The sequence below is a fragment of the Oncorhynchus keta genome, chromosome 22 (genome assembly GCF_023373465.1).
Source record: "Oncorhynchus keta strain PuntledgeMale-10-30-2019 chromosome 22, Oket_V2, whole genome shotgun sequence".
NCBI lineage: Eukaryota > Metazoa > Chordata > Actinopteri > Salmoniformes > Salmonidae > Oncorhynchus > Oncorhynchus keta.
The window spans coordinates 43,843,554-43,987,732 of record NC_068442.1 but is presented as its reverse complement, the minus strand read 5'-3'; the positions used below and the strand labels follow the sequence as shown (position 1 = coordinate 43,987,732).

The 144,179-nt window shown below is 44.0% G+C and overlaps 5 protein-coding genes and 3 long non-coding RNA genes across 17 annotated transcripts in view; 4 read left to right on the top strand and 4 right to left on the bottom strand.

The window, feature by feature from the left end:
• The window catches only part of LOC118401541 (zinc finger protein GLIS1-like), a 202,686-nt gene extending 199,182 nt beyond the window's left edge, over positions 1-3,504 (bottom strand). Inside the window, exons 1-2 of the mRNA XM_052475299.1 lie at positions 3,248-3,504; positions 2,720-3,057 (exon numbers count right to left, since the gene is read on the bottom strand). Of these exons, the coding sequence (XP_052331259.1) occupies positions 2,720-3,038 (319 nt within the window). The 5' untranslated portion in view covers positions 3,039-3,057; positions 3,248-3,504. The remainder of the gene's footprint in view (positions 1-2,719; positions 3,058-3,247) is intronic.
• Positions 3,505-22,720: 19,216 nt separating this feature from the next.
• LOC118379623 (single-stranded DNA-binding protein 3-like) lies at positions 22,721-57,097 on the bottom strand. Of its 4 annotated transcripts, none has more exons than XM_052475294.1 (18): positions 56,955-57,097; positions 55,603-55,781; positions 54,600-54,672; positions 54,378-54,439; positions 54,035-54,119; positions 39,365-39,454; positions 36,143-36,217; positions 34,483-34,545; positions 34,212-34,349; positions 33,429-33,496; positions 33,291-33,339; positions 31,275-31,310; positions 31,055-31,109; positions 30,803-30,867; positions 30,011-30,089; positions 29,520-29,548; positions 25,120-25,221; positions 22,721-24,087 (listed from the first exon to the last, which is right to left on the bottom strand). In XM_052475294.1, exons 2-18 carry the CDS (start codon positions 55,656-55,658, stop codon positions 24,055-24,057), a joined length of 1,158 nt encoding a protein of 385 aa, XP_052331254.1. In that variant the 5' UTR covers positions 55,659-55,781; positions 56,955-57,097; the 3' UTR covers positions 22,721-24,054. The 4 variants fall into 4 exon arrangements, with proteins under 4 accessions (XP_052331254.1, XP_052331255.1, XP_052331256.1 ...); XM_052475295.1 differs by having other exon boundaries at positions 22,721-24,084; XM_052475296.1 differs by lacking the exon at positions 36,143-36,217.
• LOC127910660 (uncharacterized) lies at positions 25,242-28,519 on the top strand. Its single transcript, XR_008075654.1, has 5 exons — positions 25,242-25,428; positions 25,589-25,620; positions 25,877-26,388; positions 26,646-26,869; positions 28,191-28,519. It is a non-coding gene; the product is annotated as an uncharacterized LOC127910660 (long non-coding RNA).
• LOC127910662 (uncharacterized) lies at positions 49,880-51,173 on the bottom strand. The gene is made up of 3 exons (XR_008075657.1): positions 50,490-51,173; positions 50,153-50,425; positions 49,880-50,113 (listed from the first exon to the last, which is right to left on the bottom strand). It is a non-coding gene; the product is annotated as an uncharacterized LOC127910662 (long non-coding RNA).
• acot11b (acyl-CoA thioesterase 11b) lies at positions 55,088-75,342 on the top strand. Of its 5 annotated transcripts, none has more exons than XM_035757552.2 (16): positions 55,088-55,556; positions 62,418-62,616; positions 62,859-62,928; positions 63,087-63,147; positions 63,481-63,582; positions 63,712-63,847; positions 68,015-68,168; positions 69,433-69,552; positions 69,830-69,968; positions 70,193-70,248; positions 70,523-70,589; positions 70,761-70,844; positions 71,209-71,342; positions 71,524-71,655; positions 71,998-72,124; positions 73,878-75,342. In XM_035757552.2, exons 2-16 carry the CDS (start codon positions 62,427-62,429, stop codon positions 74,034-74,036), a joined length of 1,731 nt encoding a protein of 576 aa, XP_035613445.1. In that variant the 5' UTR covers positions 55,088-55,556; positions 62,418-62,426; the 3' UTR covers positions 74,037-75,342. The 5 variants fall into 5 exon arrangements, with proteins under 5 accessions (XP_035613445.1, XP_035613444.1, XP_035613443.1 ...); XM_035757551.2 differs by having other exon boundaries at positions 55,088-55,577; XM_035757550.2 differs by having other exon boundaries at positions 55,089-55,516.
• Positions 75,343-75,459: 117 nt separating this feature from the next.
• Positions 75,460-84,773, bottom strand: lrriq3 (leucine rich repeats and IQ motif containing 3). The gene is made up of 8 exons (XM_035757548.2): positions 84,299-84,773; positions 83,588-83,911; positions 83,346-83,476; positions 82,688-82,826; positions 80,180-80,257; positions 79,919-80,054; positions 78,990-79,719; positions 75,460-75,679 (listed from the first exon to the last, which is right to left on the bottom strand). The coding sequence occupies exons 1-8, from the start codon at positions 84,575-84,577 to the stop codon at positions 75,508-75,510; spliced, it is 1,989 nt and encodes a 662-aa protein (XP_035613441.1). The 5' UTR covers positions 84,578-84,773; the 3' UTR covers positions 75,460-75,507.
• A 1,952-nt stretch (positions 84,774-86,725) lies between these two features.
• Positions 86,726-143,629, top strand: tnni3k (TNNI3 interacting kinase). Of its 2 annotated transcripts, XM_035757545.2 has the most exons (26): positions 86,726-86,867; positions 87,453-87,561; positions 87,964-88,049; positions 90,921-90,941; positions 91,414-91,511; positions 92,087-92,197; positions 92,372-92,470; positions 96,224-96,362; positions 96,698-96,842; positions 97,691-97,795; positions 97,880-97,974; positions 102,479-102,628; positions 107,375-107,461; positions 108,026-108,082; positions 116,089-116,181; positions 116,282-116,339; positions 116,522-116,716; positions 131,289-131,393; positions 131,612-131,664; positions 135,792-135,844; positions 136,278-136,410; positions 136,529-136,638; positions 141,372-141,431; positions 141,588-141,754; positions 142,673-142,752; positions 142,916-143,629. In XM_035757545.2, the coding sequence occupies exons 1-26, from the start codon at positions 86,828-86,830 to the stop codon at positions 142,990-142,992; spliced, it is 2,526 nt and encodes an 841-aa protein (XP_035613438.1). In that variant the 5' UTR covers positions 86,726-86,827; the 3' UTR covers positions 142,993-143,629. The 2 variants fall into 2 exon arrangements, with proteins under 2 accessions (XP_035613438.1, XP_035613440.1); XM_035757547.2 differs by lacking the exon at positions 90,921-90,941.
• LOC127910661 (uncharacterized) lies at positions 122,395-125,222 on the top strand. 2 transcript variants are annotated; one of them, XR_008075655.1, is made up of 3 exons: positions 122,395-124,741; positions 124,814-124,859; positions 125,013-125,222. It is a non-coding gene; the product is annotated as an uncharacterized LOC127910661 (long non-coding RNA). The 2 variants fall into 2 exon arrangements; XR_008075656.1 differs by having other exon boundaries at positions 124,921-125,222.
• Positions 143,630-144,179: the final 550 nt, after the last annotated feature.

Genomic DNA, 144,179 nt, shown 5'->3' with positions numbered 1-144,179 from the left:
TGTGGATGTATTTCAATACCTACCTTCAAACTCAGTGCCTCTTTGCTTGACATCATGGGAAAATCCAAATAGATCAGCCAAGACCTCAGAAAAAAAGTGTGGTTCATCCTTGGGAGAAAATTTCCAAACACCTGAAGGTACCACGTTCATCTGTACAAACAATAGTACAGCTGTCATACCACTCAGGAAGAAGAAGTGTTCTGTCTCCTAGAGATGAAAGTACTTTGGCACGAAAAGTGCAAATCAATCCCAGAACAACAGCAAATGACCTTGTGAAGATGCTGGAGGAAACAGGTACAAAAGTATCTATATCCACAGTAAAACGAGTCCTAAATCGACATAACCTGAAAGGCCGCTCAGCAAGGAAGAAGCCACTGCTCCAAAACCGCCATAAAAAGTTAGATTACGGCTTGCAACTGCACATGGGGACAAAGATCATACTTTTTGGAGAAATGTCCTCTGGTCTGATGAAACAAAAATAGAACTGTTTGGCCATAATGACCATTGTTATGTTTGGAGGAAAAAGGGGGAGGCTTGCAAGCCGAAGAACACCATCCCATCCTTGAAGCACGGGGGTGGCAGCATCATGTTGTGGGTGTGCTTTGCTGCAGGAGGGACTGGTAAACTTCACAAAATAGATGGCATCATTAGGAAGAAAAATGATGTGGATATATTGAAGCAACATCTCAAGACATCAGTCAGGAAGTTAAAGCTTGGTCGCAAATGGGTCTTTCAAATGGACAATGACCCCAAGAATACTTCCAAAGTTGGGGAAAAATGGCTTAAGGATCTCAAAGTCAAGGTATTGGAGTGGCCATCACAAAGCCCTGACCTCAATCCCCAGAGAACATTTGTGGGCAGAACTGAAAAAACGTGTGCGAGCAAGGAGGCCTACAAACCTGACTCAGTTACACCAACTCTGTCAGGAGGAATGGGCCAACATTCACCCAATTTATTGTGGAAAGCTTGTGGAAGGCTACCCGGAACGTTTGACCCAAGTTAATTAATTTAAAGGCAATGCTACCAAATACTAATTGAGTGTATGTAAACTTCTGACCCACTGGAAATGTGATGAAAGAAATCAAATCTGAAAGAAATAATTATCTCTAATATTATTCTGACATTTCTCATTCTTAAAATAAAGTGGTGATCCTAACTGACCTAAGACAGGGAATTTTTACTGGGATTAAATGTCAGGAATTGTAAAAAACTGAATTTAAATGTATTTGGCTAAGGTATATGTAAACTTCCGACTTCAACTGTGTATGACCGTTGATTCCAGACAAGCAGACAATCAGTGGGTTTGAAAGGGGCTGCAGACTAGTCAAGGCCAGGGCAGGATTCGCAGTGAAGGAAAACAAATATTTATGATTAAATAAATGGGAATATCAAACAAAATAATATAATTTGAAAATGTCTATAATTTTCAACAATAGAAAGGCCTTCTTCAACATATGACATACAGTACAAATAATACTATATGTTGGCTGTAGCTCTGAGACAAACAGTATGCATGTGTAATGAACTGAAGAGTATCAGACTGTCTGCACAACTCACCATCGTCATGTTAGCCGACAGCTACAACTTAGGCTTTAGATATAGAAGCTATGACAAGTATTGGGGTCCCAGACAAGGTTACTTGTTGCTATAGTACATACCACTTCTACTTTATGAAGTACAACTGCTTTCATACCAGTAGCCAACACAAAAAAATGTAGAAGAACATTTATGCTCCTCTATAAACCTGAGTGAGGAGGTTACAAATGAATTTATAGAAAAGCCTCGAGGAATGTTTACTTTCAGTAAGGCTGAGGTTGAAATGAAACTACCTCATGTGGTTGAGGTAATTCACCAAAGGACATTTACTCTTAAAATCAATTTATTTAAAATATTTACTCATTAATTTACAATCTTGTTCTAATAGGATACATAAATAATTTACAAATATAAAGTTTCTAATAAAGTTGGTCTGTACCTAACCAAAAGTGTGATCTATAAGAGCTTAATAAATGTTATCCACTCATAAACTCCAGAGACGTCCTCACCTGTCCTCCTCAATGAGAACTTGGCACTTCCTCTAAAATCACTGCAGTCCCATCGGTTGATAATCCATAGAGTGGAAGTCAAAGTGCTCCATTCTCTGCCAGTTACTCCACATATACCACTTAAATCACATCACGTGGCTGCACTTTGTGTCACTGAGATGACTTTCATTGTGATGCTCTTTTATTAAGACCAGGTCTATACATCAGTGACCTTGGTACTTAATTAACGAGGGGGTTATCAACAGTAGAATCCACAACTGCAAACACAGGATCTGTCAATGCAGTACATCTGGATCAAATATGAAGACGAAAGTGCACTTAAGCATGCCATATGTAGCCAAATAGATAGAAACTGGCACCATTTCACAGTAAACGGATGGATATGTGGCATAATTTAAAATATTATCAGAGGACTGGAAGGAATGACAATAAGAGGATCTAATTGATACAAATCTAAAAAATAGTTTTCCTGTTCTCATAAATATTAGCAAATTATGTTAGTAATTGTGTTAGTCCTTTCCCCAATATTGGTGTGATACATTTAGATTTAGAACGCATATGAAAGTACATTTAAATAACCGAATGGTTTCTATAAACATCTAGATATTATTAAAATACATTCTGTGATACAGAGTAGCGTCAATGAGCGCGTTAAATCATAGGTTTAGCTTTACCTTGTTCCGGGGAGAGAGAGAAACACGCGCGGGTAGCTTTGGCTGTCAGATGGCCTTTCTCTTGAGAGCCAAGGCGCTCCTCTGGCGTGGTGAGCCGCTTCGGACTCGAACAGTGACTGGGGTTGAGATGTGGGCTCCGGCAGGTCTGGGTTCCAAAACCATCGTTCCCGATGCGTCTGGCGCAGAAGTCTGACTTACTGCTGTACATGGAGAGAGTCAGCCCAGTGAAGTCTGAATACACTGGGGTTTGGCGGTGACTCACCATTCCGAAAAGTGCTGAGGATTTCTGCATTGGAATTTCAGTGTTCCCGGTGTGCATTCTCTGTGTTCACAATTACCTGTGTTGGGGAGAGAAATACACATATCCCTTTTAAAATTTTGAAGACACATCAAACCATCTCCTAAACTTTAACATGTGTTTTTTTACGCACGTTCTTCCCGAATTGCCAAATAACATGGAATATTTAGTGACGATAAATACAAAATATGCAAGAAGTGAGAGATCTTAATTCTCTTGATGACATCTACCTTATAAGCCGTCAAAAGGAAGAAGATGTAGACTCCACATCAGCATCTTCCGCCAAATGCGGAGAAAAGCGTGTCTTAACCAACCGCATCCTCTCCGCTTCCAAAATACATTTTAAAGCATTTTCTATGTGTCATTTCTCAACATCTTCCCTTTGACTGACATCTGATTCATCCACTGAGTCGGCAGTATCCGAGTCAATGCGTCTCTGTCCGCACCAATGCAAGCATGACTGTCCGGGGACCAAAGGTAGGTGGGATATGAAGATATCGATCGTGGAGAGAGTCGTTTTACCGGTGAGCAAACTGATGTGCTTTGAAGTTAACGTAACAGCAGAAGATAGGCAGGTCCCAAGGAAAAGGCCCATGTGTATTGTTCCTATAGGCATAGGCCAACATTAAATGTCATTGAAATGTAGGCTACCTCGTGTCTACATTCTGATGTATGTATCATGACATTCTTTTTAAGCAAAGCAAAAAAAGGAAATATAACAAGAGTTGATTATTTCATAAAGATTAATAAAAAAGACAGCCTGTGTGAGCAAAGCATTACAAAGCATTGCAAAGCATTACAAAGCATTACAAAGCATTACAAAGCATTACAAAGCATTACAAAGCATTACAAAGCATTACAAAGCATTACAAAGCATTACAAAGCATTACAACGCATTACAAAGCATTACAAAGCATTACAAAGCATTACAACGCATTACAAAGCATTACAAAGCATTACAAAGCATTACAAAAGCCCTATTCACCTCCATTCAAATTGTCAATAATTACCTCAATAAAAGCATGCATGTGATTAGTAAAATGAATGTATAATAATCTTGATGTGAATAGACCTTATTGGAGCATATAACAAAATAAAACAAATAAAAAATATATACATGTATATATACATTTTATAGAAATGGCGGTAGACCTAAATGACTAACATATATGGTTATTAGTTGACGACAATAAGATATACTGTATGAATAGCAGTACAGTACGGCTAAGTAGTGACATCTAGTGGAGGATTCAGTATCTGATCAACACACAGAGAGAGAGAGAGAGAGAGAGAGAGAGAGAGAGAGAGAGAGAGAGAGAGAGAGAGAGAGAGAGAGAGAGAGAGAGAGAGATGACATTTGAAATGTGTTTATTCTTTTGGAACTTCTGTATGCAATGTTAGCACATGTTTCCCATGCCAATAAAGCCCCTGACATTGAATTGAATTGAGTTGCCCTGGAGCTGTTGTCAGAGGACAGACTAGGGTGCCCAAGCCTCATCATAATTCACTGGGGCACAAACGACTTGAGGGCTTAGCAGGAAAGGGTGGCCACAGCACTCAAGAGAGTGATTGAAATAGCTTCTTCCACTATCCCCAATGCACAAGTGGTTATCTTTACCCTGCTACCACGGAAATACATTCACCTTGCCACCATACAGCGGGTGAATGCAAGCATTTCCCGGGACTGGTCAACCAATCCTCCCTGGACTTGAACAGCCTTTATGACCAGGTTCACCTCTACAAGTCAGCAATCCCAACTTTTGCCAGGACCAACAGAACAACAGAGCAACAGAGCAACACAGCAACACAGCAACAGAACAACACAGCAACACAGCAACAGAACAACACAGCAACACAGCAACAGAACAACACAGCAACACAGCAACACAGCAACACAGCAACAGAACAACACAGCAACACAGCAACAGAACAACACAGCAACACAGCAACAGAACAACACAGCAACACAGCAACAGAACAACAGAACAACAGAACAACACAACAACACAGCAACAGAACAACAGAACAACAGAACAACACAGCAACACAGCAACAGAACAACACAGCAACACAGCAACAGAACAACAGAACAACAGAACAACAACACAGCAACAGAACAACAGAACAACAGAACAACACAGCAACACAGCAACAGAACAACAGAACAACACAGCAACACAGCAACAGAACAACACAGCAACACAGCAACAGAACAACAGAACAACAGAACAACACAGCAACAGAACAACAGAACAACAGAGCAACAGAGCAACACAGCAACAGAACAACAGAGCAACAGAGCAACACAGCAACAGAACAACACAGCAACAGAACAACACAGCAAAACAGCAACAGAACAACACAGCAACAGAACAACACAGCAACACAGCAACAGAGCAACAGAACAACACAGCAACAGAACAACAGAACAACACAGCAACAGAACAACAGAACAACAGAACAACACAGCAACAGAACAACACAGCAACACAACAACAGAACAACAGAACAACACAACAACACAGCAACAGAACAACACAGCAACAGAACAACAGAGCAACACAGCAACAGAACAACAGAACAACAGAACAACAGAACAACACAACAACAGAACAACAGAACAACAGAACAACAGAACAACAGAACAACAGAACAACACAGCAACAGAACAACAGAACAACACAGCAACAGAACAACAGAACAACACAGCAACAGAACAACAGAGCAACACAGCAACAGAACAACAGAACAACAGAACAACAGAGCAACAGAACAACAGAACAACAGAACAGAACAACAGAACAACAGAACAACACAGCAACAGAACAACAGAACAACACAGCAACAGAACAACAGAACAACACAGCAACAGAACAACAGAACAACACAGAAACACAGCAACAGAGCAACAGAGCAACACAGCAACAGAACAACAGAACAACACAGCAACAGAACAACAGAACAACACAACAACACAGCAACAGAACAACAGAACAACACAGAACAACAGAACAACAGAACAACAGAACAACACAGCAACAGAACAACAGAACAACACAGCAACACAGCAACACAGCAACAGAACAACAGAACAACAGAACAACAGAACAACAGAACAACACAGCAACAGAACAACAGAACAACAGAACAACACAGCAACAGAACAACAGAACAACACAGCAACAGAACAACAGAACAACACAGCAACAGAACAACAGAACAACACAGCAACACAGCAACAGAACAACAGAGCAACACAGCAACAGAACAACAGAACAACACAACAACAACACAGCAACAGAACAACAGAACAACACAGCAACACAGCAACAGAACAGAACAACACAGCAACACAGCAACAGAACAACAGAACAACACAGCAACAGAACAACAGAACAACAGAACAACAGAACAACACAGCAACACAGCAACAGAACAACACAGCAACAGAACAACAGAGCAACACAGCAACAGAACAACAGAACAACAACAACACAGAACAGAACAGAACAACAGAACAACAGAACAACAGAACAACAGAACAACACAGCAACAGAACAACAGAACAACAGAACAACAGAACAGCAACAGAACAACAGAACAACAGAACAACAGAACAACAGAGCAACAGAACAACAGAGCAACACAGCAACAGAACAACAGAACAACAGAACAACAGAACAACAGAACAACAGAACAACAGAACAACACAGCAACAGAACAACAGAACAACAGAACAACAGAGCAACACAGCAACAGAACAACAGAACAACACAGCAACAGAACAACAGAACAACACAGCAACAGAACAACAGAGCAACACAGCAACAGAACAACAGAACAACACAGCAACAGAACAACAGAACAACACAGCAACAGAACAACAGAACAACACAGCAACAGAACAACAGAGCAACAGAACAACAGAACAAGCAACAGCAACAGAACAACACAGCAACAGAACAGCAACAGAACAACAGAACACAGAACAACAGCAACACAGCAACAGAACAACAGAACAACACAGAACAACAGAACAACAGAACAACAGAACAACACAGCAACAGAACAACAGAACAACAGAACAACAGAACAACACAGCAACAGAACAACAGAACAACACAGCAACAGAACAACAGAACAACACAGCAACAGAACAACAGAGCAACAGAACAGAACAACAGAACAACAGAACAACAGAACAACAGAACAACAACAGAACAACAGAACAACAGAACAACAGAACAACAGAACAACACAGCAACAGAACAACAGAACAACACAGCAACAGAACAACAGAACAACACAGCAACAGAACAACAGAACAACACAGCAACAGAGCAACAGAACAACACAGCAACAGAACAACAGAACAACACAGCAACACAGCAACAGAACAACAGAACAACACAGCAACACAGCAACAGAACAACAGAACAACACAGCAACAGAACAACAGAACAACAGAACAACAGAACAAACACAGCAACACAGCAACAGAAACAACACAGCAACAGAACAACAGAACAACAGCAGCAACAGAACAACAGAACAACAGAACAACACAGCAACAGAACAACAGAACAACACAGAACAACAGAACAACAGAACAACACAGCAACAGAAAAACAGAACAACACAGCAACAGAACAACAGAACAACAGAACAACAGAACAACAGAACAACAGAACAACAGAGCAACAGAACAACAGAACAACACAGCAACAGAACAACAGAACAACAGAACAACAGAACAACAGAACAACAGAACAACACAGCAACAGAACAACAGAACAACAGAACAACAACAGAGCAACACAGACAGCAACAGAACAACAGAACAACACAGCAACAGAACAACAGAACAACACAGCAACAGAACAGACAGAACAACAGAACAACAACACACAGCAACAGAACAACAGAACAACACAGCAACAGAACAACAGAACAACAGAACAACAGAACAAACAGAACAACAGAACAACAGAACAACACAGCAACAGAACAACACAGCAACACAGCAACAGAACAACAGAACAACACAGCAACACAACAGAACAACAGAACAACAGAACAACAGAACAACACAACAACAGAACAACACAGCAACAGAACAGAACAACAGAACAACACAGAACAACAGAACAACAGAACAACACAGCTACAGAACAACAGAACAACACAGCAACAGAACAACAGAGCAACACAGCAACAGAACAACAGAACAACAGAACAACACAGCAACAGAACAACAGAACAACAGAACAACAGAACAACACAGCAACAGAACAACAGAACAACAGAACAACAGAACAACAGAACAACACAGCAACAGAACAACAGAACAACACAGCAACAGAACAACAGAACAACACAGCAACAGAACAACAGAACAACACAGCAACACAACAGAACAACAGAACAACAGAGCAACACAACAACAGAACAACACAGCAACAGAACAACAGAACAACACAGCAACACAGCAACAGAACAACAGAACAACACAGCAACAGAACAACAGAACAACAGAACAACACAGCAACAGAACAACAGAACAACACAGCAACAGAACAACAGAACAACACAGCAACAGAACAACAGAACAACAGAACAACACAGCAACAGAACAACAGAACAACAGAACAACACAGCAACAGAACAACAGAACAACAACAACAGAACAACAGAACAACAGAACAACACAGCAACAGAACAACAGAACAACACAGCAACACAACAACAGAACAACAGAACAACACAGCAACAGAACAACAGAACAACACAGCAACAGAACAACAGAACAACACAGCAACACAGCAACAGAACAACAGAACAACACAGCAACACAGCAACAGAACAACAGAACAACAACAGAACAACAGAACAACAGAACAACAGAACAACAGAACAACAGAGCAACAGAACAGCAACAGAACAACACAGCAACAGAACAACAGAGCAACACAGCAACAGAACAACAGAACAACAGAACAACACAGAACAACAGAACAGAACAACAACAACAGAAACAACAACAACAACAGAACAACAGAACAACACAGCAACAGAACAACAGAACAACACAGCAACAGAACAACAGAACAACAGAACAACAGAACAACAGAACAACAGAGCAACAGAACAACAGAACAACACAGCAACAGAACAACAGAACAACAGAACAACAGAACAACAGAACAACAGAACAACACAGCAACAGAACAACAGAACACAGCAACAGAACAACAGAGCAACACAGCAACAGAACAACAGAACAACACAGCAACAGAACAACAGAACAACACAGCAACAGAACAACAGAGAACAACAGAACAACACAGCAACAGAACAACAGAACAACACAGCAACAGAACAACAGAACAACAGAACAACACAACAACAGAACAACAGAACAACAGAACAACAGAACAACACAGCAACACAACAACAGAACAACAGAACAACAACAGCAACACAGCAACAGAACAACAGAACAACAGAACAACAGAACAACAGAACAACACAACAACAGAACAACAGAACAACACAGCAACAGAACAACAGAACAACACAGCAACAGAACAACAGAACAACAGAACAACACAGCAACAGAACAACAGAACAACACAGCAACAGAACAACAGAACAACAGAACAAACAACAGAACAACACAGCAACAGAACAACAGAACAACACAGCAACAGAACAACAGAGCAAGCAACAGAACAACAGAACAACAGAACAAACAACAGCAACAGAACAACAGAACAACAGAACAACAGAACAACAGAACAACACAGCAACAGAACAACAGAACAACACAGCAACACAGCAACAGAACAACAGAACAACACAGCAACAGAACAACAGAACAACAGAACAACAGAACAAACACAGCAACAGAACAACAGAACAACACAGCAACAGAACACAGCAACAGAACAACAGAGCAACAACAACAGAACAACAGAACAACAGCAACAGAACAACAGAACAACAGAACAACAGAACAACAGAACAACACAGCAACAGAACAACAGAACAACAGAACAACACAGCAACAGAACAACACAGCAACAGAACAACAGAACAACAGAGCAACAGAGAACAACAGAACAACACAGCAACACAGCAACAGAACAACAGAACAACAGAGCAACAGAACAACAGAACAACAGCAACAGAAACAACAACAGAACAACACAGCAACAGAACAGAACAGAGCAACAGCAGCAACAGAACAACAGAAACAACACAGCAACACAGCAACAGAACAGAACAACAGAACAACAGAACAACACAGCAACAGAACAACAGAACAACACAGCAACAGAACAACAGAACAACACAGAACAACAGAACAACAGAACAACAGAACAACAGAACAACAGAACAAACAGAACAACAGAACAACAGAGCAACAGAACAACAGAGAACAACAGAGCAACAGAACAACAGCAACAGAACAACACAGAACAACAGAACAACAGAACAACAGAACAACAGAACAACAGAACAACACAGCAACAGAACAACAGAACAGAACAACAGAGCAACAGCAACAACAGAACAACAGAACAACAGAACAACACAGCAACAGAACAACAGAACAACAGAACAACACAGCAACAGAACAACAGAACAACAACAACAGAACAACAGAACAACAGAACAACAGAAAACAGAACAACAGAACAACAGAACAACAGAACAACAGCAACACAGAACAACAGAGCAACAGAACAACAGAACAACAGCAGCAACAGAACAACAGAACAACACAACACAGCAACAGAACAACAGAACAACACAGCAACAGAACAACAGAACAACAGAACAACAACAGAACAACACAGCAACAGAACAACAGAACAACACAGCAACAGAACAACAGAACAACAGAACAACAGAACAACACAGCAACACAGCAACAGAACAACACAGCAACAGAACAACAGAACAACAGCAACACAGCAACAGAACAACAGAACAACAGAACAGACACAGCAACAGAACAACAGAACAACAGAACAACAGAACAACACAGCAACAGAACAACAGAACAACACAGCAACAGAACAACAGAACAACAGAACAACAGAGCAACAGAACAACAGAGCAACACAGCAACAGAACAACAGAACAACAGAACAACAGAACAACAGAACAACACAGCAACAGAACAAACAGAACAACAGAACAACAGAGCAACAGAACAACACAACAACAACAGAACAACAGAACAACACAGCAACAGAACAACAGAACAACACAGCAACAGAACAACAGAACAACACAGCAACAGAACAACAGAACAACAGAACAACACAGCAACAGAACAACACAGCAACACAGCAACAGAACAACAGAACAACACAGCAACAGAACAACAGAACAACAGAACAACAGAACAACAGAACAACAGAACAACACAGCAACAGAACAACAGAACAACAGAACAACACAGCAACAGAACAACAGAACAACACAGCAACAGAACAACAGAACAACACAGCAACAGAACAACAGAACAACAGAACAACACAGCAACAGAACAACAGAACAACAGAACAACAGAACAACACAGCAACAGAACAACAGAACAACACAGCAACAGAACAACAGAACAACACAGCAACAGAACAACAGAACAACACAGCAACAGAGCAACAGAACAACAGAACAGCAACAACAGAACAACACAGCAACAGAACAACAGAGCAACACAGCAACAGAACAACAGAACAAACAACAGAACAACAGCAACAGAACAACAGAACAACAGAACAACAGAACAACACAACAACAGAACAACAGAACAACACAGCAACAGAACAACAGAACAACAGAACAACACAGCAACAGAACAACAGAACAACACAGCAACAGAACAACAGAACAACAGAACAACACAGCAACAGAACAACAGAACAACAGAACAACACAGCAACAGAACAACACAGCAACAGAACAACAGAACAACAGAGCAACAGAGCAACAGAACAACACAGCAACACAGCAACAGAACAACAGAGCAACAGAACAACAGAACAACAGAACAACACAGCAACAGAACAACAGAACAACAGAGCAACAGAGCAACAGAGCAACAGAACAACACAGCAACACAGCAACAGAACAACAGAACAACAGAACAACACAGCAACAGAACAACAGAACAACAGAACAACACAGCAACAGAACAACAGAACAACACAGCAACAGAACAACAGAACAACAGAACAACAGAACAACAGAGCAACAGAACAACAGAGCAACAGAACAACACAGCAACAGAACAACACAGCAACAGAACAACAGAACAACACAGCAACACAGCAACAGAGCAACAGAGCAACAGAACAACACAGCAACAGAACAACAGAACAACAGAACAACAGAACAACACAGCAACAGAACAACAGAACAACAGAACAACACAGCAACAGAACAACAGAACAACAGAACAACAGAGCAACACAGCAACAGAACAACAGAGCAACAGAACAACACAGCAACAGAACAACAGAGCAACAGAGCAACAGAACAACAGAGCAACAGAGCAACAGAACAACAGAAAAACACAGCAACAGAACAACAGAACAACAGAACAACACAGCAACACAGCAACAGAACAACACAGCAACACAGCAACAGAGCAACACAGCAACAGAACAACACAGCAACAAAGCAACAGAGCAACAGAGCAACAGAACAACAGAACAACAGAACAACACAGCAACAGAACAACAGAACAACACAGCAACACAGCAACAGAACAACAGAGCAACACAGCAACAGAACAACAGAACAACAGAACAACACAGCAACACAGCAACAGAACAACAGAACAACACAGCAACAGAACAACAGAACAACAGAACAACACAGCAACAGAACAACAGAACAACAGAACAACAGAGCAACAGAACAACACAGCAACAGAACAACAGAACAACAGAGCAACAGAACAACAGAACAACAGAGCAACAGAACAACAGAACAACAGAACAACAGAACAACAGAACAACAGAACAACAGAACAACAGAACAACAGAGCAACAGAACAACAGAGCAACACAGCAACAGAACAACAGAACAACACAGCAACAGAACAACAGAACAACAGAACAACACAACAACAGAACAACAGAACAACAGAGCAACAGAACAACAGAGCAACACAGCAACAGAACAACAGAACAACACAGCAACAGAACAACAGAACAACAGAACAACACAGCAACAGAACAACAGAACAACAGAACAACACAGCAACAGAACAACAGAACAACAGAACAACACAGCAACAGAACAACAGAACAACACAGCAACAGAACAACAGAACAACAGAACAACAGAACAACACAGCAACAGAACAACAGAACAACAGAACAACACAGCAACAGAACAACAGAACAACAGAACAACAGAGCAACAGAACAACAGAACAACACAGCAACAGAACAACAGAACAACAGAACAACACAGCAACAGAACAACAGAACAACACAGCAACAGAACAACAGAACAACAGAACAACAGAGCAACAGAACAACAGAACAACAGAACAACAGAACAACAGAGCAACACAGCAACAGAACAACATAGCAACACAGCAACAGAACAACACAGCAACACAGCAACAGAACAACATAGCAACAGAACAACAGAACAACACAGCAACAGAACAACAGAACAACAGAGCAACAGATCAACAGAACAACACAGCAACAGAACAATAGAACAACACAGCAACAGAACAACAGAACAACACAGCAACAGAACAACAGAACAACACAGCAACAGAACAACAGAACAACACAGCAACAGAACAACAGAGCAACACAGCAACAGAACAACACAGCAACAGAACAACAGAGCAACAGAACAACAGAACAACAGAGCAACAGAACAACAGAACAACAGAACAACAGAACAACAGATCAACAGAGCAACACAGCAGCACAGCAACAGAGCAACACAGCAGCACAGCAGCACAGCACAGGGGGGACCAAGTGAATGACCTGCAGAGAGCTGGGACCAAAGTAACAAAGCCTACCATCAGTAACACACTACGCCGCCAGGGACTCAAATCCTGCAGTGCCAGACGTGTCCCCCTGCTTAAGCCAGTACATGTCCAGGCCCGTCTGAAGTTTGCTAGAGAGCATTTGGATGATCCAGAAGAAGATTGGGAGAATGTCATATGGTCAGATGAAACCAAAATATAACTTTTTGGTAAAAACTCAACTCATCGTGTTTGGAGGACAAAGAATGCTGAGTTGCATCCAAAGAACACCATACCTACTGTGAAGCATGGGGGTGGAAACACCATGCTTTGGGGCTGTTTTTCTGCAAAGGGACCAGGACGTCTGATCCGTGTAAAGGAACGAATGAATGGGGCCATGTATCATGAGATTTTGAGTGAAAACCTCCTTCCATCAGCAAGGGCATTGAAGATGAAACGTGGCTGGGTCTTTCAGCATGACAATGATCCCAAATACACCACCCGGGCAACGAAGGAGTGGCTTCGTAAGAAGCATTTCAAGGTCCTGGAGTGGCCTAGCCTGTCTCCAGATCTCAACCCCATAGAAAATCTTTGGAGGGAGTTGAAAGTCCGTGTTGCCCAGCAACAGCCCCAAACATCACTGCTCTAGAGGAGATCTGCATGGAGGAATGGGCCAAAATACTAGCAACAGTATGTGAAAACCTTGTGAAGACTTACAGAAAATGTTTGACCTCTGTCATTGCCAACAAAGGGTATATAACAAAGTATTGAGATAAACTTTGGTTATTGACCAAATACTTATTTTCCACCATAATTTGCAAATAAATTAATTAAATGTTTGGATAACGTTATTTACTATTATGTACAGAATCGTTTTTATGGGGGGGTTCACTCTTTATGCAGAGAGCACCGGGAGAAGAATTCTCATTTAATGACCACAGTGAATTATTGTAATGTGTCAATTTGGATTGCCAACTGGCGATTTGACACGAAAATATAATTTCATTCATTAATCTTCACTCATTCTTCCATTTAAGAATGATGGAGGCTACTGTGTTCTTGGGGACCTTCAATGCTGCAGAAATGTTTTGGTAGCCTTCCCCAGATCTGTGCCTCGACACAATCCTGTCTCGGAGCTCTACAGACAATTCCTTCAACCTCATGGCTTGGTTTTTGCTCTGACGTGCACTGTCAACTGTGGGACCTAATATAGACAGGTGTGTGCCTTTCCAAATAATATCCAATCAATTGAATTTACCACAGGTGGACCCCAATCAAGTTGTATGACATCTCAAGGATGATCAATGGAAACAGGAGGCTCCTGAACTCAATTTTGAGTCTCATAGCAAAGCGTCTGAATACTTATGTAAATAAGGTATTACAGTTTGTTTTATACATTTGAAAACAATTCTAAAAACCTGTTTTCACTTTATCATTATTGGGTATTGTGTGTAGTTTGATGAGGAAAACAATTAATTTAATACATTTTAGAATAAGGCTGTAACGTAACAAAATGTGTAAAAAGTCAAGGGGTCTGAATACTTTCTTAATGCACTGTATATACACCAATCGGACCACTACAGTTAGCAATTTTGCCTCTCTGTTTTAGATGGTTTGGTTTTTGCCAACATTAATAAACACTAAAACCTGGAGGAGTGCCTGGCTGCAGCACAGTTCTTAGTCAAAGAGGACCCCCTGTGCCCTGTCGTAGTGGATGAAGTGACCGACACCGCAGCTACTATATATGGTGCTATTCCAGAGAGGTTTTATGTTCTGAAGACAGGAAGGGTCATTTATAAGGTAAGGAGAGGCATAAGAAATAAGGAGATAGTAAAGAACTAGACGATGCAAATGTAATGTTTGCTACACACGCAAAACTGGTTGCGTGCAGAGAGAAGATAAAGAGAAATCTAGTTGCACCTCTCTTTGGAATCCTGCCAAAGCATTCTTTGCTTTTACCCTCACACACATACACACACACACACACACACACACACACACACACACACACACACACACACACACACACACACACACACACACACACACACACACACACACACACACACACACACACACACACACACATCTTGACTCAGTAGTTATGCAGAATTAGGGGAAAGGATATTTGGAACACAGCCAAGAGTGTTGACATGTTACACAGGTATAACCATAGAGAGACAGTCTTATGAGACTTGTGGTCTCTTTTGCCTTATTAGAGAGAGGAAAGTCTGTTGCTGTTGAGAGATACAGTTCAGAGTTCACCAGTAAATACACCTGTTACACCTGTCCAATCACCAGTCTTCTTCCTCTGTTGCCAGGGAAAGATGGGCCCTTGGGGCGACAGTCCTGAGGAGATGGGCTCCTTCCTTGAGAAGATGAAGTAGGAGTAGTTGAGATAAAACTCAGTGGCTGAACCTACTTTGTTTTCTCTACACGTCTACAAAACATTGTTCTGTTTCTTTTATTTTTGTTTCTAAACTTTTTTTGATCTAAATGTTTTTTTATTGCCCGCATTGTTTGTGTGATTCAGCTTTCTGGGATCCTAATTGTCCACCTTTTGAGTTTGGAAACTTTCTCTGCATCTATTAGTGACAGATACAGATCCAATCTATGGCCTATGTAACCAGATGAAGATAAACATGGAGAGACCCTCCAATCAGGATGGGTGTGTTGGTCAAACCAGGAAGTGTTCATAGGAAGTATAGGAGGATGTTAATTCATGTACCATTTTAACTAGGTTCAGGTCAGATTGTAATATCACAATATCATACCTTTTGAATGTCTGAATGTGAACCAAGCCCTGTGGTATATTATCTATATAGATTTGAAATGGACTTGTATAACATAAAGCATTTCTCAAGTGTAGACCTATTGAATGTGTGATTGCACTGGCAAATCTATAACCATTCCCATTCAAAAGGTACGATCCATTGTCTTTAGGCAATGTGAAAGGAAGGCCTGGAAAATTGTTAATGACTCCAGCCACCCAAGCAATAAACTGTTCTCTCTGCTTCCGCATGGCAAGCGGTACCGGTGCAAGTCTGACACGCACAGGTTCCTGAACACTTTCTATCCCCAAGCATTAAGACTCCTAAATAGCGAACAAAATGGCTAAATGGACTATCTTGATTTGGCCCTTGTATTTATTTGTTGTACTGTCTTTATGCACACTCACACTACACACTTCCAGCATTCCAACACACATAACATGCACACACATTTATACTGACTCTACACACACGAAAGCACACACACACAAAATCTTAATTTACACTGTTGCTACTCTGTTAATCATATATCCTGATGCCTAGTCACCTTAATGCTATACATATCTGCCTCTATCCCTCCAGTATCCCTGAACATTGTTAATATGGTACTGAACCTGACCCTGTATATAGTCATCTTACCCCTCTACACATCTACCTCTATCACTCCAGTATCCCTGTACATTATTAATATGGTAGTGGAACTGACCCTGTATATAGTCATCTTACCCCTATACACATCTACCTCTATCACTCCAGTATCCCTGTCACCTTACCCCTACACATATCTACCTCTATCACTCCAGTATCCCTGCACATTTTTAATATGGTACTGGAACTGACCCTGTATATAGTCACCTTACCCCTCTACACATCTACCTCTATCACTCCAGTATCCCTGAACATTGTTAATATGGACCTGACCCTGTATTTAGTCACCTTACCCCTCTACACATCTACCTCTATCACTCCAGTATCCCTGTACATTGTTAATATGGTACTGGAACTGACCCTGTATATAGTCACCTTACCCCTCTACATATCTACCTCTATCACTCCAGTATCCCTGTCACCTTACCCCTACACATATCTACCTCTATCACTCCAGTATCCCTGTCACCTTACCCCTACACATATCTACCTCTATCACTCCAGTATCCCTGTCACCTTACCCCTACACATATCTACCTCTATCACTCCAGTATCCCTGTCACCTTACCCCTACACATATCTACCTCTATCACTCCAGTATCCCTGTCACCTTACCCCTACACATATCTACCTCTATCACTCCAGTATCCCTGTCACCTTACCCCTACACATATCTACCTCTATCACTCCAGTATCCCTGCACATTGTTAATATGGTAGTGGAACTGACCCTGTATATAGTCACCTTACCCCTATAGCAGCAGCTGAGATGTGAAATAGGGAAGTTGTTTTTCTTCTCAATCTATCTGCACATCATCACATGTCTTGTATTATTGTGTTTCACCTTGAACCTGTCCCATAAGGCACCCTATTCTCTATGTAGTGCACTACATGGGATGCACACGTGCCTCACCTTGTTGTTATTGAACAGGTCACCACCCCAGTAGTGAAAAAGAAGAGAATGGGAGCGTTCCTGGCCGACTACATTGCAGACGCCTGCAAGATCTATTTAAACCTGGATAGGTATTTAACCTATTAGTAACTGGCATTCGGGACGCACATTAACATGATGTGTGACAACAACAACTGGATTCACTGGAACAGTTCAGGCCTAGTTCCTATTGTCAGGTAGGAGCCAACATGCTAGATGACTGTTAGACCTCTATCCTATAAAACTGGCGGGGGGCTCCTATCGTGGAAAAAGCATTTCCTTCCGTCCACACTGTTTCCCCCTTAGCTAATCTGAAAGAATGTAATAGGAGAGAGCTATATAGAACTCTACATAGACCACCAGATGGCAATGTGAAGCTATTGACACATTATCCCCTAATCCCTACAGCTAATGACACATTATCCCCTAAACCCTACAGCTATTGACACATTATCCCCTGAACCCTACAGCTATTGACACATTATCCCCTAATCCCTACAGCTAATGTCACATTATCCCCTAATCCCTACAGCTATTGGCACATTATCCCTTATCCCTACAGCTATTGACCCATTATCCCCCAATCCCTATAGCTAATGACATATTATCCCCTGAACCCTGCAGTTAATGACACATTTATCCCTAATCCCTACAGCTATTGACACATTATCCCTAATCCCTACAGCGAATGACACATTATCCCCAATCCCTACAGCTAATGACACATTATCCCCTCATCCCTACAGCTAATGACACATGATCCCCTAATCTCTACAGCTAATGACACATTATCCCCAATCCCTACAGCTAATGACACATTATCCCCTAATCCCTACAGCTAATTATACATTATCCCCTAAACCCTACAGTTAATGACACATTGTCCCCTAAACCCTACAGCGAATGACACATTATCCCCTAATCCCTACAGCTATTGACACATTATCCCCTAATCCCTACAGCTATTGACACATTATCCCCTAATCCCTACAGCTATTGACACATTATCCCCTAATCCTTACAGCTATTGACACATTATCCCCTAATCCCTACAGCTATTGACACATTATCCCCTAAACCCTACAGCTATTGACACATTATCCCCTAATCCCTACAGCTATTGACACATTATCCCCTAATCCCTACAGCTATTGACACATTATCCCCTAATCCTTACAGCTATCCAGTCATTTCACAATCGGAGAGAGGGAGAGAAGTGGATAATAGCTGGGGCAAGTGGATGACATTTTGAATTGAAATCCAGCCCTGAGCGTAGTAGAGCGATAAGTTTGCCCAGTGTGCAGAATGCATACAGATGCTTAGGTTGGTTTACCTGTAAATCCTGTGCAGGGACAGGGGCTTGGCAGTGCTACAAGGTAAGGTGGGCTGAGTAGCAAAGGCAATGCAAAGACAGCACATGAGAAGGAGGGAATGAATATGAGTGGAATGATTTCTCCTGTCCATACATCACCATCACAGCAGAGCCAACTTTAGTCAGCTAATACAAAACCTCTCACCAGAATCATCAATTCAACTGTAGTGAGTGGCTGAGCTCTCCATTGGGTAAGAATATTTTGGAAGGAGCACTAGCTGGATGAGAGATATTTTGCATTGTAAATCAAGACATTTTGCATAGTGCTCCTACTGTTTAGCAATGGACAAATGAAGAGACGAAAAGCACACCAGAGGCAGCAAGGTTACAGCCACTGCCTCAGTGAGAGAGAGCCAAGAGAAGAGCAGCAAAGCAGTGGAGGTGGTACAGGGCCCCAAACAAACATATACATATTGTAAAAGAGAACAGAAGTGTTAGACACCTTCTATGATATTGATACATTAGAATTGTTCTCTTTAGGTTTGAAAGAGAAAGTACATAATGAATGTCTAGTGTTTCTACTGGTATTCAAATAGTATTATTCAATATTCAAATTAGGTATTCAAATAGTTACCACCAAATGGTGTGTCCGCTGATCTTTTGTGTGGTCTATGTGTTGATCACAGTCGGCACTGGGGGCCCCTGTGTTACTCCACAGACTGTCCTCCTGGCCAGGTCAGAGCCAATAGTCTGAAGGGGAATTCGGAATGTATTCAGACCCCTTCACTTTTCCCACATGTTTTTACGTTACAGCCTTGTTTGATTTAATTAAATGTTTTCCTCATCAATCTACAGTACACACAATACCCCATAATGACAAAGCGAAAACAGATGTATTTTTATTAAAAATAAAAAACTTACCTAATATACATAAATATTCAGACCCTTTGCTATGAGACTTAAAATTGAGCTCAGGTCCACCCTGTTTCCATTGATCATCCCTGAGATGTTTCTGCAACTTTATCTTTAACTTTAACCCGAGGTGTCTTACTGCTATTATAAACTAGTTACCAACGTAATTAGAACAGTAAAAATATTTTGGGGGTCATACCTGTGGTATAACGTCTGATATACCACGGCTTTCAGCCAATCAGCATTTAGAGTTCAAACCACCCGGTTTATAAACAAAAGTAACTGTCATGGTTTAACAGCCCATATCTTTAACATTAGTCTAGCTGCTTAGGCTACGCCATTACCCCGCTCCCTGGGCACGTTAAATGTGTCTTTGTCTCATCTCATTCACCGATATGAACTGATGTAGAAGAAACTGGACAGGCAAAAGCAAATTCCTTGTGGACAACTGTCTTGTTGCATTTACCTACCCAGTGTTTTCATATCCCTGTGTATACGAACCAGACAAAACAGATTAACCTATTTCTCACTATTGAGACACCACCATGTCCTCCTCTGTAGGTCTCTGCGGGTTTGGCCCAGCCCGGCAGAGTGGTTCCCCTGCGGCCTGTTCCATCAGATGATGCAGGACTTCCTGTTGTCTCGGCTGGAAGCGATAGGCTATAGTGCCCTCTGCCATGGTGGTCTGGTCAAGGCGCCGAGCGAAGAGGTGAGGATGGTGGGTCCTGCCTGCTACAGGCTGGTGTGTACTGTGACCCTGGGGCAGCAGGGAGATGGAGGAGTGCTGGTACTGGCTAGTCTTGGGTCTCGAGACATACACCTGTGTTTCCCCACACTTACAGGAGCAGAGATGTTCTGTACCACCAATCTGCTTGTTGTGTGCTATAAGGTAGATGAAAGGCCCTAATCCAATGGATGAAAGTGGTCAGACAAAAAGCTAAGGTATACAAGATCTGCTTTCCAGTTGGCACCCTATTCCTTACATCAGGGGTGCTCAAACTACATAGGGCCCCATGGGTCCTTGTCGAAAGTAGTGCACTAAATAAGGATATGGGTCCCATTTGGGATGCAGGCCCTGGACCAGAGGTCATCAGCACCAGTCACTTCCTGTCTGTCCAGTTTGTATGGAAGACTCCTCTTCCCTTCCTTGTCATATTTGATGTGTACTTGAATTCAAAAATATATATTTTATATGCATAAAAATGGTTTATACATTTGTTGTGTTACTGGTTCTTTTTTTGAACACTTCTCCACTTTGTGACAGTCAGGGGGGGTAGTAGATGAGAGTATTTGCGAGTTCAGCGAGTGTGAGAGATTGTCTAGGTGGCTGATGATCCTCAAAACTAGAGAATGACCCTGCTTTAGGTAGTATCCAAATGACCCTGCTTTAAGTAGTATCCAAATGACCCTGCTTTAGGTAGTATCCAAATGACCCTGCTTTAAGTAGCATCCAAATGACCCTGCTTTAAGTAGTATCCAAATGACCCTGCTTTAAGTAGCATCCAAATGACCCTGCTTTAAGTAGTATCCAAATGACCCTGCTTTAAGTAGCATCCAAATGACCCTGCTTTAAGTAGTATCCAAATGACCCTGCTTTAAGTAGTATCCAAATGACCCTGCTTTAAGTAGCATCCAAATGACCCTGCTTTAAGTAGCATCCAAATGACCCTGCTTTAAGTAGCATCCAAATGACCCTGCTTTAGGTAGCATCCAAATGACCCTGCTTTAAGTAGCATCCAAATGACCCTGCTTTAGGTAGTATCCAAATGACCCTGCTTTAAGTAGTATCCAAATGACCCTGCTTTAAGTAGTATCCAAATGACCCTGCTTTAGGTAGCATCCAAATGACCCTGCTTTAAGTAGTATCCAAATGACCCTGCTTTAAGTAGCATCCAAATGACCCTGCTTTAAGTAGTATCCAAATGACCCTGCTTTAAGTAGTATCCAAATGACCCTGCTTTAAGTAGTATCCAAATGACCCTGCTTTAGGTAGTATCCAAATGACCCTGCTTTAAGTAGTATCCAAATGACCCTGCTTTAAGTAGTATCCAAATGACCCTGCTTGCTTTGTAGAGTGGGAAAACGTGAAGAAATAAAAAGAAAAACAGACAAGAAGTTGAGTCATTGTAAAATTATATTAACAAGCATTCTTTCCTCAGTTTGAAATAAAGAAAACACCAGTAAATAAAGGCAACCTGGGACAGAGGTGTATAACGCTTAATATTCACAGAAAATGAAATAAACCTTTCATCACATTTACAAGACTGGCGCTAAGTTTATGGTTTAGAAAGCGTTGGACTAATTTCAAAATAACTGGGTCAATATACACAGTCAAATTGGTATCAAAATATAAAAAAAAACAGCAACAAGGAGACAAAAAAATACCCGGAGAAAAAGAAAAACTATCAACTACCAATATGCATCTCAGGTTACAATGGGTTTAACTCTTTCACCGTCACATCATCCAGATGGAACAGTAGGAAACCACGGCTACAACGATGTTGAGAAAAAGGACAGAGTGTTAAGCACAGGCAGGGAAGAGGTTAAACACACATCACATGTGGACTGGAGCGGCGATAGGTAGTATGTTGTTCACAGATCTCAGCGTTCATGCACCTCTGTTGTTTCCAAACCCACAGTTTAGCCCAAGTTTGCTTTCCCCCTTGACAGAGAACAAGAACAGCAGTGAGACTGTTTAAATAAAAAGCTGAATAAACCAGTGCAGAATTAGATTGCTCCATAACCCACAGAACATTCCTTATCGATGACATTTTGTTGACACATTGAATGGGATCCAATTTCACTTTTTAAAAACCCACTGAGCACTTAAACTGTTAAAAAGGCCCAGTTCGATCACATCACTTCCCCTTAAAATATGGATAAATAGTACATAGGGACAAAGTCATTTAAAGGAGTTGTCACAGAGTTAAAGGCAGATTCAGACGCCTGTTTTCAGACTCATTTTGTGACGCATACTGCGTGGCTGAATGCAGGACCTGAAATATGAAAAAAATAAAAAAATAAAATGAGAGTTTTTCCTAGTTTACAATGCTTAATGCACATCCGTGTTTTAGGTGGCTATAAGTTGAAACCTGGACAGAACATCTTGCACCACAAAGCAATAATAAAATCATAAGAGGTCAACTTCGACCATTTTCTTTGCTGGGCAGGGGGGGAATAATCATTTCTGCAAATAATTTTTAAAAATGGTCATGTATGCAGTAGTTTCAGTAGCTGGTTTCGTCACACTTGGGGTGGTGATGAATGAAGAACTGTCCTTCATTTGGAACGAAGAGGAGCAAGAAGTCGCCATTTTGAAAATTCGCATATCAGCATTCTGGAATTGCGTGGAACCAAAATGGCGCCTGTCCCTGGTTCTGTGCTGATACGTTTTGGCCATGTCCTGTTATGAGCTCAGATCCTCTGAGTGATGGCAGATTGAGGGGGAGTTCACACACTCATCGTCATGGTAGGGGAGTACTGCTGAGGGGCACAGACAAAGAGTTAAAATCAGGAGAGCTTACGCTAATGGCATGACACACACACACAACAAACAATAGAACACATACTGCAACTGTAGAAAGGAAATGCACTTCCTCACTCTAGCCCCCAAAAACCTTATTTGGCAACTGCCCAGTGCCCCCACACTACACTGCCACTGTAGAGTCAATGATGCTGTCACAATGATGCTGTCACTGTAGCTTCCCTTGGGTGTCAAAGTGCCATGACCGTAGCTTTACTGTGGAGTCAATACTGCCATATAGGCACTACTTACTGGCAACACAGTGGCCTCAGCTGGGTTGTGTTCACTAGGCACTACTTACTGGCAACACAGTGGCCTCAGCTGGGTTGTGTTCACTAGGCACTACTTACTGGCAACACAGTGGCCTCAGCTGGGTTGTGTTCACTAGGCACTACTTACTGGCAACACAGTGGCCTCAGCTGGGTTGTGTTCACTAGGCACTACTTACTGGCAACACAGTGGCCTCAGCTGGGTTGTGTTCACTAGGCACTACTTACTGGCAACACAGTGGCCTCAGCTGGGTTGTGTTCACTAGGCACTACTTACTGGCAACACAGTGGCCTCAGCTGGGTTGTGTTCACTAGGCACTACTTACTGGCAACACAGTGGCCTCAGCTGGGTTGTGTTCACTAGGCACTACTTACTGGCAACACAGTGGCCTCAGCTGGGTTGTGTTCACTAGGCACTACTTACTGGCAACACAGTGGCCTCAGCTGGGTTGTGTTCACTAGGCACTACTTACTGGCAACACAGTGGCCTCAGCTGGGTTGTGTTCACTAGGCACTACTTACTGGCAACACAGTGGCCTCAGCTGGGTTGTGTTCACTAGGCACTAATTGGAAGAAAACTGACTGAAACATGGAGTGACTACCTGATCTTGTTCAACAGGAAACAATTTTTTTTTTTAAATTCTTCAACACTTATAATTGTATCCTCTCCTACACTAAAACACATTAAAACATTTTATATTGCATGGTGAGAAGGGGACTTACATTCTCACTCTGAAAGGAGTGCAGGAAGTTCCCACCCAACTCGTCACCGTCCCTCGGGGTTCCAGGAGGGTTACTAATGCCACTTAGATGGTTTGGAGAGTTCTGCGAGGAGGCAGGAAAGAGACTAAGTAAATAGGCAACAACAAGTAGTCTAAGTGTCGTCATTGTCCCTCTTGACATTGACAGCGCTGGAGTTGGCAAGAGCAGAAAAAGGTCTGGTCCCGGGCTATAGGAGGAGACAACAGGTCTGGTCCCGGGCTATAGGAGGAGACAACAGGTCTGGGCCCAGGCTATAGGAGGAGACAACAGGTCTGGGCCCAGGCTATAGGAGGAGACAACAGGTCTGGTCCCAGGCTATAGGAGGAGACAACAGGTCTGGTCCCGGGCTATAGGAGGAGACAACAGGTCTGGTCCCAGGCTATAGGAGGAGACAACAGGTCTGGTCCCAGGCTATAGGAGGAGACAACAGGTCTAGGCCCAGGCTATAGGAGGAGACAACAGGTCTGGTCCCAGGCTATAGGAGGAGACAACAGGTCTGGTCCCGGGCTATAGGAGGAGACAACAGGTCTGGTCCCGGGCTATAGGAGGAGACAACAGGTCTGGTCCCAGGCTATAGGAGGAGACAACAGGTCTGGTCCCAGGCTATAGGAGGAGACAACAGGTCTGGTCCCGGGCTATAGGAGGAGACAACAGGTCTGGTCCCGGGCTATAGGAGGAGACAACAGGTCTGGTCCCGGGCTATAGGAGGAGACAACAGGTCTGGTCCCGGGCTATAGGAGGAGACAACAGGTCTGGTCCCGGGCTATAGGAGGAGACAACAGATCTAGGCCCAGGCTATAGGAGGAGACAACAGATCTAGGCCCAGGCTATAGGAGGAGACAACAGGTCTGGTCCCAGGCTATAGGAGGAGACAACAGGTCTGGTCCCAGGCTATAGGAGGAGACAACAGGTCTAGGCCCAGGCTATAGGAGGAGACAACAGGTCTGGTCCCAGGCTATAGGAGGAGACAACAGGTCTGGTCCCGGGCTATAGGAGGAGACAACAGGTCTGGTCCCGGGCTATAGGAGGAGACAACAGGTCTGGTCCCAGGCTATAGGAGGAGACAACAGGTCTGGTCCCGGGCTATAGGAGGAGACAACAGGTCTGGTCCCGGGCTATAGGAGGAGACAACAGGTCTGGTCCCAGGCTATAGGAGGAGACAACAGGTCTGGTCCCAGGCTATAGGAGGAGACAACAGGTCTGGTCCCGGGCTATAGGAGGAGACAACAGGTCAGGTCCCAGGCTATAGGAGGAGACAACAGGTCTGGTCCCGGGCTATAGGAGGAGACAACAGGTCTGGTCCCGGGCTATAGGAGGAGACAACAGGTCTGGTCCCAGGGCTATAGGAGGAGACAACAGGTCTGGTCCCGGGCTATAGGAGGAGACAACAGGTCTGGTCCCGGGCTATAGGAGGAGACAACAGGTCTGGTCCCAGGCTATAGGAGGAGACAACAGGTCTGGTCCCGGGCTATAGGAGGAGACAACAGGTCTGGTCCCAGGCTATAGGAGGAGACAACAGGTCTGGTCCCGGGCTATAGGAGGAGACAACAGGTCTGGTCCCAGGCTATAGGAGGAGACAACAGGTCTGGTCCCGGGCTATAGGAGGAGACAACAGGTCTGGTCCCGGGCTATAGGAGGAGACAACAGGTCTGGTCCCGGGCTATAGGAGGAGACAACAGATCTAGGCCCAGGCTATAGGAGGAGACAACAGGTCTGGTCCCAGGCTATAGGAGGAGACAACAGATCTAGGCCCAGGCTATAGGAGGAGACAACAGGTCTGGTCCCAGGCTATAGGAGGAGACAACAGGTCTGGTCCCGGGCTATAGGAGGAGACAACAGGTCTGGTCCCGGGCTATAGGTCTGGTCCCGGGCTACAACAGGTCTGGTCCCGGGCTATAGGAGGAGACAACAGGTCTGGTCCCAGGCTATAGGAGGAGACAACAGGTCTGGTCCCAGGCTATAGGAGGAGACAACAGGTCTGGTCCCGGGCTATAGGAGGAGACAACAGGTCTGGTCCCAGGCTATAGGAGGAGACAACAGGTCTGGTCCCAGGCTATAGGAGGAGACAACAGGTCTGGTCCCAGGCTATAGGAGGAGACAACAGGTCTGGTCCCAGGCTATAGGAGGAGACAACAGGTCTGGTCCCAGGCTATAGGAGGAGACAACAGGTCTGGTCCCAGGCTATAGGAGGAGACAACAGGTCTGGTCCCAGGCTATAGGAGGAGACAACAGGTCTGGTCCCAGGCTATAGGAGGAGACAACAGGTCTGGTCCCAGGCTATAGGAGGAGACAACAGGTCTGGTCCCAGGCTATAGGAGGAGACAACAGGTCTGGTCCCAGGCTATAGGAGGAGACAACAGGTCTGGTCCCAGGCTATAGGAGGAGACAACAGGTCTGGTCCCGGGCTATAGGAGGAGACAACAGGTCTGGTCCCGGGCTATAGGAGGAGACAACAGGTCTGGTCCCAGGCTATAGGAGGAGACAACAGGTCTGGTCCCGGGCTATAGGAGGAGACAACAGGTCTGGTCCCGGGCTATAGGAGGAGACAACAGGTCTGGTCCCGGGCTATAGGAGGAGACAACAGGTCTGGTCCCGGGCTATAGGAGGAGACAACAGGTCTGGTCCCAGGCTATAGGAGGCGACAACAGGTCTGGTCCCAGGCTATAGGAGGAGACAACAGGTCTGGTCCCAGGCTATAGGAGGAGACAACAGGTCTGGTCCCAGGCTATAGGAGGAGACAACAGGTCTGGTCCCAGGCTATAGGAGGAGACAACAGGTCTGGTCCCAGGCTATAGGAGGAGACAACAGGTCTGGTCCCAGGCTATAGGAGGAGACAACAGGTCTGGTCCCAGGCTATAGGAGGAGACAACAGATCTAGGCCCAGGCTATAGGAGGAGACAACAGGTCTGGGCCCAGGCTATAGGAGGAGACAACAGGTCTGGTCCCGGGCTATAGGAGGAGACAACAGGTCTGGTCCCAGGCTATAGGAGGAGACAACAGGTCTGGTCCCAGGCTATAGGAGGAGACAACAGATCTAGGCCCAGGCTATAGGAGGAGACAACAGATCTAGGCCCAGGCTATAGGAGGAGACAACAGGTCTGGTCCCAGGCTATAGGAGGAGACAACAGGTCTGGTCCCGGGCTATAGGAGGAGACAACAGATCTAGGCCCAGGCTATAGGAGGAGACAACAGATCTAGGCCCAGGCTATAGGAGGAGACAACAGGTCTGGTCCCAGGCTATAGGAGGAGACAACAGGTCTGGTCCCAGGCTATAGGAGGAGACAACAGATCTAGGCCCAGGCTATAGGAGGAGACAACAGGTCTGGTCCCAGGCTATAGGAGGAGACAACAGGTCTGGGCCCAGGCTATAGGAGGAGACAACAGGTCTGGTCCCGGGCTATAGGAGGAGACAACAGGTCTGGTCCCGGGCTATAGGAGGAGACAACAGGTCTGGTCCCAGGCTATAGGAGGAGACAACAGGTCTGGTCCCAGGCTATAGGAGGAGACAACAGGTCTAGGCCCAGGCTATAGGAGGAGACAACAGGTCTGGTCCCAGGCTATAGGAGGAGACAACAGGTCTGGTCCCGGGCTATAGGAGGAGACAACAGGTCTGGTCCCAGGCTATAGGAGGAGACAACAGGTCTGGTCCCAGGCTATAGGAGGAGACAACAGGTCTGGTCCCAGGCTATAGGAGGAGACAACAGGTCTGGTCCCAGGCTATAGGAGGAGACAACAGATCTAGGCCCAGGCTATAGGAGGAGACAACAGATCTAGGCCCAGACTATAGGAGGAGACAACAGGTCTGGTCCCAGGCTATAGGAGGAGACAACAGGTCTGGTCCCAGGCTATAGGAGGAGACAACAGGTCTAGGCCCAGGCTATAGGAGGAGACAACAGGTCTGGTCCCAGGCTATAGGAGGAGACAACAGGTCTGGTCCCGGGCTATAGGAGGAGACAACAGGTCTGGTCCCAGGCTATAGGAGGAGACAACAGGTCTGGTCCCGGGCTATAGGAGGAGACAACAGGTCTGGTCCCAGGCTATAGGAGGAGACAACAGGTCTGGTCCCAGGCTATAGGAGGAGACAACAGGTCTGGTCCCAGGCTATAGGAGGAGACAACAGATCTGGTCCCAGACTATAGGAGGAGACAACAGGTCTAGGCCCAGACTATAGGAGGAGACAACAGGTCTGGTCCCAGGCTATAGGAGGAGACAACAGGTCTGGTCCCAGGCTATAGGAGGAGACAACAGATCTGGTCCCGGGCTAAACAAGAAGTTCAATAGAAAATATTGCACAAATTAGTCCAAATGATTTGTTATGTTTTGCTAGTAATCTATATGTATAGCCATGTTATAGTATTCACCTTGTTGAGGCCGTCCATATCACCAGAGCCTAAAAAAAAATAAACGTTTATAGTTCATGAACACTGAAATTAAAACGTTACGATTCTTTACTGAACTAATAATGCAACAGGTCATATGTATGCTAAAGATATATGTATGCTAAAGCCTGGCACTGTTGCTGAGAATATGTCTCCTTGCGTCACATTACTGGTTGATCTACTACACTGTACCCTGAGTCCCAAATGGCACCCCATTCCCGATATAGTGCACTACTTTTCACCAGAACCCTATGGGCCCTGGTCAAAAGTAGTGCACTATATAGGGATTAGGGTGTCATTTGAGACACCACCATTGAGGGAGCCTACGTTCAGATTGTCTGAATGAACAACTACTCCCAACTAGTCATGCACTGGTTAGTGAATACTGTTCTAAACTGAACACAACCCCAATTGGCACTTGAGAACTATATGTTGTATGGTAACCACTGGCAGAGTAGAGCGCAGTGCTTTACCTAGCGATCCATTCATGTGGTGTGGTTCCATGCCTGCCATGGCCCCCAGGGGTCCGTCAGAGCCAGGGCCCATAGGGAACTGTAGCGGGAGACAAGCACTGCCTTACTACACATGTCAACAGAACAGGCACCACTATCACAACAGACTAGGCCAGGAAGAAACAGGGTATGTCCCAACAGGGTAGGCTAGGAAGAAACAGGGTATGTCCCAACAGGGTAGGCCAGGAAGAAACAGGGCATGTCCCAACAGGGTAGGCCAGGAAGAAACAGGGTATGTCCCAACAGGGTAGGCCAGGAAGAAACAGGGTATGTCCCAACAGGGTAGGCCAGGAAGAAACAGGGTATGTCCCAACAGGGTAGGCCAGGAAGAAACAGGGTATGTCCCAATAGAGTAAGCCAGGTAGAAACAGGGTATGTCCCAATAGAGTAAGCCAGGTAGAAACAGGGTATGTCCCAACAGGGTAGGCCAGGAAGAAACAGGGTATGTCCCAACAGGGTAGGCCAGGAAGAAACAGGGTATGTCCCAATAGAGTAAGCCAGGTAGGAACAGGGTATGTCCCAACAGAGTTATATAGGGTCCCAAAAGGCACCCTTTATAACAGTTATTTTGTCCAGGGCCCATAGTGCACTATATAGGGAATAGGGTGCCATTTGGGATGAACAGTTTCATTATGTAGGACTAGTTAATGTTTCTTATAATCGTATCTTAAAAGTTATCTGCCGATGAAGAAACATGAAACAACGTGACTACTACAACAGATTTGAGAGGGCTGGTATGAGAAGCAAACTCACATTTGATCGGTTGCCAGGTCCAGTGTTGATCATAGTGTAGAGGTTGTCCCCAGAGTTGTTAGAGTCTGAAAAGTGGTTGATAAGCAATCAATCTCAATTATTATTATTATTATTATGATAATCAATAGACAAGTGTACTTCGGGCAATGAGAACAGCCAAGATGGCAAACACACTCATTGAAGATGACGGTTATTTGTCAAAACATTTTTACATTAATTCCTATTCCCCAAGGTGGACTATGGAGTACCTACCCGCAGGGCTGGGCATAACGGGTGTTCCAGTGGGTCCCCCTCCACCAGAACCCCCCTTTAGAGTGTCAGAAGAACACAACCCATTTATAATTAAACAGTGAATCACAAAACCAGCAATGTATCTGTACCAGGGTCAAATCTACAAACACGAAAACAATAATATACTGGTATCTGACTGAAGTGTGTGTGTGTGAGAGAGAGGTCGTCAGAGAGTACTTACCCCATACGCTCCAGGAGAAGGTGATGAGTAAGGCATCTGAAACAACCACAACATTACAGGAACAGGGAATCTAAATCGGTGTTCACCTCTCGAAACGGTATCATTCATCGTTTTAGCATCGCAGCCTTATCATTATCCATCTTACATGGAAGCTGGGGGTGTCCCGCACCCTATTCCCTATATAGTGCACTTCTTTAAACAGGGGCCTCATGGGTTGTGTAAGGCGCTATAAAGGGAATAGGGTGCCATTTAGGATGTAGCCTGGGATATATAATACTACAATTACATCCAGGACTGGGGAACTTGGTAATGCATTAGATCTCCAGAGCTCTTACTGAGAGAGGTCAGACAGACTGCTGCAATCTGAACAGACAACATCATGGTGTGTATAATATATATATATATATATATATATATATGCCATGATCTCTTATTGCTGTCACTTGTTATATCCACTTCAAATCAGTGTACAGTTGTGGCCAAAAGTTGAGAACAACAAACATTAATTTCCACAAAGTTTGCTGCTTCAGTGTGTTTAGATATATTTTTGTCAGATGTTACAATGGAATACTGAAGTATAATAACAAACATTTCATAAGTATTAAAGGCTTTTATTGACAATTACATAAAGTTGATGCAAAGAGTCAATATTTGCAGTGTTGACACTTCTTTTTCAAGACCTCTGCAATCCGCCCTGGCATGCTGTCAATTAACTTCTGGGCCACATCCTGACTGATGGCAGCCCATTCTTGCATAATCAATGCTTGGAGTTTGTCAGAATTTGTCTCTGCTCTAGATGGTTGGGAGAAGTTGCTCTCGGAGGATGTGTTGGTACCATTCTTTATTCATGGCTGTGTTCTTAGGCAAAATTGTGAGTGAGCCCACTCCCTTGGCTGAGAAGCAACCCCACACATGAATGGTCTCAGGATGCTTTACTGTTGGCATGACACAGGACTGATGGTAGCGCTCACCTTGTCTTCCCCGGACAAGCTTATTTCCAGGTGCCAAACAATCGGACAGGGGATTCATCAGAGAAAATTACTTTACCCCAGTTCTCAGCATTCCAATCCCTGTACCTTTTGCAGAATATCAGTCTGTCCTTGATGTTTTTCCTGGAGAGAAGTGACTTCTTTGCTGCCCTTCTTGACACCAGGTCATCCTCCAAAAGTATTCGCCTCACTGTGCATGCAGATGCACTCACACCTGTCTGCTGCCATTCCTGAGCAAGCTCTGTACTGGTGATTCCCCGATCCCGCAGCTGAATCAACTTTAGGAGAGGGTCCTGGCGCTTGCCAGACTTTCTTGGGCGCCCTGAAGCCTTCTTCACAACAATTTAACCGCTCTCCTTGAAGTTCTTGATGATCCGATAAACGGTTGATTTAGGTGCAGTCCTACTGGCAGCAATATCCTTGCTTGTGAAGCCCTTTTTGTGCAATGCAATGATGACGGCACGCGTTTCCTTGCAGGTAACCATGGTTGACAGAGGAAGAACAATGTTTCCAAGCACTACCCTCCCTTTGAAGCTTCCAGTCTGTTATTCGACCTCAATCAGCATGACAGAGTGATCTCCTTGTCCTCGTCAACACTCACAACTGTGTTAACGAGAGAATCACTGACATGAAGTCAGCTAGTCCTTTTGTGGCAGGGCTGAAATGCAGTGGAAATGTTTTTCGGAGATTCAGTTCAGTTGCATGGTAAATAGGGACTTTGCAATTAATTGCAATTCATCTGATCACTCTTCATAACATCCTGGAGTATATGCAAATTGACATCATACAAACTGATGCAGGAGACTTTGTGAAAATGTATATTTGTGTCATTCTCAAAACTTTTGGCCACGACTGTAGATGAAAAGGGAGGAGACAGGTTAAAGAATAATAACGTTCGACACCTTGTAGAGTCCATGCACTGACAAATTGAGCATGTTCTGAGGGCAAAAGGGGGATGCAACTCAATATTAGGAAGGTGTTCCTAATGTATTGTATACTCCGTGTCGAGAGGGGAAGTTGGACTCACTGAGTTGCCGTTGTTCGGATTGGGCCATGGTCGACCAGCACCTGGGCCCCTGCATTGTGACGAGAGAAACCCCAGTTAGAAAACAACACACACAGGAGATGCATCATGTTAAAGAAGAGTAATAGAGACAAGGCTCACATCATGTTCACTCCTGGCATCCCAGGGCCCATGGCGTTATGTGGAGGCCGCATCCCACCACCAAAGTTCTGCAACGACAACTAAGAATCAGACTACCATAACCAGACCGAACCAAGGCCAAGAACCGAGACAGACTGGATGGGTGATGGTGACAGGCAGTTTCAATAATCAGGGGTCTAGTCTCTGAAAGACTACAGACATTTTGTAAACTTCTTAGAGATAACGGCTGCCTACAGACGGGGGTGTAACATTACCAGTCTGATATAACGGCTGCCTACAGACGGGGGTGTAACATTACCAGTCTGATATAACGGCTGCCTACAGACGGGGGTGTAACATTACCAGTCTGATATAACGGCTGCCTACAGACGGGGGTGTAACATTACCAGTCTGATATAACGGCTGCCTACAGACGGGGGTGTAACATTACCAGTCTGATATAACGGCTGCCTACAGATGGGGGTGTAACATTACCAGTCTGATATAACAGCTGCCTACAGACGGGGGTGTAACATTACTAGTCTGATATAACGGCTGCCTACAGATGGGGGTGTAACATTACCAGTCTGATATAACAGCTGCCTACAGACGGGGGTGTAACATTACCCGTCTGATATAACGGCTGCCTACAGATGGGGGTGTAACATTACCAGTCTGATATAAGTCTGATATAACGGCTGCCTACAGATGGGGGTGTAACATTACCAGTCTGATATAACAGCTGCCTACAGACGGGGGTGTAACATTACTAGATATAATGGGAGCAGAACAGTAGTGGCCTACCTGGGGTCCTGGCCCCATAGGGCCCATGCCTCGAGGCCCACTCATCCTCTGCATTGGTCCCAAGTTAGGATGGCCTTGTGGTCGTGTGTGATCCATGGTTTGGAGCATGAGATGGGGGCCAGGGCCACCGCCAGGAGGCTACAAGACAGACAGGGGAAAGAGGGAGTGATAACTCATACGGAGGTAAATCTCTTTGTTAAACGACAGTAGACTGATGACAGCATTGTATGGTGATGTTGGTGGAGAATGCTGGGTACTGTAGTTTGTTTACCTGGTTGCCCATTCTTATAGGAGGGCCTCGTGGGCCTGCGGTGAATCGTGGGTTCATGAAAGACTACAAACACAAATAACAATTAATTTAAATTTGTGTTCCATCACAACATCAGCACAATTATACTGAAGAAACAACCATTGCAACCATTCATAAGGGAGGTAGTTGCTTCACTTGTAATATCTATAACGTGTATGACGACTCTGTACCGGTACCCCATGTATATAGCCTCCACATTGACTCTGTACCGGTACCCCCTGTATATAGCATCCACATTGACTCTGTACCGGTACCCCCATGTATATAGCCTCCACATTGACTCTGTACCAGTACCCCCTGTATATAGCCTCCACATTGACTCTGTACCGGTACCCCCTGTATATAGCCTCCACATTGACTCTGTACCGAACCCCCTGTATATAGCCTCCACATTGACTCTGTACCGGTACCCCATGTATATAGCCTCCACATTGACTCTGTACCGGTACCCCCTGTATATAGCCTCCACATTGACTCTGTAAATTTGGTACCCCCACAATGTATATAGCCTCCACATTGACTCAGTACCGGTACCCCTGTATATAGCCTCCACATTGACTCTGTACCGGTACCCCCTGTATATAGCCTCCACATTGACTCTGTACCGGTACCCCTGTATATAGCCTCCACATTGACTCTGTACCGGTACCCCCTGTATATAGCCTCCACATTGACTCTGTACCGGTACCCCCTGTATATAGCCTCCACATTGTACCGGTACCCCCTGTATATAGCCTCCACATTGTACCGGTACCCCTGTATATAGCCTCCACATTGTACCGGTACCCCTGTATATAGCCTCCACATTGTACCGGTACCCCTGTATATAGCCTCCACATTGTACTCTGGTACCCCCTGTATATTGCCTCCACATTGACTCCGTACCGGTACCCCTGTATATAGCCTCCACATTGTACCGGTACCCCCTGTATATAGCCTCCACATTGTACCGGTACCCCCTGTATATTGCCTCCACATTGACTCCGTACCGGTACCCCCTGTATAAAGCCTCCACATTGACTCTGTACCGGTACCCCCTGTATATAGCCTCCACATTGACTCTGTACCGGTACCCCCTGTATAAAGCCTCGCTATTGTTATTTTACTGTTGCTGTTTAATTATGGTAGTTTTATTTTGTACTTATTTGTTTTACTTGACACGTTTTTCTTCTTAACTTCTTAAAACATTGTTGGTTAAGGGCTTGTAAGTAAGCATTTCACTGTAAGGTCTACACCTGCTGTATTCGGAGCATGTGACTAATAACATTTGATAGAACATCTACAATAACGGTTTCCTATATCACAGTTCGTTTTAACGATGTTTCTGCACTGCCGCCAAAAGCGTCAAGCCGAATGACAGATGCGGAAGCATAGAGCGTACAGACAGAAATAGCATGGAGGCGCCAAGGCGGTGAAACGACAGTCGCCTTCCCAATAGGAAAGCACAAAGAGAAACACAGAGCTCCAACAGAGAGACAGAGGCTGCGTCCCAATTTAAAAATCACACCATATTCTAAATATAGTGCACTACTTTTCACCAGGGCCCCAGGTCAAATGTAGTCCACTATATACAGATGAGGGTGCGATTTGGGACACATCTAGGAGGGGAGAGCAGCAGTACCTGGCTTTGTGGTCCCATCATACTGTTAGGGAGAGGAGGCTGGGGGTGAGGAGAGCCCTGGGGACCAGGAGCACCCTGTGGCGTCACAGAGACAGAGAGCGACAGAGAGAGGGGAAGACAGACACAGAGGGAGGGAGGTAGAGAAAGGAGGGTTACTGAGCTGAGCAGAGGAGAGAGTGAGAAGCTGGTGTGCAAATGCAAAAAGCTGCCCGGTATATCTGTTGATTATTCACTCCACAGTAGAAGAGAGTGCAAGAAGAGAGAGAGAGGAAAAGATAGAGAGAGGATGTGTGCTGTGATGCCTGCCAGTCAGAATAGCAGCCAGCCTCCAGCTTATCAGCACTGCCAATTTCCCCCTCTGACAATTAGCACAGCATTAATTAAGCCCTATGCAATTAGCTTTACATTGCTGCCCCCAAACACTGTCATTGTGGGCCAATGCTTCTGGTAATAGGGTGGCTTAATTAACAACATTTACATATTCAAATGACTCTGATAAAGGGAGATCTCTGTGCGTGTGTATGTCTCTTTCGCTCACACACTGAGATGGGCTACATATACTGTAATTACTTCTCTGGTTTTCAAAACACAAACATCTAGGACTAATCCTAGAGACAACATGCCTACATAGTCTACTTGAAGAAACAGAAGTGTGTGGTTTGACTTTCACTAGAGGGAAAGCTGCCAAGAGTTTATCCTCATGAGGTATTGATTTACGGCAGGTGTTACAGCACCTTTCGATTTCTCAATTAAGGTTTAGGCCCAACTGCACCTCCCGGTTTCACTACAGTACACTGTGTGTAGACAGACAAATTATTTTCTGATGTCTACTAAAAACACAGGCTGCTTCCCAAACGGCACACTATTCCCTACTTTTGACCAGAGCAGTGTGCTATATAGGGAATTAGGGTACCATGTGGACGCAGCCATAGGCTCAGAGCAGAGACTAGACTACAGACCACAGCAGAGCAGAAACTAGACTACAGACCAGAGCAGAGCAGAGACTAGACTACAGACCACAGCAGAGCAGAAACTAGACTACAGACCACAGCAGAGCAGAAACTAGACTACAGACCAGAGCAGAGTAGACTACAGACCACAGGCTCAGAGCAGAAACTAGACTACAGACCACAGCAGAGCAGAGACTAGACTACAGACGAGGGGTCGACCGATTAATCGGAATGGCCGATTAATTAGGGCCGATTTCAAGTTTTCATAACAATCGGATATCAGTATTTTTGGGTGCCGATTTACCTTTATTTAACTAGGCAAGTCAGTTAAGAACACATTCTTATTTTCAATGACGGCCTAGGAACGGTGGGTTAACTGCCTTGTTCAGGGGCAGAACAGATTTTCACCTTGTCAGCTCGAGGGATTCAATCTTGCAACCTTACAGTTAGCTAGTCCAACGCAATAATGACCTGCCTCTCTCTCGTTACACTCTACAAGGAGACTGACTACCTGTTACGCGAATGCAGTAAGCCAAGGTAAGTTGCTAGCTAGCATTAAACTTATCTTATAAAAAACAATCAATCATAATCACTAGTTAACTACACATGGTTGATGATATTACTAGATATTATCTAGCGTGTCCTGCGTTGCATATAATCTGACTGAGCATACAAGTATCTAAATATCTGACTGAGAGGTGGTAGGCAGAAGCAGGCGCGTAAACATTCATTCAAACAGCACTTTCGTGCATTTTGCCAGCAGCTCTTCGTTGTGCGTCAAGCATTGCGCTATTTATGACTTCAAGCCTATCAACTCCCGAGATGAGGCTGGTGTAACCGAAGTGAAATAGCTAGCTAGTTAGCACGTGCTAATAGCGTTTCAAACTCTACTCGCTCTGAGCCTTCTGGTAGTTGTTCCCCTTGCTCTGCATGGGTAACGTTGCTTCAACGGTGGCTGTTGTCGTTGTGTTGCTGGTTCGAGCCCAGGGAGGAGCGAGGAGAGGGACAGAAGCTATACTGTTACACTGTCAATACTAAAGTGCCTATAAGAACATCCAGACCACAGCAGAGCAGAGACTAGGCTACAGACCACAGCAGAGCAGAGACTAGGCTACAGACCACAGCAGAGCAGAGACTAGGCTACAGACCACAGCAGAGCAGAGACTAGGCTACAGACCACAGCAGAGCAGAGACTAGGCTACAGACCACAGCAGAGCAGAGACTAGGCTACAGACCACAGCAGAGCAGAGACTAGGCTACAGACCACAGCAGAGCAGAGACTAGACTACAGACCACAGCAGAGCAGAGACTAGGCTACAGACCACAGCAGAGCAGAGACTAGGCTACAGACCACAGCAGAGCAGAGACTAGGCTACAGACCACAGCAGAGCAGAGACTAGGCTCCAGACCACAGCAGAGCAGAGACTAGGCTCCAGACCACAGCAGAGCAGAGACTAGACTACAGACCACAGCAGAGCAGAGACTAGACTACAGACCACAGCAGAGCAGAGACTACAGACCACAGCAGAGCAGAGACTAGGCTACAGACCACAGCAGAGCATCATTGAAACACCACACAACAGCTACAGATGTGGAAAGCACATCAGCAGGGTGGTAGAACAGAGAGACAGCCGAGCAGATGAGAGAGAGGAAAGTTGCACAATAGTGTGGCTCATGCATGCAGGCTAAACTCTTTACTTGAGAATCACACATACAGTAACTTAGCGATGCTTTATTGACATCAGTGAAGTTCAGCGGAAATTGAAGTCAGTTTTTCTTGCTTGTGGATCTCAAATTAGGATTCAGCAACTAAAGCAGTGGTCTCCAACCTGTGGTCCTGGGACCACTTGTGGTCAGGAAGGGTACTTCAGGTGCTCCACACATTTCCCCCCATAAAATTCTAATAAAGAGATCTGGTGGTCCAATGGAAAGGAAATAATTGGGAACCACTGCCATAGAGCAGGGCTGCATGCCAGCAACAGCTGGCATGCAGGCCAAAACCACCACTGTTTAGAAAAAAATAGTAATAAGAATGTTTCTATTGGGTAAAAAAAAAGAGACAAAAATCACCAGGAAAAAATAAAATTCTAAAAATTCACCTCAAAAATGTATTGTTATTTTCAAATAAAATCTATATTTTTATAGTTGTAGTCAAATTATTATAATTATGTTCCATTCTCTCCAAAATAAATCATCCCGCAGCTGAATCTAGTGGCCTACCCCTAGCATAGAGTGTAGATTGAGGGGTGTGTGAGTGGTAGGAATCAGTGACCTGGAAGAATCCAGGGGGCATGGGTCCACTGGCAATCCCCTCTCCAGGGGGAATCCCCCCCATCACAGGACTGGGGGCTGCAGCAGCACTCTGGAAACATAAAACAAACGCCAGTTAGAGGGGTTTCATCGGAAATACGGGTTGCAGATCTAACTGGTTTGCTTTGTATGAGTTTGTAGGGTTAAAAAACCTTTCAACATATGTTATTCAACATGTCTGGAATCATAGACAGCATAGCCATTAGATAGATGGATTGCTAAACAACAGATACACATAAAAGTTTCACAGAGTGGGAATCTAATTGCACAGCCAAATGTGCTGATCCAGCAGGGGCCCAGTAGATTTGATAAGAATCTGTGGGATTCACTCCTTCACTTCAAAGTGCTCAGGCACAGCAAGATCTCACTGGTAGGCCATTTCCTGTCTCGACCACAGCCATAATTCACTAATGGACCATTTGCTTTGGTCACACACTTTCTCTCTCCTTTAGTAGGAGCCTTTGACCAGAGGCTAATGCCTACAGGACAGACTGACATTAGTATCTGGTATCCATGGCTATAGATTGGAGGTTGAGACCCTAGAGCTGTACTAAGTAGGGGAGTAAGGGTATACAGTACCCATGCATGCGTACGCGCACTCACACACACCTTGAAAACAAAAAGCCACACACACACCCCTTACGCTATCCTTCACATACCTCCCTCTAGTCTCTAAAGCGCTAGACCTACTCAGACGTCACGAGTCGATATAGCCAACACACTCAGGGTCCCTGGTATATCGACTCACTGCACCCCTTCCAAATTCTATCTGAGTTGGGCCCTGCAGGGCCCCTGAAATACCACAGCAGGGAGAGAAGTGAGGCTGGAGGGAGCCAGCCAGGACCAGACATCACTGAGGCCAAGCCAGCATGTTACTGGAACACACAGACAATTAGCTATGTTCAGGGAGGATCCTTCAATACTACATTTACATTTAAGTCATTTAGCAGACGCTCTTATCCAGAGCGACTTAAAATTGGTGCATTCACCTTATGACATCCAGTAGAATAGTCACTTACAATAGTGCATCTAAATCTTAAAGGGGGGTGAGAAGAAATACTTATCCTATCCTAGGTATTCCTTAAAGAGGTGGGGTTTCAGGTGTCTCCGGAAGGTGGTGATTGACTCCGCTGTCCTGGCGTCGTGAGGGAGTTTGTTCCACCATTGGGGGGCCAGAGCAGCGAACAGTTTTGACTGGGCTGAGCGGGAACTGTACTTCCTCAGTGGTAGGGAGGCGAGCAGGCCAGAGGTGGATGAACGCAGTGCCCTTGTTTGGGTGTAGGGCCTGATCAGAGCCTGGAGGTACTGAGGTGCTGTTCCCCTCACAGCTCCGTAGGCAAGCACCATGGTCTTGTAGCAGATGCGAGCTTCAACTGGAAGCCAGTGGAGAGAGCGGAGGAGCGGGGTGACGTGAGAGAACTTGGGAAGGTTGAACACCAGACGGGCTGCGGCGTTCTGGATGAGTTGTAGGGGTTTAATGGCACAGGCAGGGAGCCCAGCCAACAGCGAGTTGCAGTAGTCCAGACGGGAGATGACAAGTGCCTGGATTAGGACCTGCGCCACTTCCTGTGTGAGGCAGGGTCGTACTCTGCGGATGTTGTAGAGCATGAACCTACAGGAACGGGCCACCGCCTTGATGTTAGTTGAGAACGACAGGGTGTTGTCCAGGATCACGCCAAGGTTCTTAGCGCTCTGGGAGGAGGACACAATGGAGTTGTCAACCGTGATGGCGAGATCATGGAACGGGCAGTCCTTCCCCGGGAGGAAGAGCAGCTCCGTCTTGCCGAGGTTCAGCTTGAGGTGGTGATCCGTCATCCACACTGATATGTCTGCCAGACATGCAGAGATGCGATTCGCCACCTGGTCATCAGAAGGGGAAAGGAGAAGATTAATTGTGTGTCGTCTGCATAGCAATGATAGGAGAGACCATGTGAGGTTATGACAGAGCCAAGTGACTTGGTGTATAGCGAGAATAGGAGAGGGCCTAGAGAACAGAGCCCTGGGGGACACCAGTGGTGAGAGCGCGTGGTGAGGAGACAGATTCTCGCCACGCCACCTGGTAGGAGCGACCTGTCAGGTAGGACGCAATCCAAGCGTGGGCCGCGCCGGAGATGCCCAACTCGGAGAGGGTGGAGAGGAGGATCTGATGGTTCACAGTATCGAAGGCAGCCGATAGGTCTAGAAGGATGAGAGCAGAGGAGAGAGAGTTCGCCTCCGTGATACAGAGAAGAGCAGTCTCAGTTGAATGACTAGTCTTGAAACCTGACTGATTTGGATCAAGAAGGTCATTCAGAGAGAGATAGCGGGAGAGCTGGCCAAGGACGGCACGTTCAAGAGTTTTGGAGAAAAAAGAAAGAAGGGATACTGGTCTGTAGTTGTTGACATCGGAGGGATTGAGTGTAGGTTTTTTCAGAAGGGGTGCAACTCTCGCTCTCTTGAGGACGGAAGGGACGTAGCCAGCGGTCAGGGATGAGTTGATGAGCGAGGTGAGGTAGGGGAGAAGGTCTCCGGAAATGGTCTGGAGAAGAGAGGAGGGGATAGGGTCAAGCGGGCAGGTTGTTGGGTGGCCGGCCGTCACAAGACGCGAGATTTCATCTGGAGAGAGTGGGGAGAAAGAGGTCAGAGCACAGGGTAGGGCAGAGTGAGCAGAACCAGCGGTGCCGTTTGACTTAGCAAACGAGGATCGTATGTCGTCGACCTTCTTTTCAAAATGGTTGACGAAGTCATCTGCAGAGAGGGAGGAGGGGGGAGGAGGATTCAGGAGTGAGGAGAAGGTGGCAAAGAGCTTCCTACTACCACTCCTGCACTGAGCCTAAAGAGCTATACACAGCTTTAGGAGACTAGTATTGATGTCATAGAATAGTGTGATCAACCCACAATCCTCTCTGAGAATGATAACTTCTAAATCATTAACAGTCATAGTTACGTTCCATAACGATTATGCTCAATATCAATATCTATTCCAGGGCTGGGGTCAATTCCATTTCAATTTAGTCAATTCAGGAAGTAAACTGCAATTCCAATTATTCTCAATGCCTCTATGAGGACTTTCATAAAATCACAAGTGTAATAGATCAAAATAAAGCTTAACTTCTTGCTAATCCAGCCGCTGTGTCAGATTCCAAAAAGGCTTTACGGCGAAAGCACACCATGCGATTATCTGAGGACAGCGCCCAGCATACAAAACCATGAAAAACATATTTCAACCAGGCAGGTGCGACACGAAAGTCAGACATAGAGATATAATAAATGCCTTACCTTTGATGATCTTCTTCTGTTGGCACTCCATCACAAATGGAGTTCGATAATGTCCTTCTTTTATATCCATAAAAACTCAATTTAGCTGGCACGCTTCAGTCAATAATCCCTCCATCAAAATTCCATACCAAACGTTACAAACTTTTCCAAACAAGTTTATAAACAACGTTTATAATGAAACCTTATACAATTTAAGATGGAATACCAATGAACACGCTCTCATTCACACGCTTGGAAACACTACAGCAAACTACAATTTCTGGCTCATTTTTCCAAAAACCAGCTTGAAACTTTTTTTTTACCCCTTTTTCTCCTAAATTTCGTGGTAACCAATTGTTTTTAGTAGAGTCAAGTCATGCGTCCTCCGATACACAACCCAACTGCTTCTTAACACAGCGCGCATCCAACCCGGAAGTCAGCCGCACCAATGTGTCGGAGGAAACAACGTGCACCTGGCAACCTTGGTTAGCGCGCACTGCGCCCGGCCCGTCACAGGAGTTGCTGGTGCGCGATGAGACAAGGATATCCCTACCAGCCAAACCCTCCCTAACCCGGACGACTCTAGGCCAACTGTGCGTCGCCCCACGGACCTCCCAGTCGCAACCGGTTACGACAGAGCCTGGGCGCGAACCCAGAGTCTCTGGTGGCACAGCTGGCGCTGCAGAACAGCGTCCTTAACCACTGCACCACGCGGGAGGCCTCAAACTCTTTTTAAAGACTGTTGATATTGATAGTGGAAGTCCTAGCAACTGCAATCTGGGAGGACTTTGCCTTATAAAAGTGACAGCCATTGAAAATAGTGGCAGGCTGAATTATTTTTTTCTTTCTGGATGGTTTGTCCTCTGGGTTTCGCCTGCCATATCAGTTCTGTTATATTCACAGACATTATTTTAACAGTTTACTTTGGGCATGCTTTTCATCCGGACGTGAAAATACTGCCCCCTACCCAAGAGAGGTTAATGGCCTTTTCCATCACACACCAGTGTTTATCTTCATGTAAGCTTGTGTTAACTTCTAGGCTTATGTTATTTAAGTCATGTTTTTCATCTAAGAGATAGAGCTCCGTTTGAATTTTGACTCAGAAAGGGTTGGTCACCACTGCCATATATAGTGCACTACTATATAGAGAACAGGGAGCCATTTGGGATGTAACCTCTGTTCTGCTGCCGGAGAGGAGGGCCAGGACTACCAGATACTTTAGTACAGGAAGGGGCAGATGTCATTCTCTGTTGCCTGGGGGTCTGAGGAGTGGAGCAGCTGAGTGGGGGAGGGTTTCTTTATGACAGACTAGATCCATGCCTCTGGGTCAGTGTGTGTGTTTAAGAGTTAGGCAAAGCTGTCCTTGTGTCATACAGAGTCATTAAAGAGGGGTTAGGAAAGGGTAGGCCCCAGCCACTGTTGTTGTGCTCTCTGTACAGAAACAGACAAACGCCCCCATCCACATCCACGGGGCTGTAGTGGAACGGGTTGAGAGAAGTTCCTCTGTGTCCAATCACTAAGTACTTAAAATGGTCCACACACATGCACACAGTAGTGAAGAAGGCACGACAGTGTCTCTTCCCCCTCAGGAGGTTGAAAAGATTTGGATTTTTTAAATTTTAATTTAACCTTTATTTAACTAGGCAAATCAGTTAAGAACAAATTCTCATTTACAATGATGACCTACACCGGCCAAACCGGGACGAAGTTGGGCCAATTGTGCGCCGGCCTACGGGACTCGCAATCACGGCCAGTTGTGATACAGCCTGGAACCGAATCAGGGTCTGTAGTGATGCTTCTAGCACTGAGATGCAGTGCCTTAGACTGCTGCGCCACTCGGAAGCCATGGGCCCATAAATCCTCAAAAAGCACCATTGAGAGCATCTTGACTGGCTGCATCACTGCTTGGTATGGCAACTGCAACCCCGTCGATTGCATGGCGCTACAGAGGGTGGTCTGGACAGCACAGTACATCACTGGGGCTGAGCTGCCTGCCCTACAGGACCTCTATATCAGGCGGTATGTAAGGAAGGCCCAGAAAATTGTTAAAGACTCCAGCTACCCAAGCCTTAGACTGTTCTCTCTGCTTCCGCACAGCAAGCTGTACCAGAGCAACAAGTCTGACACCAACAGGCTCCTGAACAGCTTCTATCCCCAAGCCATAAGACTGCTAAACAGCTAACAAAATGGCTACACAGACTATCTTCATTCACACTTTTATTTTTGCATTGACTCTAGGTACACTGACACACACTGACTCTAGGTACACTCACACTGTCACACTGACTCTAGGTACACTCACACTGTCACACTGACTCTAGGTACACTCACACTGACACACACTGACTCTAGGTACACTCACACACACTGAGTCTACACACACACACACACAATCATCATATGCTACTGTTTAACATACAGTATATCCTGATGCCTAGTCACTAGTGATGGGGGGATAGTTACATATCAGGAAATAATTTGACGATACATTGTATCATTTTGACAATATAGATACAATATCGCAATCTAATTTTTGCGCTAGTTGGCTGTACCTGCACCAAAACTCCAGTATTTTTCCTTCATAGTTTGTTCCCCATCTTTTTAATTAGGGAGCCAATTTGTTTTCAGCACTTTTATTTCCATGACTGATAGCCATGAGAATTAAATGCATCTCGTCTCTCTGCAGCAGACGCGTATGGTGAGCAATATGTTTGGAACATCGAATCACAATAAATTGACAATACATATAGAATCATGAAATTCGTATCAGCCTTTAAGTATTGTGATAACAATGTATGGTGAGGTGCCTGGCAATCCCCAGCCCTACTAGTCACCTTACCCCTATATATATCTACCACTCCAGTATCCCTGCACATTGGAAATATGGCATTGGCACTGACACTTTAACTGACCCTTACTTAATCGTCTTCTTCTTATTTCTATTTCTCGTGCGTTTTGTTGTACTTTACTTTATAGTACAACATTTCAACTGCTGATATTGATTACTGCTTTTTTGCAAGAAAGGAATTTCACTGTACCTGCGCACATGACAATAAAACTTGAAACTGAAAGGCCTTGCAGTAGGACCCAAAGAAGAGAACTCTCAGGCTCTCTTCTACTACTCAACCATCCTCCCCTTGCCGCCTCCTCCTCCTCTCTCTCTCCCTCCCTCCCTCCCACCTTTCCCACTCTCTCTCTCCCTCCCTCCCTCCTTCCCCCTCTCTCCCCCAATCTCTCTCTCCTCCTCTCCTCTCTCTCCTCTCTCTCTCCTCTCTCTCTCTCTTCTCCTCTCTCTCCTCTCTCTCTCCCTCTCTCTCTCCCTCTCTCTCTCTCTCCTCTCTCTCTCCCTCCTCTCTCTCTCGCCCTCCCTCCTCCCCCTCTCTCCCTCCTTTCCCCCTCTCCCTCCCTCCTTTCCCCCTCCTCCCTCCTTTCCCCCAATCTCTCCCTCCCATCCCTCCCCCTCTCTCCATCCCTCTCTTCCCCCCTCCCTCCTTTCCCCCTCTCTCCCTCCTCTCTCCCTCCTTTCCCCCTCTCCTCCCTCCCCCCCTCTCTCCCTCCTTTCCCCCCTCTCTATCCCTCCCTCCTTTCCCCCCTCTCCCTCCCTCCCCCTCTCCCCTCCTTCCTTTCCCCCTCTCTCCCTCCTCCCCCTCCCCCTATCTCCCTCCCCCCTCTCTCCCTCCTCTCTCCTCCCGCCCCCCCCTCCTCCCTCCCTCCCCTCTCTCCCTCCTTTCCCCCAATCTCTCCCTCCCTCCCTCCCTCCCCCTCTCTCCTCCTCTCTCTCCTTCCCGCCCTCCCCTCCTTTCCCCCTCTCTCCCTCCTCTCTCCCTCCTTTCCCCCTCTCCCTCCCCCTCTCCCCTCCTTTCCCCCTCTCTCTCCCTCCCCCCCCCCCTCTCTCCCTCCCTCCTTTCTCCCCTCCTTTCTCCCCTCCTTCTTTCCCCCTCTCTCCCTCCTCCCCCTCCTTCCCCCTCCTCCCTCCTTCCCCCCTCTCCCCTCCTTCCCCCCTCTCTCTCTCTCCCTCCCTCCTTCCCCCATCCCTCTCCCTCCCCCTCTCCCTCCTTTCCTCCCCTCCCTCCCCCCTCTCTCCCTCCTTCCCCCCTCTCCCCTCCTTCCCCCTCTCTCTCCCTCCTCCCCCCCCTCCCTCCCTCCCCTCTCTCTCTCTCCCTCCCTCCTTCCCGCCCTCTCCCTCCCTCCCCCCCCTCTCTCCCTCCTCCCCCTCTCTCCTTTCCCCCTCTCTCCCCCTCCCCCCCATCTCTCTCCCTCCCTCCTTCCCCCTCTCTCCCTCCTTTCCCCCAATCTCTCCCTCCCTCCCTCCCCTCTCTCTCTCCTTCCCCCCTCCCTCCTTTCCCCCTCTCTCCCTCCTTTCTCCCTCCCTCCCTCCCTTTCCCCCCTCTCTCTCCCTCCCTCCCTCCCTCCTCCCCCCCCTCCTTTCCCCCTCCCTCCCTCCTTTCCCCCCTCTCTCCTCCTCCCCCTCCCTCCTTTCCCCCTCCCTCCCTCCTTTCCCCCTCTCTCCCTCCTCCCCCTCCCTCCTTTCCCCCCCTCTCTCCCCTCCTCTCTCTCCCTCCCTCCCTCCTTTCCCCCCCTCTCCCCCTCCCTCCCTCTCCCCCCTCCCCTCCCTCCCTCCCTCCTCCCCCTCTCTCTCCCTCCCTCCCCCCCTCTCTCTCCCTCCCTCCTTTCCCCCTCCTCCCCTCCCTCCTTCCCCCTCTCCCCTCCTTTCCCCCCTCCTCCCTCCTTCCCCCTCTCTCTCCCTCCCTCTCTCCCTCCCTTTCCCCCCTCTCTCTCCCTCCCTCCCTCCTTTCCCCCTCTCCCCTCCCTCCTTTCCCCCCCATCTCCCCTCCCTCCCTCCTTCCCCCTCTCTCTCTCTCCCCTCCCTCCTTCCCCCTCTCCTCCATTCTTTCCCCCTGTCCTCTCTCCTTTCCCCCTCTCCTCTCTCTCCCCTTGCCCTCCCTCCCACCATCTCGCCTTGTCCTCTCTCTCTCTCTCCTTTCCCCCCTCCTCTCTCTCTCTCTCCCCTTTCCCGTATTCCCTCTGCTCCTCCCTTGGTCGCTGGGCATATGCTACAGTGGCCCCTCCCCCTTTTCCAATCTGTCCCTTAGCTCCTTGACAGCCATCAATCAGCAGCTGACACCATGGCGACGGAGTTCCCAGGGGACCATCTGTCAGACCCACTGTGAATATGCCAGGGAAGGAGGGAGGGTCTGCGCTTTACGAACCGTGATGCAGAGCTGCTTCCCTGCCTGTTAGCAGCCCAGCCAGCCACCTCCCCCATCTAGAAGCCCCACACCCCAGCCAGCCACCTCCCCTCATCTATAGCCAAGCCAGCCATCTCCCCTCATCTATAGCCCAGCCAGCCACCTCCCCTCATCTATAGCCCAGCCAGCCAACTCCCCTCATCTATAGCCCAGCCAGCCAGCCAACTCCCCTCATCTATAGCCCAGCCAGCCAGCCATCTCCCCTCATCTATAGCCCATTCACCTAACTACCCTCATCTATCGCCCAGCCATCTCCCTCATCTATAGCCCAGCCAGCCAGCCACCTCCCCTCATCTATAGCCCAGCCAGCCAGCCACCTCCCTTCATCTATAGCCCAGCCAGCCAGCCACCTCCCCTCATCTATAGCCAGCCAGCCTACTCCCCTCATCTATAGCCCAGCCAGCCATCTCCTCTCATCTGTAGCCCAGCCAGCCACCTCCCCCATCTAGAAGCCCCACACCCCAGACAGCCACCTCCCCTCATCTATAGCCAAGCCAGCCATCTCCCCTCATCTATAGCCCAGCCAGCCAGCCACCTCCCCTCATCTATAGCCCAGCCAGCAAGCCAGCCAACTCCCCTCATCTATAGCCCAGCCAGCCAGCCAACTCCCCTCATCTATAGCCCAGCCACCCAGCCAACTCCCGTCATCTATAGCCCAGCCACCCAGCCAACTCCCCTCATCTATAGCCCAGCCACCCAGCCACCTCCCCTCATCTATAGCCCAGCCACCCAGCCACCTCCCCTCATCTATAGCCCAGCCACCTCCCCTCATCTATAGCCCAGCCAGCCAGCCACCTCCCCTCATCTATAGCCCAGCCAACCAGCCACCTCCCTTCATCTATAGCCCAGCCAGCCACCTCCCCTCATCTATAGCCCAGCCAGCCACCTCCCCTCATCTATAGCCCAGCCAGCCACCTCCCCTCATCTATAGCTCAGCCAGCCATCTCCTCTCATCTATAGCCCAGCCAGCCAGCCAGCCAGCCTACTCCCCTCATCTATAGCCCAGCCAGCCAACTCCTCTCATCTATAGCCCAGCCAGCCACCTCCCATCATCTAAAGCCCAGCCAGCCAGCCACCTCCCGTCATCTAAAGCCCAGCCAGCCAGCCACCTCCCTTCATCTATAGCCCAGCCAGCCACCTCCCTTCATCTATAGCCCAGCCAGCCAGCCACCTCCCCTCATCTATAGCCCAGCCAGCCAGCCACCTCCCCTCATCTATAGCCCAGCCAGCCACCTCCCCTCATCTATAGCCCAGCCAGCCAGCCACCTCCTCATCTATAGCCCAGCCAGCCAGCCACCTCCCTCATCTATAGCCCAGCCAGCCAGCCACCACCTCTCATCTATAGCCCAGCCAGCCACCTCCCCTCATCTATAGCCCATCCAGCCACCTCCCTTCATCTATAGCCCAGCCAGCCAGCCACTCCCCTCATCTATAGCCCAGCCAGCCAGCCACCTCCCCTCATCTATAGCCCAGCCAGCCAGCCACCTCCCTCATCTATAGCCCAGCCAGCCACCTCCTCTCATCTATAACCCAGCCAGCCAGCCACCTCCTCTCATCTATAGCCCAGCCAGCCAGCCACCTCCTCTCATCTATAGCCCAGCCAGCCAGCCACCTCCTCTCATCTATAGCCCAGCCAGCCAGCCACCTCCTCTCATCTATAGCCCAGCCAGCCAGCCACCTCCTCTCATCTATAGCCCAGCCAGCCACCTCCTCTCATCTATAGCCAGCCAGCCACCTCCTCTCATCTATAGCTCAGCCAGCCACCTCCTCTCATCTATAGCTCAGCCAGCCACCTCCCCTCATCTATAGCTCAGCCAGCCATCTCCTCTCATCTATAGCTCAGCCAGCCACCTCCCCTCATCTATAGCCCAGCCAGCCACCCCTCTCATCTATAGCCCAGCCAGCCATCTCCCCTCATCTATAGCCCAACCAGCCACCTCCTCTCATCTATAGCTCAGCCAGCCACCTCCCTCATCTATAGCTCAGCCAGCCAGCCACCTCCCCTCATCTATAGCCCAGCCAGCCAGCCACCTCCCCTCATCTATAGCCCAGCCAGCCAGCCACCTCCCCTCATCTATAGCCCAGCCAGCCAGCCACCTCCTCTCATCTATAGCCCAGCCAGCCAGCCATCTCCTCTCATCTATAGCCCAGCCAGCCAGCCATCTCCTCTCATCTATAGCCCAGCCAGCCAGCCACCTCCTCTCATCTATAGCTCAGCCAGCCACCTCCTCTCATCTATAGCTCCAGCCAGCTCAGCCAGCCACCTCCTCTCATCTATAGCTCAGCCAGCCACCTCCCCTCATCTATAGCTCAGCCAGCCACCTCCTCTCATCTATAGCTCAGCCAGCCACCTCCCCTCATCTATAGCCCAGCCAGCCACCCCCTCTCATCTATAGCCCAGCCAGCCATCTCCCCTCATCTATAGCCCAACCAGCCACCTCCTCTCATCTATAGCCCAGCCAGCCAGCCACCTCCCCTCATCTATAGCCCAGCCAGCCAGCCACCTCCCCTCATCTATAGCCCAGCCAGCCAGCCACCTCCCTCATCTATAGCCCAGCCAGCCAGCCACCTCCCTCATCTATAGCCCAGCCAGCCAGCCACCACTCCTCATCTATAGCCCAGCCAGCCAGCCACCTCCCCTCATCTATAGCCCAGCCAGCACCCCTCATCTATAGCCCAGCTCACCAGCCACCACCCAGCCAGGACCACAAATACAAATTACACCTAGACACTGTTGCCCTAGAGCACACAAAAAAAAATTATGAAACCCAATCAAATGAGAAAACAAAAAGTGAATTACTTGACACATTGGAAAGAATTAACTATAAAAAAAATATCAAACTGGAATGTTATTTGGTCCTAAACAGAGAGTACACAGTGGCAGAATACCTGATCACTGTGACTAACCCACAATTAAGAAAAGCTTTGACTATGTACAGATTCAGTGAGCATGGCCTTGCATATTGAGAGGCTGCGATAGCCTGTCTTCTCTTGAGAGACAGGTCTTCCTATGTTCACACAAAATTAAGTGGAACCCGAGCTGCACTTCCTAACCTCCTGTCAAATGTATGACCATATTAGAGAGACATATTCCCCTCAGATTAAAACACACCAGATGTGTGACCTGTTACCACATGAAAAGGGCAACCAGTGGAGTCACACCATTGTAAATATAACCTATATTTATCAGTTTATTTATTTTCCCTGTTGTACTTTAACTATTTGCACTTTGTTACAACACTGTACATAGCCAATAATATAACATTTCAAATGTCTATATTATTTAAAAACTTGTGAGTAATGTTTACTGTCAATTTTGGATTATTTCCCTTTTGTTTAATGTCTATTTCACTTGCTTTGGAAATGTAAACATGTTTCCCATGCCAATAAAGCCCTTTGAATTGAAGGGGGGAGAGCAAGAGAAAGATATAGAAGAGAGACAAGGGGTGGAGAAGGGAGGGATCGAGCGAGAGAAGGAAGTCTGGGCCCACGCAAACAAAGTCAGAGCACTGTTCCCACTGTCCATGTACTAGCCTAAGGTGAACACAGGAAGAACCAACATCGATACACAGGGATCCCATCTCTCGATACCGCCACAGACATGTCAATGAAACTAGTCAACTGTGTTATGTCAACAAATGTATTCAAAAGCCAAACAAGCCTATTAATTTGCGGACCCTACTGCTCTTCTTCACAATCACAGCATGTCTGTGTCAAAAAGCTGTCCATTTCTGTTGGCTAGCACTAGCCTAACGCTAAAGATGTATGGTTGTTAGCTAGCTAGCATAACAAAGACTAGGTCTAATGAAAGAAATGGCAGATGCGGCTCAGCTGTGTGCTCCCTCCTCCTACTGGCTCCCAGGTCACCTGCCAGATCGGGAGGGCTGTTGTTTCCTTGACAACCCTCTCTGGCAAGAACAAGACCTAGCAAGAACAAGGCCCAACATCCCTGCTTTAACCCCTTCCTGTGATGTCAACCCCACAATGGGTGGATCTCAAGTCTACAGTGGCCTCCTCTCCTACTTGTATATTTTCCTTTGTCTGGGCTGGACTTAGTGGCCTGCAGCACTGTACAGGTGAAGCACATCCCTTTGTGAGCTTCTGCTATGATACTGGCTCCTATCTTGTCTTCTTAGATCAGTGAAGGGTGTACTCATAAGTGCACACCATAGCAAATCATAGCTAAATGTTTTTGCAATGAAAACAAGCATTTCTCATTGGACAACATGTTGATCCCCTTCCTGTTCGGCTGTTTTGGTTCCAAGTGAAAAGGGAAGGAAATAGAAAGAGGAAGACTTCTTGGATGCTCCCTAGTTTGACTACTTGTCCTGGAGAAGCCTGACCAGCAGTAGTATGAGATAGGAGTGATGATGGGAGACTAAAGCCATTTCCCAAGTGCATAGTGTTCTGAACATGCAAAAGACACAATATGCAAATGGTCGATATTGAAGAGCCAAGTTTAGAGACAGGCCACAACCGTTTTGGAAAAATCCTAAAAACTACAAGCTCTATGAATTTGAGTTCCAATGGAGTAGGCTACTACCATCCTGCAAGTTCAGGAAAAAATACATTCTAGCACAAGATGGAGACAATTTCATCTTTAGTAAAAATATATATATATTTTAACTCTTGGCCACTACCATTCGAGATAATTGAGACTCTGAACCCATTTTGTTCAAACTCTGCTTACAAACATTGCTCAACAGCGACTGGCCACAACAGAGCAGGGTCATGTTCATTGGAGCACACAATAGAACACACTTTGGAACCGAAAATAAAAATGAGCCTTTCTCATTGGACAGGTACATGTAATACCTCCCTGTTTCAGTTTTTTTTTCTCGTTTGGAGCCCTAATGAACAACACCCAGGTCTGAATTTTTCCTCTGGGGGATGAAATGAGGTGGGGAGAGAGCTGCAGCACGGTAGAGAAACAGGGAGGGCAGTCCACATCAGATCAGACATGTCTGACTCAGGACATGCTGACATCAGCACCATTTTCCCAGAAGCCTTTAAGCTCCATACTGTCGGAGGGTCATCATCAGGGCCAATGACAGGGCAAGATGTTAGCTGGATGGACAGCTATAGGACGCTGCCGGAACAGCCTGGCAAACTAGAACCTACACAGACCTGGTCCATCAGACAGACCTGATCCATCAGACAGACCTGGTCCATCAGACAGACCTGGTCCATCAGACAGACCTGGTCCATCAGACAGACCTGGTCCATCAGACAGACCTGGTCCATCAGACAAACCTGGTCCATCAGACAAACCTGGTCCATCAGACAAACCTGGTCCATCAGACAAACCTGGTCCATCAGACAAACCTGGTCCATCAGACAAACCTGATCCATCAGACAAACCTGATCCATCAGACAAACCTGATCCATCAGACAAACCTGATCCATCAGACAAACCTGATCCATCAGACAAACCTGATCCATCAGACAAACCTGATCCATCAGACAGACCTGATCCATCAGACAGACCTGATCCATCAGACAAACCTGATCCATCAGACAAACCTGATCCATCAGACAAACCTGAAGTTCACAAAGCCTGATAAACAGCTACACATACATGGCTCTGAAACATCCTGTCCTACTGCTATGACATACTCCGTACACTACCCAGAGAGGAGTGCAGCAGCAACACAACAGCTATATATGCAGGAGAGTACAACTGGATGCCAATTAAATTAAGATTAGAAGGTATGGCCCAAGAAACAAAGAGGCAGAGAAACGTCTCTCTATCGCCACTACCCAAGGCATCGAAACCGTACAAGGGGAAACAAGGACGATGGGTCTATATAGTAGGTCTAGATCTCACAGCAGAGGAAAGTACTGGTTGCATAGGTTTGCTTTCCAACTCCTGATTCTTTTTAAATACGCTTGTCTGGGTGCGCTCTCATTCTTATTTAATGTAGGCTCAAAGGAAACCAGGGCCTGTATTCATAAAGTATATCAGAGTAGGAGGGCTGATTTAGGATCAGATTTCCCTTTAAGATCATAATGAATACGATTATATGGACAGGGAGACCTGATCCAACATCAGCACTCAGACGCTTGATGAAAATGGGCCCAGGCTCTTCAGCAGAACCCCTGCAACATGTGCAGCAGCAAGTCTTATGAGGAGGAGCAGAACTCACGTAATCATGGAAGGCCTTGGCTTCACTGGAGTGGTCACACGTCTCTCTTCTTTCTGGTGCAGCACAATACAGGTCCCAAAATACACTGTGGACAAGACACACAGGTTGTGAAGCAACAGAATGATGTACATGATACAATATGGTGTATTGACATCAATGGAGGCTGCTCATGGGAGGACGGCTCATAATAATGGCTGGAATGGAGTATAATGGAATGGCATCAACCACATGAAAACCACATTTGATGCCATTCCATTGACTCCATCCCAGCCATTGTTATGAGCCGTCCTCCCATGAGCAGCCTCCATCGATTGACACACTGATTGACATACGGAACACTTACCACCACCAAGAGTGTAGGAACCCAGGGGGTTCCCCGAGTGTGATGTTCTTTTCCCATCGGATCTGGAAAAGGGGAGAATAAAAAACATTTTGAATGAACAATAGGGCCTACTTTAACAAACAAAAAAACAGTGACATGTATTGATTCAAAATGGGAATTAGTTTGTTATTGAAGTATGGTCACATGGATAGGACCGATATCCAGTTAGTAGTAAATACTCACCTCTGATAAAAAGGTCTGTGCAGACTTCTGTGCTCCTATGTGTAACAAATATTCATAGACGTATAAAGCTAACCTGCGAACAAAAACAGTTTGAATAATAATATTATGGCATAAAAAGCAAACGTTTTAGAACTACATTTGAGTCTACTCTAAATTAGCCTCATTTGACTTTATTATAAAGCAGACAAATTAGCCTAGACACAAACGGAAGTAAATTTAGTAGGCTTAATGTATGGGTGACTCCAGTCCTTGAGGGCCTGATTGATGTTGGGTGTTTGGTCTCTAATCAACTAAGATGCCTTGCACTTTGAGACACATGATCGACAGTTCAGTTGTGTAATAATTTGTCCAAACAGTTGCAGTTCCGTTTTGTAAGTAATACGAGAGTTTCTATTGGACACATTTTTTGTAGGTCCCGCCCCATTTCGTTCGTTTCCGTTTCAGAAACGTTTTGCAACAGAATCGGCAGGATGAATACACCCCTAAAATTGAAGTCAGACGGTTTGCATGGACCACCGACTCCAAAGGGCCTTTTCGTACGATGGCTTTCCAAACACTTCAAATCGGAAACATTGTAACCAAGAAGAAAACGCGTAATTATAGGTCGATAAATGAGTGTTGGATACGACCCTCGTTGCGGCGAACTCAAACAAAGTAGTAACCAAAACACTGGTGGAAGCTACATTTTAATCAATTAATGTAACATACAATACGTAAAGCAAATTGGACGGTGCATTTGTTTAAGCTATTAATTTTTCCATAAACAAATATATAGATATAGTTTACAGACCCTTAATTGAAAATAAAAGCACCCATTTACGTGCAGTAATGAGGCCAAGGAAGAGCATAAAGCCGAAGTCAGAAACGGGAACGAATGGCGAGCAGACAAGGCGGTTCATTCAATTCCATCCTCCTAGGTAAGAGGAAATTCGCTGTCCGGCAAACCACAAAGCCGAGGTAGGGTATAATATGCATTAGGTAAGAAATATGTTTGAAAACTTACTTTTCCCGTGCTTGTCCATCCGACGGCACAGCGGACCCTTTGCCTTTAGGGAACATGGTTTTGTGAGGGTGAACGCCCGCCTTATCTTTCTCTATTTTCGCTATTTCATCTGTCAGACCATCAGTCTGCCACGGCCGCGACCCTCTCTCGCACTCCTTTACTGCACTTCTCAACCGAGCCTGGTCAAGGAGAAGGGGATAGGGCTGAATTGAATGGCAACTATTTTCACCAATGAGCGTACAGGAATTCCATTTAGCCCTGCCTTAACGTTATGTCATGCTTTGCTGTTGCCAATTGGAAGTGGTTGTTACAGTAGGACATCTACTTTACATATCCCAACGTTCATTATCATGCAAAGTAAGAATAAAAGGCACACTTTATTCAACATTGAGAGGTATCATCTAGACAAGCACTCCAGTTTCAGCCCTGCTATGACGACAATGTATTAAATTGTAAGTGATTATTGGAGCCTAAATTATACTTTTTCCATTGGACATGAACAAAACATGTTTAGTGTATTTTCATTTTAGGCGAACGGGTTATGCCAATGTTAACCCATATTATATATAATTTCTGTGTTTGAAATGTCAGTCATAGACTATTGTGAAATGCAAATGTTTTTTCCCCCTAAGTAGTTAAAAAAATGTATCAATCAAATGTATTTATAAAGCCCTTCTTATATCAGCTGATATCTCAAAGTGCTGTACACAAACCCAGCCTAAAACCCCAAACAGCAAGCAATGCAGGTGTAGAAGCACGGTGGCTAGGAAAAACTCCCTAGAAAGGCAGGAACCTAGGAAGAAACCTAGAGAGGAACCAGGCTATGTGGGGTGGCCAGTCCTCTTCTGGCTGTGCCGGGTAAAGATTAATAACAGAACATGTCCAAGATGTTCAAATGTTCATAGCTGACCAGCAGGGTCAAATAATAATAGGTCTAGGCTACCACCTGTTTCCATCTAGTCTAATATTTTATAATTGACTATTCACGAGTATTAGATCTGAACTGAAGTAGCAGCATCTTCCTCTTTAAGAAAACGGCAAGTAAAAAGAGACACCTTATTGGTTGTTGATGTGGAATAGGTTCACGTGTTCTTAAAAGCTGTTGACTGTAACAAAGCACCCGTAGGTAAACAAGATACACGCTCTCACGCGTCTGGCTGAAAATTAGTTTTGTATCCTAAAACGAGCAATTCGAATGTCCTGATATCACATTGCTACCATTTGTATTGTCGTTAGCCTTCTATTTTTGGTACTTTGCAAATTAAAGGCTAGCCTACTGTAGCCTCACACACCATCGTTTAAAAAATTGTCTTCTCATTTTATTTAAATCCTATTAGACTCAAACTAGTTACCTGAAAGTATTTTTCTGGAGTTGTTTAACCTAGTTTTGTTCTCATTGACAACGCACATCTTATTCCTGATCGACTGGTGAATTTATGTAAACCAAATAGGCCCCCAGATATGACAATGCATTTCAACTCCGCGATAGCCGAGGTGCCAGTCACAGTTAGTTGATGGGAGGGGAGGGGGGGTCTTGAAACCGTCAGCAGACGAGGCTATAATGCTGCGTTCATAACCAACTGGGAATGTGGTATTTACTACATGCATGGGAAAAATCCATTTGAATGCCCCTCCAACTGGAAATTACAAGTGGGAAACTTGTCATCACCTACTAAGGAAATTACTTTGATAACATTTTTAGCAGTTAAATGCAACAGCAAACCTTTTTTATAAAAACAACTATTAATGTTTTTTGAACACTATCATTTGTTTAAAAGCATGATAGCTGTACTTTTATCTTATGGTTGTAACCAGCTTGTTGGTCATTAGTCAATCGGCATTTCTCAACCAGTTCAAAGCACGTGAATGCATCCAACTGGTAATTACAACTTCACAACTAGTGATTACCACCTTCCAACTTGGTTATGAACTAATCTTAACTTATTGGGGTAAATTGTGAGAGCTAGCTGGCACTTGTTCTGTAAATATTATGTAAAAAAAACTATCTTGGCCCTCAACCTGTAACCTTAAATTCACTATAGACAAACTTAGTTACGGGGTTACGCCAAATTAAAATGTGATTCACGTTTTTTTTATTTTTATAACAAAATCATCCTTCTGTGGCTCAGTTGGTAGAGCATGGCGCTTGTAACGCCAGGGTAGTGGGTTCAATCCCCGGGACCACCCATACGTAGAATGTATGCACACATGACTGTAAGTCGCTTTGGATAAAAGCGTCAGCTAAATGGCATATATTATTATTTATTATATTATAAACAGTACATTTATATTTTCCAACGGGACTATACATTTGGGTGTTTTTTCTCGCCCAAAATAACATTAAACTGTAATATTCATATGTGCAAAACAAGACATAAACCGTCTAGTGTTCAGCGAAATAACAACACAATGTCATATACAGGTAGCCTAGTCAAATAATTAACATCCAATCACATAAACCGTTTCTCTGTCGTGGGAAACCTTCACTCTTGCACAGACATTTAGAAACGAAACATGACCATTTGGAAAATAAGCCACGGGAGCATTTTCAGCGAGAATAAAGACGACTTTTTAGTAGTAAGACAGTATAAAAGCAAGAGATACCATGAATAAGAAGAGTCTAGAAGTGTCTTATATGGTGAGCTACTGAGTGGCTAGGACAGGCAAGCCTCATTCTATTGTGGAGGACTTATTTCTTCCTGCTGCCGCGGATATGGCTGGGACAATGCTGGGGGAAAAGGACAAAAACTATACAGACAAAGCATTCCTCAATCAACACTGTTTCACGACGCATCATTGACATGGCAGGAGATGTTTTGAAACAATTACTGCTTCGCATACAAACCAGTGAATTATATGCGTTACAGCTGGATGAGTAAACAGATGTGGCGGGCCTGGCACAGCTCCTGGTATAGGTCTGTTACGTTTATGGGGGGGTCAATTAAGGAAGACCTCCTCTTTTGCAAACCAGGACAACATGAGAGGATATTTCTAAAGTACTGGACAACTTTGTGACATTAAATAGACTTTGGTGGTCAAGATGTGTTGGTATCTGTACTGATGGCGCAAAAGCCATGACAGGGAGACATATTAGAGTGGTAACGTGCGTGCAAGCAGTTGCTCCCGATGACATTTGGGTAAACTGCAGCATCCACCGAGAGGCTCTTGCTGCCAAGAGAATGCCGGACAGCTTGAAAGATGTTTTGGAAACTACAGTGAAAATTGTTAACTTTGTTAAAGCAAGGCCCCTGAACACTCAAGTACTTTCTGTATTATGCAATGATAAGGGCAGCGACCATGTAACGCTTTTACAACATGCAGAAGTGCGCTGGTTATCAAGGGGGAAAGTATTGACATGTTTTTTTTAATTGAGAGACGAGCTTAAAGTTGTCTTTACGAACCATGATTTTCACTTATCTGACCTCTTGCATGATGATGACGTTTCTCACACGACTGGCCTATCAGGGTGTTTTTTCTCTCCTGAATGATCTGAATCTAGGATTACAGGGACTCACCACAACTATATTCAATGTGAGGGACAAAATTGAGGCTATGATTAAGAAGTTGGTGCTCTTTTCTGTCTGCATTAACAAGGACAACGCACAGATCTTTCCATCATTGTATGTTTTTTTGTGCACATTGCAGAGTTATGTGCATCCTTTCAAGCATACCCTTCTCATTAACCTGTGGTGAGTTATTCACAATTTGTTATGAACAAATAAGGTTTTATATGTAAGATGGCTAAATAAAGAGCAAAATTATTGATTATTATTTGTGCCCTGGTACTATAAGAGCTCTTTGTCACTTCCCACAAGCCGGGTTGTGACAAACTCTCACTCCTTCTTATGTTTAATAAATGTATCGTATAGTGTGTGTGTGTGTGTGTGTGTGTGTGGCAGGCTTACATTGATGGCAAAAAACAACAGTGCGTTGACCTTGGTGCTAGAGGGGGTACGCAGCTGGAGGTTGAATGTTTGAATGGGTACAGGACTATAAAAAGTTTGGGAACCACTGCAGACTGAGTTATCTTTCAGGGGACCTTGTGGTATAGGCCTATACAGGGATGTAACTTTAGTTTTAGAAGTGGGGGGGGGACATAATTATTATTATTTATTTTTTAATCCAGTCGGATAAACACTCCAAACATCCTACCTGACCGCTCGGAAATGTACGCATGGTTCTAAAGCACACTGTTGCCTCGTTTTGTATCATATTCCAATGATAAAACTTGGGGGGACAGAAATTCAATTTCAGAATAGGGGGGATATTAGAATGGGGGGGTAATAGTAATATATGGCACAGCTCATGCAGTACATGGTCATTGGATAATCGCTAAGACTTCCCTGTTCACATTAGGTTGTGTATGTGGAACACTTTGAGAGGAATAGTGTTACCTCCCTTGGACAGAGGTATGCACCTATGGCACCAGTAGTATCTGCAGGGGCACTGGGTCGTGTACTGTACTTTATTTTCCCAATCAATTTTTGGTTTATTTCTCATTAGATGAACCGACTTGCCTGGTTAAATAAAACTCTTTGTTATATCAGGAAAAAATTAAAAAATATTCACATTGGAAATATGAATATTTTTTTCTGATATAACAAAGTTTTATTTAACCAGGCAAGTCGGTTAAGAACAAATTCTTATTTACAATGACACCTACCCTGGCTACAGGTTTGGACCAATTGTGCACTGCCCTATGGGACTCCCAATCACCACTGCACCACTTGGGAGCGCATTAACATGTTTGTTATATCTCAAACGGATCTTTGAAAATGATTCATAATTCAAAAGTGAATATTTACATGAATCTAATGAGAAATTAACCTAGCCTATACCACAAGGTCCCCTGAAAGATAGAACAGCAGGGTATTTAGCCTACTATGAACGTTTTTACAATACTGCATGATGCTCCTCTGCCCAGTTTAAAAAACAATAACAAATACCCCAGTGGCGCTCTTTCATGCAGATCTCAGGTTTAAATATTTAAAACTGTTAATGGACCATTTCCACATTAAAGTTCCACCTTAAAAAGTGTCATTTAAATTGGTACCCCACGTCCAGCAACAGGAGGTGTGTCTGCTCTGTTTAGCGGCGTCATGCCACCAGTGATGTATATAAACCCTTGATTGCGGACGCTATGTATTGGTCGTTGAGAGTCTATGAAGCCGCCAGTCAGCCATATTGGCACTCTCTATTAGGAGCGGTCACCGGAATTCATGGAATTCTACCGTATTTCAATTCAATGTTTCAAGGACAAAATCACATGTATTTATTGGTTGTTTTTTTTCTAGTGGGGACAGTAACAGTACTCTGAATTTTTTATTTTATTTTTATGTTTAGCTCACATAATATATTTTAAAGTATGCATTAAGGTGAATGTAATATAATAAACGTGTCAAAAACGAAATTAGACGTTAATAAATGCATTTCTATAGCTTCCGAAATCGTTTTGAGAACCCAGGAGGAGTACCAAGATGGCTGCGCGGTGGAATCAGTATTCCATGGTTTATATACATCATTGCATGCATGCCACACAGTTGTGTCCGAAGAATGAAGGAATTGGCAGAGAGTGGAGACTTACACGAGACTGAAAAGTTTTGTTTTGCTTATTCATTCATGCAAATGTGACCTGACCGTCTTCTGAAAAGTTCCCTTTGGGTAGGTCTATTTTATTGTCTTGGGAAATTATGTAAAACGTTTAAAGAGCGATTGCCAAGTCATTGTTTTTACTCTGTCACGTTGTACTCTGTCAATATATTCCATCAGTGAGTGACTCATTCCACCACGCGTATAGCCTAGTAGTCTCATGAGTGTGAGATAATAACCGAATAACTGGACGAATCCCGTTTGTACAGTAGACCAGTCTATTGGACGTCACTGCTACTGCTCCACTAAATCGCATGTCCGGTGAGCACGAGACAGGTGACCATTTCATTTGAACAGAGAGCTGGAACAGACAGTTGATAATACAAATAGACTAACTGCAACGTTCTATTTTAGCCGTAATAGAAGAATACACTAGTCTATTCTTTGATTTGGATTTATTTTCAACCAGATCTACAGTCTACAGTCAGCGAGTCTTTCGAGTTTCCTATCCAATTCACTAAGGGTATTATTATACAGCATTACATAGTGTTCTTCGAGGGAAAAACATGTTTTTAAGCAATCTGTCAGATGACAAACTGAGCTACAGATTTTTTCCCCAAGTAAAGCACCTACTTTTGTGAAGCACAATAACCATTTTGTTGGGGCATGAGTGTGCTGCTTGAGCGAAGTATTATTTGAAGGCACAAAAACAGGAGAAAATTGCAAAAAAAGAGGAACAACATGTTTAGTTTAATTGAGACGTGATTACTCCGTTGTATAAGTTTTTTTGGTATTTCCATGAGACCCATTGCATAAACAAAGCATTTAGGGTGGGAATTGCCTCTTGTTCACCTATAGTCCTTCTGCGAGCCAAGTAGGCTTAGCTCAGACTGTGGAATAATCTGTTTTGTTCTGAATTATTTTTCCTTGTAACTAGATTATGATTTCCTCGAATGTTATAAATAGGTTGCCACTAAGACCTTGGCATAATGAACTAATATAATAATTTATTCAAAGAGCTTGAATAACTACAATATTCTTTATTGTTTGTATTCTAAAACCAACCAAGCAGCACCTTTTTTAAAGAGGTGAAACCGTGTACAATAAATGGTTATAACACTATAAATTGTTATAACACCATGCATGACACACTAGATTGAGACTATCCCTTTCAAATACTGTAATACACTTTAGCTTCTACTTTTCCCCTGTGTCCCACTGTACAGTCCAGAGTCATGTCGTGTGAGAAGGGCGACGGAGACCCCATGGAGGATCCCCTCTTCATCTTGGAGAGTGGCGAGGTGTACAGGAACCCCACAGAGGTCAAGATGAGCCAGATCGTGATGCCCTGCCACGCCAACCACTGTGGAGAGCTCAGCGTAGGACAGCTGCTCAAGTGGATGGACTCCACAGCCTGCCTGTCTGGTGAGCTATGACCTTAACCTCATAGTATGACCTCTAAAGAAAAAGCGGTCCCTCTCAAGTCCCAACCTGGGGCTCTGGCCCAAAATAGTACACTTTTTGGAAATAAGGTGTAATTTGGGACGCAGCCTCTGACTGCAGCCCTCCGAGACGTAGCTTGAGATCAACAGCTATGGAGTCCTGTCAGCCGAGAAGGCACGTATGTACTGTACATATGATGTTTGTGGACCTCTATGTTGTCACAGCTGAAAGACATGCTGGGTCTCCCTGTATTACTGCCTCTGTTGACGACATCCACTTTGAGCACACTATAGGGTAAGTATTTCACTTCCTGAAACATACTTTTTCAATATATTTACAGTGACTTATAGCCTTTAGCCTAGCCACAGAAAGGAGGGACTGGTGTTCTTCTGTTCACACTGTAACCACTGTCCAATGTTGATCATAGAAATGTTTGTTTATTTTTTACGCAGAGTCGGACAGGTTGTTAACATCAAGGCAAAAGTGAACAGAGCCTTCACATCCAGCATGGAGGTTTGTGGGGACACCATCTTTGTGTAGTAAATATTGAATCTATTGAACTTTTGTTTTGAAATCATTAATAATGTATATTGGGGAGAGAAATGATACACAATGCTGTTCCATAATAGAGGATCCCTGTTTACAACCGGTGTTCTTTACTGTAGAATCTAGTCCCGTTTTAATTCACCAAATGGTAACCTATGCCCTGTGTTCAATGATAAAAATGTACAATTAGTGAATAGAGGGCACCATTTGTGACGAGACCTTATTAATATATGTATGTAACAATATGTCTGGCACTCTGCCTGGTGTCATCATATGATGCCATGTGGGCCCTATCTGCAGGTGGGCATCACGGTAAGCTGTGAGGACCTGTTCAGTAGCTGCCAGTGGAACGTGTGCAATGCCTTTGCCACCTTTGTGGCTCGACGTACCGAGGAGGGGAAGGTGAGGGCTGAAGAGTGAGGGGGCACCCATCTTGGTTTGACAGTGTTGGATGTATCAACCACATCAATATGTCATGCTTCAATAGGAGGACACACACAGTGTTGGGGTGTGTGTGTGTTCACGTTGCAGGTGCAGCTGAAGCAGGTGATTCCGCGGACGCAGACAGAGCAGATGGAGTATAGCATCGCGGCAGAGAGGAGGAGGATGAGACTGACTCATGCTGAGATCATCACAGACCTACTGAGCAGCAACACAGCTCAACTAGGTAATATACTGGCAACACACAGCTCAGCTAGGTAGTATACTTTCAACACACAGCTCAACTAGGTAGTATACTGTCAACACACAACTCAGCTAGGTAGTACACTGTCAACACACAGCTCAGCTAGGTTGTATACTGTCAACACACAGCTCAACTAGGTAGTATACTTTCAACACACAGCTCAACTAGGTAGTACACTGTCAACACACAACTCAGCTAGGTAGTATACTGTCAACAAACAGCTCAACTAGGGAGTGTACTGTCAACACACAGCTCAACTAGGAAGTGCACTGTCAACACACAGCTCAACTAGGTAGTGCGCTGTCAACACACAGCTCAACTAGGTAGTGCACTGTCAACACACAGTTCAACTAGGTAGTGCACTGTCAACACACAGCTCAGCTAGGTAGTATACTGTCAACACACAGCTCAACTAGGTAGTGCACTGTCAACACACAGCTCAACTAGGTAGTGCACTGTCAACACACAGCTCGACTAGGTAGTGCACTGTCAACACACAGCTCAGCTAGGTAGTATACTTTCAACACACAGCTCAGCTAGGTAGTACACTGTCAACACACAGCTCAACTAGGTAGTGCACTGTCAACACACAGCTCAACTAGGTAGTATACTGTCAACACACAGCTCAACACACAGCTCAGCTAGGTAGTATACTGTCAACACACAGCTCAACACACAGCTCAGCTAGGTAGTATACTGTCAACACACAGCTCAGCTAGGTAGTATACTGTCAACACACAGCTCAACTAGGTAGTATACTGTCAACACACAGCTCAACACACAGCTCAGCTAGGTAGTATACTGTCAACACACAGCTCAACTAGGTAGTGCACTGTCAACACACAGCTCGACAAGGTAGTGCACTGTCAACACACAGCTCAACTAGGTAGTGCACTGTCAACACACAGCTCAGCTAGGTCGTATACTGTCAACACACAGCTCAGCTAGGGAGTGTACTGTCAACACACAGCTCAGCTAGGTAGTATACTGTCAACACACAGCTCAGCTAGGTAGTATACTGTCAACACACAGCTCAGCTAGGTAGTATACTGTCAACACACAGCTCAGCTAGGTAGTATACTGTCAACACACAGCTCAGCTAGGTAGTATACTGTCAGCACACAGCTCAACACACAGCTCAGCTAGGTAGTATACTGTCAACACACAGCTCAGCTAGGTAGTATACTGTCAACACACAGCTCAGCTAGGTATTATACTATCAGCACACAGCTCAACACACAGCTCAGCTAGGTAGTATACTGTCAACACACAGCTCAACTAGGTAGTGCACTGTCAACACACAGCTCAGCTAGGTAGTATACTGTCAACACACAGCTCAGTTAGGTAGTATACTGTCAACACACAGCTCAGCTAGGTAGTATACTGTCAACACACAGCTCAGCTAGGTAGTATACTGTCAACACACAGCTCAACACACAGCTCAACTAGGTAATCTGTCAACACACATCTTAACAGAGCTCAGCTAGGTAGTATACTGTCAACACACAGCTCAACTAGGTTGGAGACTGTCAACACACAGCTCAACTAGGTTGGAGACTGTCAACATACAGCTCAACTAGGTAATCTGTCAACACACAGCTCAGCTAGATATTATTCTGTCTACACACAGCTCAGCTAGGTAACTGTCAACACACAGCTCAGCTAGGTAGATTTCTGTCAACACACAGCTCAACTAGGTAGTGCACTGTCAACACACAGCTCAACTAGGTATTATACTGTCAACACACTGAAACACATCTCAGCTAGGTAACTGTCAACACACAGCTCAACTAGGTTGTATACTGTCAACACACCGCTCCGCTAGGTAGCATACTGTCAACACACCGCTCAACTAGGTAGTATACTGTCAACACACAACTCAGCTAGGTATTATACTGGCAACACACAGCTCAGCTAGGTAGTATACTGGCAACACACAGCTCAACTAGGTAGTATACTGGCAACACACAGCTCAACTAGGTAGTATACTGTCAACACACAGCTCAGCTAGGTAGTATACTGTCAACACACAGCTCAGCTAGGTAGTATACTGTCAGCACACAGCTCAACACACAGCTCAACTAGGTATTATACTGTCAAGACTTTGGTACTATGGCACAGAGTCTTTCCTGACCATGTGACCTTACCAGGGAATCCTCTAGTTACAGCTTATGAGGCTTCTTTAAGGCCCTAATTATAGCTTATATGGCAGGGGTGGCAGAAACTTTCCATAGAGGGCCGAGTGTCTGCAGGTTTTTGTTTTTTCCTTTAAACTAAGACCTAGACAACCTGGTGTGGGGAGTTCCTTACTAATTAGTGACCTTCATTTATCAATCGAGTACAAGGGTGAAATGAAAACCAGCAGACACTCCGCCCTCCGTGGAATAAGTTGAACACGTGGTATAAGGACCCTACAAGGCCCTAGTTACAGTTTATAAGGACCATAGAAATGGAATGAATAGAACAGCCTTTGAAGCTCTAACCCTGACTATTGACTGGTAAACTCATCGCAATGGTTGCCTGATATTGTGATGCAATAATTTCCATTGTATTTTGGAATATTCTATCAACTGATGGTGGATTGCCATAGTAATGTAAATGTTCATTAAAATTATGCTAACTGATGTGGCTCATGCAATGGAATGTATTTTTTTGTAATGTTAGTTGACTCAACAAATCAAAGCACAGATTGGAGGGTACACTTCCCTACTTTTACTTCCTGGCATGGGTACACTCCAAGTGGATGCCAGTCCACCTATTATGCCATCATTGACTTGAATGGAGACACCCTTTTTATTCATTCTGTTTCTCTGATAAGGCTTCCTTTAAGGCCCTAGTTAGAGCTTATAAGGCCCACATACAGTGCATTCGGGTATTCAGAAGAAGTTTGGAACCACTAAGACTCTTCCTAGAGCTGGCTGCCCGGCCAAACTGACCAATCGGGGGAGAATTGGCCTTGGTCAGGGAGGTGACCAAGAACCCGATGGTCACTTTGACAGAGTTACTATGTTGGAGATTGGAGAACCTTCCAGAAGGACAACCATCTCTGCATGACTCCACCAATCAGGCCTTTATGGTAGAGTTGCCAGACGGAAGCCACTCTTCAGTAAAAGGCACATGACAGCCCGCTTGGAGTTTGCCAAAAGGCTCCTAAAGATTGAACTCTTTGGCCTGAATGCCAAGCATCACGCCTGGAATAAGCCTGGCACCATCCCTATGGTGAAGCATGGTGGTGGCAGCATCATGCTGTGGGGATGTTTTTCAGCGGCAGAGACTGGGAGACTAGTCAGGATCGAGGGGAAAAATGAACAGAGAAAAGTACAGAGATCCTTGGTGAAAACCTGCTCCAGAGCACTCAGGACCTCAGACTGGGGCGACGGTTCACCTTCCATCAGGACAACGACCCTAAGCACACAGCCAAGACAACACAGGAGTGGCTTCGGGACAAGTCTCTGAATGACCTTGAGTGGCCCAGCCAGAGCCATGCCTTGAACCTGATCGAACATCTCTGGAGAGACCTGAAAATAGCTGTGCAGTGATGCTCCCCATCCAACCTGAGCGCTTGAGAGGATCTGCAGAGAAGAATGGGAGAAACTCTCCAAATACAGGTGTGCCAAGCTTGTAGCGTCATACCCAAGAAGACTAGAAGCTGTAATTGCTGCCAAATGTGTTTCAACAAAGTACTGAGTAAAGGGTCTGAATACTTATGTTAATGTGGTATTTCAGATTTTATTTTTTGCAACATTTTCTAAATGTTTTTGCTTTTGCTTCGTCATTATGGGGTATTGTGTGAAGATTGAGGGGTAAAAATTATTTAATCTATATTAGAATAAGGCTGTAACGTAACAAAATATGGAAAAAGTCGAGGGGTCTAAATATTTTCCGAATGCACCGTAAGTCCGAAGGGCGGCAGGGGGTTAAGCGTGTTGGGCCAGTAACCGAAAAGTTGACGTAAATGTAGTTTTAGCTTATAAGGTCCTAGTTATAGCTGATAAGGCCCTATTTATAACCTTTACATGTCACAGGATACCACAGATGTCCAAGTCCCACTTATCTCTAATATGAAATGATATCAGTGGCAGTCACACCCGTGCCCAGCCTGGTGAAGAGCAGCATTACAGTCCAGTATGTGTCTGTGCGTGTCAACAGGAGAGTGTCAGGAATACCAGGGTGCGGTGTCAGCAGAGCGAACCCGGGTGGAGAGTGTGGAGCTGGTGCTGCCTCCCCATGCCAACCACCAGGTCAGCACCTTCGGGGGTCAGATCATGGCCTGGATGGAGAACGTGGCCACCATCGCAGCATGGTGAGTGTCTGGTCTGTTGCCTGTCCTTCTCATAGAGATAATGAGGTTTCTTATTGTGACAGAATATGGAGATAGTTAGTATATATTAAAGGCCCCATGCAGACGTCATTTCTGGGTAACAATTAAGTACCTTACTGTGATTGATTTTCAATGAAAATTGTCAAAAAGAAACAAAAATATCAATTTCTCAAGCAAGAATTTTGCTTGGACTGTGAGTGGGGAGGGGAAAACTAAAAACTAGCTGTTATGGGTAGAGAGGGTCGGACCTCTTTCTTATTTGTCTATTAACTAGTTAACCGCATGCTGATGTCACTAGGGAGACTAAAACCTAATAATAATATAATAATAATAATATATGCCATTTAGTAGACGCTTTTATCCAAAGCGACTTACAGTCATGTGTGCATACATTCTACGTATGGGTGGTCCCGGGAATCGAACCCACTACCCTGGCGTTACAAGCGCCATGCTCTACCAACTGAGCTACAGAAGGACCAATTACTCTAAAAAACCTCTTACTCTAAAAGGGCATTATCATCATTTGAACAGTATTATTCCAACCTCATAGTGTGGAAATCTATATAACACAGAAAAATCACATTTTGACTGCACTGGGTCTTTTAATATACACTGAACAAAAATATAAACACAACATGTAAAGTGTTGGTCCCATGTTTCATGAGCTGAAATAAAAGATCCCAGAAATGTTCCATAAGCACAAAAAGCTTATTTCTTTTACATTTTGTGCACAAATATTTGTTTACATCCCAGTTAATGAGCATTACTCCTTTGCCAAAATAATCCATCCACCTGACAGGTATGGCATATCAAGAAGCTTATTAAACAGCATGATCATTACACAAGTGCACCTTGTGCTTGGGACAATAAAACACTTTAAAATGTGCAGTTTTGTCGCACAACACAATGCCACTGATGTCTCAAGTTTTGGGGGGGTGTTGCTGAGGAATATTTCTGTCTGGAATAAAGCTCTTTGAGGGAAACTCATTCTGATTGGCTGGGCCCGGCTCCCACCCATGGGTGCACCCCTGCCCAGTCATGTGAAATCCATAGGTTTCAATTGACTGATTTCCTTATATGTAACTCAGAAAAATCTTTGAAATTGTTCCATGATGCATTTTATATTTTTGTTCAGTGTACTTAGTAGAATGAATAAACCATGTTGACTTTTTCTTCTGGAGAAGAAATGTGATAATGCTATTAGTCTAATATTCTCTCTCGCTCTCATCTCACTCTTACTCTCTAGTCGTCTGTGTAACGCTCACCCCACTCTGAGGACCATAGACATGTTCCACTTCCGGGGCCCGTCTCACATCGGTGACCGGCTGGTGCTAAAGGCCATTGTTAACAATGCCTTCAAACACAGGTGAAACACAAGTCTTATTCATTAGGCACCAAACTGAAGAAAATTAGAACCGCTTGTTCTCAACCACTGTCCAATAACAACCGCCTGTTTTCGTTTCTGTTGAAAAACTTAGATTTTTTGTTGTTGCTACGGTGAGCCCCAATGAACTGAATGAACTCAATTTCAGCTTTGAGGGATATTTACTGGCAACAAACCAATGAATGGGAAACTGGTATGGCAACCTTTTATGTTTGTATGATATTAGTCTATGTAACCTATTTGTGCTTGTGTGTTCCAGTATGGAGGTGGGTGTATGTGCAGAGGCCTACCAGGGTGCGGGTGCGTTGCGGCACATCAACAGCGCCTTCATGACCTTTGAGGTGCTGGACAAGGACAGGAAGCCACGTACATTACCCCGGATACGACCCGAACCTGTGGTGAGTTCTGCAGATGACCTCAGAAGAACAGGCTGTTGGACCTGTGGAGTGCGTGTGAGAGAGAGACTGCATGCAAGAGAGTGTGTGTGTGTGTTTATGGAGGTCTATATTGAGAAATGCCATATGGTGGTTGAATTTGTAATGTTAAGAGATACATGCGTCTCCTCATCCAATGTTGGTGTAGAACTGTGAAAGCCCATTTCACTTGTTTATTTAATTGTCAGGATGGGAAGAGACGCTATCAGGAGGCTATTGCTAGGAAGAAGATCCGTCTGGATAGGTGAGGAGATGAAAATCATCACAGTCCTATTCCCCATTTCTATCAGTGAGTGCAGGGGATGTCAAACTCATTTTGCCCCTCCAGTAGATGAGCCCCCTCCCTTAAAAATCAATTATATACAGTATATCATTTTTTTGCTAAGACATCATGCCAGGCCACATTAAATCGGGCTGATTGAGTGATACCCCTGAATTAGTGTGTAAACAGTAAACCAAACCATTGAGTCAACACATTTTCATCTGTTTTGACATTACTATACACTGTCTGTTTACAGAAAGTACATAATCTCCTGCAAGCAAACGGAGGTTCCTCTGTCTGTACCCTGGGACATCAGCAACCAGGTAACACACAAACACAAACTGACCACAACTTACTACTACTACTCCTAGATTAAATGTGTTGTTTTGGGGTTTGATAACAGATTTAACAGTCTACTGCCTCTCTGTGTACTGGCCTTGTTTTGAAACAACAATCATTCTTCCGATTCTGAATCCAAACCTTATTTTCCCCAGATGTATCTCAGCTACAACAATGTGTCTGCACTGAAAATTATGGCTGCTCGAAGCAACTGGATGTTAAGCTCTGAGAAAAATAAGGTTAGTATTGTAAGTAGAAAAGGGTAAGAATATGATTGAACACCATTGATATTATTCATTAGAATGATGTTCAAGGATTGCATGTGTCCCCTCTCCTCCTCCCCACTGTCTAATCAAATCATTACTTTCTAATGCACAGTCATAGTTGCACCCCCCCGAATTCGGCCCACACGTTGATTTGATTAAGTTGGGACTGGGAGGAAGGAATGTGCAACAAGTCAACCGTCTTTCTTAAAGGAGCTCGCTACATATAACATTCCACTAAATGTCAATAATATGTCATAGTAAAGGAATAGGCTCTGCTTTAACCTGTAAAGATCCTATATTCATGGTTTAACCCCCCTCCTTCCTGATCTGTTCCAAGGTCAGTCTGTACACGCTGGAGGAGAACCAGATACTGTGTTTTAAAGTGGAGACTCATGTCACTGTCCCTGCTGAACAAGCGTTCCATCTGCTCTCAGACCTGCGCAGGAGACATGAGTGGGACAGGCATTACCAGTGGGTATCACATTCACAACTGACGTAGTCACAACAGTCACAGCTAGTCGGAACACAGCCACAAGTGGTCACAACCATTCACAAAGTATTTACTATACTCCTTTTGATATCCGATATCCAATCTACATTTGGATTGAAACCTCAATTTCACAGTGTGCCTTTTCCCTTTCGTCCTATGTAGAAAATGTGATGTGATCATCCAGGCAGATGAGGATGACACTATCTACCGCGTGGCCACTCCATGTGTCAGTAAGGGGGGGAAGGGCCAGGACTTCATCCTTCTGGCCTCTAGGAGGAAGCCCTGTGACTCCAGGTAACGCGGCCTGTCTGTCATCCATCAGCATCCTGACTTCACCAATATGCTTTATGTTTTGCTTGGTCTTTGTTCCCCAATGACTCAACAATCCTTCCTACTTTCCAATGGCACTGCATTCTTTTCATGTTCTCTCTTCACCATAACTTACCCGGGTCTGGTTGTGTCCCACAGTACTGTATCTATCAACCTGCCCAATTCCACATCTTTATCATAATAATAATAATAATAATAATAATAATAATAATAATAATAATAATAATAATAATAATAATAATAATAATAATAATAATAATAATATCACTCTCTAATGGCGCAATCCACCTCTTCTGTCCACCTCAGGGACCCGTACCTGATTGCCCTGCGCTCTGTCACCCTGCCGACCCACCCTGCCACTGAGGACTACACCCGGGGGGAGGTGCTCTGTGCCGGCTTCAGTATCTGGGAGGAGTCCAATGCTGTCACCAAGGTGGGGCAATGGGGCTCTTCGCTAGCTAAGCGAAAAGCTTGCCTGGTCCAAAATCTGTTTGTGCTGTAAAGCCGACTTCTATGGTCATTGTCATGTCAAACATGACAGCAACCGTAGTTGGTAAGACAGTAGAAGCAGATCTGGGACCAGCTAGCTCAGTGATTTTCTTCATCCCACAGTGTATACACCTTATCCTGTAAGCTGAGTGTAGAAAGAAGTGCAAGCTTTCCACCCAACATCTTCAGAGGACAAAAATAAATGTTGTTTTTACATCTTTTTCTTTTGTCGGCTTTACATACACATTTTACATACATCGTACTTTTTATATTTTTCTACAGTAGTTACATAGCAAGAATAAAGAAATTTGATATTTTGATATACATTACATCTAGATAGATGATAAACTCAACAAAAAAAGAAACATCCCTTTTTCAGGACCCTGTCTTTCAAAGATAATTAGTAAAGATCCAAGTAACTTCACATATCTTCATTGTAAAGGGTTTAAACACTGTTTCCCATGCTTGTTCAATGAACCATAAACAAATCATGAACATGCACCTGTGGAACGGTCGTTAAGACACTAACAGCTTACAGACGGTAGGCAATTAAGGTCACTGTTATGAAAACTTAGGATACTCAAGAGGCCTTTCTACTGACTCTGAAAAACACCAAAAGAAAGATGCCCAGGGTCCCTGCTCATCTGCGTGAATGTGCCTTAGGCATGCTACAAGAAGGCATGAGGACTGCAGATGTGGCCAGGGCAATACATTTCCATGTCCGTACTGTGAGATGCCTAAGACAGCGCTACAGGGAGACAGGATGGACAGCTGATCGTCCTCGCAGTGGCAGACCACGTGTAACAACAACTGCACAGTATCGGTACATCCGGACATCACACCTCCAGAACAGGTACAGGATGGCAACAACAACTGCCGAAGTTACACCAGGAATGCACAATCCCTCCATCAGTGCTCAGACTGTCCGCAATCGGCTGAGAGAGGCTTGATTGAGGGTTTGTAGGCCTGTTGTAAGGCAGGTCCTCACCAGACATCACCGGAAACAACGTTGCCTATAGGCACCAACCCACCGTCACTGGACCAGACAGGACTGGCAAAAAATGGTCTTCTCTGACGAGTCACGATTTTGTGTCACCAGGGTTGATGGTCGGATTAGTGTTTATCGTCGAAGGTATGAGCGTGACATCGAGGCCTGTACTCGCGGGAGCGGGATTGATTTGGAGGTGGAGGGTCCGTCATCATCTGGGGGCGGTGTGTCACAGCGTCGTCGGACAGAGCTTGTTGTCATTGCAGGCAATCTCAACGCTGTGCGTTACAGGGAAGACATCCTCCCTCATGTGGTACCCTTCCTGCAGGCTCATCCTGACATGACCCTCCGGCATGACAATGCCACCAGCCATACTGCTCGTTCTGTGCATGATTTCCTGCAAGACAGGACTGTCAGTGATACTTTTTCTTTTGATCCCCCCTTTGTTCACAGACACATTATTCAAGTTCTGTTAGTCACATGTCTGTGGAACTTGTTCAGTTTATGCCTGTTGGTGAATCTAGTTATGTTCATAAAAATATTTCCACATGTTACGTTTGCTGAAAATAAACGCAGTTGACAGACAGGACGTTTATTTTTTTGCTGAGTTTAGTACTTCTACATTATACATGTTTCCAGTCATAAATATTATAGAACATGTGCTTTTTGTTTTCTTTTTGGACCACATTGTCCCTGTGTTTTACCTCAGATCTCCTACTACAACCAAGCCACACCAGGAGTCCTCCCTTACATCTCCAACGACATTGCAGGCCTTTCCTCCAGCTTCTACGGCACCTTCCACTCCTGCAACAAGTACCTGGAGGAGAACAGAGACAGCCTGGTCGTCCTGCCCCCCTCTGACCTGTGACCGAATGGTTTCATCATGCTGGCCCAGCCCCTCCTACCCCATGGGGAGGCAGGGTAGCCTAGTGGTTAGACCAGCAACCGAAAGGTTGCAAGTTCAAATCCCAGAGCTGACCAAGGTACAAATCTGTCATTCTGCTCCTGAACAGGCAGTTAACCCACTGTTCCTAGGCCGTCATTGAAAATAAGAATTTGTTCTTAACTGACTTGCTTAGTTAAATAAAGGTCAAATAAAAAAATCCACCCCTCTCCTCTTTAGGAGATACAGTTCTGGGATACCCCCTCTTGATCTCAACTGCCAAGGAAATCAGAAGTTATGCATTTCTCAAATGTGGGATTAGTCAAAGGACTTTTTGTTGTTACTGGTATTACTGTCTTTGATGTGATATTCCAGTGTACATTTTCTACACTACAGGTGACTTACTTATTGCAGTTGGGCTCTGTATTAAATGTTAGGTCTTATCTGGGCAATACTACAGTTAGTAGCCCTATGCACATGAGAAGTATGCAAGTTTGTTTGTTATGCTACAGTTAGGCTCCCGAGTGGCGCAGCAGTCTAAGGCACTGCATCTCAGTGCAAGAGGCATCACTACAGTCCCTGGTTCGATTCCAGGATGTTTCACACCCGGCCGTGATTGGGAGTCCCATAGGGCGGCGCATAATTGGCCCAGCATCGTCCGGGTTTGGCTAGAGTAGGTCAACATTGTAAATAAGATTTTTTTCCTAACTGACTTGTCTAGTTAAATACTCTTAGACTGCCAGAACTTTTAGATTGCCTGGTCCCAGTTTGGCATGACAATGACCATGGCAATGACTTGGCTATACAGCACAAACATATCTGGGACCAGGCTATTTAGACCAAATATATTTAAAATGTGCAATACTACGCTCTGTAATAAATGTTAGATCTTATCTGGGCATTTAAACAGTTAGTAGCCCTATGAACGTGAGACATGGTTTGTTATGCTGCAGTTGAGTCTGACATGCTTGTACATGTTCTGCCTTGTCTCTAGCTACTGAACTGTGGGTAAAAAAGCAGACTAGTTCATGCCTGAGCATTTACATGCAGCTTGTTTTAAAATACTGGTAGGATATGTCCTACCTCATTGAATCATGTTCGTAATCAACCTTTCAAATCTGTAGTCAAGATGTACATTAACTGTAATTTTGATTTGAGAGACTAATCTCAGAGACAAATGGTTAGCTTAAAAACAGATGTGGACAATGGCTAAGTATTTCAATATGAGTAGACATCATGAGGTGAATGAATTTCTGTGATTTCACTCAAACAATAAACACTAAAGACCTTGTTTTGACCTCTCTTGTTCATCTTCCCAGAATCCTCACATTCCTTACTCCTTGTGGTTTCATAAACAGAATTAAAGATAAACAAATAGCCTCCCCCCAAAAAACGTTCATAGCATTAAACTTTTGAGAAGCATGGTGGAGGGATACAGGGGGACCAGAGGTGGTGATCAGGCAGTCTGGTTGACTGGTACAGGATGCAGGACCTCCATCTTGGCATGGCTGGCCTTCACACTGGCCACTCTCTCCTGGGCTCGGAGGAGTTGGTTGGTGTACTTCGTGGCCAGATAAGTGTCTCTGTTCACTCTGGATGTAATGGCCTCCTCCTTTAGAGACTGTTGCCTATAATACGTAACAGCAAACACGAGAATGGTCCCACTTTAAAATAACTTCCAAGGCTTTATGAAGCCTTCATAAACCATTTATAACACATTCATAGATGCCTCAATTATCAATAATCATGCCATGCTAAATAGTGCCTTCGGGAAAGTATTCAGACCCCTTGACTTTTTCCACATTTTGTTACTTCACAGCCCTATTCTAAAATGTATTAAATATTTTTTTCCCTCAGCAATCTACACACAATACCAATATTGACAAAGCGAAAACAGGTTTTTAGGCAAAAAAAAAAAGATAACTTATTTACATAAGTATTCAGACCCTTTGCTATGAGACTTGAAATTGAGCTCAGGTACATCCTGATCATCCTTGAGATGTTTCTACAACTTTACAGTGCCTTGCGAAAATATTCGGCCCCCTTGAACTTTGCGACCTTCTGCCACATTTCAGGCTTCAAACATAAAGATATAAAACTGTATTTTTTTTTTGTGAAGAATCAACTTACAAGTGGGACACAATCATGAAGTGGAACGACATTTATTGGATGTTTCAAACTTTTTTTAACAAATCAAAAACTGAAAAATTGGGCGTGCAAAATTATTCAGCCCCCTTAAGTTAATACTTTGTAGCGCCACCTTTTGCTGCGATTACAGCTGTAAGTTGCTTGGGGTATGTCTCTATCAGTTTTGCACATCGAGAGACTGAATTTTTTTTCCCATTCCTCCTTGCAAAACAGCTCGAGCTCAGTGAGGTTGGATGGAGAGCATTTGTGAACAGCAGTTTTCAGTTCTTTCCACAGATTCTCGATTGGATTCAGGTCTGGACTTTGACTTGGCCATTCTAACACCTGGATATGTTTATTTTTGAACCATTCCATTGTAGATTTTGCTTTATGTTTTGGATCATTGTCTTGTTGGAAGACAAATCTCCGTCCCAGTCTCAGGTCTTTTGCAGACTCCATCGGGTTTTCTTCCAGAATGGTCCTGTATTTGGCTCCATCCATCTTCCCATCAATTTTAACCATCTTCCCTGTCCCTGCTGAAGAAAAGCAGGCCCAAACCATGATGCTACCACCACCATGTTTGACAGTGGGGATGGTGTGTTCAGGGTGATGAGCTGTGTTGCTTTTACGCCAAACATAACGTTTTGCATTGTTGCCAAAAAGTTCAATTTTGGTTTCATCTGACCAGAGCACCTTCTTCCACATGTTTGGTGTGTCTCCCAGGTGGCTTGTGGCAAACTTTAAACAACACTTTTTTTATGGATATCTTTAAGAAATGGCTTTCTTCTTGCCACTCTTCCATAAAGGCCAGATTTGTGCAATATACGACTGATTGTTGTCCTATGGACAGCGTCTCCCACCTCAGCTGTAGATCTCTGCAGTTCATCCAGAGTGATCATGGGCCTCTTGGCTGCCTCTCTGATCAGTCTTCTCCTTGTATGAGCTGAAAGTTTAGAGGGACGGCCAGGTCTTGGTAGATTTGCAGTGGTCTGATACGCCTTCCATTTCAATATTATCGTTTGCACAGTGCTCCTTGGGATGTTTAAAGCTTGGGAAATCTTTTTGTATCCAAATCCGGCTTTAAACTTCTTCACAACAGTATCTCGGACCTGCCTGGTGTGTTCCTTGTTCTTCATGATGCTCTCTGCGCTTTTAACGGACCTCTGAGACTATCACAGTGCAGGTGCATTTATACGGAGACTTGATTACACACAGGTGGATTGTATTTATCATCATTAGTCATTTAGGTCAACATTGGATCATTCAGAGATCCTCACTGAACTTCTGGAGAGAGTTTGCTGCACTGAAAGTAAAGGGCCTGAATAATTTTGCACGCCCAATTTTTCAGTTTTTGATTTGTTAAAAAAGTTTGAAATATCCAATAAATGTCGTTCCACTTCATGATTGTGTCCCACTTGTTGATTCTTCACAAAAAAATACAGTTTTATATCTTTATGTTTTGAAGCCTGAAATGTGGCAAAAGGTCGCAAAGTTCAAGGGGGCCGAATACTTTCGCACGGCACTTTAATTGGAGTCCACCTGTGGTAAATTCAATTGATTCGACATGATTTGGAAAGGCACACACCTGTCTATATAAGATCCCACAGTTGACAGTGCATGTCAGAGCAAAAAACCAAGCCATGAGGTCGCAGGAATTATCTGTAGAGCTCAGAGTGGCCTCCATCATTCTTAAATGGAAGAAGTTTGGAACCACCAAGACTTCCTAGAGCTGGCCGCCCAGCCATACTGAGCAATCGGGGGAGGAGGGCCTTGGTCAGGGAGGTGACCAAGAACCCAATGGTCACTGACAGAGTTCTAGAGTTCCTTTGTGGAGATGGTTGTCCTTCTGGAAGGTTCTCATCTCTGCAGCACTCCACCAATCAGGCCTTTATGGTAGAGTGGCCAAATAGAAGCCACTCCACAGTAAAAGGCACATGACAACCTGGTCTGATGAAACCAAGATTGAGCTCTTTGGCCTGAATGCCAAGCGTCACATCTGGAGGAAACCTGGCACCATCCCTATGGTGAAACATGTTAGTGGCAGCATCATGCTGTGGGGAGGTTTTTCAGTGGCAGGGACTGAGACTAGTCAGGATAGAGGCAAAGATAAACAGAGCAAAGTACATAGAGAGCCTTGATGAAAACCTGCTCCATAGCACTCAGGACCTCAGACTGGGGCGAAGGCTCACCTTCCAACAACCCTAAGCACACAGCCAAGACAACGCAGTAGTGGCTTCAGGACAAGTATCAATGTCCTTGAGTGGCCTGGACTTGAACCCGATCTAGCGACGCTTCCCATCCAACCTGACAGAGCTTGAGAGGATCTGCAGAGAAAAATGGGAGAAGCTCCCCAAATGCAGGTGTGCCAAGCTTGTAGCGTCATATTCAAGAAGACTCAAGGCTGTAATCACTGCCAAAGGTGCTTCAACAAAGTACTGAGTAAAGGGTCTGAATGTAAATGTGATATTTCAGTTTTATTTTTTTCAGAAATTAGCAAAAATGTATAAACCTGTTTTTGCTTGGTCATTATGGGGTAGTGTGTGTAGATTGAGGGTAAAAATGATTTAATCAATGTTGGAATAAGGCAGTAACGTAACAATGTGTAAAAAGTAAAGGGGTCTGAATACTTTCCCAATGCACTGTAGGTGGTAAAAAAAAGGGTCTGTTATAACATGTATATATTATTATTCTACATTTCACATGAAGCAGCTACAGTATTTAGGCTTTATAAAGGGTTTTAAAATCATACTGAATGACAATAATAAGATTGAGGTAAGTTTAGAGGTGATCCTCTTGCTGACCCTACAGTACCTGTCCTCTATGCATCCCATTATGAGTTCCCTCTGAATCCGGGACTGCTGCCTGCTGCTGGCAACCATGACACTCCTCTCCTGCTGGGTGTGACTCTGCCTCTGCCGCACAGCATGCCTGTTGACCGTCTTGGACAGGAAGGCATGCTGCCTGCTGAAGGCGACAACCATGGCCCGTTCCGATGCACGCCTCCTCTTCTCCTCCAGGAACACAGCGTGTCTCTGCCTGACCTCCTGCACCTCCCTGTCCCGGCTAGCTCTCAGCAGGGCCAGGGCCCCCTCCACCTCCTCCTGCTCCTTCTCTCTCACCTGGAGCACTACCTCCCTACGGGCCTCCAGGAGGCCGTGGCGCTGGCCCTGGGCGCCCTCCCTCCGAGCCTGGGAATGGGCCACCTGCTTGGCCCTCCTCTGCAGGGCCTCGGCCTGCTCCCTCATCCGGTAGGCCCGCTGGATCACCTGGAAGGGGGCAAGGCTGATGGAGCCAAGGCAGCGACCCATCAGACGCTTCTCGGCATTGATCAGGGGTGGTCGAGGTTGGGGCCGCTTGGGTGGCTCGGGACGCTGTGTGTGGAACAGGCGGATGGCGCTGCGGATGTCCCGTCCCCCCTGTTGCCGGGAGATGAGCATGTTGCTGACAGGCTCGACCTGGTGGACCAGAGCCTTGAAGCCGATGAGGCGGAAACACATTTTCCCAAGCTTCTCTTCATAGAACTCCTCTGCAGCAGTGAAGTCTGATCAGAGACAGACAAGATCATCACAAATGTACTCTAATAACAACACTATTGTGATGATTAGAATGGTCATACTGGATGGAGTCTAATGTTACTCTTACATCTACATACCAAATGACACCCTATCCCCTATATAAGTCCTTGGTCAAAAGTAGTGCACTATATAGGGAATAGTGTGCCATTTGAGATGCAATCCTACCTCTTTTCGCCTCACTGTGCTTGGCTCTGTTGGACCTCATGGTTTTACTGTTCTGAAGGGTGTTATGCGGAGGACTGATGTCTTTCTGTTTCTTGGCCTCTAAAGACGCCTGGCTTGTCACCACCTCTTGTATAACCTGTCAAACAGGGAAAAAAACACTTCTTTAGTTCACATGTAATTACATATATTGCATGGGGAAATGCATGGGAAAACGCATGGAGAAACGAAAATAGCTGTCAGAAAAACATGTTAACTTTTTACCTCTGGGCTACCAGCCTGCACCAATTTCTTCAGATTGACATACAATCTCTTGATTTTCGCATCTTGTTCCTCGTGCCTCTGGAAAACGTTCTCAGATCATGACAAATATTGTTTACTAAAACAGAAACTCTACAAATATTATCAGATGTTTGCCTAGTTGTTTATTTTTTAAATGGTTTCACAATGACAGTATTCATATACCTTATGGCTCCGGGCAGCCGAGCGGAAATGGAGGAAAACTCGCCTCCCTGCGGACCTGGCATCCTTTCACTCCCTCCTCTCTACATTTTCCTCCTCTGTCTCTGCTGCTAAAGCCACTTTCTACCACTCTAAATTCCAAGCATCTGCCTCTAACCCTAGGAAGCTCTTTGCCACCTTCTCCTCCCTCCTGAATCCTCCTCCCCCTCCTCCCTCTCTGCAGATGACTTCGTCAACCATTTTGAAAAGAAGGTCGACGACATCCGATCCTCGTTTGCTAAGTCAAACGACACCGCTGGTTCTGCTCACACTGCCCTACCCTGTGCTCTGACCTCTTTCTCCCCTCTCTCTCCAGATGAAATCTCGCGTCTTGTGACGGCCGGCCGCCCAACAACCTGCCCGCTTGACCCTATCCCCTCCTCTCTTCTCCAGACCATTTCCGGAGACCTTCTCCCTTACCTCACCTCGCTCATCAACTCATCCCTGACCGCTGGCTACGTCCCTTCCGTCTTCAAGAGAGCGAGAGTTGCACCCCTTCTGAAAAAACCTACACTCGATCCCTCCGATGTCAACAACTACAGACCAGTATCCCTTCTTTCTTTTCTCTCCAAAACTCTTGAACGTGCCGTCCTTGGCCAGCTCTCCCGCTATCTCTCTCAGAATGACCTTCTTGATCCAAATCAGTCAGGTTTCAAGACTAGTCATTCAACTGAGACTGCTCTTCTCTGTATCACGGAGGCGCTCCTCACTGCTAAAGCTAACTCTCTCTCCTCTGCTCTCATCCTTCTAGACCTATCGGCTGCCTTCGATACTGTGAACCATCAGATCCTCCTCTCCACCCTCTCCGAGTTGGGCATCTCCGGCGCGGCCCACGCTTGGATTGCGTCCTACCTGACAGGTCGCTCCTACCAGGTGGCGTGGCGAGAATCTGTCTCCTCACCACGCGCTCTCACCACTGGTGTCCCCCAGGGCTCTGTTCTAGGCCCTCTCCTATTCTCGCTATACACCAAGTCACTTGGCTCTGTCATAACCTCACATGGTCTCTCCTATCATTGCTATGCAGACGACACAAAATGAATCTTCTCCTTTCCCCCTTCTGATGACCAGGTGGCGAATCGCATCTCTGCATGTCTGGCAGACATATCAGTGTGGATGACGGATCACCACCTCAAGCTGAACCTCGGCAAGACGGAGCTGCTCTTCCTCCCGGGGAAGGACTGCCCGTTCCATGATCTCGCCATCACGGTTGACAACTCCATTGTGTCCTCCTCCCAGAGCGCTAAGAACCTTGGCGTGATCCTGGACAACACTCTGTCGTTCTCAACTAACATCAAGGCGGTGGCCCGTTCCTGTAGGTTCATGCTCTACAACATCTGCAGAGTACGACCCTGCCTCACACAGGAAGTGGCGCAGGTCCTAATCCAGGCACTTGTCATCTCCCGTCTGGATTACTGCAACTCGCTGTTGGCTGGGCTCCCTGCCTGTGCCATTAAACCCCTACAACTCATCCAGAACGCCGCAGCCCGTCTGGTGTTCAACCTTCCCAAGTTCTCTCACGTCACCCCGCTCCTCCGCTCTCTCCACTGGCTTCCAGTTGAAGCTCGCATCCGCTACAAGACCATGGTGCTTGCCTACGGAGCTGTGAGGGGAACGGCACCTCAGTACCTCAGGCTCTGATCAGGCCCTACACCCAAACAAGGGCACTGCGTTCATCCACCTCTGGCCTGCTCGCCTCCCTACCACTGAGGAAGTACAGTTCCCGCTCAGCCCAGTCAAAACTGTTCGCTGCTCTGGCCCCCCAATGGTGGAACAAACTCCCTCACGACGCCAGGACAGCGGAGTCAATCACCACCTTCCGGAGACACCTGAAACCCCACCTCTTTAAGGAATACCTAGGATAGGATAAAGTAATCCTTCTCACCCCCCTTAAAAGATTTAGATGCACTATTGTAAAGTGGCTGTTCCACTGGATGTCATAAGGGGAATGCACCAATTTGTAAGTTGCTCTGGATAAGAGCGTCTGCTAAATGACTTAAATGTAAATGTAAATGTTATGACCCTTTTCATCCATGTCTGCAAATTAAAGTGGAATAATGGAGGCCATATAAACTCGATTGAGTGTGTGTTTCATTCGAGGAGTATCAAGTGTCTTAAAGTAGGAGTACTGATCTACGATCAGGTCCCCCCTGTCCATGTAATCTTATTTATTATGATCTAAAAGGCAAAACGGATCCTAGATCAGCATTCCCACTCGGAGCCGGTTGACACAGCTACATTGCAGGGTGTAATGAAATGATTGTGGGTCCAAACCTGCAGGTGCTGTTTAGCTGTACACTCTTTGACCCATGTCTCTCCCTGGGTCTGTTGACTGTCTGTCTCCACAGAGGGGATGGGGGACAGATGGACTCTGATGCTGAACCTCTCCCGTCTCGGCACAGCAGGGACAAGTCTGACAGAATAAAAACAGATAACATTTCAGTGAAACACCATGACACAGAATACACAAGGAAAGAGAGGTGATTGTGTGCGGTCAATGAGCTATAGGAAAATGATCTCCTACATGAGGCTTTGGTTTCATATATAAATTAATTCTTTAAAGGGATAATCAGAAGTTGAAACAATAAGTGTTCTCCGCGCCACTGTTTTGGTAAAAAGCTGAGGGATGGGACTGGAAAAATGTAATTACACTCAAAGGACTGACCATCAATGATCTAAAAATTAAGAGAATTAACCATGTTTTGAGGCTATACAGTGTTTGTTTACATTTACTTTGTTTAAAAACATTGGAGTAAAACAAGCTAATATTTGGGGTTCTGATGGGGTGCGACAGTTCTATTCTTCAAGAATCAATGGGTACATATCATTAATTTATAAGTCAAAATATTGATGTAGCAACTGCTGATTGCCCCTTTTATGGAATACTTGTGTCAATTTTCATTGAACAGTATGGCAACATTAAATGCTTTACCCAAGCCTTTTTCTGGTCAGATGTCCCCTGATCCATCGTTGGATGATCAATGTTGGAGAATAAACGGACTGGATCCTATTGACCTCTGATATAATCTTATGGATTGCTCTCATTTCACTCTGATAAGGCCCCTGGATGAGACAATTTAAATGTTTATGGGAAAATGATGGAGGAAACACCATGGATATAACATGGGAAACACATTTCAAATGACATCAAGGAGCACAAGAAGGCCTACAAACCATCTTAGCTGCTGGATAGAGGTTCAAGTAAAAATGGTGACAGAGGGTTTTGAAATGCAGAGGGAGGATCCAGTTTTCAATGATCTCCTCGTCAGAGACCACAAAGTTATCCAGAGCCTTCAGTGACCAGATGCTGTTGATGATGCAGTGTCTGTAGTTTCCTTTTAGGCTGAGCGGTGTGTCGTAGAGGGTCAATGCTGTGAGGTTAGGACAGCCTGACAACCCCTCAATGTTCTTTCGAGTACCAATGTTGTTGTCATGGAGATGGAGCAGCTGGAGTCGTCTCAGGCTGTCCCAGAACACTACGCCGGGGAGTTGGGTTATCTGAAAGACAGATGGAATACATCTATCTAGCTCTGGTCCAGGGCTTTACTGTCCATTCCTCTATTAATGAGTAGCAGTAACACCCTAGACCAGAGCTAGACTACATCATGCTCACATTTCATATTCTGAATGCAAGGCATCTGCAAAATTCCAAAGAAAGAGAGCAAGATATAGTATTAACCATGATGTTTAGTATGATATAGCATATAAATGGTTTTACTACAATCAGATACAGACAGTATCAATCAGGTATATCAAAGGAACAAGATATACCACTCAAATCAAGTGAATTGAGTCATATCTAGGTCTCCCTCAGAAAGAGATATTTTGATATCATTGGGATTTCCTGGTTATGTAAAGGTAAGGCCTTAATTAAGTAAAAGGTACCTGATTTCCTTTAAGATCCAACTTCACTATATGCACACATGCGATGAGAGCATCTATCGTGGATATAAAATTGTCTGCCAAGATGCATACTCTTAGTGACCTGCAGCTTCCTACATTATCCAGGTTTTTCAGCAGTAAGCAGCTCAGATTGACCATAACAACCTGTTGAGGGTCAGTCTCTTTCTCCACTAGGTCCAAACCTGGTCCCTGCCCATGGCTTAATATAAGGGACTCCGAGCAGGTCACTAGGTATTTCCTTTGGGCATCAAGTGAATCCATTTCTTCAGTGCTCTTCACATTTTCCCTCTGATTTGAAGAGGCATATTACACAGGCTAGTGGTCATAATACAATAGTAGCCTAGCCACATTTGTTTTAAAAAAACGGAACAAAATTAATAAAACTTAAAGTTAGCACGTAGAACATAGGATCATGAGTTGATTGTAAAATATTTTCGATTTCATATGTGAATTTTGCTCACTCTTGCAGTGCTGCAGTCTCTGTGAACTGCAAGGTTTTCATGTTGTCATGGATACAGTTAATATGTACATTTGCGCTGTGCGGAAGCGTCAGACAGAAAGCATGGTGTGTTGACCGTGCGTTTCTCGCTTTGCTGTCATCCGAATAAAATAGGTGTTATCATAAACTTTTGGCCAATGTCGATATCGACAACTAACTGTATATAAGACGGGGTTATTGGCTATTTAAACGTCTGAAAGAAACGAACGAATGACTAAATGTTGGAAATTAATGTTCATCTGAATGTAGGCTATGAATTGGATTGCATTTATCATTGAACATTTAGCACACACATTTCTACAATCATCACAAATTGGGGCCTGAGCCCTGAGAGCCTGAGGTTCGCTGGAGATACATCGAGTTGTCTGTCGTCTGTGGAATGCCTGTATGTTCCCTGTGTGCCCGGATATGCTTGACTCGTTCTCCTCGACTCTGGCGGCGTTGCAGGCACTGCAGCCTGGCGTATCCACTGTCCCACTGCCCCTTGGCACCAAGCTGAGGTCTCTAAAGGAGGCCCTGCAATCTAAACACCTGGAGAAGATGCTCAAGTATAGGAAGAGACTCATGGAGGACATGGAGAAGAAGAAAGGGAGCTGACTCTGAACTATAGTGATAACTATGCTAATATTGCTTCTAATACCGTTGTTCCTTTATAATCATGATAGGAATTATTCTGTGTTAAATTGAACTGAAATATGGATACAATGTGGTGGGTTCATGTTAATAATCAACAGGTGCATAGGTTGGGTCAGCTGTTTTGATATTTAAGATTTTTGGGCATATTTAAAAATGTGTCTATGGGGAAATGATATGGTATTGACAATCAATTTTGTAATAATGACTGAAAATAATTGACAAAAAGCTTTCAGAGTTGTGTGCCTCTTCATTGTTCGAAGCTAGTATGAGGCATCATAGCCATCAGTTCTGATTCCATTTCTATGTGCATTCCACTGGTGCTCTGCTCTATTTTTGAACACAAGTGTAAGGGAACGGCTCTTGACATCCTATGCAGAGTTCTACAACTGCACCATCGAGAGCATCCTGACTGGTTGCATCACCTCCTGGTATGGCAACTGCTCGGCATCTTGGCGCTACAGAGGGTAGTGCATCACTGGGGCCAAGCTTCCTGCCATCCAGGACCTGGCAGTGTCAGAGAAAATACCCAAAAATAGTCCAAGACTCCAGTCACCCAAGTCAAATCAAATCAAATGTATTTATATAGCCCTTCTTACATCAGCTGATATATCAAAGTGCTGTACAGAAACCCAGCCTAAAACCCCAAACAGCAAGCAACGCAGGTGTAAGCATTTCACGGTAAGGTCTACTACACCTGTTGTATTTGGCGCATGTGACAAATAAAGTTTGATTTTAGTTATGTATAGGTAGTGGCCTATTGGCAAGCAAGTAGTCAATGATGTCATACTGGCATCCCTATAGGTTTCACCAGAGAGAATGTGGGGAATGAGAATATCCACCACACAGAGACCATTATGTCAAATTGGACTGGGACATGGTCCGTGGCAACTTTGTGATGTTTAGATGAAGTGGAAGGCTAAGCAACATGGATGCCATTCCATAGGTCCTCATTCTTCAAATAATTTTACTTAATAATCACTGCAAGGAACAGGAGTACTCTTCTGTGGTCAAGCTGTCAGTAGTTAAATCCTAAGACAGTTTCCTTGCAATTCTGACTACATTATTTAGTTTTCAGGCCATCAAGCAGTTCAAACAACTTAAAAAATCATTGAAAACTGACCGATGGCTTGTGCAAGACAATATAAGGTAATGGCCACCTGCTGTTTGAAAAGAGCAATACACACACACTGATCAGTTGTCATAGTGGTCAGGCATTCCTCTCAGAGATGTATTTATTTTTAGCCCTCTGCCATGATCCCTCTTTATCTGGTCCTGCTCTATTGTGGCTGAGATAGGGATAGTGTTACTGCTTCACTCCTCTGCTCCACCAAACTATACAACGTACACAGGAAGAAAATAAAAAAATAAGAGGTTCAATGGGGAATTATAAATCAAGACCAACTCAGACATGTACAGGTAATGGCTTGTTCTCGTTCAGTGTTTTGTGCTGTCTAAGAGAGTATATGTCAGGGTCTAAATATGTACTATAGAATCCTATTAAGAAGCATTGCTTTGAAGAACGTATACCCAATAGGGTGGTAGTAACTTTTGCTGCCATTTTTTTTTTACCTTCAATTCTTCCTTTGGTAATTAAACTAGGATATAGAAAACTTACATTATTTAACATTGGGGTGGCAGGGTAGCCTAGTGATTAGAGCGTTGGACTAGTAACCAGAAAGTTGCAAGTTCAAACCCCGAGCTGACAAGGTACAAATCTGTCGTTCTGCCCCTGAACAGGCAGTTAACCCACTGTTCCTAGGCAGTCATTGAAAATAAGAATTTGTTCTTAACTGACTTGCCCAGTTAAATAAAGGTTAAATAAAATTGACAGAACAAGTGACAGGAAATGCATTCTATAGATGTACTAAATCCCTTTCAGGGTGTAAACTATGGAAAGTGTTTCAGCTTTTTAAAATTAAAGTACCTCAGTCACAATCTGGCTAATAGCTCACTAAATTATGCTATGTCTATGCTAACACTGGGCTAACTCCCTTTCTGAAGATGAGTGGAAGAAGAAGGTGAGTGAGTCATACTCTGTGATCATCGAGAGGCTGGAGGATGACCTACGCATCAAAGACAGCGAGCTGACAGACCTCAAACAGGTCTTCAGGTAACAGAGGCCCTCTGTGATAAAAGCGACACATTTATTCTCTATTCAGTCTTTCACATGTCATGTTATAACATCATAACATGCCAAACATGTTATGATAATGACTTCAGGTAACATTCGCTCTCTATGAAAGTGATGCATTCATCCCTATTCAGTCTTTCACATGTCAGGATATGACATCACAGAAATGTTATGATTGTGACTCATGCCCATTCTCCATATACATGTCACAGTTCTAGACAATGTCCGAATGTCTTCTGGGTTGATTATTGCTGTTTTATTAAATGCATTATACGTTTTACATCAGTGTCCTAATTATGGTGTAAAGTACAGAGTAATAACTATTGTAATTACACATTTTTACACTCGACTTACATTCGTATTTGTATTTGGATAACTCAGCTCTGATGAAGCTTTCCAGAAAGTGAACTTGAATTACCGGACAGAGAGCGGACTGTCCCTGTTGCATCTCTGCTGCATGTGTGGCGGTATGTACGATTATTACTATTAATAACCTCTTACCAAAACATTACAGTGTTACATATGCTGCTGCACTCTTGGCTTGATGCCCATGGGCTCATTAGCTTTGATTGTGCTCCAGTGTTTTTTTTTTAGCCTGGTCCCAGATCTGTTTATGCTGTCTAACCAGCAATATAAACTGGGTGGTTCGAGCCCTGAATGCAGATTAGCTGAAAGCCGTGGTATATGAGACCATATACTACGGGTATGACAAAACATGTATTTATTTGTACCACAAACCAGATGAGATGGCATATCGCTGCAGAATGCTGTGGTAGCCATGCTGGTTAAGTGTGCCTTGAATTCTAAATAAATCACTGACAGTCTCACCAGCAAAGCACCCCCACACCATCATACCTCCTCAATGCTTCACGGTGGGAACCACACATACAGAGATCATCCGTTAACATACTCTGCGTTTCAAAAAGACACAGCGGTTGGAACCAAAAACCTCAAATTTGGACTCATCAGACCAAAGGACAGATTTCCACTGTCTAATGTACATTGCTCGTGTTTCTTGGCACAAGCAAGTCTTTTCTTCATGTTGGTGTCCTTTAGTAGTGGTTTCTTTGCAGCAATACGATCATGAAGGCCTGATTCATGCAGTCTCCTTCCCTGTGGCGGTACTCATGATAGCCAGTTTCATCATAGAGCTTGATGGCTTTGCGACTGCACTTAGAAGAAACGTTCAAAGTTCTTGAAATGTTCCGCATTGCCTGACCTTCATGTCTTAAAGTAATGATGGACTGTTGTTTCTCTTTGATTATTTGAGCTGTTCTTGACATAATATGGACTTGGTCTTTTACCAAATAGGGCTATCTTCTGTATATCACCTCTACCTTGTCACAACACAACTGATTGGCTCAAACGCATTAAGAATTAAGAATAATTTACTGTATAACTACTATATTACGTATTGGATCACACAAAAATGTAACTTTTACATTACCATGTAGTTTATCAATAAAATGGTCTGATGGTGATGTGGATATACTCGGTATCCAAAAATAAATACATGATTTCACTCCAATACATTTTTATAGAAACTTTACAAAAATAGATAAGATCTTGCTACAATGGAAAGGAAAATGCCTTTATATTTGTGGAAAAATCACCCTGATAAACTCTTTGGTCATATCTCAGTTTACCTATTTGTTTTTGGCCTTGCCCACACCTAACGAACAGTTTTTTAAAAATGTATTAGAGAAAAAAATATTACATTTTATTGGAACGGCAAGCCAGATAAAATTAAACAGGCCTATTTATGTAACGGAGATGACTTCGGAGGGCAGAAATGATAAAATATTAGAGCATTAGACCTCTCACTAAAGGCTTCAGTCATACAAAAGTTATACTTAAATACGAACTGGTTATCTAGCAAATTAGTAAGAACGTCTCACCCTATGTTTAAGAAAGGCCTTATTCACTTTATTCAGATTACAACCGCTCACTTTCAGTTATTTACATCTCCCAAATATCGCTATTTTTAAATAATCCACCAGAAAAGACAGAAGAAATAATATAACAAATATTGTGGTTAAACTCAAATATAACAATTGTTAAAAAAAACACATTCTTTTTAGAAAAGAAAAAACACACTGCTCTACCCAAAATTACAACCAACTAATTGCATCAATACCGCAAAAATGGAAGAGGAATGTGGAAGGGGGAAAATGTAAGGAACTTGTCTGTCCGCCATGCATTAAAGACCAAAATTGGTTAAAGAAAATTGTGATGAATAAAAAACTATTCCAGTTTCATTTAAGGATTTAAAAAAATTGACAGCCATACCATATAGATTGCCAAATTGTTGGATTTTTAACGTACCGATTCCATGGCACATGGTTTATGAACTTATACGTAAAACGATCCTGGATTCAATAATCAATAGTATAGTAATACTTTTAGCAAAAAGGTTTATTTTCAATTTACAATCTGTAGAAACAATAAGAATAGAAAGGTTCATAACTTTTGTGAAACTTCACAGCACAATTGAAAAATATATGGCACATTTTAATCCAATGTGGATGGGGTTAAGAGATTGATGGGAGGGGTTGAATGGAGCTGAAGGTTGGGACTAATAACAACTAATTACAATAAGATAACTAATGTACAACATACTGTGCCATAAAACGTATATATGTTAACAACTTTTTTTAGAGCACAGTTTGAATGAATGGCAAATAGAACCGGATGGACATAAATATATGGGAGTAATGAGGGTAGAAGAAGGATAAGAGTAAAAACAAACTAAATAAAACCATTGTAAAATAGACTGTGTCCAGGCTTAGGCCTGGAAATACAGGCCTAAGCATTGTTGTTCACTATTTTGTGATCACTAGTGTACTACTCCCTTCACAGAACAGCGCAAACTGGCTCTAACCAGAATAGAAAGAGGAGTGGGAGGCCCCGGTGCACAACTGAGCAAGAGGACAAGTACATTAGTGTCTAGTTTGAGAAACAGATGCCTCAGAAGTCCTCAACTGGCAGGTTCATTAAATAGTACCCACAAAACACCAGTCTCAATGTCAACAGTAAAGAGGTAACTCCGGGATGCTGGCCTTCTAGGCCTTCTTGCTGATAATTGGCCTCTGTTTCCAGATACAATAGTAATTTACAACATTAACAATGTCTACACTGTATTTCTGATCAATTTGATGTTATTTTTTGGACAAAAAATGAGCTTTTCTTTCAAAAACGAGAACATTTCTAAGTGACCCCAAACTTTTGAACGGTTGTGTGTATATACATTTTTTCCCAAAAATATATGAGGGATTGGAAGTGATGCAGACAATTTATCACATTCTGTCCTTAGTTCCTTTGATTTGTCTTTGTTTTAGGTTGGTCAGGACGTGAATTGGGTGGGTTGTCTATGTTCCGTTTTCTATGTTGTGTTTGCGTTTGGCCTGGTATGGTTCTCAATCAGAGTCAAGTGTCGTTAGTTGATTCTGATTGAAAATCATACCTAGGTAGCCTTTCCCATTTGTGTTTCGTGGGTGTTTATTTTCTGTGTCTGTGTGTTCCACACGGAACTGTTTCGGTTGGTTATTTCACGTGTCCTTTATTGTTTTGTTTCAGTGTTCGCTTAGTTTAATAAAGAGCATGAACACGTACCACGCTGCACATTGGTCCTCCGATCCTTACTACTCCTCCTCACTAGAGGGAAGCCGTTACACATTGATAGAAGCCACAATCTATCTGAAATATTAAAGCTGATCTACCCCCTAAAAAATGAAATATATATATATTTAAAAAATAAAATAATAATAATTAAAACATAGATAATATACCACAGACAGATCTGATGCGAAGCTAGTATATTGTTTTCTCCAGGGAATAAAGTCCACATAAGGACTCTGATGCTGAAAGGCCTACGTCCATCCAGGCTTACCAGGAATGGGTTCACTGCTCTACACCTGGCTGTCTATAAGGTGAGAGAATGGTTAGACACCTGTTGCCTTCATGCCTTCATCTGAAGACAGTGTTATTGATATAGTTATAAAGATATGTGTGTTTCCATAGTGAGTAGGTTACTGTTTATGATGTGTGATTATTTTGTGAATGCTTCTATCGATTGTCCTTTTATGTTAAATGAGATGGAGACATTCCATGATTTTACCAGATGGTGGAGCGCAAGTCACATCACAAAGCACACACATTGTTCTATGAACAGTGTGATATCTCCTGTTTTGCTCTCATACTAAGGACTAGAGAGAGTTCATCTAGTCCTGAGGCACACAGTATCAGTCTTACACATTTGTCTATTTGAGGTCTCGGCTTAATCAAGATGCTGATAACTTGGGGTGAACGTCATCTGTATCTTCCCTGATTCCTCACCTCCTCAAAATGCCTGAAGAGAAGGTCAAACAGGAGGAAGCTTAGCTTCCCCAATGTTTTTAGAGAGATGACACAAGGAATAAAGGAAGTACAATTTAAATTCTCCTCAAGTGTGAGGTTAAAGTGAAAACAAACCTATGTGATTGACAGTAGTTGTGTGTCCTCCCAGGACAATGCGGAGCTGGTGACGGCAATGCTCCACGGAGGGGCAGACATCCAGCAGGTTGGGTACGGTGCCCTAACAGCCCTGCATATCGCCACCATCGCTGGGCACCATGAGGTGGGCACGGCCCCTGTTCATACCAGTCTCAGACATTACCTCACATTCTGTACAGTACTATTCATATTTAAGAATAGTTCTGCTGATACCAGCAACAATGGGTGTTCCAACAAGAGATTTTGTGATATGATAATAATATGTCCTGTAATATAGCCTACATGTTGTCATTCTTAGGCAGTGGATATCCTTCTCCAGCATGGAGCCTATGTCAACGTCCAGGATGCTGTGTTCTTTACTCCTCTGCATATTGCTGCTTACTATGGCCATGACCAGGTAATGGTTTAAACATTGTATCCTAATATAACAGTGTTGGTAGCTTCATCCAAGATATCCCTCTTTACCTTCTGCCAAGCAATGGATGTGTTGAAATCTGTTCATTCCCTTTTCTTGATACCGGGGATGTAGGCTATGTCCCAAAATGGCATCCTTTTGCTTTCATAGTGCACTACTTTTGACCAGAGCCCTATGGGCTATAGGGAAAAGAGTGACATTTAGGACTTATCTGTACAGTGTCTATTACAGTTATCCCCGGGCTCAGTTCCCACTTCCCTGTCAAGTTTGTCTCAAGTGGGTCTCTCTAAGTTCTGCTCCCATCACGTGACAAAAACAACGAGTTGCCTCTGCTCTTTTAGTAGAGGAATGCGCAGTAATGCCCCGGACCAGAGCTAGGTCTCTCCAAAATACACTTGAGAATCTTACCCAGTTATTCTCTGATGATATAATTTTGCTCTTTTGTAGCTTTGGCAAGTATGTGTGTGTTTTCTATCCCAGTTCGCTCCACTACCTGTAGGTTTTACAGATGCTCACCAGCCCGTGGCTGCAAACCTTCTAATTTAGTGTACCCTCCATGCACAACAAATGAATTCCTAGTCTCCGGCAGCGTTTGGAACTAACGATCTGCAGTCTCTAAGGCTGAGTTTATCTCCCTACAATTTTGGGCCCTGACAGAAACATGGATTACACCAGAGAACACTGCTACTCCAGCTGCTACCTCGTCCTCTGACTATGTGTTCTCTCATAGTCCAAAAGCATCTGGTCGTCGCAGTAGTGGCACAGAGCTACTAATTTCTCCTAAGTGGAGATGTTCTCTTTTCCCCCTATCTCACCTGTCTATCTCCTCACTTGAATTCAATGCTGTCACTGTCACTTGTCCAATCAAGTTTAACATTGTTGTCATATATCACCCACCAGGTGCTGTTGGAGAGTTCCTCAATGAGCTTGACACCTTGATAAGCTAATTTCCCGACCATGGCTCACCACTCATCGTACTGTGCGACTTTAACCCCGCAACACCTGACTTCAATTAATTTATTTTCCCCTCTTTCTTTCCACTCCTTTCCTCTTTTGATCTCAGCCTTTCCCAGTCATCTCCCATTCACAAGACAGACAGACTCATCTCACTGCACCCCCCCTGCAGATTTCTGGTCACTACTATTCTCTCCCTCTCTCCTCCAACACTACCCACTCAGCCCCTATCCAGATGGTCATGCACTGCCTCAATCTTCGTTCTCTCTCTCCCACTACTCTCTTCTCTTCTATCCTATTTTCTCTTCCTTATCTCCTGCTAAATCCTTCTCCCTCCTGTCAAATGACTCTGACTCTGCCTCTTTGACCCTACTCTCCTCCTTTTCCGCCAACTTTGACTCCCACTGTCCACTTTCCTCCCGGCCGGCTCAACCTTCCCCTACCACTCTGTGGCCGAGTGACTAACTGCGTGCTAACAGAACAGGGCAGCTGAGCAGAAATGGAAGAAAACTACATTTTCGGAGGACCTGTCATCCACTCCCTTCACTTCTACCTTCTCTTCCTCTGTATCCACGGCTAAAGACACTTTCTATCACTCTACATTTCAAGCTTCTACTTACAACCCTGGGAAACTCCTCTCCACTTTCTCCTCCCTCCTTAATCCTTTGATGACATCTGCTTGTCACTCCCTCAGCCTATTGAGTCCACTGGTCCTAATTAGAACTACCCTACACCTTGATCTCTTTCTTCCCTCTGTCTCCAGATAAAATCCTGTGACTAGTGATGACTGGCCGCCCAAAATCCTGCCCACTTGACCACATCCTATCTCTGGAGACCTTCTCACTCCCTCATCAACTCATCCCTTTCCACTGGCTGTGTCCCCTCTGACTTAAAGATGGCCAGAGTTGCTCCCCTCCTCAAGAAACCAACAGTCGACTCATCTGATGTAAAAAACTACAGACCAGTATCTCTTCTTTCTTATCTTTCCAAAACACTTGAGTGTGCTGTCTCTGACCAACTCTCTCGTTATATCTCTCAGAACGATCTTCAAAACCCTAACCAGGCTTCAATGCGGCTCACTCAACTAAGACCACTCTCCTTTGTGTCACAGAGGCTCTCCGCTCTGCCATAGTTGACTCTCTCTCTTCTGTTCTCAACCTCCAGGTAGCCTTACGGCTAAGAGCGTTGGGCCAGTAACCGGAATGTCACTGGCTTGAATTCCAGAGCCAACAAGGCAGTTAACCCCCAACAACAACTGCTCCCTGTGCGCCGATGACGTGGACCTTTGATTCAGGCAGCCCGCCACACCTCTCTGATTCAGAAGGGTTGGGTTAAAAGCGGAAGACACATTTCGGGTTGAATACAGACAGTTGCGTAACTGGCTTTCCCTTACCTTACCTATCCGCTGCCTTTGAGACCGTGAACCATCAGATACTCTTCTACCACCTTCTCAGGGTTGGACAACCTCTGCATTCCTGGATTGCATCCTTCCTGGCAGGTCGCTCCTACAAGGTGGTGTGGAGAGGGTCTGTGTCTGCACCACGTCATCTCACTAATGGTGTCCCCAGGGCTCGCTTCTAGGCCCTCCCCTCCTTTCTCTTTACAAATCACTCGGCTCTGTCACTTGGCTTGGATCTTCACATGGTCTCTCCTATCATTTCTATTTGGATGACACTCAACTACTCTTCTCTTTCCCCTGATGGCGACACATCTCTGCATGCCTGGCAGATACCTCAGCTTGTACGCTGGCCCACCACTTCAAGCTCAACCTCGACAAAACTGAGCTGCGCTTCCTACCGGGGAAGGCCTGCCCACTCCAAAACCTCTCCATTGTGGTTGACCACTCCATGCTGTCCCTCTTCCAGAGTGCAAATGTGACCTGTTACAGGAAACTAGGTGCATGTCAGCTTCAGAAGAGAGCCATTTGAACTTTTTTAAATTTGTTTTTATCAAAATGCGTTTTTTTCTGGAACATGTGAACTTTCATGTGCCTTAAAAACAAAGGTGTTAATTTATGAGCCTTGTTGGAAAAGCCACATAAAAAGACAGCAACCTTCCCACTAGCCATGATTGGCTGAGATAATGAGTGGGCTGGTTATACCAAAAAAGGAGTTCGGATTGGTCTGCCATATAGAATGCTTCTGTCTATTTGAACTGGTGAGTCTGTGTTGGTAATCCTGTCAAACGCGTATTTTTTATGTATCGTGTAGTGGAGCTGCATAAGTGTCTCTCTCCACTTTCTGGAGGATCGAGTTTTGAAATCAGTGGAATTAGAATATGATAGCTAAAGAGAGGGAGAAAACACCTGTCTCCGGATTACATCTTCAAACTAAGGGCAACGCTGGCATGACATCCGTGACAGGGAGATGCGTCCATCATGCATGATCATGCACAATTTAAAAATGTTCTACATAAGACTGAATCCAGGTTGTGAGTCACACATAACCTTGGTGTGACCCTGGACAACACTCTGTCGTTCTCAGCAAACATCAAAACAGGTTCCAGCTCTACAACATTCGTCGAGTATGACCTTTCCTCACACAGGAAGTGGCGTCGGTCCTAATCCAGGAACTTTGCATTTCCCGTCTAGACTACTGCAACTCTCTGTTGGCTGGGCTCCCTGCTTGTGCCATCAAATCTCTGCAATTTATCCAGAATGCCGCAGCCCGCCACAATTGTGATGTGTTGTTGTCTCACCTAGCTATCTTAAGGTGAATGCACTAATTGTAAGTAATTCTGGATAAGAGTGTCTGCTAAATGTTTAAAATGTAAATCTCTCAGGTGGCTAAGCTGTTGTTGAAGTTTGGGGCGGATGTAAATGTGAGTGGGGAGGTGGGAGACAGACCGTTACACCTGGCAGCCGCCAAGGGCTTCCTCAGCGTCGTAAAACTGCTGCTGGCAGAGGGGAGCAAGACTGAAGGTGAGAGTTTGTGCAGTAGGTCTGGGAGCTACAGGGTACATGCTTGAGTTTCACCGTGTCTCTAAACATGCTCTCAATACAATCCACAGTTCAGATGATATACTGTTTATCTTGATGGGACGTGCGCTTGAGTGGGGAACATTATGATGTAACTGCATAGTGGACCTGATGTTCATTATGGTCTACCGGTACTGACCATCATGTTTATCTACAAGTCACACAACGACTCTGGTTTTATTCAAGTGTTCAAAGTTGTACATGGTTTTAGTAAGGAAATTACTAACTTATTTAAAGGTGCCCAACCAGAAAACAACTCAGTCCTTCTTCCTCCACAGTGAATGCTCAGGACAATGAGGACCATGTCCCGCTCCACTTCTGTGCCCGTTTCGGCCACCATGAAGTGGTCCACTTCCTGTTGCAGGGCAACTTTGAGCTACAGCCTCACTCCGTCAACATCTACGGAGACACCCCTCTCCACCTGTGAGTTAACTAATGATACAGTATATCATAATGATAAGAACATCTGGGGTGAAACCATTTAGAGTACAACACGGGGGAAATAGACAGAGAATGATTTCACTGGCTCATGTCAGTACCCTCTGAGGAGTTCAGCAGCAGATTGAACTGGTGGCTGTATGTATCAAGTGTCTCAGAGTTGGATGGCTGATCTAGAATCTGCCCCCGCCATCTATGTAACCAGTATTCATTGTTATCTAAACTGAAAGTCAAAACTGATCCTAAATCAGTGCTCCTACTCTGAGACACTTGATCACTAAGGGATTTACGTGATCCACACACACCAACACAGTCATGAAGAAGGCACGACAATGCCTCTTCACCCCCAAGAGGCAGAAAAATGTTGGCATGGGCCCGCAGATAAGACTTCTAAATAGAAGAGTCCACAAAATAGCTACCCTGACTATCGACATTGACCCTCTTTTGCAGTAAGTCTTTTGACTCATCGCATACACTACTGCTACTGTTAATGATATCTCTTGTTGTTTAGTCACTTTACCCCTGCCCATATCTACCTCATATCCCTGGACATCAACTTGGTACTGGTTGCCGTGTATATAGCAAAGTTATCTTTACTCATTGTGTATTTTTTCCTTATGTTATAATTTTTTCTATATTTTTCTCACTGCATTGTTGGGAAGGGCATTTCACTGTTAGTCTACACCTGTTATTTACAAAGCATGTGATAAATAAAGTGTGATTTGATTTGATACATATGGCCCCTGGTCTTATTCACTGAGACTGATTAAAGCTACTATGATCTCCTTATGTGTCTAGCTGTATCTGCAACTCATTGCGCCTGTGTTCCACAGGGCCTGCTACAACGGAAAGTTTGAGGTGGTGAAGGAGATAGTACAGCTGTCAGGCACAGAGAGTCTGTCAAAGGAGAACATATTTAGCGAGACCGCCTTTCACAGGTAATAACCCCAGTGTAACCCTATGAGTTACCTTCTCCGTCTGAACTGGTCCAAGAAAACAGCAGTGTCTACCTCTCCCCACAGTGCCTGCACCTATGGGAAGAGTCTGGAGATGGTCAAGTTCCTGCTCGGTCAGAACGCCATGAGCATCAACCATCAGGGCAGAGACGGACACACAGGTGGCTATGTCTCCTCGTTACCTAACCTAAGGCCAGGAGGTTTTCCATTTACATTACATTTACATTTAAGTCATTTAGCAGACGCTCTTATCCAGAGCGACTTACAAATTGGTGCATTCACCTTATGACATCCAGTGGAACAGCCACTTTACAATAGTGCATCTAAATCTTTTAAGGGGGGTGAGAAGGATTACTTTATCCTATCCAAGGTATTCCTTAAAGAGGTGGGGTTTCAGGTGTCTCCGGAAGGTGGTGATTGACTCCGCTGTCCTGGCATGGTGAGGAGTTTGTTCCACCATTGGGGGCCAGAGCAGCGAACAGTTTTGACTGGGCTGAGCGGGAACTGTACTTCCTCAGTGGTAGGGAGGCGAGCAGGCCAGAGGTGGATGAACGCAGTGCCCTTGTTTGGGTGTAGGGCCTGATCAGAGCCTGGAGGTACTGAGGTGCCGTTCCCCTCACAGCTCCGTAGGCAAGCACCATGGTCTTGTAGCGGATGCGAGCTTCAACTGGAAGCCAGTGGAGAGAGCGGAGGAGCGGGGTGACGTGAGAGAACTTGGGAAGGTTGAACACCAGACGGGCTGCGGCGTTCTGGATGAGTTGTAGGGGTTTAATGGCACAGGCAGGGAGCCCAGCCAACAGCGAGTTGCAGTAATCCAGACGGGAGATGACAAGTGCCTGGATTAGGACCTGCGCCGCTTCCTGTGTGAGGCAGGGTCGTACTCTGCGGATGTTGTAGAGCATGAACCTACAGGAACGGGCCACCGCCTTGATGTTAGTTGAGAACGACAGGGTGTTGTCCAGGATCACGCCAAGGTTCTTAGCGCTCTGGGAGGAGGACACAATGGAGTTGTCAACCGTGATGGCGAGATCATGGAACGGGCAGTCCTTCCCCGGGAGGAAGAGCAGCTCCGTCTTGCCAAGGTTCAGCTTGAGGTGGTGATCCGTCATCCACACTGATATGTCTGCCAGACATGCAGAGATGCGATTCGCCACCTGGTCATCAGAAGGGTGAAAGGAGAAGATTAATTGTGTGTTGTCTGCATAGCAATGATAGGAGAGACCATGTGAGGTTATGACAGAGCCAAGTGACTTGGTGTATAGCGAGAATAGGAGAGGGCCTAGAACAGAGCCCTGGGGGACACCAGTGGTGAGAGCGCGTGGTGAGGAGACAGATTCTCGCCACGCCACCTGGTAGGAGTGACCTGTCAGGTAGGACGCAATCCAAGCGTGGGCCGCGCCGGAGATGCCCAACTCGGAGAGGGTGGAGAGGAGGATCTGATGGTTCACAGTATCGAAGGCAGCCGATAGGTCTAGAAGGATGAGAGCAGAGGAGAGAGAGTTAGCTTTAGCAGTGCGGAGCGCCTCCGTGATACAGAGAAGAGCAGTCTCAGTTGAATGACTAGTCTTGAAACCTGACTGATTTGGATCAAGAAGGTCATTCTGAGAGAGATAGCGGGAGAGCTGGCCAAGGACGGCACGTTCAAGAGTTTTGGAGAGAAAAGAAAGAAGGGATACTGGTCTGTAGTTGTTGACATCGGAGGGATCGAGTGTAGGTTTTTTCAGAAGGGGTGCAACTCTCGCTCTCTTGAAGACGGAAGGGGACGTAGCCAGCGGTCAGGGATGAGTTGATGAGCGAGGTGAGATAAGGGAGAAGGTCTCCGGAAATGGTCTGGAGAAGAGAGGAGGGATAGGGTCAAGCAGGCAGGTTGTTGGGCGGCCGGCCGTCACAAGACGCGAGATTTCATCTGGAGAGAGAGGGAGAAAGAGGTCAGAGCACAGGGTAGGGCAGTGTGAGCAGAACCAGCGGTGTCGTTTGACTTAGCAAACGAGGATCGGATGTCGTCGACCTTCTTTTCAAAATGGTTGACGAAGTCATCTGCAGAGAGGAGGAGGGGGAGGAGGATTCAGGAGGGAGGAGAAGGTGGCAAAGAGCTTCCTAGGGTTAGAGGCAGATGCTTGGAATTTAGAGTGGTAGAAAGTGGCTTTAGCAGCAGATGCAGAGGAGGAAAATGTAGAGAGGAGGGAGTGAAAGGATGCCAGGTCCGCAGGGAGGCGAGTTTTCCTCCATTTCCGCTCGGCTGCCCGGAGCCCTGTTCTGTGAGCTCGCAATGAGTCGTCGAGCCACGGAGCGGGAGGGGAGGACCGAGCCGGCCTGGAGGATAGGGGACATAGAGAGTCAAAGGATGCAGAAAGGGAGGAGAGGAGGGTTGAGGAGGCAGAATCAGGAGATAGGTTGGAGAAGGTTTGAGCAGAGGGAAGAGATGATAGGATGGAAGAGGAGAGAGTAGCGGGGGAGAGAGAGCGAAGGTTGGGACGGCGCGATACCATCCGAGTAGGGGCAGTGTGGGAAGTGTTGGATGAGAGCGAGAGGGAAAAGGATACAAGGTAGTGGTCGGAGACTTGGAGGGGAGTTGCAATGAGGTTAGTGGAAGAACAGCATCTAGTAAAGATGAGGTCGAGCGTATTGCCTGCGTTGTGAGTAGGGGGAAGGTGAGAGGGTGAGGTCAAAAGAGGAGAGGAGTGGAAAGAAGGAGGCAGAGAGGAATGAGTCAAAGGTAGACGTGGGGAGGTTAAAGTCGCCCAGAACTGTGAGAGGTGAGCCGTCCTCAGGAAAGGAGCTTATCAAGGCATCAAGCTCATTGATGAACTCTCCGAGGAACCTGGAGGGCGATAAATGATAAGGATGTTAAGCTTGAAAGGGCTGGTAACTTTGACAGCATGGAATTCAAAGGAGGCAATAGACAGATGGGTAAGGGGAGAAAGAGAGAATGACCACTTGGGAGAGATGAGGATCCCGGTGCCACCACCCCGCTGACCAGAAGCTCTCGGAGTGTGCGAGAACACGTGGGCGGACGAAGAGAGAGCAGTAGGAGTAGCAGTGTTATCTGTGGTGATCCATGTTTCCGTCAGTGCCAAGAAGTCGAGGGACTGGAGGGAGGCATAGGCTGAGATGAACTCTGCCTTGTTGGCCGCAGATCGGCAGTTCCAGAGGCTACCGGAGACCTGGAACTCCACGTGGGTCGTGCGCGCTGGGACCACCAGATTAGGGTGGCCGCGGCCACGCGGTGTGGAGCGTTTGTATGGTCTGTGCAGAGAGGAGAGAACAGGGATAGACAGACACATAGTTGACAGGCTACAGAAGAGGCTACGCTAATGCAAGGAGATTGGAATGACAAGTGGACTACACGTCTCGAATGTTCAGAAAGTTAAGCCTACGTAGCAAGAATCTTATTGACTAAAATGATTAAAATGATACAGTACTGCTGAAGTAGGCTAGCTGGCAGTGGCTGCGTTGTTGACTTTGTAGGCTAGCTGGCAGTGGCTGCGTTGTTGACACTACACTAATCATGTCGTTCCGTTGAGTGTAATAGTTTCTACAGTGCTGCTATTCGGGGGCTAGCTGGCTAGCTAGCAGTGTTGATTACGTTACGTTGCGTTAAAAGAACGACAATAGACGGCTATGTAGCTAGCTATGTAGCTAGCTACGATCAAACAAATCAAACTGTTGTGCTGTAATGAAATGAAATGAAAATGTGATACTACCTGTGGAGCGAAGCGGAATGCGACCGGGTTGTTGAAGTTCTATTCGGTAGACGTTGGATAGCTGTTGGCTAGCTAGCAGTGTCTCCTACGTTAAGGACGACAAATAGCTGGCTAGCTAACCTCGGTAGATTAAGATAATCACTCTAAGACTACACACTCTAAACTACACAATTATCTTGGATACGAAGACCGCAAAGACAACTATGTAGCTAGCTAACACTACACTAATCAAGTCGTTCAGTTGAGTGTAATAGTTTCTACAGTGCTGCTATTCGGTAGACGGTGGACGTTTGCTAGCTGGCTAGCTGCTGGGCAGATAGCAGTGTAGACTACGTTAGGACGACGAAATACGATAATTACGCAATTATCTTTGATACAAAGACGGCTATGTAGCTAGCTAAGAAGAAATTGCTAAGATTAGACAAATCAAACCGTTGTACTATAATGAAATGTAATGAAATGTAATGAAAAGTTATACTACCTGCGGACCGAAGTGCAGATGCGACCGCTCGCTCCAACCCGGAAGTAAAAACATATTTTCCCTGGCCAGGTCACGCGATCAGAACAATATCTTGACCCTAATGTTAAAGTATGACTGAGGCCAGGAGTTTTTGTTGACCAGAACTGAAGAGGAAAAGCTCTTGGCCCTATAAATAACATCTAAACCACCCGAGAGCACTTAATAAGATCTAGTTCCAATTAAAATTGGTTTTGCAGCAATAGTCAAATATAAAAAACGATTGGCAAGGACTTCTAAACCATCCGAAAGCACTCAATAAGTTCAAGTTCCATCTTTGTTATCCCAGAGGGGAATAAGTTTTGCAACAATAGTCATACATAAAAAACGACTTTGACAATTGGCAAAGACTTCAACACAAATATGGTCCATATGAATGGAAGAAGAGCGGTTGATCTGACTGCTTAGGCTAATAACCTATGAACCCTGTCACTATCTCTGTAGGTCTGCACAGTGCATGTTTCCACGGCCACATATGTCTGGTCCAGTTCCTATTGGACAGCGGGGCTGACATGAACCTGGTGGCCTGTGACCCCAGCCGGTCCAGTGGGGAGAAGGAGGAGCAGACCTGCCTCATGTGGGCCTATGAGAAAGGTTAGTCAGTGATGGACACATGGGTCTGTCCAATGGGAGGCCAAAGACAAAGCTGTATCTCAGAAAGGCTAGATTTTGTAATTAGTGCTGAGATGATAACATCTTTACTAGATCTCTTTTTCACAGATGATTGACTTTCCTTGAATTGTGAGGAGGATGGTTTGTAACTTTCAGAGATTTGACTTTGCTAGGAAACCTTGACTGTACTGTACAGTGAGGGAAACAAGTATTTGATCCCCTGCTGATTTTGTACGTTTGCCTACTGACAAAAAAAATATCAGTCTATAATTGTATTGGTAGGTTTATTTGAACAGTGAGAGACAGAATAACAACAACAAAATCCAGAAAAATGCATGTCAAAAAGGTTATAAATTGATTTGCATTTTAATGAGGGAAATAAGTATTTGACCCATTTACATTTTACATTTACATTTAAGTCATTTAGCAGACGCTCTTATCCAGAGCGACTTACAAATTGGTGCATTCACCTTATGACATCCAGTGGAACAGCCACTTTACAATAGTGCATCTAAATCTTTTAAGGGGGGGGGGGGTGATAAGGATTACTTTATCCTATCCTAGGTATTCCTTAAAGAGGTGGGGTTTCAGGTGTCTCCAGAAGGTGGTGATTGACTCCGCTGTCCTGGCGTCGTGAGGGAGTTTGTTCCACCATTGGGGGCCAGAGCAGCGAACAGTTTTGACTGGGCTGAGCGGGAACTGTACTTCCTCAGTGGTAGGGAGGCGAGCAGGCCAGAGGTGGATGAACGCAGTGCCCTTGTTTGGGTGTAGGGCCTGATCAGAGCCTGGAGGTACTGAGGTGCCGTTCCCCTCACAGCTCCATAGGCAAGCACCATGGTCTTGTAGCGGATGCGAGCTTCAACTGGAAGCCAGTGGAGAGAGTGGAGGAGCGGGGTGACGTGAGAGAACTTGGGAAGGTTGAACACCAGACGGGCTGCGGCGTTCTGCGGCACAGGCAGGAGCCCAGCCAACAGCGAGTGCAGTAATCCAGACGGGAGATGACAAGTGCCTGGATTAGGACCTGCGCCGCTTCCTGTGTGAGGCAGGGTCGTACTCTGCGGATGTTGTAGAGCATGAACCTACAGGAACGGGCCACCGCCTTGATGTTAGTTGAGAACGACAGGGTGTTGTCCAGGATCACGCCAAGGTTCTTAGTGCTCTGGGAGGAGGACACAATGGAGTTGTCAACCGTGATGGCGAGATCATGGAACGGGCAGTCCTTCCCCGGGAGGAGGAGCAGCTCCGTCTTGCCGAGGTTCAGCTTGAGGTGGTGATCCGTCATCCACACTGATATGTCTGCCAGACATGCAGAGATGCGATTCGCCACCCCTCTGCAAAACATGACTTACTACTTGGTGGCAAAACCTTTGTTGGCAATCACAGAGGTCAGACGTTTCTTGTAGTTGGCCACCAGGTTTGCACACATCTCAGGAGGGATTTTGTCCCACTCCTCTTTGCAGATCTTCTCCAAGTCATTAAGGTTTCGAGGCTGACGTTTAGCAACTCGAACCTTCAGCTCCTTCCACAGATTTTCTATGGGATTAAGGACTGGAGACTGGCTAGGTCACTCCAGGACCTTAAATGTGCTTCTTCTTGAGCCACTCCCTTGTTGCCTTGGCCGTGTGTTTTGGGTCATTGTCATGCTGGAATACCCATCCACAACCCATTTTCAATGCCCTGGCTGAGGGAAGGAGGTTCTCACCCAAGATTTGATGGTACATGGCCCCGTCCATTCTTCCTTTGATGCGGTGAAGTTGTCCTGTCCCCTTGGCAGAAAAACACCCCCAAAGCATGTTTCCACCTCCATTGTTGACAGTCCTTCACGGCGTAGTGTGTTACCAATTGTTTTCTTGGTGACTATGGTCCCAGCTGCCTTGAGATCATTGACAAGATCCTCCCGTGTAGGTCTGGGCTGATTCCTCACCGTTCTCACGATTCTTGCAAATCCACGAGGTGAGATCTTGCATGGAGCCCCAGGCAGAGGCAGATTGACAGTTCTTTTGTGTTTCTTCCATTTGCGAATAATCGCACCAACTGTTGTCACCTTCTCACCAAGCTGTTTGGCGATGGTCTTGTAGCCCATTCCAGCCTTGTGTAGGTCTACAATCTTGTCCCTGACATCCTTGGAGAGCTCTTTGGTCTTGGCCATGGTGTAGAGTTTGGAATCTGATTGATTGATTGCTTCTGTGGATAGGTGTCTTTTATACAGGTAACAAACTGAGATTAGGAGCACACTCTTAAAGGGAGTGCTCCTAAAGAGTGTGCTCCTAATCTCAGCTCGTTACCTGTATAAAAGACACCTGGGAGCCAGAAATCTTTCTGATTGAGAGGGGGTCAAATACTTGTTTCCCTCATTAAAATGCAAATCAATTTATAACACTTTTGACATGCGTTTTTCTGGATTTTTTTGCTGTTATTCTGTCTCTCACTGTTCAAATAAACCTACCATTAAAATTATAGACGGATAATTTCTTTGTCAGTGGGCAAACGTACAAAATCAGCAAGGGATCAAATACTTTTTTCCCTCACTGTACACTGAGTAACTGTTTGTAATTGATTTTACTCCCCCACACTGTCACCCTACCCCTGTCTCAGTAAGAATGAATAGTGAGAGTATAAGTAATAGTAGTGACTGTGTACTACATCATAGTAGTAAAATCAAATCAAATGTATTTGTCACATACACATGGTTAGCAGGTGTTAATGCAAGTTTAGCGAAATGCTTGTGCTTCTAGTTCTGACCATGCAGTAATATCTAACAAGTAATATAACCTAACAATTTCACAACAAGTAGTGACTGTAGTACTACCCAGTAGTATTAGTAGTAGTATTAGTAGTAGTATTAGTAGTCGTTGGCATACATGGAGTAGTGACTGTACCATTATCCAGTAGTAGTCAGTAGGGAACCATCAGGGCCCTCTACGCCCTCAGGATAGATACAAATCTGTATATATTTTTACATATATTATAATTTGTCATTTTCTTTTCATTGATTTAATATTTTTTGGCCTTAGTTGTAATGATCTTCCTATTGAATTTCTTAAGTTTGTGTTTGGAAAAGAAGGGTTAATATCCAAGAGAAAAAAATATCCAATCTGAATTTTTCTTTGGTAGTCTCTTGATAGAAATAATCTAGCTGGGCTCAACGCTCATTGGCTAGGCGCTCAGGCTTTGAATAGAAGGCACCAGCCAACGTCATTGACATTGACTTCAATTAGAGCAGCATTTTGGAATGACAGTAGAATCAACCAATCACAAATAGTCTTGTAATAGGTGGGACAATTGTATGATGCCTAAGCATACGTCACTAATTCAGAGCCAATAGCAAGCCTTATCTTGTTTTGGCACGCTTGAGCCTAGCTAGCTGAGTGTATGTAACGATGGCGATGGCAACTGCAGAGAGAGTAATCGAGGACATTGCCTGATTTGGTACAAAGAGAAAATAGTTTTGAAACATTTTTTTTAACCTTTATTTAACTAGGCAAGACAGTTAAGAACAAATTCTTATTTTCAATGACAGCCTAGGAACAGTGGGTTAACTGCCTGTTCAGGGGCAGAATGACAGATTTGTACCTTGTCAGCTCGGGGATTTGAACTTGCAACCTTTCGGTAACTAGTCCAACTCTCTAACCACTAGGCTACCCTACCGCCCCAAGTGTTCAGAAAGATTGCACATTTTAAAGTCTCCCATGGTTAGCTTTACTGCTTCAGGTGACGCAGGACTACCTGGCCTATTGACTCATTGTTGTCCCCAGTCCACCTGGTCGTGCTGCTGCTCCAGTTTAAACTCTTCTGCCTGCGCCTATGGAACCCTGGCCTGTTCACGGGACATGCTTCCTTGTCCCGGACCTGCTGTTTTCGACTCTCTCTCTCTACCGCACCTGCTGTCTCTAACTCTGAATGATCGGCTATGAAAAGCCAGCCAGAGGAGGACTGGCCACCCCTCAGAGCCTGGTTCCTCTCTAGGTTTCTTCCTAGGTTCCTGCCTTTCTAGGGAGTTTTTCCTTGCTTTTTCCTTTTCCTTTCCTAATCATACATACGGTAGTAGTAGTCATACATGTTGTAACGGTTTTGACTTGAGGTTATTATTTATAGGGGTGCCAGGTAGGTTGTGCCTACCAGAGAAAACATTGGTTTCTCCTTTTGGTTTGGGAGGGAATGAGTCCCATCTGGTCCGTCAAATCTACACCAATACAAAGGCCTTATGTAAAAGTCAGGATGGAAATAAACTTTTCATAAACCCTTAAAACATTGGAAAGAACTTCAAAAACAACTATATTCTTTTGCGTGGGTTGTATTAGCATCACCAATGATTATAAACACACATAATAATATCACAATGAGTTCTGGTTCCTCCAGAAATGTCCTGTACCTCAGGCCTAAAAAGAGTCCAGCCCGGTAAAGGAGTTCAGTGAACTCAAGTGACTTTTGTCACGCAATGTTTGTCCGTTCATTCCGTGTAGCGTAAACCCAGTATTAAAATAATAAATTTTTCTTAACTGACTTGCCTGGTTAAATAAAGGTAAAATAAATAAATAAATACATACAGTAGTAGTCATACATGTGGTAGTAGTAGTAGTAGACACTGCAGTAGTAGCACTACTAATGGTGACTTTGGTAGATGGGTATAATGCGGTAATAATGGGTTTGTTTTTAGTGAATGCCACCATAACAACCCTTTCTGTATATCCCTGTATCTGTGACCCTGTCCCGGTGTCCCTACCCCAGGTCATGATACCATCGTCACTCTGCTCAAACACTACAAGCGTCCCCTGGATGACTCCCCATGTAACGAGTACTCTCAGCCTGGCGGAGGTGAGTGGGAGAGGAGGGGATCACTGGTGCACTTGGACTTCAAGGCCCTAACATCTAGGGCCATCTCATAGGGTGAATCTCAATTGTATTTGCTTGATTCCTCATGGTCTCTATACTTACCGCCTTCTCAAAATGCATTGGAGGAGAAGGTCAGAGGGGAGGAACCTCTGATGTTCTTCTCCAATACATTTTAAGGAGCCAAGGAGAGAGGATGTAAGGAATTATGACAATTGAGAGAACTAATATTCTCTTTTCGATGCTATAATGTCTTTGCTATGCTATATAATGTACATCTAATGCTATGTATCTTTAGGAGAGGCCAAAAAAGGAGAGGATGTTGACTATAAACATTAGTAATGTTCAAAGATAACACCTCACCAAGATGATAGAATACAACACAAGTAAATGTTATTTTCAAAAAATGAATAAATAATAGGTCTACAAAGGAGAGAATGTGTAATGTTCAAAGTGCAAGATAACACCTCACCAAGATTGCTGAATACATACAACAATGTACAATGTAATGTGATAATCATCCTGTTTATCTTGTCACGACTCTTTCAGATGGGTCCTACGTGTCTGTGCCGTCCCCCCTGGGCAAGATCAAAAGCATGACCAAAGGTACTGGAGTAAAGTGAAGCACATGACACGCTGTGTCCTGCATCACCCAAGCAACACTTCACATCACTGTCAGCTGACAGTGACATGCTCACTGGTTACTGTTGCTATGGGACTTATTAGAGTTTGTCTCCTATATATGATTATATGGTATTCGACAATAGCAAACAACAGGCCAATGTAAAAAATAAATAAAATAACAACAACAAAAAGAGAGAAAAAAGCTCACTGGTTACTGTTGCTATGTGACTCAGGTAGGGCTGACCCCATTTAGTCGTCTGGTCGATTGTTTGGTGGATAGGCTGTTGGTCGACCAAGATGTTTTTAGTAGACTAAATGGGGTTAGCAAAAAATAAAATAATATTGTGTACAAGACACCTGTCTGATTGGCGCCTGTCTGAGTGGACTGATCCATTGTGGAGGCCATGGTGATGGCACAGTCCATCACTCTGTCAAGTGCTGCTGGAATTCTATATGGTTATATTACATAATAACAATGACTCAACACTAAATTGTATATGGTTATATTACATAATAACAATGACTCAACACTAAATTGTATATGGTTATATTACATAATAACAATGACTCAACACTAAATTGTATATTGGTATATTACATAAGAACAATGACTCAACACTAAGAACAATTATATTATTTAATAACAAATGTGTTTTCTCCAGCATTGGATAGCAGTTGCTGTCTGCCGGTTCAGAAACACATCAGTGCGCTTTTGAATTTCCGCCTTTTTCTAGACTACGTTGCTGTGTGCATCATAGCAAAGTTAACCAGCATATTGGTGTTGAGAACAATGAGGTGGAGGCAGCAGCAGAATAAGGAGATGAGAAAACAGCCCTTGCCTTATTGTCTAAGACAGGTATTCCCAAACTGGGGTACGCGCAATGCCGTCGGTGGGTACGCCAAATAAAAATGTGATTACATTTTTTTTTATCTTCACATTTTCAAACAGTCCATTTAGTAAGGCTTGCGTCCATAGAGACTCATACCAGCTCTACTGGTAGTACTGCTACTACCAGCAGTACTACAGCAGTACTACACCTGCACCTGTCAACGACACAAGTTGTTCTGCTTCCACGAGCACATCCAATGCTAGCATCAGTAATTCTACATTTGTTGTTAGCCCAGCTAGCATGGACACTGACACTTGTGAATCTGATGGAGCCGAAGAGCTACTGACCCCTTACCCGGGAAAGCACCGAACAACAGACAGGGACGTTGGACCATCAAAGAGGTGCAAATATGATGTGAACTACATTGATTTGGGGATCACTTACACTACCGTTCATAAGTTGGGGGTCACTTAGAGATTTCCTTGTTTTTGAAAGAAAAGCACATTTTTTGTCCATTAAAATAACATCAAATTGATACAGTGTAGACATTGTTAATGTTGTAAATCACAATTGTATCTGGAAACAGCTGATTTTTAATGGAATATCTACATAGGCGTACAGGATCCCATTATCAGCAACCATCACTCCTGTGTTCCAATGGCACATTGTGTTAGCTAATCCAAGTTTATCATTTTAAAATGCTAATGGATCATTAGAAAACCCTTTTGCAATTATGTTAGCACAGCTGAAAACTGTTGTTATGATTAAAGAAGCAATAAAACCGGCATTCTTTAGACTAGTTGAGTATCTGGAGCATCAGCATTTGTGGGTTCAATTGCAGCCTCAAAATAGCCAGAATCAAATAACTTTCTTCTGAAACTCATCAGTGTATTCTTGTTCTGAGAAATGAAGGCTATTTCATGCGAGAAATTGCCAAGAAACTGAAGATCTCGCACAATCTGTGTACAACTCCCTTCACAGAACAGAGCAAACTGGCCCTAACCAGAATAGAAAGAGGAGTGGGAGGCCCCGGTGCACAACTGAGCAAGAGGACAAGTACACTGGAGTGTCTAGTTTGAGAAACAGATGCCTCACAAGTCCTCAACTGGCAGGTTCATTAAATAGTACCCACAAAACACCAGTCTTAACGTCAACAGTGAAGAGGCAACTCCGAGATGTTGGCCTTCTATGCAGAGTTGCAAAGAAAAAGCCATATCTCAAACTGTCCAATAAAAATAAAAGATTAAGATGGGCAAAAGAACACAGACACTGGACAGTATCCCGGAGTTGCCTTTTCCTGCTTCTGTTGCCTGTTTGAGTGTTTGTTAAACAACCTACTGATTCCGTGAGCACCAAGCCTCAACCAACTTCATGTGAACTAAACAATTCCGCAAATTCATTTGTTTTTAATCTTTGCTTTACTGTGATAAAGGCTTTACACCTTTTCCCATTAGAACAGCCTCTCTGGTATTAATTATAATTATTTAATGTTTTTTAAGCTGTTCTAAATTGTCACAAAAATAATATTTATAACGATAATAATGCTCCTTTTTCTTGATCTCCTTCTTAATGTTATTATTATTATAATCATTATTAGAATAATAAGTAATGTCATTATCATTAGTAGGCTTAGTACTGTATAGCAGCCTTGTTTAAAAATTCTTATGGCTTAGATCCAGCTAACGGGATCGATGTGACAATAGCCAGTTAAAGTGCAGGGCGCCGAATACAAAACAACAGAAATCTCATAATTAAAATTCCTCAAACACACAAGTATTTTACACCATTTTAAAGATAAACTTGTTGTTAATCCCACCACAGTGTCCAATTTCAAAAATGCTTTACGACGAAAGCACACCAAATGATTATGTTAGGTCAGTACCTAGTCACAGAAAAACACAGCCATTTTTCCAGCCAAAGCGAGAAGTCACAAAAAGCAGAAATAGAGATAAAATACATCACTAACCACTTATTATCTTCATCAGATGACACTCACATGACTTCATGTTACACAATACATGTATGTTTTGTTCGATAAAGTTCATATTTATATCCAAAAATCTCAGTTTAGATTGGAGAATTACGTTCAGTAATGTTTTGCTTCCAAAACATTTGGTGATTTTGCAGAAAGCCACATCAATTTACAGAAATACTCATCATAAATGTTGATGAAAATACAAGTGTTACGCATGGAACTTTAGATTAACTTCTCCTTAATGTAACCGCTGTGTCAGACTTCAAAAAGCTTTACTGAAAAAGCACACCATGCAATAATCTGAGTACAGCACTCAGACACAAAACAAGCCATACAGATATCCGCCATGTTGTGGAGTCAACAGAAGTCAGAAATAGCATTATAAATATTCACTTATCTTTGATGATACTCATCAGAATGCACTCCCAGTTCCACAATAAATGTGTGATTTGTTCGATAAAGTCCATTTATGTCCAAATACCTCCTTTTTGTTCGCGCCTTGAGTTCACAAATCCAAATTCACGACGCGCAGGGCAGACGAAAAGTAAAAAAATTCCATTACAGTTTGTAGAAACATGTCAAACGATGTATAGAATCAATCTGTAGGATGTTTTTAAACATAAATCTTCAATAATGTTTCAACCGGAGAATTCCTTTGTCTGTAGAAATGCGATGGAACGCAGCTACCTCTCACGGGAGCGCACCTGAATGAGCTCATGGCACTCTGCTAGACGCCTGACTCAATCAGCTCTCATTCCCCCCTCCTTTACAGTAGAAGCCTCAAACAAGTTCTAAAGACTGTTGACATCTAGTGGAAGCCTTAGGAAATGCAATATGACCCCATAGACACTGTATATTCACAAGCATTTCGCTACACCCGCATTAACATCTGCTAACCATGTGTATGTGACAAACTAAATTTGATTTGAAATATTCGATAGGCAATGACTTGAAAAACTACAAACCTCAGATTTCCCACTTCCTGGTTGGATTTGTTCTCAGGTTTCCGCCTGCCATATGAGTTATGTTATACTCACAGACATCATTCAAACAGTTTTAGAAACGACAGTGTGTTCTATCCAAATCTACTAATAATATGCATATATTTGCAACTGGGCCTGAGTAGCAGACAGTTTACTCTGGACACCTTATTCATCCAAGCTACTCAATACTGCCCCCAGACATAAGAAGATAACTACCATTGAGCTGTAAGCCTAAAACCGCATCCTGTTTTGTCTAAATACCGTAACTTACTTAGGTATATATTTTAATTCTTAAATAGGCTACTGTATCAATCAATCATTAATTTGTTCATGTCATCACACAGCATATGAGTCATTCATGATATGAATTATAGTTTTCATTTAAAATTACGCCAGTCTTAATTAATGAACTTAAACAATAAATAAAACGTCCCAATTCGGAAATTGCATTCACTAATGAATGTGACTGTTTTTAGTCTTTGCTGTAATAAATGCTGAACAAAGAAAACATTGGCACACTTATAATTTATTGAGTGTTTATATTGTTCCAAACGCTCAGGGAAATGATATTGTATTCTATTCAGCACCTGTTTGGCAGAGACATAATATACACGCAGCGCTTGCTCCTCTCCTTCTTTTTCTTGATCTCCAGGATTTTCCACAACTAGTCACATTTATTCCACACATCCGACTTCCCCTTTACCTCCTGAGCAACCAGTAAACAAACATTCCCCCCTTTCGAGTTTATTTCTCACTTACTCTGCATCCATTTTGCTGTCACATGTGTTCAGAGTTTGTAATAACCAATTTATTGTTATGATATGCTATAGGTCAGGCCCTATTGTGTCCTATTCCGACGGAATTAGTTTTACTAGGGGAGGTCGGGTAAACATAATTATGTGCATGAGTACAAAACACCACATCTGTAATTTTAGTCCCGTCCTAATCTGCCATGTCATTCATTTTTACATGGCAGGAAAGAAACAATTCCAACCAGATTAGCCTTCTGTTTATTGGTGAACTCCAAGGTCTTCTGATAATACTAGTCCTGTGTGAATCAACATCCCTGTGTTTTGAAAAAATATCTGAGTTTGACAGATGTTTCTCTTGGTTTGGAAAAGATCACAATAACTGATTGGATAAAATTGAACTAAGTGCTACATATAAACTATATATTAATGGCCTACATCAACTTTCACAGTGAATGTTTTTGTTTATATGTTTTGTGCGTATTAATTGAATATTGTCAAATGCATCATTAAAACAAAATATTGTGCCCATTTAATGCAACCCTTGCTTTTAATAGATCACAAAGCAGCATACAACTGACCTAAATTTGAAGTTTGAAATTATAAATTCACTTTCTCATCTAAACCCTTAAAAAATGTAACTGTTTAGCTCACATCTGGGGGCATTTAGTAAGTACTACAGATTGCTAAAATATCGTAATGATTATGATCACACTTTCTCAATTCAAATATTATAGCGACACTATACCAAAGATGGTTTGGTACAGTTAAGAAACTTGGGAACCAAGCTCAAGTTATAGGTGTTGCCCTATCACCTGGAAATGGTAAAATACTGTATCTTCATGCCTAGAATAAAAACCTCCAGGCTTCTGTCAAAACTGTCAATTTATAGAAAATATATTTTAAAAATGACAGGGGAAAAAACGAATCCCTTCCGAATCGTACTTGGAATAACGGACATTCTGGAGTAATAATTAGATAAACAATGTTCTCTAATAATACTAGTCCCGTGAGAATAGGTCTTTGGTCACGTACATGCGATGCATACATGTGTCACGTTAAGAGGTTGAGGGAATAGGGACTGTTTTTCCTAAACAAATCAGCGATTTTGGTAACAGAACTTTTCAGTCAGAAATTGTGTAATTACAGTGCATTCGGAAAGTGTTCCCCTTGACAATTTCCACATTTTGTTACGTCACAGCCTTATTCTAATATGGATTAAATCATTTATTTTCCCTTCATCAATCAACACACAATATCCCATAATGAATAATACAAAGCAAAAACATTTATTTTGAATTTTGTGCAAATGTATTACAAATACAAAACTGAAACATCACATTTACATAAGTATTCAGACCCTTTACTCAGTACTTTGTTGAAGCACCTTTGGCATTGATTACAGCCTCGAGTCTTCTTGGTTATGATGCTATAAACTTGGCACACCTGTATGTGGAGAGTTTCTCCCATTCTTCTCTGCAGATCCTCTCAAACTCTGTCAGGTTGGATGGGGAGCGTCACTGCACATCTATTTTCAGGTCTCTCAAGAGATGTTCGATCGGGTTTAAGTAAGGGCTCTGGCTGGGCCACTCAAGGACATTCAGAGACTTGTCCCGAAGCCACTCCTGCGTTATATTGGCTGTGTGCTTAGTTTCGTTGTCCTGTTGGAAGGTAAAACCTTCGACCCCAGTCTGAGGTCCTGAGTGCTCTGGAGCAGGTTTTCATCAAGGATCTCTCTGTACTTTGCTACGTTCATCTTTCCCTCGATCCTGACTAGTCTCCCAGTCCCTGCCGCTGAAAAACATCCCCACAGCATGATGCTGTCACCACTATGCTTCACCGTAGGGATGATGCCAGGTTTACTCCAGACGTGACGCTTGGCATTCAGGCCAATCTTGTTTCTCATAGTCTGAGAGTCTTTAGGTGCCTTTTGGCAAACTCCAACCTGGCTTTCATGTCCCTATTACTGAGGAGTGGCTTCCGTCTGGCCACTGCCATAAAGGCCTTATTGGTGGAGTGCTGCAAAAATGGTTGTCCTTCTGGAAGGTTCTCCCATCTCTACAGAGGAACTCTGGAGCTATGTCAGCGTGACCATCTGGTTCTTGGTCACCTCCCTGACCAAGGCCCTTCTCCCCTGATTGCTCAGTTTGCCCGGGCGGCCAGTGCTAGAAAGAATCTTGGTGGTTCTAAACTTCTTCCATTTAAGAATGATCGAGACCCCTGTGTTCTTGGGGACCTTCAATGCTGCAGAAACGTTTTGGTACCCTTTCCCAGATGTGTGCCTCAACACAATCCTGTCTCGGAGCTCTATGGACAATTCCTTCGCCCTCATGGCTTGGTTTTTGCTCTGACATGCACTGTCAAATGTGGGACCTTATATAGACAAGTGTGTGCCTTTCCAAATCAAGTCCAATCAATTGAATTGACCACAGGTGGACTCCAATCAAGTTGCAGAAACATCTCAAGGATGATCATTGGAAACACAATGTCGAGTCTCATAGCAAAGGGTCTGAATATTTATGTAAATAAGGTATTTTGTTTTATTCTTTTTATATACATTTGCTAAAATAAAAAATAAAAACTGTTTTCACTTTGTCGTTATAGGGTATTATGTGTAGATTTAATCAATTTTAGAGTAAGGCTGTAACGTCACAAAAAATGTGAAAAAAGGGAAGGGGTCTGAATACTTTCTGAATGCAATGCATCTTGCAGCTTCAGCAACACAGACAACGTGTTAAATACTTTGATGTTCTGTGGTGGTCGCTGCAGCAGGGATGAGCGAGAGACAACGGGTGCTCGGCATCTTTTTTTTAACACAGTCTGAGCCAGGCCCGGCACAATCAAATCAACTGCTGGCCGGACTCCCTGTAGTCATTTGTGTGTCTTAATTATTTATTCAAACAGTGTGCTTAAAGTATCAGACAAGCTCAGTGAATATAGTTGATTTGACTTAATAATAACTTGTAAAAATACAAGTTTTAAATAATTTCAACCAATCGACTGGTCAAATGAACAGACAACTCATGTTCGACAAAGGTTTAGTCGGGGACAGCCCTAGACTCCGTGTGTCTTTTAATTATGATCTGGTAATCAATATAGTAAACACCAGGCTAATGATAATCTGTTGACTGACTGATGGTCAATTACATATTTTCCTATTTTTTTTAACTAGGCAAGTTAAAGAACAAATTCTTATTTTCAATGACGGCCTGGGAACAGTGGGTTAACTGCCTGTTGAGGGGCAGAACGACAGATTTGTACATTGTCAGCTCGGGGATTTGAACTTGCAACCTTCCGGTTACTAGTCCAACGCTCTAACCACTAGGCTACCCTGCCGCCCCTAGTTTAGCCTACCTGATGTCTGTTGGTTTTTGCCAAATTTCTTGATCATTGATCACTTGATTCAAAATGAGATCCAAATCACCTTGAACATTTTACTATCTCTCTTTAGAAAAGGCAGATGTTCTTCTCCTCCGGGCCAGCCTCCACTCAAGCTTCCAACTGCAGCTCTCTGACCTGGAGTTCAATGAGATCATTGGTTCAGGTATTACGGACAGATTCTGTTACTATACTGTTTTCCTTAACAACATGGTTTATGCACATACAGACCATATTGAATAGTAGAATATATTTTCTACCCACAGGCTCATTTGGAAAGGTCTATAGAGGCAAGTGTAAGAACAAGGTCGTTGCCATCAAAAGGTAGGTAGGCCTAAGGATTACTTACATTGGTTAGCACTGTTCTTGGCTCGCAAAACGAATGAAAATACGATCAACTAAAATACAACATAAAATGCTAAAACACAAACTACTAAAATATTAAATAAAATGCTAAGACACAAATTAATTAAATATGAACTAACTTTTAATTCTCCTCTCTATAGGTATCGGGCCAACACGTACTGCTCCAAGTCAGACGTGGACATGTTCTGCAGGGAGGTGTCCATCCTGTGTCGTCTCAACCACCCCTGTGTCATCCAGTTTGTGGGGGCATGTCTGGATGACCCCAGCCAGTTCGCCATAGCCACCCAATATGTCTCCGGGGGCTCCCTGTTCTCCCTGCTGCACGAGCAGAAGAGGTGAGGCCCTAAGCTGATCTCAGACCTGTCATTTGATCTCACTGTTACTGTGTTTATAGCGCTGTCAATGTCCAGGATCAGAAGAGGTGGTTCTGAACTGATCTTAGACCTGTCAATGGACAACTGCACTCTTACTCTGTCTAAACATATACAGCAGTTCAATATTCAGAACCATTCACTTTTTCCACATTTTGTTACGTTACAGCCTTATTCTAAAATTGATCCCCCCCCCTCATCAATATACACACAATACCCCATGATGACAAAGCAAAAACAGGTTTTTAGACATTTTTGCAAATGTATTAAAAAAAGCAAACAGAATTATTACATTTACATACAGTACATTGGGAAAGTATTCAGACCCCTTGACTTTTTCCAAATTTTGTTACATTACAGCCTTATAAAATGTATGAAATATTGGTTTCCCTCATCACAATACCGCATGATGACGAAGCAAAAACAGTTTTTTTTCAACGTTGAAAAGGTATAAACAAAACTGAAATATCCCATTCACATAAGTATAGAGACCTTTTACTCAGTACTTTGTTGAAGCACCTTTGGCAGCGATTACAGTCTCAAGTCATTTTGGGTATGACTCTACAAGCTCGGCACATCTGTATTTGGGGAGTTTCCCCATTCTTCTCTGTAGATCCTCTCAAGCTCTGTCAGGTTGGATGGGGAGTGTCACTGCACAGCTATTTTCAGGTCTCAGCGATGTTCAATCAATCAGGTTCAAGTTTTTCTTTAATAAGTCCGACGCGAAGGATATACTGCTCTCCGGAGACCAGGCCCAAGGGAGACGGTCGGGGTGCGTTGTTAGGATTCGTAGGTGAGTCAGTAAATTGCCATTACCATCGGTTCTGTTGGCCAACGTACTATGACTGGAAAACAAACATGACGATCTATCCTACCAATGGGACATTGTGGTGAACGATGACATAGATAACATACTGTTAACACCCCTGATATTTTTCACCTGTCTTTGTGATTGTCTCCACCCCCCTACAGGGGTCGCCCATCTTCCCCATTATCCACTGTGTATTTATACCTGTGTTCTCTGTTTGTCTGTTGCCAGTTCGTTTTGTTCATTCAGACCAACCAGTGTTTCCCCCCTTTCTCCTGTCCTGTCTATAGTGCCTGTTTCCTAGTTTTCACGGCTTTGACCTTTCTGCATACCCTGACCCTGAGCCTGTCTACCATCCTGTACCTTTGCCCCACTACTCTGGATTTTTGACCTCTGCCTGCCCTGACCCTGTGCCTGTCGACCGTCCTGTACCTTTGCCCCACTACTCTGGATTACCAACATCTGCCTGCCCTGACCCTGAGCCTGCGTGCTGTCCTGTCCCTTTGCCCCACTACTCTGGATTGCAAGTGTAATACATCAAAATAAAGTGTAACTTCTTGTTAATCCAGCCGCTGTGTCAGATTTCAAAAACGCTTTACGGCGAAAGCACACCATGCGATTATCCGAGGACAGCGCCCAGCATACAAAACCATGAAAAACATATTTCAACCAGGCAGAGGTGCGACATGAAAGTCAGAAATAGCGATATAATAAATGCCTTACCTTTGATGATCTTCTTCTGTTGGCACTCCAAAAGGTCCCAGATACATCACAAATGGTCCATTTGTTTGATAATGTCCTTCTTTATATCCATAAAAACTCAGTTTAGCTGGCAAAATGAATCCCAAACGTTACTAATAAACTTTTCCAAACAAGTCAAACAACGTTTATAATCAAACCTTAGGTACCCTAATATGTAAATAAACAATAACATTTAAGACAGAGAATCGTTATTGTCTTTACCGGAGAGAAAAATACCAAAGAACGAGCTCTCTTCCACGCGCTTGGATACACTACAGCCAAAATAGAAGCCACTTAGAAAAACTATCATTTCTGGCTAATTTTTCCAAAACCAGCATGAAACTCTTGGTGAAGGTGAATGCATCATTTTCCCCTCACATTCCCCTTTCAAAAAGCTAAGCTTCTTCTATAAAAATCTAAGGGTACAAGCATCACATAATTATTGTTAACCATACATTGAAACAAACAAAATACATATTTCTGGTGCCTGACATTTCATCCAACAACATCCCTTTGGGTTGCTAAGTGTTAGACCTTTTTTATCAAAAAACAGTCAACTTGGAACAGAAAATAGAATAAACCATTTTTTTGAAAAAAATCACACACAAGCTTCATTACAGCAAATAGGCCAGTCATCACACTGGCACCATACACAAAGGTAGGGGTAAACATGATTCAAATGTCCACCCCGTTCAGAACCCTTCCTACACCAGTCACAGAGACCCATCTCTGGGCACCTTGTACACACAGTGTGGGCTCCACATCTGGGTCCTTGTGCTCAAGATTGGGGTCTTCATCAGAGATGTAGTCAGGAATATGTAAGGGAAATCATTTCGTTCCCAAATCATAATCAAAACCCAATGAATCATCCAACCAAAATGTAGAATGACATTGCTCAGTGATACATTGGTTTTATCACCCAAAATTAAACTTATCACACATTGACATTGGCAGAATGTACATTTATATTAACATACAGTATAATTATCCTATAATTCTAGTTATCCTATAATTATTTGTTATCACAATTATAATATAGATCAGTATCCTAATGCATTGATAATCTGAATTACTATAATTTTAGCAGTGTGTAGACCCCTACAATCAACCTGATACCTGATTCCCTAAAATAAACAATTTTTAGACAAGTCTAAAATCAATTACTGGCACATTATGGCACTCAATCTTCTGGCATTTCTTCATTTTCTTCTTCAGATAGCTTCACAGTTCGAAGTGGATGGCCCATGATGTCCCAATTTCAGTGTTTCACCTGGGCCACCACCACCTTTACCACCAATTATGTCTTGTCCATTTAGCACCAGTATCCATTCTCACTCCACATGGACTTCTGTTGCACTCCTGAGAGAAAAGGCAGTTGATGACTTCAACTGGATGCTGTACACCGGTTCGGACTCAGATCCCTCTGTAGAAGTGGTAAGGACAAGGCCATATTGAATGCCTTTTGTCGCTTTTCCTCAGCCAGTTAGAGGGGTTTTTAGGTCCACACCGTTTGGTCAAATTGTCCCTGCTATGCATGAATACACCATCTGTAGTAACACAGAGAGAGATAGATAGAGAGAACAGATCAGAACAACAATTTAGTTCAGTTAATTTCTGATTCAGGAAATCCAGACAAGCATATGACACATTTTTTAATTTGACCAATTATTCTTAATACCAATGTCTAAACATATGTCAAAGACAATGATGAAATAATTTTTAAAAATTGGCTTATACTCCCCATCATACTGTCAACTTCACCACAGAGCCACAGGATCAAGAAGTTAGACCTATAAACCATCGTGAGATATCTAAACAATCCAGCAGACCTAATCTGGTGAGATTTGTATCAAAACAGAACAGAACAAACATCACAACAATACACTCCTTCACATATCACTCAAGGTGTGAAAACTTCAATCCAAAACCTCAGAGGACTAGTACCTCCCCCATTTTGACACATGACCCCCAATGTGAGTAATGTGTAAAAAAAACACTACTACTGGTTAAAAATAAAACAAAATCAGTTCAAATAACAAAATCGATCATATTTATTACCCTTAATAAACTCAATAAAGAAACATAATTGTACCCATACGGTCATACTAAAATAGACTTAAGGAAGCCTACCCTTAGTCAAAAACAACACCCTCTCCTTCTTCCCTTTGGTCCAAATCACAAATATGGCTAAGGACTGTAAACTTCATCATAATTATCAATATTAAAAATTACCTTCAAATCATTATTACAAATTACCTTAAATTCATTACCCAAACGTCTTTCCAATGAGGATGATCAAACCACACTGGAAAGGCAGGACAGAGGTCAGAGGTCATACAAACCATTCAAATAAGTGTTTCTTTCTATATTAGACTAATTAATGAAAAACAGTCAAAACATTTCATACAGTTTCCCAGTAAGTTTTCAGTAAAAAAATGTATCAAAATAATTCAAGTGTTTAATTAAACATTTAAATTGTGTGTATGTGCCCATTTAAGATGGGTTAGCTTCCCTTTTCAGGGGTAGAACAATAGATTTTTACCTTGTCGGCTCAGGGTTTTGATCTTGCAGCCTTTCGGTCTAGTCTAACACTCTAACCACTAGGCCACCCTTATCTCTACCGTACAGTTAAAAACAAATTTGACAACACTCTCTTCTCTTTCGGCTTCCTACTTATGAAATGTCCAAGACTTTAAAAGTAAAATGTAATGCGGGCAAAATTATAAAATACATCAGTCAATCCATAAGATTTTTTTTTCTTCTTTTCGGTGGGAACAATACTACAGCCATTTACTACCCACAACTTCGATTATAGCCTAGTTTTATCATGCCATAATTAATACCCATGTTTAGTTATCAGTAATGATCATGGTCACAGCTATATCGCAATTACCTATCTGCTATTCATAGAATTCATTAGATGTAGGTAACTGTCCCTTCTGATCAGACTACAGGTAATGAAACAAACACTTGCTGTTGTTGACAAGCATATATTCAAATCATATCCATATTATTCATATTTGATTCGGTTATTTAAATACTACTCCATTCTAAATATGTTATTCCAGCAGACCATTTAGGCAACAGACAAAACGTATTACCTTGAAATCGCCCAGCCATTCATGTTGAATAAATTAGACTTTTAATTTGAACTAAGCAAGCTGCTAAAATGTTCAGTTTATATCTTAAACAAACACTGGCGGTAGGATCTGTCTTGGCAAAGCATACCAATAGTTGAATTACAATCAGAAACCCGGATATTAGTCAATACCATAGATGCAATGCTATTGAAATGACGAAGAAATCCCGCAAATAACCCAATTACAATGGTTTGTAGTCGTAACATCATGCACATAATAATGATACAATTCCCAGAAAATTGCCTTACAGGTCCACGGGGTTCTCCGCAGAGATTCTCACATGCGCAAATGGAATAGATTAGCAGTCAACGAGTTAAATCGACATTCATTGATCAGGAAACAGATCTTTCACTTTTCAATAAAAGCAGATGTTTTCTCATGCAACATATTCAAATTACTTTACTGCGTCACATTAATCCTACAATCATTAGTTTGATGGATACCCTAGGCTTTGTACGAAGTTATAAATTAAGTTGAGATTCCATCTTCGTTCACTCTAACTTTATGGAAAAAGGTACTGATTATGAATATCTCATCTCTGTGTTGAACATCAAAATATTTTCCGAAAAAAAAGCTCAAGCACCAAGGAGATAAGATAGCATTTGTGTGTTACATAAATTGCATAGTTTATTTTCAAAAAAGTACATTTTTCAAAAAAACACTGCAATCTGACATACCAGCAGAAATGGACTTGAAAGATAAAAATCATTTTGGTGCCCATTAATATTACAAACTTACAGTATCATATTTATGCTTATATATATTATGGAAACTGATAGCAAAGACGTTTTTTGGAATTTGCCTAATCCAGACCAAATTTAATTTGTGTGACATGATATCCTATGGATTTATCATTTTAGAATGTCAGTGTACTAGCTAGTACACAGTTCAGGTTTTAATCATGACCAGAGGGACTGCCTAAGTGCCAAATTATCCTAGGTAGATTTAAAACAGCAAAGTTCTGCGGTTCTGGTGAGAACTGTCAAAATGTTTCACAAACTCATCCATGTTGAGGGAGCGAGCCCTCCTTGACTTAACCTGTCATCAACCATTGTTGTCCTAAGGTGGATTTTAATCAGTTTTAAAGCTGAGAAGCTTCTCTCACAAGAAGCACTGCTGACTGGTGCATCAACAGAAATCTTACAAAGTGGAAATAGCTCATGGAAGACCTCTTTATAAGGTTCTAGAAACACAACAAAGTCTAGGAGAGTAGACGGTCTGTCCCTTCCTCCTTTCTCTCTCCTATCAAGAAGCCGCTTGGTTTGATGAACCTCATGTTTGAGGTCCTCTAAATCTGACTCAGAGGTCTGAGCAAAGGCCAACAGAGGCTCCTCATTCAAGAATGTTGTTCTCTTTGGGTTGAGAGACTGGACCCCTTGCATTATCTCGCAATTCTTCTTTGAAAAACACCTCTGCAACTCCGCTGTGAGACTGTCAAGCACCTGATAAAAGATAGCTCTTTGGAAGCTCTCACCATCACTTTGGTCACTATCATCATCAGTGAGTCGTGAAATCTTAAGCTTGTTTTAGGCTGTCTTTTAGCACACTGTTTGTTCACAAATTTTGCAGTGCTCTGCAATCTCTTCAACCTCTTTCCATAGTTCTCCAAAGTAACCCTCACTTCTGTAGTCCTGTAATGTGTCTGTAAGGGCACCTACTAGATGCACAGCCCTTGCTCGGTCAAGAGAGCTTGATTGAAGCATGTCAAAAAGACATTTGGCATCACCAAGCACTACAAAAGTTAACCAAAAGCCCTATGAAATGTAAATCTGAGATAGAAGGCCCCTTGCCTCAACGGATCTATCACCACTATTTTCAAGTGTGATATTCTGTAGCACTCTCAGAACTGCTGGGAGCCGTCCCTCAGATTACTGCATGCCATGTATCTGCAGGCCCACCTTACATCCGTAAGTCTCCGTAGTTCCCTGGGCTGCTGCTGTGGATACAGCTCTTTCTGAACTGCAAGCCACTTGAGATGAACATATGAGCCAGATACAACGTTATAAAGCTTCTGCAGGAAAGTTAACTGCCTCAGGCACTGATTTTACAGCCTTGACAAGAACCAAATTGAAACAATGTGCATTAGAGTGCACATAAAATGCAAATCTTGTACTTTTTAAAATCCGTGCAGACACACCAGAATGCTCTCCGCTCATTACGGATGCACTGTCATAGCCTTGCCCCACCAGATGATTTTTGTTGTCCAGACCATGTTTTTCAAGGCAATCAATTATCATTTGTGTGAGACCTGCTGCATCTAAGCTGTCAGCTGACTGAAAATGTGAAACACTTTCGTGGATGGCCTCGTTGTAATAGTACCTCAACTAAAGACATTTGGTATTTTTTCTTTAAATCTTTGGTTTCGTCTGTAATTACACAAAAAACTTAACTTTCTTTTACTTCTCTTATGATTTCACTTTGTACCATGTCAGCAAAGCCCTCAAGAACTTTGTTCTGGATTTGGTGGCTTGTGTACTTAACATTGCCAATTGCATTCATCTTTTTCTCTATGAGAGGGTCATGCTTTGCTATTTCTTCTAAGATTGTAAAAAAAAACTTGTTGTGAGAGTCATTAGACCTTCTATGACCTCTATTAGACCCTCTATGCCCACTATATTTTGAGTGGCAGTTCATAGGAGCACATCTGCAGTTGTTTTAATGTAAGTACAGTTTTCCTCCACTTTCTTTTTCCGGTCCTCATTTATGACATCTAACATTGTGTCACGCCCTGACCTTAGAGAGCCTGTTTATTTCTCTATTTGGTTAGGTCAGGGTGTGATTTGGGTGGGCATTCTAGTTTTCTATTTCTTTGTTGGCCGGGTGTGGTTCCCAATCAGAGGCAGCTGTCTATCGTTGTCTCTGATTGGGAATCATACTTAGGCAGCCTGTTTTCCACCTGAGTTTGTGGGATCTTGTTTTTGCACAGTAGCTGTATAGCCCTGCAGAACTTTGCGGTCGGTTATCTTTTGTTGTTCTTTGGTCTTCATTTTAAATAAAGAAGATGTACACTTACCACGCTGTGTTTTGGTCTCATTCCGATGACGGACGTGACACATTGAGATCCTGTCAATAGCCCTTTTATGCTGATTCCAAGCATACATAGCATTGATGTGATGCTCTGCCTTCGAATGGAGCTAAAGCCCAGAATCTTTAAACAGCGCCTTTTTCCAGTTACAAAACCATGACTGTGATGTGAAGGCAGATGTAGGTGTAATGGGCAGAGAAACATGACTGTGATGTGAAGGCAGATGCAGGTGTATTGGGCAGAGAAACATGACTGTGATGTGAAGGCAGATTCAGGTGTATTGGGCAGAGAAACATTGGGCAGAGATTGGGCAGAGAAACATGACTGTGATGTGAAGGCAGATTCAGGTGTATTGGGCAGAGAAACATGACTGTGATGTGAAGGCAGATTCAGGTGTATTGGGCAGAGAAACAGATGGTGTATTGGGCTGACTGTGATGTGAAGGCAGATTCAGGTGTATTGGGCAGAGAAACATGACTGTGATGTGAAGGCAGATTCAGGTGTATTGGGCAGAGAAACATGACTGTGATGTGAAGGTAGATTCAGGTGTATTGGGCAGAGAAACATGACTGTGATGTGAAGGCAGATTCAGGTGTATTGGGCAGAGAAACATGACTGTGATGTGAAGGCAGATTCAGGTGTATTGGGCAGAGAAAAATGCCTAGAGGTGAAGCAATAAGTCAAATCTTGATTTACAGAATATTCAAGCCACGAATTGTCCTTATACCAGGAGCTGTTGAAACCCTGGACACCCCTCTGGCATGGACACCCCTCTGGCATGCCACTGGTTCCAGCTGCTCAATAATGAGTGTGATATTCCCTGGGATCCCAATTTCTGATCCCCCTGTGCACAGATGAAGTTGCAGATCCCATCCCCATCGGCAAAAATGTTATTGAAATTCAGTACTGAGAGAGACTTGGTCATTTCTTCAAACAATCATCTTTATTTAATATCGATGAATTATTGCAATAATGAAACTGTTTACTGTTAGGCTGAGAGCCTACCCTTTACAGGCCATTCTGATGCTTATATACAGTTGAAGTCGGAGGTTTACATACACCGTAGCCAAGTACATTTAAACTCAGTTTTTCACAATTCCTGACATTTAATCGTAGTAAAAATTCCCTGTCTTAGGTCAGTTAGGATCACCACTTTATGTTAAGAATGTGATAGGTCAGAATAATAGTAGAGAGAATTATTTATTTCAGCTTTTATTTCATTCATCACATTCCCAGTGGGTCGGAAGTTTACATACACTCAATTAGTATTTGGTAGCATTGCCTTTAAATTGTTTAACTTGGGTTAAACGTTTAGGGTATCCTTCCACAAGCTTCCCACAATAAGTTGGGTGAATTTTGGCCCATTCCTCCTGACAGAGCTGGTGTAACTGAGTCAGGTTTGTAGGCCTCCTTGCTTGCACACACTTTTTCAGTTCTTCCCACAAATGTTCTATAGGATTGAGGTCAGGGCTTTGTCACTCCAATACCTTGACTTTGTTGTCCTTAAGCCATTTTGCCACAACTTGGAAGTATGCTTGGGGTCATTGTCCATTTGGAAGACCAAATTTTTAACTTCCTGACTGATGTCTTGAGATATTGCTTCAATATATCCATATAATTTTCTTACCTCATGTTTCCATCTATTTTGTGAAGTGAACCAGTCCATCCTGCAGCAAAGCACCCCCACAACATGATGCTGCCACGCCCGTGCTTCAAGGTTGGGATGGTGTTCTTTGGCTTGCAAGCCTCCCCCTTTTCCTCCAAACATAACGATGGTCATTATGGCCAAACAGTTCTATTTTGTTTTGCTAGCACAGACTGGAATATGTTCTGGGATTCTTCCAATGGCAGTGAGGAGGACACCACATCAGTCATCGGCTTCATCAGTAAGTGCATCGATGACGTCGTCCCCTCAGTGACTGTACGTAGATATCCCAAGCAGAAGCCATGGATTACAGGCAACATCCGCACTGAGCTAAGGGGTTGAGCTGCCGCTTTCAAGGAGCGGGACTCTAACCTGGACACTTATAAGAAATCCCATTATGCCCTCAGACGAACCATCAAACGGGCAAAACGTCAATACAGGACAAAGATTAAATCCTTCTACACCAGCTCCGATGCTTGTTGGATGTGGCAGGGCTTAAAAACTATTATGGAGTACAAAGGGAAGCACAGCCACAAGCTGCCCAGTGACACAAGCCTACCAGACGAGCTAAATTACATCTATGCACGCTTTGAGGCAAGCAACACTGAAGCATGCGTGAGAGCACCAGCTGTTCCGGATGACTGTGTGATCATGTTCTCCATAGCAATGTGAGTAAGACCTTTAAACAGGCCAACATTCACCACACACAGGGTCTAACGGCTGTTGTAGAGGCTGTCTGTGATGTTCTCCACGATGTCCTTCCACAGCTGGAAGTCCCTGCGGTGTAGACCGAGACAAAGGAAGGGAGGCCCCCTCTGCTCCAGGCCCAGCAACAGCTGCTCCACCACTCAGTGCTTATCTCTCCCACTGTATGACACAAATGCATCGTAGTGGTGACGACCACTGGGGTTGGGCCTCTGCACGGCCTCCTCCAGCCAGCCACAGGCGATGTGGTAGAAGGCCATTAGGTAGCTGATTGAGCAGCACCACCAGCATGAAGAGGAGCAGGCCCAGTGAGGTGCAGAGGAACAGGACAAAGTCCATGTCCAGGGAACAGTGGGCCGCAGAGTACCTGGGGAAGTTCTGGACACCACCTTCATTTTTGCATGTCAACTCCAATTCCCAAATTTGCAAAAAAATGACCTGGACTTGTGTCTGTCTCCTGACCCAGTTGTCCAGCCAGGCGTCGTCACAGCTGCAGTGCAGGAAAGGACTGAAGAGCTCCATATTCCTCAGGCTGGTCAGTGGCTCTGGAAAGCCCTCTAACATGCTAAACTCCTCTCGGGATTGGACTTGAATCAAAATGAGGGAGTGCAGGTCTCTGCTCAGATCCTCCTCCAGAGTGAGGATCCTACATTCGATCAAGCTCAGGCTCTCCAGCCTTGTTAGGTTGTGGAACATGATGCTCAGCACTGGCTGCACAATGAGGTCCACTCTTGTCAGCTTCAAATGCCTCAGCTGCACAAGCCTGTTCAGATTATTCATGTCAACAGTTGGTTTTCTCACAAACTCTGGTGAGAGAACCAACTCAAACCTGCAGAGACAGGAAGTACTTTGCGACGAAGTGAGACCCACACAGAAGATGTCCTGTTACAGCCCTGAGGTTGACAACAGACTGGAAGAATGGTCTCCAGCAGTCCTGGAATATCACATTCAATGGAGCGAAGAGCTGCATGGGGGAAGCCTGGTTTTGGGGTGCTGTTGCTGCCGACGGTGATGTTGAGAGGACACCAGGAGCTTATAATCATGTTAGTCAGCGACTCAACCGAATATGTGCGTCAGATTCACACTCACACTCACGTTTCTCCTACTGGCTGGATGGATAGTAAATGTACCCTGAATCTATGGTTGTCAGCGAAGTGAGGTTGATGAATGCAAATGCTGCAGTTTGCATGATGGATTTATTGAACAGTGTTAAAGTCTCTAAGCTTTGCAGACCAAAGAAACTGTTCTCTGTAATCTGAGAGATCTTGTTACTCCCTAGGTCTAGGAACCTCAATTCAGCTGTTCAGTTGTATAATTCTGCTCGACATAATGAGATATGAAATTGGTGGTCATCCAATTGAATGAAGACTGGCAGTTCTTCCACTGCTTTTCGTGCAAGCTGTGTTGTATCTGTGTGCATCTATACATCTTGTGCATCTCATTTTTATATCTTGCACATAATGTGCGATCTCTTCCGGATCTGTTGTTTAGACACATTGAGAGGCGTAGGGGCAGATCAGTTTATTTTTACGGACCTTTTTTTCTCACTTCCCCTTTCTCTGTCCCGGCACTACGTATCTTACTGGTCCGTGACTCACTGACATGGTTAGAGGGGAATAAAGCAGCCCAACAGTTAACACACTGGAACTTTATGAGATGAGATGTGAGGTGAGATGTGAGGTGAGATGTTACCCCACTATTCCACCAAGGCACCTGCAAGTTCCCGGACATTTCTGGGGGGAATGGCCCTAGCCATCACCCTCCGATCCAACAGGTCCCAGACATGCTCAATGGGATTGAGATCCGGGCTCTTCGCTGGCCATGGCAGAACACTGACATTCCTGTTTTGCAGGAAATCCCGCACCGAATGAGCAGTATGGCTGGTGGCATTGTCATGCTGGAGGGTCGTGCCAGGTTGAGCCTGCAGAAAGGGTACCACATGAGGAAGGAGGACGTCTTCCCTGTAACGCACAGCATTGAGTTTGCCTGCAATGACAACAAACTCAGTCCGATGATGCGGTGACACACCACCCCAGACCATGACGGACACTCCACCTTCAAATTGATCCCGCTCCAGAGTACAGGCCTCGGTGTAATGCTCATTCCTTCGACGATAGACGTGAATCCGACCATCACCGCTGGTGAGACAAAACCTCGACTCATCAGAGAAGAGCAGTTTTTGCCAGTCCTGTCTGGTCCAGCGACGGGGGGTTTGTGCCCGTAGGCGACGTTGTTGCCGGGGATGTCTGGTGAGGACCTGTCTTCCAACAGGCCTTCAAGCCCTCAGTTCAGCCTCTCTCAGCCTTTTGCCAGGAATTTATGACCTGAGATAACAGAACCTGGGTGTAGGAGAGAGTGAGAGAGGGGGAAGCCACTATCTATACCCAGAAAGGGCCACATCATGACACCTCCTTGCTGCATGCCTAAGGCACGTTCATGCAGATGAGCAGGGACCCTGGGCATCTGTCTTTTGGTGTTTATCAGAGTCAGTAGAAAGGCCTCTTGAGTGTTCTAAGTTTTCATAACTGTGACCTTAATTGCCTACCGTCTGTAAGCTATTAGTGTCTTAACTTCTTGCGCTGAGCCATGCCGGATCCGGTAGCGTAATCATAGCCTCAAGCTCAATACCATAACGCAACGTTAACTATTCATGAAAATCGCAAATTAAATGAAATTAATATGCTAACTCTCAAGCTTAGCCTTTTGTTAACAACACTGTCATCTCAGATTTTCAAAAATATTCTTCTCAAGCAAACTAGCATTTGTGTAACAGTACTGATAACTAGCGTAACATTTAGCATTAGCATCAGCAGGAAACATTTTCACAAAAACCAGCAAAAACATTCAAATAAATATTTTACCTTTGAAGAACTTCGGATGTTTTCAATGAGGAGACTCTCAGTTAGATAGCAATGTTCAGTTTTTCCTGAAAGATTTTTTGTGCAGGAGAAATCGGTCCGTTTGGTGCGTCACGTTTGGCTACCAAAAAAAAACTAAAATTCAGTTATCCAAACGCCAAACATTTTTCCAAATGAAAACGTAATATCGACTGAAACATGGCAAATGTTGTTTAGAACCAATCCTCAAGGTGTTTTTCACATATCTCTTCAATGATGCACACTTCCAGGAACGATACCTCGCTGTCTGTATCGCATTGTAAAAGTTTTGCCGCTGAGCGTTACGCACCAACGTGGACAAAGGACACCGGACGGGACCCTGGCAAATGTAGTCTCTTATGGCCAATCTTCCAATGATATGCCTACAAATACGTCACCATGCTGCAGACATCTTGGAGGAACGGCAGAGCGCATAAGCTCGTTCACAGCATATTCACAGCCATATAAGGAGCGAATGGGAAACAGAGCCTCAAAAATCCTGCTAATTTCCTGGTTGAAGTTGCATCTTGGTTTCGCCTGTAAGATCAGTTCTGGGGCACCCAAAGATAATGTCTTTGCAGCTTTGAAAACGTCAGAGTGTTTTCTTTCCAAAGCTGGCAATTATATGCATAGTCGAGCATCTTTTTGTGACAAAATATTGCGCTTAAAACGGGCACGTTTTTTTATCCAATAATGAAATAGCGCCCCCCTAGCTTCAACTGGTTAATAACCGTTCCACAGGTGCATGTTCATTCATTATTTATGGTTCATTGAACATGCATGGGAAACAGTGTTTAAACCATTTACAATGAAGATCTGTGAAGTTATTTGGATTTTTACTAATTGTCTTTTAAAGACAGGGTCCTGAAAAAGGGACATTTCTTTTTTTGCTGAGTTTATATAACACATTATAACACTTGTTTTTAAGCAGTAATAAGTAGTTTTAAATATTCATTAGTAATGACATGAGATGTTATAGACGGTCATTATAACCGGTTTTATAACATCTCATGCCGTTACTCATAACTATTTCAAAATACTTATGACAGTTTATGAATGTTATAATGTGTTATATAGTTGTTATAAAGGCATTATTCATAAGAACATCTACATTAAAGCATTACTTAAACTTTTTAATTGGTAAGTAAGTATAATGTTCAGTGCTGTTGTCGATCCATCATCCAGTATTTTTTATGGAAATTTGTCTACTTGAAAACGTTCAGATTGTGGCTGTAAAACAATTGTTGTGAACGGTTTAATGTCTTATTTCTTGGTAGTGTCTTCACATCCGTTTCTCCAACCTATCATCATTGATCTATACTAAGTGTTACTCTGATACATGTTTTGTCATACCTGTGGTATACTGTCTGATATACCACGGCTGTAAACCAATCGGCATTCAGGGCTCAATCCACCCAGTTTATAATAAGTGTTACTCTGCATTTAGATAAAGTCTAACAGTCTATGAGCTGACTTATTGATCTTCTGCTGTGTACCGTGGTATCAGTTGATTGGCAGGGCCAAGAAGCATCGATCTCTCTTACTTAGTGTTGTGGTTGTTCTTCTAATGATGTGTAATGATGTGTCAATGGACAGGATCATCGATCTGCAGTCCAAGCTCATCATCGCCATCGACGTGGCCAAGGGCATGGAGTACCTGCACAACCTCACTCAGCCCATCATCCACAGGGACCTCAACAGGTCGGTGGAGGGTGGGGGTCAGTGGGGTTTTGTGTGTGGGGATGGGGAAATGTGCTGGGTGCATGTGTGTTTTGTGGGGAATTTATACTGGGGCTTACTCTATGTAGAAATGAAGCACAATGAGCGGTATACAGTAGATGTTGAATTGAAGCTATAGTGACTATGTGAAATTAAGTGTTTTGAGTTATTCTTCCAATAATGACATTTGCTACTTTTAGTCACAACATTCTACTCTATGAGGACGGGCATGCTGTGGTGGCTGATTTTGGAGGTAAGCAACAAAATACAGTACCGGTCAAAAGTTTTGACACACCTACTCATTCAAGGGTTAGTCTTTATTATTACTCTTTTCTACATTTCAGAATAATAGTGAAGACATCAAAACTATGAAGTAACACATATGGAATCATGTACTGTACATGTTATAACCAAAAAAGTATTAAATAATAATGTCATTTGAGATTATTCAAAGTAGACACCCTTGATGACTGCTTTGCACACTCTTGGCATTCTCTCAACCAGCTTCATGAGGAATGCTTTTCCAACAGTATTGAAGGAGTTCCCACATATGCTGAGCACTTGGCTGCTTTTCCTTCACTCTGTGGTCCAACTCATCCCAAACCATCTCAATTGGGTTGAGGTCAGGTGATAGTGGGTGTCACGAATCCCGCTTCCTGAGTCTGTGTTTGCCTGTGTTTCTGTCCTGGAGTGTGTTTCCGGTGTCCTGGAACGCACCCTGTCTGGTTGCCGGGCGAATTAGCTTGTTGGGAGATCGATGTTCACCCGCACCTGTATCCCATCAGTAATCTGCACACCTGTCCTGATCATCACCTCTCCCCTTCAAAAGCTCTGACCTGACATCCATTCCCTGCCGGATCGTTAGCCATGAACAGTATGTTGTGCCATAGTATCAGCCTCAAGAAAATAGAATTTGTTTTGTTGTTTTTTACGTATTGCTTGCCTTAAACTTACCTCCGTTTGTTCTGTCTTCAGTTACTCACCCGGATCATTTACCCCATGCCGGCCTGGTCGTCAGAGGATTCCGCTACCCCATTGGATCCACCTATTTACTCCCATCAACTCACCACTGCTGCCCGCTACGCGACCTGGATATATCTACCCATTCACATTCACTTGTAAATAAATACTCACCTTCTTCCTACTCTCCTTGTCCTGGTCTGCTTCTGGGTCCAATTCTGGTAAACCCTGACAAGTGGGGGCCAGGTCATCTGATATAGCACTCCATGAAAGAACCAATAAGCGCAAACCAGATGGGATGGTGTATTGCTGCAGAATGCTGTGGAAGCCATGCTGGTTAAGTGTGCCTTGAATTCTAAATAAATCACAGACAGTGTCACCAGCAAAGCACCTCCACATCATCAAACCTCCTTCTCCATGACTCACGGTGGGAACCACACATGCAGACCAAAGGGGACTCATCAGACCAACGGACACATTTCCACCAGTCTAATGTCCATTGCTTGTGTTTCTTGGCCCAAGCATGTGTCTTATTATTGGTATCCTTTAGTAGTGGTTTCTTTGCAGCAATTAGACCATGAAGGCCTCATTCACGCAGTCTCCTCTGAACAGCTGATGTTGAGATGTGTCTGTTACTTGAACTCTATGAAGCATTTACTTGTGCTGCAATCTGAGGTGCAGTTAACTCAAATTAACTTATCCTCTGCAGCAGACGTAACTATGGGTCTTCCTTTCCTGTGGCGGTCCTCATGAGAGCCAGTTTCATCATAGCGCTTGATCAATAAGTGCATTGAAAACGTCGTCCCCACAGTGACTGTACGTACAACCAGGAGCCATGGGTAGAGCTGCCACTTTCAAGTAGCGGGACTCTAACCCGGAAGATTATAAGAAATCCCGCTATGCCCTCCTAAGAACCATCAAAGAGCGAAGCCTCAATACAGTACAAAGATTGAATCGTACTACACCGGCTCCAATCCTCGTTGGATGTGTCAGGGCTATTATTACGGATTAAGAAGGGAAGCACAGTCGCGAGCTGCCCAGTGACACGAGCCTACCAGACGAGCAAAGTAACTTTTATGCTTGCTTCGAGGCAAGTAACACTGAAGCATGCATGAGAGCATCAGCTGTTCTGGAAGACTGTGTGATCACGCTCTGTGCAGCCGATGAGAGGAAGACCTTTAAACAGGTCAACATTCACAAGGCCACAGGGCCAGACGAACTACCAGGACATGTACTCCAAGCATGCGCTGTCCAACTGGCAAGTGTCTTCACTGACATTTTCAACCTCTCCCTGTAATTCCAACATGTTTCAAACAGACCATCAGACCTGACTGTGTGGTGCAAGGACAATAACCTCTCCCTCAACGTGATCAAGACAAAGGAGATGATTGTGGACTACAGGAAAAGGGGTACCGAGCATGCCCCCATTCTCATCAACAAGGCTGTAGTGGAGCAGATTAAGAGCTTCAAGTTCCTTGACGTCCGTATCACCAACAAACGAACATGGTCAAAGCACATCAAGACAGTCGTGAAGGGGGCACAACAAGACATATTCCCCATCAGGAGACTGAAAAGATTTGACATGGTGTCACGTTCGTCGTACGGAGGAGACCAAGGTGCAGCGTAAGATGAATACATACTTTTAATGAAGACAAAGAACACTTAACTATACAAAACAACAAACCGAACGTGAAGCTATAATAATACTAGTGCAGACACAGGCAACTAGACATAGACATAGATAATAACCCACGAAATACCCAAAGATGGCTGCCTAAATATGGTTCCCAATTAGAGACAACGATAAACAGCTGCCTCCAATTGAGAACCAATCTAGGCAACCATACACATACATAAACACCTACATAGTAAACGACCCCATAAACCTACAAAAAACCCTAAACAGTACAAAAACACATACATCACCCATGTAACACCCTGACCTAACCAAAACAATAAGGAAAACAAAGAATACTAAGGTCAGGGCGTGACACATGGGTCCTCAGATCTTCAAAAGGTTTTACAGCTGCACCATCGAGAGCATCCTGACGGGTTCCATCACTGCCTGGTATGGCAACTGCTCGGCCTCCGACTGGAAGGCACTACAGAGGGTAGTGCATACGGCCCAGTACATCACCGGGGCCAAGCTTCCTGCCATCCAGGACCTCTATACCAGGCGGTGTCAGAGGAAGGCCCTAAAAATTGTCAAAGACTCCAGCCACCCTAGTCATAAACTGTTCTCTCTGCTACCACACGGAAAACAGAACCGTGTGGTAAGTCTAGGTCCAAGAGGCTTCTAAACAGCTTCTACCCCCAAGCCATAAGACTCCTGAACATCTAATCAAATGGCTACCCAGACTATTTGCATTTGCATTGCTCCTCCCCCTCTTCTATGCTGCTGCTACTCTCTGCTATTATCTATGCATAGTCACTTTAATAACTCTACCTACGTGTATATATTATTTCAGTTACCTCGACACCGGTGCCCCAGCACATTTACTCTGTACCGGTACCCCCTGTATATCACCTAGCTATTGTTCTTTTTACTGCTGCTCTTTAATTATTTGTTACTTTTATCTCTTAATTTTTAAAGGTATTTTCTTGTAAGTAAGCATTTCACTGTAAGGTCTACCTGTTGTATTCGGCACATGTGACAATTTTTATTGTATTTTATTTGATGGTTTTTGCAACTGACCTTCATGTCTTAAAGTAATAATTCCCTTTGCTTATTTGAGCTGTTCTTGCCATAATGTGCACTTGGGGTTTTACCAAACAGGGTTATCTTCTGTACACCAGCCCTACCTTGTCACAACACAACTGATGGCTCAAACGAGTTAAAAGATGGAAAGAAATTCCTCAAATCAACTTTTAACAAGGCACATGCCAAGAGTGTGCAAAGCTATCATAACACATTATAGCACTTGTCATAAGCTGTACAAAGCTGGCCTCTTTGAAGAATCTCAAGTATAAAACATATTTTGATTTGACTTTTTTGGTTACTACATGATTCCATATGTGTTATTTCATCATTTTGATGTCATTGCTATTATTATACAATGTAGAAAATAGTAAAAATCAAGAAAAACCCTGGAACGAGTAGATGTCCAAACTTTTGACTGGTACAGTATAAACATACAATATAATGAAGACAGATTACAGTTGGTAAAGTAGCCATTTCCCATAGTGAATTTGTCATGAAGGCCCAATAACAGCTATTTATCAGATTACATATCCCTCCCCCTCCCGACTCAGACCGCTCCAAAACAGTCGTAACAAAATGCTTGCTTGAGACATTTTTTATGGGAAACTATTACAGTAAGGTACTAAATTGTTACACAGAAGTGACTTGATATTGAAATAAAAATGGCTGCCTCACTAACCTCATTATTAGAATCTTGAAACCCTTTTTTTTCTCTTTAGAATCCAGATTTCTGTTATCCGAGGTTGTGGACAATATGACCAAGCAGCCAGGGGTTAGTCCAATTTCCTGGTTCACCATACCATAAATGTGTGTGTGTGTGTGTGTGTGTTTAACTATACTTGTGGGGACCAGAAGTCCCCACAAGAATAGTAAACAAACAAATATCTGTCCCACAAGGTCAAATGCTATTTCTAGTAGGTTTAGGGTTAAGGTAGGAATAGCATTAGGTTTAGGGTTTGGAGTTTAGGGTTAAGGTTAGGTTTTGGGATTAAGGATAATGGAAAATAGGATTTTGAATGGTTATAAATTGTGTGTCCCCACAAGGTTAATTAAATGTGTGTGCGTGCTAGTGAGTGTGAGTGCTAGTGAGTGTGAGTGCTAGTGAGTGTGAGTGCTAGTGAGTGTGAGTGCGAGTGCTGAGGAACCATTTGTCCATGGTAGCCAGAGTGTTTTGCATTGCTAATTTGACTCGTGTTGGTGTACAGAACCTGCGCTGGATGGCCCCAGAGATATTCACCCAGTGTACACGCTATACTGTCAAGGCCGACATGTTCAGCTATGCCCTGTGTCTGTGGGAGCTGCTCACTGGAGAGATCCCCTTTGCCCACCTGAAACCTGGTAACCTCTGCATGAATAAAAACACACCAATCTGGTTTGGGAGAATGTGAATCAATGAGTCAGTATTGGATTGTTTCAAGCATGTTATATATGTTGGATTCTCCCTGTCCTCATCAAGCTGCAGCAGCTGCAGACATGGCCTACCACCACATCCGGCCTCCTATTGGCTACTCCATACCCAAACCCATCTCTGCCATGCTAATGAGGGGCTGGAATGTCTGTCCAGAGGTCAGTGTCCTCCTACAATAGATAGTCCCTTGATTCCGTAGAGCGTAAAGACCACTACATTTATGTGAGCTAAGTTCATATGAACTAAGTTTGTGAGTTAAGTTCATGTGAACTAAATGAATGTGCTAAGTATGCTACGCTCATGTGAGCTAAATGCTACATATGCTAAGTTCATGTGAGCTTAGTTCATAAGCTAACTATACTAAGTGCTACGTATACAGTGCCTTGCGAAAATGTTCGGCCCACTTGAACTTTGCGACCTTTTGCCACATTTCAGGCTTCAAACAAAGATATAAAACTGATTTTTTTTTGTGAAGAATCAACAACAAGTGGGACACAATCATGAAGTGGAACGACATTTATTGGATATTTCAAACTTTTTTAACGTGCAAAATTATTCAGCCCCCTTAAGTTAATACTTTGTAGCGCCACCTTTTGCTGCGATTACAGCTGTAAGTTGCTTGGGGTATGTCTCTATCAGTTTTGCACATCGAGAGACTGAATTTTTTTCCCATTCCTCCTTGCAAAACAGCTCGAGCTCAGTGAGGTTGGATGGAGAGCATTTGTGAACAGCAGTTTTCAGTTCTTTCCACAGATTCTCGATTGGATTCAGGTCTGGACTTTGACTTGGCCATTCTAACACCTGGATATGTTTATTTTTGAACCATTCCATTGTAGATTTTGCTTTATGTTTTGGATCATTGTCTTGTTGGAAGACAAATCTCCGTCCCAGTCTCAGGTCTTTTGCAGACTCCATCAGGTTTTCTTCCAGAATGGTCCTGTATTTGGCTCCATCCATCTTCCCATCAATTTGAACCATCTTCCCTGTCCCTGCTGTAGAAAAGCAGGCCCAAACCATGATGCTGCCACCACCATGTTTGACAGTGGGGATGGTGTGTTCAGGGTGATGAGCTGTGTTGCTTTTACGCCAAACATAACGTTTTGCATTGTTGCCAAAAAGTTCAATTTTGGTTTCATCTGACCAGAGCACCTTCTTCCACATGTTTGGTGTGTCTCCCAGGTGGCTTGTGGCAAACTTTAAACAACACTTTTTATGGATATCTTTAAGAAATGGCTTTCTTCTTGCCACTCTTCCATAAAGGCCAGATTTTTGCAATATACGACTGATTGTTGTCCTATGGACAGAGTGTCCCACCTCAGCTGTAGATCTCTGCAGTTCATCCAGAGTGATCATGGGCCTCTTGGCTGCATCTCTGATCAGTCTTCTCCTTGTATGAGCTGAAAGTTTAGAGCAGAGGTGGGCAAACTTTTTGACTCGCGGGCCACAATGGGTTCTAAAATTTGACAGAGGGGCCGGGCCAGGAGCATTTGGAGGGAGTGTTTGGGCCGGATATACTAAAGCATTAAATGTAGTGTGTGCAAACCTCATAGCACAGTAAGAACACTACAACCCAATTTATTAACTGTCTTTCAAATGTGAAAAATAGCCCTTATCAGTTAATAAATTTGTCTCAAGGAATATGCAAGATATGGCATTTACATACTATTTCGCAGATACTGGGAGGAGGAAATGTAAATAGATTAAAATAACATACGCACTGTGATTTATCAAGATTGCGTCTGTTTTTAATAAGTTTCAATCGAAGGTGCACAGTTAAAGAAATCAACATTTATTGAAAAATGGAATCACTTTCAACATTCAAAACATATTATTACACAACGAAATACTCAAGCTCAATAATATCTACTTGTGTTAAACTCTGCAAAATCATAGATGGATTGTCCTGACCGCGCGCTCTACAAACTCGCCACGGATGCCCTCGCCTTCACGCGCAAACAGTACACGTGTATCGTTGCCAAGCACACAGACATAGGCTGTATTAAATATCCTACCTGCAGCTGAAAATTTTAATTTAAATTAAGAGCGATGTGCGGCGTGTTAATTAAGCTACTGTACCGCTGCTGTGCGTAAATGTGCATTGCTCTTAATTAAAAGACGCACTTCCAAACTTTCCATATGCATTTTTTCATAACACAGCAGAAAAACTCACCATTTCAGTGGGAACAGTGTTGTTGGTCTCCCTTTTTTGCCAGTGCATCAAAGTCTGGAGTTAGTTTTGTTGTGGCAATTCTCAGGACAGATCTGAGGTGTTGGTCAGTTAACTTGGATCTGTGATGGGCTTTTGTTGAGTCAAGTTCTGTTGACTCTGTAAATTAGCTGCCAACCTCTGAGCAGTAGCCGCCCGTTCTTGTGTTGACTGCTTGCTAGCATAGTTTGCATGCTTCGTGGCAAAGTGACGGCTGATATTGTACTCTTTGAAAACCGCAACAGCTTCTTGGCATATCAGACATACAGCCGTTGATCGGACTTCAGTGAAGAAGTATTTTGTTGTCCACTCCTTATTAAACACTCGGCATTCGCTGTCCACTTTCATTCTCTTTGGTCATTTTCACAGAAGGGCTTAATGGTGACGTGAAACGAAGTGAAAATTAAAGTGAAATAAAGAGAAATACGCGCCACTCCAACAACGGTCAATGTGTTTTGAGTGCGCCATCTATTGGGGAAACGTGGGCATTGCAGGGAAAGGGGAAAAAAGGAGGTTTTTACTATAATTTGGACAAGTTCGGCGGGCCGGATTAAAAAGCCTAACGGGCCGTATGTGGCCCGCGGGCCGTAGTTTGCCCATGTCTGGTTTAGAGGGACGGCCAGGTCTTGGTAGATTTGCTGTGGTCTGATACTCCTTCCATTTCAATATTATCACTTGCACAGTGCTCCTTGGGATGTTTAAAGCTTGGGAAATCTTTTTGTATCCAAATCCGGCTTTAAACTTCTTCACAACAGTATCTCGGACCTGGCAGGTGTGTTCCTTGTTCTTCATGATGCTCTCTGCACTTTTAATGGACCTCTGAGACTATCACAGTGCAGGTGCATTAATACGGAGACTTGATTACACACAGGTGGATTGTATTTATCATCATTAGTCATTTAGGTCAACATTGGATCATTCAGAGATCCTCACTGAACTTCTGGAGAGAGTTTGCTGCACTGAAAGTAAAGGGGCTGAATAATTTTGCATGCCCAATTTTTCAGTTTTTGATTTATTTGTTAAAAAAGTTTGAAATATCCAATAAATGTTCCACTTCATGATTGTGTCCCACTTGTTGTTTATTCTTCACAAAAAAATACAGTTTTATATCTTTATGTTTGAAGCCTGAAATGTGGCAAAAGGTCGCAAAGTTCAAGGGGGCCGAATACTTTCGCAAGGCACTGTACTTACATATGAGCTAAATTCATGTGAGCTAAGTTCATGTGCTAAGTATGCTACGCTCATGTGAGCTAAGTGCTAGGTACTAATAAATTAACATGAAGACACCAGAGACTCTGGGTTCGAGCCCAGGCTCTGTCGCAGCCGGCCGTGACCGGAAGGTCCATGGGGCGATGCACAATTGGCCTAGCATCATCTGGGTTAGGGAGGGTTTGGCCAGTAGGGATATCCTTGTCTCATTGCGCACTAGCGACTCCTGTGGCGGGCCGGGCACAGTGCACGCTGACCAGGTCGCTAGGTGTACAGTGTTTCCTCCGACACATTGGTGTGGCTGGCTTCCGGGTTGGATGCGCGCTGTGTTAAGAAGCAATGCGGCTTGGTTGGGTTGTGTTTCGGGAGGACGCATGTCTCTCGACCTTCGTCTCTTCCGAGCACGTACGGGAGTTGTAGCGATGAGACATGACAGTAACTATCAATTGGATATTACGAAATTGGGGAGAAAAAGGGGGTAAAATAATAATAATACAATAAAATGTCAAAAATAACATAAAGGGGTTAAACAGGGCTGCAACCTGCCAAAGACTTTCTATGTGTACCCTACCTGCCCTCAGCTGTGCTGTCTATACTGCCTCATTAATTACTGATGTTTTCACTTTCTCTTGCATAATTCAGCAAGAGTGTCAATAGCAGGATACCCTTGGATTAAAAATAATCTCTATATTACATCAGAACAAACATTTAATTGTTTGCGAGATCAGACATAATATCACTGTAATCCGAGTGTTCATTTTCGTAAATTGTTTTAAGTTCAGCGGAACTAATTTGTATATATTTCAACTGTATTAATTATTACATTTTCCAATTCCATAAAAAATGAACACGCATCAAAATAAATCCCAGACAAAGCTTTATCGTTCTTATGGATTTAATGGAAAGACAATCTACTGTATTCCGTTGAGCCCATTTCAGCCATTACTGGGGTGTCTTAAAGTGAAGTAGGATCTGGCTCTGTGTTTGTTGTCTTAAATTGAAGTAGGATCTGGCTCTGTGTTTGTTGTCTTACAGTGAAGTAGGATCTGACTCAGTGTTTGTTCTCTTACAGTAAAGTAGAATCTGGTTCTATGTTTGTTGTCTTAAAGTGAAGTACAATCTAGGTCTGTGTTTGTTGTTTTACAGTGAAGTAGATTCTGGCTCTGTGTTTGTTCTCTTACAGTAAAGTAGGATCTGGTTCTATGTTTGTTGTCTTAAAGTGAAGTAGGATCTGGCTCTGTGCTTGTTGTCTTAAAGTGAAGTAGGATCTGGCTCTGTGTTTGTTGTCTTACAGTGAAGAAGGAGATGGAACGCTTGCTTTTCAGGAAGAGTTCACCTTCGATTCATGTGTGGGTCGATCCGCATAACCACACAGACAGGCAGACTGAGAAAGCACAGCTGTGTGTGTGTGTGTGTCTTTTTTCTGTGAAGAGAGTTTATAGGTTAAATAATCCTATTTTATCTCCTCCGAATCAGGATAGACCTGAGTTCTCTGAGGTGCTGGCCACACTAGAGGAATGCCTATGCAATGTGGAGGTATGGTGTTTTTCTATAGTATGTGAATCTACACCAGAGTGGGAATAAACATATGCTGCTTACATTTTCAGAAAGTTCACCGATTCCTAGCTTTCTTGTCTTTCCATGTGACACTTGTTGATGATAATGTCATACATGTATGTGTGTGATCCACAGTTGATGTCCCCAGCCTCCAGTAACAGCAGTGGGTCCCTGTCCCCCTCTGGCTCGTCTGACTGCCTGGCGAGGGGCAGTCCTGGTCGAAGTCACGTGGCCGCCCTCCGTTCCCGCTTTGAACTGGAGTACGCCCTCAACGCCCGTGCCTACGCAGTCTGGACTCAGAGGTAGGGCTTCACTAGCCTGGTCATTGTCTGGCGTTGATAATGACCATAGGTGTTGGCTATACAGCAATCGAGAAGAAAAAGAAACGCACACCTATATAGGCGAGGTGCTAGCTAGCGGAATAGAAAACTTGAAAATAAAAGAGAGCCGCACACTCTAGGAGCTCAGATGCAAAAATGTAATATCCAACGTGTCGACAGCCAGACAGCTAGGCTGTCGAAACGTTGGATATTACATTTTTGCATCTGAGCCCCCTCTCTTTTATTTTCAAGTTGGCTACACAGCACACACCTATCTAGGACCAGGCTAGTATATCATATAGTCTTCTCCACATACAGATGACCACAATACAGAGAGAGCAGGTTAGAGAGTTTCACTGAAGGAGTTTCAAATATTTCTCTCTTTTCTATTAGGGCATGTTGACCTTTGTCTCCGTCTCTGTCTCTGTTTCTGTCTCTATGGCCTATATACTGGATTGCTAAGCATAACCAAGTTAAGTGTAAAGCCCAGTACTAGTAGGAATTCGGTGTCCAGGGACACAGTAACTGAAGTTAGATTTGTGTGTGTTCTCTACTGCTGAAGTCTCTGCCTGTTAGAAATGTCCTGGCAGACTAGCAGTTAATCAAATGTTTCATCCATTTAGTTTATATTAGATGTAGAAGTGAGAGAGTGTGGTTATGGGGTCCTGTGCTGTTACACAGGGGGTCATGCTAGAGTCATCAGAGGACATCAGAGATGTGTTTACACCTGCCTCGTCTAACTCTATCTCCTCAATCTTTCATTCATTTTAAAGAGATCATTATACAAAATGTGTCTGTAACCACTTGATGCAGATTGTCATATTATGTAGTAGAGGTTGATTATGTAAACAGAATCACTATATTCAGCCTTATAACAGCTCATGTATGATTTATTTTCAGCGAGGGACGACGTGATTCCCAAGGTCCGTCTCTGGATGAACTGAGGAGGAATATGCAGTTTCCACCTATTGACCGAAATGGTAAAAAGCATATTAATGAAGACACTCATCAATCCTATACCGGTATTACAGAACTTCATCATTTGAAATGGAGTACAGCCAAAGCTGGTGTTGGTGTGTGTTGTGAAAGGACCTGGCTGTTGATCATCCCTAACCCCTGACCTCTGTGTCCTACCTGCTTCAGGGTATGTGTCAGACCCTATGAGCACCATGCGCTTCCACTCCAACTGCAGCAGCAACGGCAGCTTTGAAGACAACTAACATAGATGGGAAGTCTTCCAGCTCTACTATGCTACTATATTGTAGTTCATGAAGCCATAACCTTATTTCTAAGTTTATCACATAGACATATTGGTTGATCTAGTCTTGAGTATAAGCTATATATATATATCATTATGTGTATTTCCTAAAGCTATTTACTACTTTCTGTGTTTATGGTATTGAACTGTTTGAATAGATTTGTGTGGTAAGTATTTTTGGATACAAGGCATTTTGGGGGTTTGGAAAATTGTTAAGGGAATTTTTATCAATAATGACTAATTATGTATACATTTCAATCAGGACTGACTAATCAGAATACTATTATGTTACTGTATATGTATGATTTTTCTTTTTAATCCTAGTACTGAATATAATGTGTGTAAATATAATCAATAATTAGAACAATGACTGTCTGTACCATGGTAGAAATGAATGAACTTATAGCCAGACTGGCTAGAAGGTTTATCTACACAAGCTGGCCTTGGCTCGGTCATAAATTATCTTAATAGGGAGAGACGATGTGAGAACCATACAGCCATTGTACTGATGACTAATGACGTCATTTTCAGTTTATAACCTGTGGTAAAATGTATAATGGGCAGTACTCTCGAGAATAAAAGCTGCTGATTGACTTTAAGACTGGGCTCTGTCCATTTTATACAAATAAGAGTCATACTAATTCTTATGAATTGACAGAGTTTTTAATTTTAATTGGGTATTAAAACAGAGGAATTTAATTCATGTAACAAAAATGTTTCATAGTATACCACCTGTATAGTCTATTCTTTAAAAACATCTTCAAGCGTCATAATGCTTAGGAAATTTGTGCTTTTTATTTTCAATAAAATAGAGAAATCTTTGAGTTTCATTCTATAGGTTTTTTCAGTGATAAACAAGATGAATCCTAACCAAACAAAACTAAATACAGGATTCATAATGAATGGCATATGAATAAATAAATTATACAATAATATTTAGAAGTAGAGGTATTAGGCTGCGTTTACACAGGTAGCCCAATTCTGATATTTTGCCCAATTCTTGGCAAAATATCTGATCTGATTAAAGACCAATTTGTGCAAAACATATCAGAATTGGGATACCTGTGTAAACACAGCCTTAGAGGTGTTAGCAGCAACATATTTGTTTTGACACAAACTGTTTCCTGCATAGGACATTTCACAATTTCA

Excerpts from the sequence above, each read along its gene's own strand:
- tnni3k (XM_035757545.2), top strand. The coding sequence starts at position 86,828 with ATGGGGAATTATAAATCAAGACCAACTCAGACATGTACAG. Across the intron at positions 91,512-92,086 it reads TACACCTGGCTGTCTATAAG|GACAATGCGGAGCTGGTGAC; the intron begins GTGAGAGAATGG and ends GTGTCCTCCCAG. Across the intron at positions 107,462-108,025 it reads GTACTCTCAGCCTGGCGGAG|ATGGGTCCTACGTGTCTGTG; the intron begins GTGAGTGGGAGA and ends CGACTCTTTCAG.
- lrriq3 (XM_035757548.2), bottom strand. The coding sequence starts at position 84,577 with ATGGATTCACTTGATGCCCAAAGGAAATACCTAGTGACCTGCTCGGAG. Across the intron at positions 83,477-83,587 it reads TCTATCCAGCAGCTAAGATG|GGGCCTTATCAGAGTGAAAT; the intron begins GTTTGTAGGCCT and ends TGTCTCATCCAG. Across the intron at positions 80,258-82,687 it reads CAGCTAAACAGCACCTGCAG|AGGCACGAGGAACAAGATGC; the intron begins GTTTGGACCCAC and ends AACGTTTTCCAG.
- LOC118379623 (XM_052475294.1), bottom strand. The coding sequence starts at position 55,658 with ATGTTCCCTAAAGGCAAAGGGTCCGCTGTGCCGTCGGATGGACAAGCA. Across the intron at positions 31,311-33,290 it reads ATCCGAACAACGGCAACTCA|ATGCCTTACTCATCACCTTC; the intron begins GTGAGTCCAACT and ends TGGTTGTTTCAG. Across the intron at positions 30,090-30,802 it reads GACCTGGCAACCGATCAAAT|TTCCCTATGGGCCCTGGCTC; the intron begins GTGAGTTTGCTT and ends CTCCCGCTACAG.
- acot11b (XM_035757552.2), top strand. The coding sequence starts at position 62,427 with ATGTCGTGTGAGAAGGGCGACGGAGACCCCATGGAGGATCCCCTCTTC. Across the intron at positions 62,929-63,086 it reads CACTTTGAGCACACTATAGG|AGTCGGACAGGTTGTTAACA; the intron begins GTAAGTATTTCA and ends TTTTTTACGCAG. Across the intron at positions 70,590-70,760 it reads CCTGGGACATCAGCAACCAG|ATGTATCTCAGCTACAACAA; the intron begins GTAACACACAAA and ends TATTTTCCCCAG.